The sequence below is a fragment of the Mesocricetus auratus genome, unplaced genomic scaffold (genome assembly GCF_017639785.1).
Source record: "Mesocricetus auratus isolate SY011 unplaced genomic scaffold, BCM_Maur_2.0 Super-Scaffold_15014, whole genome shotgun sequence".
NCBI classification, from domain to species: Eukaryota; Metazoa; Chordata; class Mammalia; order Rodentia; family Cricetidae; genus Mesocricetus; species Mesocricetus auratus.
Genome location: NW_024429186.1, coordinates 29,906,375 through 30,040,230, shown reverse-complemented (window position 1 = coordinate 30,040,230; position 133,856 = coordinate 29,906,375). Strand labels below are relative to the sequence as shown.

The window sequence follows — 133,856 nt, the reverse complement described above, 5'->3', positions numbered from 1 at the left end:
TGGCACCACAAGTGGAACCGACTCGACCTTGTCTCAGCCCGATGCCTCTCTCAAGCCTCAAAGGATAGATCAGGAAACCAATCCTCAGGTCATGGTTACTTTTAGCAGGGGAGACCTACTCAAAAATGCATCTAGATGACCCTGTTGACAGATGGTAAAGTGGGCTGGAGGATTCTCCACTGAGCACAAGGAGAACCAGTAAAGCTTCTGGCTTACAAAACAGTTTCAATGAGCAAAGTGCCACCAAAGCACTAAATGAACTCTGGGACACACACGATAGTGTGTTCACTCTCCCCTCCTCTGTTCTATCCCTTTTCCACCTTTGCTGTCCATGTAAAAGCAGTTCTGAAGCAGCACAAGGTTGTTTAATTTGTAACCCATCCCCTCTGCCTACTAAAAAAATATTCTACATAACTAATAGGGTCATTCAATCCCACATCTCGGAACCACAGACTCTGATGTTGAAGGAACACTTCTGGCAAAGTGCTCCTTAAACAGAAATATACAATCCCAGACTTCAGCATTTGGTTTTTGCCCAGTTCTCTCACACAAGGAACTCAGTAGAATTCATCGAAATCAAAATGTATATATTATAAACTCCACAACATCTAACCCCATGAGTATAAAATGGTTATAGATTAACTTGTCTGTATTCATATAATGGGGCAATATACACTTCTTTAAAAGTCCATTTTTCCTAGATACCAAATAAAATATTTTTAAAGTGCATGAATCCATCCATAAGGAAATAACTAGGAACAGTCTACTTTCAAGCTACTACCTTTTTCCATGTGTTATCTGAAGAGTATTTGCATATGAGTGTCCTGAGGGTGTGTCAGCAAGCGACAGATGAGAGGGAAGGCTTTTGAGGCAGCTGCACAGTCACCTTCACACTAATATGCACTTAGAGAGACAAGCCACTGAGGTCACAGTAGGAAGTAAGGGACATTAAGCTAGCTGTCTGAAAGATGGAGGCCAGCAGCCATTTCTGTGAAGATCTCTTAGGCAGCCCATGCCAAAGGGAACTAAACGGTACAACCTAAGTTTAAAAACTGGCAGTTTGAAATTTAAAAATACATGTGGGATGTAAGTGTATGCTTTTTTTGTTTACTGAAATTTTTTATAATATGATGCTGGAAGAAATAGCTGGTTGATCAAAAAAATCAGTAGCCCTACTATATATAGACAATAAAGGGGCTGAGAAAGAAATAAGAGAAAAATCAACCTTTACAATAGCCACAAAAACATAAAATATCTTGGAGTAACTCTAACCAAACAGGTGAAAGACCTGTATGACAAGAACTTTAAGTCATTAAGAAAAAAAAATTAAAGAAGATACCAGAAAATGGAAACATCTCCCATGCTCTTGGATAGGTAGATCAACATAGTAAAAATGGCAATCTTGCCAAAAGCAATCGACAGATTCAATGCAATCTCTATCAAAATCCCAGCACAATTCTACACAGATCCTTGAAAGGACAATATTCAACTTTATATGGAAAAACAAAAGACCCAGGATAGCCAAAACAACCTTGTTACAATAAAGGAACTTCAGGAGGCATCACCCTGACTTCAAGCTCTACTATAGAGCTATAGTAATAAAAACAGCTTGGTATTGGCACAAAAACAGACAGGTAAACCAATGGAATAGAATTGAAGACCCTGATATTAACCCACATAACTATGAACACCTGATCTTTTACAAAGCAGCTAAAACTATACAATGGAAAAAAGAAAGCATCTTCAACAAATGGTGCTAGCATAACTGGAGGCTGACATGTAGAAGACTGCAGATAGATCCATGTCTATCACCATGCACAAAACTTAAGTCCAAATGGATCAAAAATCTCAACATAAATCCAGCCACACTGAACCTCTTAGAAGAGAAAGTGGGAGGTACCCTTGAACGAATTGGCACAGGAGACCACTTCCTGAACATAATGCCAGTAGCACAGACAGTAAGATCAGCAATTAATAAACAGGACCTCTTGAAACTGAGAAGCTTCTGTAAGGCAAAACACACAGTCAACAAGACAAAACAGCTGCCCACAGAAATGGGAAAAGCTCTCCACCAACCCCACATCAGACAGAGGACTAATTTCCAAAATATACAAAGAACTCAAAAAGTTAGTCCCCAAAACACCAAATAATTCAATTTTAAAAAGTGGGGTACAGAACTAAACAGAGAATTCTCAATAGAAGAATCTAAAATGACTGAAAGATACTTAAGAAGTTGCTCAACATCCTTAGCCATCAGGGAAATGCAAATCAAAACAACTCTGAGATATCATCTTACATCCATCAGAATGACTAAAATCAAATATACCAGCAATAGTTTATGCTAGAGAGGATGTGGAGAAAGGGGAATGCTTCTCCATTGCTGGTGGGAGTGTAAACTTGTACAGCCACTTTGGAAATCAGTATGGTGGTTTCTCTGGAAAATGGGAACCAATCTACCTCAAGATCCAGCAATTCAGCTCTCAGGCAAATACACTCATACAACAAGGATATACACTCATACAACAAGGACATCTGTTCAACTATGTTTATAGCAGCATTATTTGTAATAGCCAGAACCTGGAAGCAACCTAAATGCCCCTCAACTGAAAAATTAATATAGAAAATGTGGTACATTTACACAATGGAGTACTACTCGGCGGGAAAAAAAAATGGAATCTTGAAATTTGCAGGCAAATAGATGGAACTAGAAGAAACTATCCTGAGTGAGGTAACCCAGTCACAGAAAGACAAACATGGCATGTACTCTCTCATATACAGATATTAGACATAGAGAAAAGGATTATCAGCCTACAATCCACACCTCCAGAGAAGCTAGGAAACACGGAGGACTGTAAGAGAGACATACACAGTCCCTCAGTGAAGTGGAAAGGGACAAGAGCCCCTGAACAAAAGGGGAGCATGGGGGAGGGGGGGAGGGAGGTAGGAGAAAGAGGAGGGAAGAAGAGAAGGGGAGAGGAGAACATGAGGGATCAGGAAGACTGAGTCAGGAGATGAACAGAGGAGAGCAAGAAAAGAGACACATCAATAGAGGGAGCCACCATAGGTTTAAAGAGAAATCTGGCACTAGGGACACGTACAAAGATCCACAATGATGACGCCAACTAGGAACCTAAGCACTACCTTAAATGCCCTTCCCCTATAATGAGAATAATGACTACCTTAAATACCATCCTAGAGCCTTCATCTAGTAGCTGATGGAAGCAGAAGCAGAAAATCACAGCTAAGCACTGAGCCAAACTCCTCGAATCCAGTTTCAGAGAGGGAGGAGTGACAAAAAAAGGGTCAATACCACGCTGGGAAAACCCAAAGAAACAACTGACTTAAGCAAGTGGGAACTCATGGACCCCAGTCTGACAGCTGGGGAACCAACTTGAGACCAAACCAGGCCCCCTGAACGTGGGTGTCAGCTAGGGAGCACTGGGCAGTCTATGGGGCCTCTGGCAGTGGAACCAGGATGTATCCCTAGTGCATGAGTAGACTTTGGGAGCCCATTTCCCATGGAGGGATGCTCTCTTAGCCTAGATACTTAGGGGAGGGTCTAGGCCCTGCCTCAAATGAATTAACAGATTTTGATGATCCCTCATGGAAGGCCTCAGCCTCCCTGGGGAGTGGATGGGGGATGGGATGGGGAGTGGGAAGCATGGGAGGGAGGGAGAGGGAACTGGGATTGATATGTAAAATAATATTGTTTCTAATTTAAATAAAATATAAAAAAGAAATAGCATGTTAGATATGTCTTTTTTAAAGTCCTGCCTCTTAATGAAGTAGTTAAAATAAGATGCACTAAAGAACTTTAAGAATTCATCAACTTTTGTGTAAAGAATCTCAATCTGCCCTCTTAAAAAACCCTTTCTTTCAACTGCATAGTTTTATTTGTGCTTTAGAGAGCAGGGTGAGGACAAAAGAAGACAATTTATTTCAATGTTTGGTTGTTGCAACTTGAACAGGAAGGGACCAATGAAGTGGTGCTTCTTAGAGCCTGTGAGGTATGTGTTCTCTGTAATTACCTGTGTTTTCAGTAAATAATACTTTGTCTCTCAAGTTCTCGTTGCAAAAATTTAGTATAGAATAGTGAATTCATCATACAGTGGACATGTCTTCTTTTAGCTATTTTATGTTCATGAGACAAAGAAACCCTGCTGAGGAAAAACCAGTAAGAAGTAACTGCTGCAGAATGACCAGCCAGTGACAGACAGGCACAGTAGAGGGATGAGAAGCACACAGACTTCCCTGGTACAAGAGAGCTGGAGTTCCAAGGAAATAAGCCGCCATGACCTCCAGATAAGAGCAAAAGACAAGACACAGCAAAGCCTCAATACTGTGGGGCACCCTGGGGCCTGACAGTGCCATTCTGAGAGCAGGCCAGGAGTTGGTCATAGGAAACCAGGAAAAGTAAGTGGGACTGTCACTGACTTGAAGATACCTCAAAAGCTTTTCTGCACAACCAGTGAAAGCATGAGTCTACTTCAACTCATCTGTCTGATGCTATGATAGCCAGAAAGTTTGTTTCACTGCCCAAATACTTTATTAATTTCTTGTATGTGGATTTCAGAACACAACTGAAAGGAGGAAATAATAGAGGTATGGTGCTGATTGGTGGCCAAGAGGCTATGGTAGTCCATAATCCTGCACTTAGCTTTCAGGTTTACCGAGGTACAGGATGCATTTCCTTTGTTCCTGATCACAGACCTCCTGGTAAGACCATGCTCTTGGAGTGATCGTTCCTGTAGGACAGAGGGGCTTGGTGCAAAGCAACCACACAATAAAGAAATGCGTCAAAGGAAACATCATGAGGAGGGTGTCAGAGGAGGAAAAGGATTTTGACATCTGATAATTGTGGTACTCGGCTATCACTGACTCGCTAGTCAGTTCCTTAAGTCAATCTCCAGTGCAGGGGCATCCGTCACACCCATTCCTCTCTGGGATGCTGAGATGGATCTACACTTGGACTAGCCTTCTCTGAAATGGCAGACTTGTCCCTCGGCATCACAGGGCTAACATGGGGGAAGGACATACACAATCATTTTTCAAGCCCTAAAACCATCTTTAACACCATAGTAGAGGTGGCCTTTAATGGCTCAGAGCAGATGGAAAGCTTCATGGGAAACAGATGGGAATTGCTTCAAAGGCAAACTGAAATGTGCTTTTAAAAACATAAATAAAGCAATAAATTAACCTAACTATTCAAAATTCAGAATGACAGACAACACAGAGAAAGAAACAAAGAGGTGCGGAAGATTGCAGAGGTCCACGCCTCATCGCTTGCCCTCTCCACCCGAAGCCCGAGCACCCGGTGCTCTGTGGCCACCCACTGCAACATGACAACATTGTGTGGCTGCGGAGCCTCAGGATGAACAGAGTGTGAGAGGCTGGCGTTGCAGGCTTTGGTCAGGTAAGGAGCACACACAGTCAGCAGCAACAGCAAAATTCAATGATTACTTTCCCCAAGGACTCTGAACACCAAACGTTTACATCCTCAGCATAATAAACACAAACCCAGAATCACTACAAATCTAATTGGGTTTCACTGTATTTTGGCTCCAAAGCAAAATTTCTAAGTAATACCCCTAGCCTAAAGGGGGGTAGGAGGCACGCCATGAGACGATGGCTGGTACTTGACTTCCAAAGGGGCAGCTTCTGAGATGACTCAGTGCCTACCTCCACCCGCTCTTCAACAACTCCCAGCACCCTTAGTAAGGGAGAGAGCTCTGGAGACAGGAAGTGATGGAGACCACTTTAGTCGCAGCAGATCTTAGGACACTGATCACCCTTGCCATTGCTTGGAAGTTCTTGCTACACGGCAGAAACAGAGACTTGGTACAGAGAAAGGAGGAAGGTCTACTCATCAGGGATAATTATCCATCCAAGGCAGTGAGGGCTCCCAGCCTGAGCTAGAGACTAGGAATACCCAGCAGGTGGGAATATGGCAGTGCTGAGAGGCTGGATGGAGCATTCTCCAGCCAGAGTATTGGGCTCTTTCATAGACAGTGTGCTTTTCCCTCTTCTGGCACCTCGAAATGAAAGAGGGTAGGCGCTGCTGCGTACATCGGCATTACAGGCTCGGGGGAAGAGTGGGCGGCAACCTGAATGACAAGCTTTACCAGCGTGAACCAACAAAAGACATCCTCTACTTCATTTTAGGCCTTTGCCTGATAGCGGCCTTCTGAGAGGGTTTTTGCTGGAGTCTGAAACAAGAGTGAGAGTCGGGGACCACAGGACAGGAGCACTACACCACCACCTGCAGAAGCCAAGAAAGGGGGAAGCTACATGGAATCAAGAGTCAGGCATGCCAGGCAGGGCACGAGGCTTAGGAGCCTCACACAGAACGTTAGGCCTGCTCACAGACAAGAGGCACCATCTGGCAGCCTGCTTCAGCCAGCAAACACAGCCTGCCCTAGCCTAGCATCCTTCAGCTAGTATAGTAGATGTGGAAGTACAGAGTCTTGTTGCGGAGCAGGGAGTACGAGTTGTCAAACTTGAGCAAGTAGATGCCCTCCCCAGGGTAGTCATGGCTGCCAGCTTGCACATCTCGGTGGCTGTCCCTCCGGTACACAGGCATGACCTCCCCATAGCGACCCCGTAGAGAACTTCTGGAGCCTCTCTCCACATCCCCCAAAGGGACGGGTTCTGTAGGAGCAAAAGGTCAGAGTTTAGATACGATTCTATAGCCTGAATACATACTGCCTGAAGGTGAGAGAGTGATTCTCAAATGGGGACTCTATTGTCCTCCCTCAGGCACTACAAAAGTTCACACATCTTCCTGGCCATGATGACAACAGAATGAAACTGGCATTCAGTAGCCCAGAGGCCAAGAGTCTCAGTAAGCAGTAGTGCTTCCTCTGAGAAGCCATGATCTAACCTGATAACCTTAGACATACCTGGTTTCCAAAGGTAAAAGTTATTTAGACAACAAACCTGGAAATACTTACAGTACATTAAAGGAATAGCTAACAGAAATAGCAGATATAAATAAACACAACGTTCAGGGTAACTCTAAAACTTCCCCTTGGCATCCTGAAAAATAGCAAATAAGATAAAAGACCCCTGTGGCCCCCTTTCCTAAATACACATAGATTTACTGATAGACTTGAAAAAGCAAATGAAAAGAATGATTTGTGGTCATACATAAAGCCATGGGATATTACAAACACTTAGAGCTAGATTCCTCCCTATATGTCCCATCATGAGTAGACACAACAAATAACAAGAACGGAGCAGAGAGGGGCTGGTGCAATGGCTCAATGGTTAAGAGCACTGGCTGCTCTTCCAGAGGATCCAGGTTTGATTCCCAGCACCCACACCTTGGCTCACAACTATCTGTAACTCCAGTTCCAGGAGATCTGACTCCCTCTTCTGAACTCTACAGGCACCAGGCACATACACGGTGCACAGACATACAAGCAGGCCAAACATGCACATAAAATACGACAATAAAAAAGTTTAAAGCCAGGTGCTGGTGGCACACGCCTTTAATCCCAGCACTCAAGAGGCAGAGGGAGGAGAATCTCTGTGAGTTCAATGCCAGCCTGGTCTACAGAAAGATTTCCAGGACAGCCAGGGCTAAACAGAGAAAACCTGTCTTGAAAAACAAAAATTTTTAAAAAGAACGGAGCACAGAACATTACTCATAACATGAAGCAAAGAATTTGTATTCTGGAAAAAAAAAGAATTTGTATTCTGCCAGCAATGGCAGTATGGAGGAAAGGGGAGGGGTACCTCTAGCTTATTATAACTACTGAGTGTGACTTGAAGTCAAGAATATTCCAACACAAACAGAGAAAAAATATATAATCTCAAGTTCCAACATGATCTGACAAACCCTGCTGCCCATACACATACACACACACACAGAAAGAGAGAGAGAGAGAGAGAGAGAGAGAGAGAGAGAGAGAGAGAGAGAGAGAGAGAGAGAGAGAGAGAGAATGGGGAAATAACTGTACTTGCTAAAAGTGAGAGAGAAAGGAAGAGCAGGAAGAGGGTGATGGGGAGGCCAAGGGGGGGGACTTTCCATCAAAGCATCAGTACCAATCCCAGCAGTTTGCAATGCTGGGTTTCTGATGGCGAGGAGAAATGCTATAATCCGCAAAGCAGCTGCTAGCAATTAGGCTGAACAAACAGAATTACAATTAAATTTACCTTCTAGCTCCTCCTCTTCTTCCTCTTCGTCATCCTCATCCTCGCTAGAGTCACTGACCTGCACAGTTATATCAGTGCTGGTCACTGGGGTCCAGTCAAAATAAACTCCAAAACCAATATCATAGTCATCAGTTGCAAATTCCCAGCAGACGCGCTTTCCCTCGGGATGCGTGGGGACCCGGATGGTGACGACTTCGCCCCGCTTCACCACCAGGCGGCTGTTCTTCTCTTTGCCCAGCTTGCTTTTGAATTCCTTCACTTTGGCAAAGGTCCAGATGCACGGAGGAGCCATCAGAGGCGGAGAGACTGAAAGGACAGACAGCTTACTGCTGAGAAGCAGGGAAACGCTCCTGGACCTGGATTTTTGCTAGCAAGGTTAACATACTACATTCTTCCTAACGGCTTCATCACTCCCTTCACAACTTTGCCTGGCCTTCCATCCTTCAAGCATCTACTGGAAATAAAAAAGCCCTCTTCTATGATTGCAAAGGTCTCACCTTTCCTGTGGTCCCCCAGAAGATCTGTGGATTCCAAATCCGCTGAAAGGACATCTACAGCTCCAGTATGCTCAGACTGGATCATGACCATGTCTCCCGGTCGTTGTGGAGGGTGGTACTTGGCCATCTGCACAACAGAATTCTGGTTATAGGACTTGATTTCCAATCAGCCTCTTTGCAAATGCAGGATGCCCCACTCCTCCCAGATACCAAAAGTTTCCACCAAGTACACGTCATCCCAAAATTCTTCTTTTTAACATCACCAAAGTGTCCCTGAAAGATTCTTTTATTCCCTGTCTCAAAACTTTAGAAAAGATTTTTCTTCTCCAAAACCTCTGCAAAATCTCCCCCACAAATATCCTCGGGGCTTGCTATGGGCCAACATCAGAAGGATTTCTGGGTCATGCCTTGGTCTTGTCTCAACCTTCACTGCACCTCCCAGTGGCTCCTCTCGTGACACTCCCACTTGGAGGTCCGCTATACACTCGCGCTCTGCCACACTTGCCCAGCTACACAGGTGGCTTCTATATCAAAGGATCACTTTTCTACCAAAAGCATCACAGAGAGTATGTGGTTTCTGATTTTCTTCTCGTCCTTACATTCCACTTTCCATTCCTCTGTATCCAGTGTCTCCCTTACTCACACCTCAGGTTATAAGCTGTCTCCCTCTGTATTTTACTAGCAATGTTCTTGAAGACTGCTCGTGTGTATGCAAGTGTGTGTGTGTGTGTGTGTGTGTGTAAGAGAGAGAGAGAGAGAGAGAGAGAGAGTTGTCATGTATAAATGGTACCTGGTACCTGCAGAGGACAGAAGAGGACATGGGCTACCTTGGAGCTAGAGTTACAGGCAGTTGTGAGTCACCTGACATGAGTGCTGGGAACCAAACTCAGGCCCTCTGGAAAAGCAGCAAGTGCTCCTAACTGCTGAACCAGGCAATCATCTCTCCAGCCCCACAATGATCTCTTGACAATCACAATTTCATTTTAAACCAGCCATAGGACTTCCATTTGAACAGTACATCTGCTGCCTGATATCTGGCTTGCATAAAAGAATAACAAATGGCATTTGATACAAAAAGCCCTCACTAACCCACACTGAAGTCTGCAATCTTCAGACTCTAGAGGGATTTCCCTCCACATCACTACATGGTGTTCCTTGTTTCGTGTTATTATGCCTTTATTTTCTGCTCCTTTCCCCAGCCAGTAGGCAACTCAACAAGAAATCTATCCCTACTGCTCACAGGAGAGAGCGTGTCAGTGAGTCAGCAAGCCAGTTAAGAAGCTTGAATTGTACTTGTGCAAATAAATCAAGTTTGTAACCCTTCCAGGCTGTGTTCTCACAAGACCTGTTTTGAGACGGAGCCCTTCCATCCTTATCCACACAACTAAGTAAATCAAACCAGACCCTGGCTATCGTGTTTACCAGAAACCCTTCCTTTTATGTCATGGATTTAATTTGCAACTTATTCAACAGCAGTCTTAGTAAAGCTTTTAGCCTTAGTTTCCACAGCTGCTAAATGGGGACATAGTGCTGTTTATCTCACAAGCCTGTGAGCAACAGTAAATGAAGTTTGTAGACAAAATTCATATAAATTACCAAACATTATGCAAAAGGTTAAATGTTTAATGTCTTTATTGACACAAATTCTAACTATTACATCATTACCAATGAAAATAATAACATAAACCATCCCAACCTGCCTGGCCTCTGTGTCAAAGGAATCACTAGATACTAACACCACTCCTATAGACTCTACATAAATACAGAATGGACCTTCATAGTTCAGATAAAACAGTCAACACTGCTCACATCAAGATTCTAGAGAACATGAGACATCATCCGTTGTGACACTTCATTTTTTGTATGCTAACACAATGGCAGGCTGTGTAAAGAGACAGATAATTAATTCTCCAAATAATTAGAATTGAGACGCCCCCCAGGGTTGCCCAACTCATGTCCCCTGGAATGCATGAAGCACAAAGTTACTTAAGACACTGAGGTTTCAATTTTTTCCTGTAACTCAATCATGCAGTTCTCAAGTGTGAACTTTACAGATGATGACTTGTCACAATGTCAGAAGGTTGGACATGCCTGCTGGGAGTGACAGGGAATTCTGAGAGCTTTCATCTCAGGAGTGCCAGTTCCAATCCATCCACTATGTGCCTAAGTTGGGTGCCAGGAGCTCCCATTTTCCTAAGAGAGCATGAATACTCCCCTACCTCACTGTGCACCTGAGCCTGGCCTGCTGGCAGCAACTCGCGCTCCCCCGGAGCCTGACCCTCTGAAGCACCAGCCGCTTTCTGTAGATCTTCCGTGGTATCCTTACTCGCTGGAGATACCATCTGTGGCCTCTCAGAAGAAGAAAACATGTCAGTTCAAGGGGTCTGAAGAAGCACAATCATTCCTGAGGAACTCTGAAATACAACAACATTCAAAAGACATCCACTCCTCCTGACTTCTGTATTTAGGTCCATGTCACTTCAGCTGACCACTGCCCAGAGTTGACTGGCTCACAGTAAGGGCACAGCAATAGACAAAGCCAGTCCCCAGGCTCCTGAGCCACAGTAAACACAGCTCAGCCATCAGATGGACTCAGGGTCCAGTCTTCTTTGTTGCTATGTTTTGTTTACTTAATTGACAAATTTAAAATGTGCATGTCTGTGGCAAACAGTATGATGCTGTGATATATGTAGATACTGTGAAATGACCAAATGAGGCTAATTAACATATTCTTATTGTGCCAGCAGCTCCCACTCCACTATGTGCCAACTCCTGGTAATTACCATTCTGCTCTCTCCTTTTAAAGTGTGTGTGTGTGTGTGAGAGGGAGGGGGGGGGAGAGAGGGGGAGGGGGGAGGGACAGAGACAGAGAGAGAATGTGAGGATGTGTGTACACAGAGGCACCTGTGCTCATATGGAGATCAGAAGAGGGCATCAGATCCCTGAGAGCAGAAATTAAAGCAATTGCAGGATGCCTGGCCTGCTGCCAGTACTGGGAACCAAACTCCAGTCTCCATGACTGTGTACCAAGCACGCTTAACCACTGAGCCATCTCTGCAGCCTGGCTGCTCTCTTCTCCTATGGGTCTAGTTTTAGTCCTCTCCCAGTATTTGTTCCAACCAGAATATCAATAAATGGTTTGAATCCCCAGTTGGTTCTACACAAGTCACACAGGGATGAGGGTGCCTAAGGCAGAGACTGGCCACTGAACAGAAAGGTCTGCTGATTAATCACAAGGATATACAGGTAATTAACAACTGCTGTGAGGCGGTGAGACTTTTTCTCCAGTGATGTAGCCATCCATAAGTTTCCCATGCTCCATGTTCCAATTAAACTGGGTGATTCACCAAGCTACACTTGGGTGGAACTGAGTGTGTCCTTGGTGTCCTACATGAGGTGAGTAGCTGGGTTTGCTCATGTCTCCCTAGGAAAATTTAATGGAACAGAGGATGAGTTACCCTGCCTTCCACATCCCCTGGCTTCAGAGACACTAGAAAATGAGCAAAGAGCAGGGTAGAAACACAATCCCCCAGACCTTCTGAGATCTAACGCCAATAAAAGGTGACGGGAATTTTATTTTTAAAGCAGGAGTTATAAACACACGGTCTGGAGACCCATGTAGGACTTAAAACCCTTCAGGGGTGTCTAACACTTTAAAACCTTTCCAGACTATTATTAAAATACCATTTTCTTTTCTGCATCTTCTGAAGTAGGCAGAAGAATTTTCCAGAGACTCCATGACATGTGACAATATTGTAGAGTGAATCAAGCAGAGGTGGAAATTCAACTGTCTTTTATTAAACCAGACATTAAAGGGATTTACACTCTTACTGTGCTATCTTTGCTTTAGAAGTTGACTGTTTTTTCATTAAAGACATTATTTATACTAATGTGTACTAAGCTAATTACTGTTTTCAAGTGAGTAAAATAACATAATTTTCAGCCTTAATTTTTAATACAATTTTTAAAAATTTGGATATTTTGTATTAATACTCTCTCAGCCTAGATACACAGAGGAGGGTCTAGGTCCTGCCCCAATGATGTGACAGACTTTGATGATCCCCCATGGGAGGCCTCACCCTCCCTGAGGAGTGGATGGGGGGATGGGAAGGGTGGGGGAATGGGAGGATGGGAGGGAGAGGGAACTGGGATTGGCATGTAAAATAAGATTGTCTTTAATTTAAATAAAATTAATTTTAAAAAAGAAAATAAAACTAAAAGTAAAAATTTGGAGACCTTTTAAAACAATGTTTCTCTGTAGCCCACACCAACCACCTGCCTGTAATGATCCCACTGCCTCAGTCTCCTGAATGCTAGGGTGGCAGGTGTGAGCCACCATACTCAGATCTAATGTATTGGCATGAATAAAAATTCTTTGAGGTCTTCACTAGTCATTCAAAGTGTAAACATCTGAAACTTCCTGCTTTTAGTTTATCAGTACCATTGTTTTCCTTGGCAGCATAAATAAAATTCATTTTTAATTTATAGATTATCTCTTCTTCAAATAAAGATAGCCATCTTTTAGGATAGCCACGTCATGCCAGACCACCTCAGAACAACTGAGAATAGTGAGGAGTCCAAACCAGGTTTGCAGAAAATCATCTAGTATACATGGTTACAAACCCAGAAACTTCAGTCCACTTTGGTTTGTTGTCATCTCTTCACTAGGAGGCAAGCTGCATGCTGGGAACTGGGTCTTACTCCCTCTGTGTGCCTGACACCTCAAACCAACTCCCAGGACCTCTGAACTCTGACCTTATCTCCTGGATTTCCACTTTGCCCAAGTCACTCACCAACAGTACTGCTTGGATCATTGCTATACCTCAAGCTCACTGCTGCTTGGGAACCTCTGCCCATATTAGTAATAATAATAATACAGTTGTCACAGGTGAAGGCCACTGATGAAACATGTTATACACTTGTTTTTCTGCCTGCCATCCTCACTAGGGTGTAAGATCCGTTACAACAGTACCCTGGACTATTGTGTTCATCTTCAGTATTTTTGGTACCTAGAAGTATCCCGGGTATAACAAATGCTAAACAAATGTCTATTGAATGAATAAATAGTAGTTATTGCCACATTACTTGTTGAAATATTAAAAGTCGTACTAGTTCTTGTTTGAAAACAGCAGTCATTTGGATCACACTATCTATTTGTAATTAGGAAAGCTGAGACTATCAGAGGTCATCAGAATTATTAATCCAATGTTACTATATGTGACATCTAAAACCCTTAAGCCTTTGTGTATGCTACTTGGAACAGGCACAGTTTTGCATACGAAATATTCTAAGCTTTTGTTTTATGTATGCATGTGTTTGTTTATTTATGTCTGTGGTCTATGTAAGTACATATGCATATGTTGTGTAGGTGCACATCCTTGTGTGTGTGCAGAGGGAATAGTGTCAGATAGCCTCCTCCATCACTCTCTCTATTCCTTTGAAGCATAGTCTCTCCCTGAAGCCTGGATTCACATTTCAGCTAGGCAGGAGGTCTTTGGACCTCCTGTCACTGCTTCCCTTGGAGCTAGGGTTACAGGTATTTGCAGAAATGCCCAGACTGTTATGTGGCTGCTGGGACCTAAACTCTGGTCCTCTTGATTATAGAGCAAGCAAGTGCTCTGAACCACTTAATCCTCTTTCTAGTACCAATTAAAAATATTTAATATTCACATTAGCATTTTATGCTCCAGAGAATTAGCTAAAGGTATTTTTCAAAAGAGAAGTGGCCCATCAGTTGATACCAATAGTAGACCATGTCAAAATAAAACGAACCAAAAAAATTGAAAGTCAATTAAGTCTTCTGGCTTATACTGGCCCAGAGCAAGGACACTAGCCTGAAGGATGGGAAAACCTGGCCAAACAGCCAGCCTCACTAGGAAAGCCAGGAAGCTGTGTTGTTTTCAGTTTCCAACAGACACAAAGCAGATGCTGGGCTCCTGGGATCAAGTGCACCAGAGCTTCCTCACTAAATTCATAAACAAAATGTTGCAATTAAATCATGTTGTTCAAGAATGTTCTGTTTCTTACTCAAGAAACTGACTTTTAGGAGGATTAAACAGTTCTGTACTCCAGACCCATCCTACAATATGTGCACAAGCAGACAGGGACAGGAGATGAAAAGTCCCTCACCTTAGGGCATGTCAAGAACATGAATTATTGTCATCAAAACCTTGAGATGGCTCAGAGCTTAAGAACACTGGCTGCTCTCACAGAGGACCCAGGTTTGAGTCCCAGAACTCACACAGTGGCTCAGATCTGCCTATGACTCCAGTCCCAGGGGCTCCAATACCCTCTTCTTGCCCCTGTGGGCATTAGGCATGCTTATGGTGCACAGATAAACATGCAGGCAAAACATCCATATACATAAAAGGGAAACAATCTTGAGGAAGATTTCTGTATATAACACAGCCTTTCTAAGCACAGAACTTAAACTGTCTACTATCAGTTATGACAACCAGCTATAGCTATGGGAACATGTGCCATGACTTTACTATTTCACTTTTAACAGCAGGGAAGGGTACCTATTTCGTTAGGGTTATAAGGATTGAAGAGTTAATGTAGTTTAAACCTGGATGATATGACAGACTTTGGAGATCCCCCATGGAGGGCCTCTCCCTCCCTGGGGAGCAGAGGGGGCATGGGATAGGGGGTAGGAGGTTAGGGGCAGGGAAGGAGGGGAAGAAGAGGGAGCTGGGATTGACATGTGAAGCAAGCTTGTTTCTAATTTATATAAAAAATTTAGTTTAAACTACATGATTTAGCAAACAGAACTATTTAATAAAACATCACTTTGTCTATTAATTGAGAAACATTCAAATAAAGCATGGTTATTTATTATATCACCAACTGCGTTATAAATTATTTCTGATACAAAAGAAATATTTCAGATACAACTCAAGAAGTACTCGATGTTTAAAAATACCTCAATGCTTGTTTTTATTCCCAGCCGCGGTTTGCATGGGGCATGGAGACCACAGGTTCTACCAGACAGTGCGGTATAGGAACTGAGTAACTAGAGTATGGTACTGAAGGCAGACTTCTGTACTCCACTAGTGACTTATGCCTTCCTCTCACAAAAGACTCGGTAAAAATCTTCCCTTTGTGCTACACACACACACACACACACACACACACACACACACACACACCAGTGATAATGATGAAATAGAGAGAAGAAAATTCTCTCCAGGGGCTGGAGAGATGGTTCGGCAGTTAAAAGCATTTGTGGTTCTTTCATAGGAACTCAGTCTGGGCACCAGCACCCAGGTCAGGCAGCTCACAACCACCAACAACTCTAGCTCCAGAGGATGTGAGTCCCTCTTCTGGCCCCTATAGGCATTAAACACACACATGTTAAACATACATACATGAAGGCACTCACACATACACATAAGATAAAAAGAAATAGATAATACAGAAAAAAATGACAACCTAAAGGCTATCATAATGGTTTAACCTGAACAAAAAAAAATCACATTAAAAAACTGCAATTTGAGCCGGGCGTTGGTGGCGCGCGCCTTTAATCCCAGCACTCGGGAGGCAGAGGCAGGCGGATCTCTGTGAGTTCGAGACCAGCCTGGTCTACCGAGTGAGTTCCAGGACAGCCTCCAAAGCCACAGAGAAACCCTGTCTCGAAAAAAACAAAACAAACAAACAAAAAAAAAAAACAAAAAAACCCTGTAATTTGTCTACCCCTTAAAGTCACTGCCTACTTTGTTGGACAGTTCCTTTATTCTCAGGGGACAAAACTTCCAGAAGCATTTATCCAAAGCAGTTGTTTGTCCCTACCTGTAGGGTGAGGACTGGGGTTCTGGATCAGAGGCAGAAGTCAGTGGAGAGCTGACTTTGGTGTTTTCCAGATCTTCTTTCTCTAGAAAGTCATGGAAAGAATTTGTTATTTGAAAGGAAACACTAACACACACCTGTAGTCCAGTTCTTGGGAGGCTGAGGCAGGAAAATCAGGAGTTCAAGTACAGCCTTAGCTACATAAAGAGTCTGAGGTCAGCCGGGCGGACCTGAAGCCCTGTCTAAATAAACACGTCATTGTATAAAACATGTCTATACCTCATCCTATATAAAAATCAATTCGGGGGGCTGGAGATGGCTCAAAGGTTAAAAGCCCTTGCTGCTCTTCCAAAGCACCTGGGTTTGGTTCCCAGCACCCAAATGGCAGGTCACAGCTGTCTGTAACTCCAGCTCCAGCACATCCGATGCCTTCTCCTTACCTCGGAGGACACATGAGGTGCACACACACACACACACACACGGGCATTAAAACACTTAAGATAAAAAAAAGTCTTTCCAGGAAATTCAAAGATCTTAGTATCAGATAAAAAAAAATTGAAATTGCTGGAGGAAGCATAGGGGAAACATTCAGGACACAGTCATGGGCAACAGTTTTCTGAAAGGACCCCAACAGCCCAGGGAAAACCAGCAAGAACTAACAAATAGAGTTGCAAGGAATTAAAAAGCTTCACACAGCAAAAGAAACAATTCTCAGAGTAAAGAGACAGTCTACCGAGAGGGGATCAATGTCAATAACATGAAATTAAACACATAGACACAAATAATCTAAATAGTACATGGGCAAATGAGCAGATAGTTCTCAAAACAAGAGGTACACATAGCCAATAAGTAGGGAAAAAATGCTCAACACCCCTAGCCATCAGAAAAATGAAATAGCTCAGAGGTTAAGAGCACTGGCTGTTCTTCCTGAGATCCTGAGTTCAATTCCCAGCAACCACATGGTGACTCACAACCATCTATATTAAGATCTGGTGCCTTCTTCTGGCATGCAGACATACATGCAGGCAGGACACTATATACATACATACATACATACATACATACATACATATATATATATTTTTTTTTTGCTGGACGGTGGTGGAAACCTCTAATCCCAGCACCCTGGAGGCAGACACAGGTGGATCTCTGAGTTTGAAGCCAGCCTGGCCTACTGAGTTCCAGGACAGCCTTCAAAGCTATAGAGAAACCCTGTCTTGGAAAAAAATTAAATAAATGCAAGTCTACAGCGAGATTTCATTTCTTCCAGGTTGGAGGGTGGAGGATTATGGGAATATAAAGCAATGAGGTCACTATGGAGCCTGAGCTTGAGTCTTCAAACAACTAAATAGAAGGGCCGGAGTGGTTAAGAACACTTGCTGCAAACTCAAAAGGACTGGAGCGCCCATATAACAAGCTAGGCCTGTAACTCTGTACACTTGTAACTCTGGCTCCAAGGAAGATGGAGGTAAGAGCACTGCTGGGACTTGTTGGCTTCCAGCCTAGCCAAGAAAATGAGAGCCCCGGGTTCAGGGAGAGCTCCTAACTCAAAAGAATAGGTAAAGCATAACGGAGAACACTGCCCTCTTCTGGTCTCCCCTCACATATGAGTGAGCTTATAGACACATAAGTAAATAAATAAACTAACTAACTAACTAAAAGCGGGGCTACCATATGATCTATAGATACCCACTACTGGGTAGCTAACCCACAAGAATCTAAGTCAGCACATTCTAGGGATATCTGCATACACATTTATTGCAAAGCTAAGCAAGTAATATAATTAGATAAATAACAAAAACATGATACACATACACATACAATTGATTTTTCTTCTTTCGTATGTATGTATGTACATGGATGTATCTGTGTATTCACTTGTGTGAACACATGCATGTGTGTGAACATCTTAAGTTAACATCAGATGTCTTCCTCGATTGTTCCCCACTGTTTACTGAAGGCCCTTGAATCATCTTTCTGGCTTACTCCTTGAGACTTTCCTGTACACACAGTTGGGAGCATTTACACATTATTCCCTATTCTAAGCCTCTCTACTTAAAGCCCCAAGACTGCTTCCTAAAATTAAAAAAAATAAAATAAAAATAAAAGGGATGCAACAAGTATGCCTCAAACACTGAGATTGTAGCAATGTAAAACTGGAGACAAGGGTAAGTGTTTATGACCTAACCTTGACCCACTTTCTACTTCTCTATGATAGGATCTATTGAGGAGTCTGTCCATCCATGTTGGATTCCCCTCCACCCATCCCCCAATTTCTGCCAGACAAGGCTTCTCTGTGTAACAGCTCTAGTTGTCCTGGAACTCACGCTGTAGACCAAGCAGGCCTCAAACTCCCAAAGATCCACCTGACTCTGCCTCCCAAGTGTTATGATTAAAGGCGTGCACCACCATGTCCCGCAGATCTATTGTTTTTAATGAGGGGCGATCTCATCTGTAGAAAGACTGTAGTGCTCGGGTCGCCCCGCCTTCCTCCCAATAAAGGAACTGGTGTAAGACCTCGCCTGCTGCTCCCATCTGCAGCAGAGGCCATCCCACTGAGACATAACACGCTTAACTTTCTCCCCTGGGTTCATTTCGAGGCTGCTTCCTAATGAGTCCTGTTCAAATATCTGCACTGCCCCCCATCCTTCCCCCAGGCAACCACTTCTACTCAGGTGGCCTCTGACCACGTGGTCTGGTTTCCCACTGTTTCACTCAAACGAAGGTGCTGAAACAACTCCCCCACTGCGTCTCCTAACCTGTGGAGGACATTTCTGAGAATAACACTATCCAGACACTACATTTGTTTTAACTACAAATTTACCCTGTTGGTCTAAATACATCAATCAGGTTTCCCTTGACTTCTAAATATAAACTTTTTCTAAGCCTACTCCCTCTTATTCTCTATTTTTGAGACAGACTTTTGGAAAATAATAGAATTTTAAAATTAAATCCAGACTTTACACATCCATACTTTTATTCCAAATTAACTTTTTAAAATCGTATTTCTAAATAAAATAAAGACTAAAAAAATCTATTCACCTTTATATACTTTTTTCTTTAAAACCTTTTAATATACTTTAGAAAAGTTGAAACATACAGATAAGCAAAATAACCACAAAGCAACACAAATTAAGCATAACTCTACTAAACCAAGACAACTACTGTTAACTATTTGATGTATATCATTTCAGAAGTGTATTCACACAAATAAACAGGTTTCTCTCTCTCTCCATATATATATACATATATATATATGTCTATATGTGCACATCCATTATGCATCTACTCCTAAAAGGCATGCATCAAATGTTAATGAACATTTTCATGAACTTGTTTTTCAGTTGATAAAAAAAAAATTATATAGCTGGTGGTAGTGCATGCCTTTAACTCCAGCACTCAAGGCAGGCAAATCTCTGTGATTTTGAGGCCAGTTTGGTCTACAAAGCCAGTTCCAGGACAGGCAGAGCTGTTACACAGAGAAACCCTGTCTAGAAAAAACAAAAAGAAAAAAAGATGAGGGGGGATATATCATTGTTTTAAATGGATGTATCTTTTATCTAGTGGCTTTGGCAAGTATCCATGACCAGTGTCTGAAAGTGTCTAATTCCATTAGAAGCAGAAAATGCTTTTTCCAATTGTAGCACTTTGTGTGTGTATCAGTAGGAATTCTACCAGAAAAAGATTCACACCATGCATTACATGGCTACCTTAGGAGCCTCGTAAAAGGAAGGCAGAGCTGGGTGTGCCGACACATCCAGTAGGCTAAGGATCTTGAACTCAAGGCCAGTCTGGGCTACACAGTGAGACCTTGCTCAGAAACAATGGTAAAAATAGCCAAAGGGAGAGAGAAAGAGCAGCAGCTAAAGGCCGCACAAGGGTTACTTCTACACCAATTGGCAAAACTACTAGAAACAGGTGAGCAATGACTATTAAGTGTCTTTAAGGCACATACTTGAACGTCTTTCTGTTTCCCACGTTCCCAGCCTTGTCCTATGATAGCTCCTTAGAGTTGGCTCCTGTGTCCCTTCAGTAGGACCCAGAGTTGTGCTCACCACTCAAGTGCCAGGCTCATGGCACCATGTCCAAGGAGCACCAGTTCTTCATGGGATGCTCAGGAATGAGAAGACTGCATTGGCACAGGAGTGCACTGTGGGTCAAAGAATGAGTTTGTTCCCCTGCCCCAACTGCGGTATCACCTGTTCTTTTGTCCTTCAGCCTGTGGCCATGAGCAAGAAGGCCCTTGCTGGATGTGACCTTGGATTTCCCAGGCTCTACGACAAGGAATAGAGCCTTGTTCGATATAAAGTATCTAATCTCAGACTGAGGAAGGCAGAATGTTTGCCCAGCATGAACCAGGCCCTGGATTCAACCCTAGCATTGCCGGAGGGGGTGGGGGAGATTTAAGGATACAGCTCAACAGTAGAGTCCTATGTCTGAACTAGATTACATTTTGAATGCTGAAAAAAAAATAAGTATAAATTATCCAGTCCTGTTACAGTGGCACAAAACGGACTAAGATATACATGAAGGCATACACATCACACTGTTTATAAGAGCTGCATTCAGATGTATGAACTACCTAGGCTGAAGGTAGTAAAAGGCGAGAAATGGGAATCGACAGGACACAGCTATACTTGTATCAGATAAAATGGATTCAAGATGGACACGGTGATGCACTCCTGTAATCCCATCATTTGGGAGGCTGAGAACTGTTTAAGCTCAACACCAGCCTGGGTCACAACAGCAAGACCTTGTCTCAAAAAACCCACAAGACCCTCTTTGCCCCTGCATACAGAGCCAGGGTACTGCCTGCCAGGCCTGCAGGGGTGGGTACGATGCCAGGTCTCCAATGGGTGGGGCCAGGTGTGCCTGGATTACAACCTATAAAAGTAAAAGCAATCAAACAAACACGCACATGTATATACATATCAGGCCAAAAAGTATCACAAGAGACAATCAAGACTATTATTTAATGGCACGAGGTCAATCATTCATGAGAACATACTAACTCAGAAAGCTGAGGCAGGAGAATCAGGAGTTTGGGGCTAGTCTAAGCTTCATAGGGTGACCTGCCTCGAAAAGTCACAAAAACAAGACAAATAACAATATTTCAAGAGCCTAATACTATTTCATGTGTGTTTTAAAATGAAATAGTTTGTTATGGGCATGCATTACCATACTCTCGTCCCTAAAGATGGGCATCAGTGTTTTTTTTCCGGTTTTTCATTCCATTAGTATTACAAAATGTGTTATAATGTCTTATGTGTGTTTCACATCTTTGGCAGGCCCATCTATCATCCTGCTTTCATAGCAGCAATAAGTGAATGCCTGTTTTCCCACAATCCAACATCAGAGTGAAATTTGTGACCACTGAGGACAATGAGGAATTACATAGGTTAGGTTAGTCTCTGGGCTTGCCTGGGAAGGACTATCCTGTGTTAACTGGAGTGAGAAGACCCACTCTAAAAATTGGCAGCACTGCTCCCTGGGCTTGAGTCACAGACTGCATGAAAGAGGATGCTGGCTGAGCACTCATCATCCTGCTTCCCGACTCTGGATGCAACTGGACCACTTGGCTGGCACCTCAAGCTCCTGCCATGCCTTCCTCCCCATGGTGATTTGAATGAGAATGGCCCCATAGATGCACATAATTTGTACCAATCTGCTAGTTAGATCATGACGACTCATTACTATTTTAATTTAAAATCTTTTGATTATTTACAACATCGAAACACACCCTTAGCAGGGTGGTGGTGGTGCATACCTTTAATTCTAGCACTCAGGAGGCAGAAGCAGATAGATAGAGGCCAGACTGGTCTACAGAGTGAATTTCAGGACTGTCAGGGTTACACAGAGAAACCCTGTCTTGAAAAACCAAAAAATAGTAGTTTGAATGTAACTGGCTCCCATAAATTCATAGGGAGTGGCACTATTAGGAAATTTGGCCTTGTTGAATTAAGTGTGGTCTTGTTGGAGGAAGTGTATCACTATGAAGGCGGGTTTTGAGGTCTCCTCTGCTCAAGCTACATCTAGTTCAGTTCACTTCCTATTGACTGCAGATCAAGATGCAGGACTGTCGGCTCCTTCTCCAGTACCATGTCTGCCTGCACACCTCCATGTCCTGCCATGGTGAAAATAGACTAAAAACTGTAAGCCATCCTTAAAAGAATTTCTGTGGTCATGGTATCTCTTCACAGTAACAGAGACCCTAAGACATAAACAAACAAAAAAACCTTAATGCATATAATTTCCCTTTTTTTTTTCTTTAAAAAAATTAGCTCATACATGTACACCATTAGCCTACATTTTCACTAAGTAATGACCCTTTTGTGTACAGGTGCACTATGTGTGTAGGCATGCAGATGTGTACAAACGGATGTGTGTAGATACATGCGTACATGTGTGTGGAGGACAGAAGCCAACCTTGAGTGTCTTCCTCAATCACTCTGCCTAAGTCTCACTAAGCACTACTCGCTGTCCTGGAACTCACTCTGTAGACCAGGCTACCTCAAACTCTGAGATCCGCCTGCCTCTGCCTTTGGAGTGCTGGGATTAAAAATGTCCACCACCACGTGTGTGTGTGTGTGTGTGTGTGTGTGTGTGTGTGTGTGTGTGATTTCTTTTACTTTATTTGTACGTGTCTGTGTATATGTATGTGTGTGACATGTGAGTACAGACATGTATGCTACAGAGTAAGTATGGAGGTCAGAGGAAATCTTTCAGAAGTTAGTTCTCGCCCTCCACCTTGTTTTAAGGTAGGATCTTTCTTGGTACTTCTTGATGCCTTTACTGGGTACACCAGGATAGCTGGCACCTGAGCTTCTAGGCAATTCCCTGTCTCTACTACCAGGGAAGTGCTGAGATATCAGATGTGTACCAGCACACTCAGTTTTTCACATGAGTCCTGGGGGTTCAGCCATCAGGCGTATGGAGAATGTGACTTTACCCACTGAGCCAGCTCTTCTGAGATAGGCTCTTACTGGAGTTCACCAATTGGTTTGACTGGCTGGCCAGCAAAGCCTGGGGATTCTCCTGCCTCTGCTTCCTCAGCACTGGGATTCCAGCTGCATGTTGCCATGTCTGGCTTTTTACATGGCATTAGGGACCTGAACTCAGCAAGCACTTTACTAAGTGATCTCCCTAGCCCTGATCTTTCACCCACTTAGAACACAGCATGGAGTCTGACCTTCGGATACCACTCTGTTAGTTTGTGTAATACACAGGAGTCACAAAAAATTAAATTAAAAAGAAGCGGGGGAGCTGGAGAGAAGGCTCATAGGTTAAGAACACTGACTGCTCTTCCAGAGGTTATGAGTTTAATTCCCAGCAACCACATGATGGCACACAATCATCTCCAATGATATCTGGTGCCCTCATCTGATGTGCCAGCATACATGCAGACAAAACACTGCATACATAATAGATATCTAGATATCTAGATAGATAGGCAGATAGATAGATAGATAGATAGATAGTCTTTAAAAAAAAGAACTCTGAGTTAATGACTACCTCAACTCAACAGACCTTCACATGCTACATGCTGGGTTTCCATGCTATGAACACAAGAGCGAAATGTGTACTTTCAAAGACTCAGTCTATTGGAGAAAGTAAACCAGAAAGCAGATAACTGGAAATACACGATACCGTTAGATAGAATTATTAGCTGAACTATCACAAAAACACTTTACACAGTGGACGGGTAGCAAAGGCTTCCTGAAAGAGATAATTACAATGTCTTAATGAGTAAGTAGGACCCAGCCAAGTCAGATGGAAAGGTCACTTCAGGCAAAGAAAACTGAATAAGCAGAAAAGTGCCACATGCATGCACGGGCGTGTGCACACACAGACACACACACTCACACACACACACACACGCACGCACGCACACACACACTCACACTATCACTGCAGTTTAGTGTGACTGGGAGCCACAGCAAAGGTACAAACAGGTAACTGAGACACAGGATTGGGGATAAAACTCAGTGGCAGAGCATTTGCCTAGCTTGTATCAGGCCCTGGTTCAACCCCCACCCATCTACCCGTCCCTCAAAAAACCTTGAGAAAACAGATTTCAATAATTTAATGCAGTTCTTCCTGAATTCCTAAAGAGTGGTCAAATTTGTATGTTTGGGTACAATTTTGTGACAGACAATGGTAAGGGTGGACACCAGATCAGAGGACCGAGGGTCTAAGTTGCTGTGGAATAACCCTTCGGTACACAGTGAATATGTATTACTCTCATTGGTAATAAAGAACTCACTGGCCTATAGGGGGGCAGGGAGAAGGAGGGCGGAGTTAGAGGAGTTGCCAGGCAGATGCACAGGGAAAGCAGAATGGGTTAAAAAATGAGGTAACAAGTCATGAGCACATGAGCACAGCAAGTAAAGGAATGGAAATGGGTTGATTTAAACGTAATAGTTAGCTACTAACAAGCCTCATATTTTGGCCGAGCATTTGTAATTAACATTAAGTCTCCCTGTCAGTTATTTGGGAACTGGCAGGTGGGAAAGAAACATCTGCCAACATTAAACTAGTAAAAAGGGCTGAGACAGACTGGAGAGGACACAATTACACATCCTAGGACACATAACTAGGTGGATTTGGTACACTGGTTTGTAACACCTTTTACTTCCTTTCCTATGGGCTAAAACCTACCTGTGACATATCCTAGAGCTTTGCTGAGAATTTCTATCTAGTTTAATGGTATAGATCTGAAGTCCACTGTCTTCCCTTGTAGAATAGCTGGTAGGTATGTCTACTTTTGACCCTTAACGGCTCTCAGTGGTGATATAAATTGTATTTGCAGGTCCCTCAGGACAGCAGATGCAGTAGTCATTTGCCAACCTTTTGGTTTTTAAATACCCAGTCATCTCCCTGCTGTTTCATACACAGTACAGAAAGAAATGAAAGACCTTCCATTCCCAGAAAGTCAGAAGATGCGGTGATATATTATTTATGATCTAATAAAGCTTGCCTGAGGGTTCAGAATGCAAATCTAGCCACAGCCATAGAGCCAAGCATTGGTGGTACACACCTTTAATCCCATAACCCGGGAGACAGAGGCAGATGGATCTCTGTGAGTTCAAGGCCACAACGAAGTACATGATATTCATTCTAAAACATAAACAGCTCACGCAAAGGTGATCCCAGCACATGGGATTCCACGCCTTTAATCCCAGCACTAGAGAGGTAGGGTCAGGAGTGATACGGCTGGGTGGAGAGAGGTATATAAGGTATATATCAGTCTTGGGCAACTAATTAGTCTCCAGTCACGTTGAGGAGAGGCTTCGGTTTAGACTGTAGTCTGAGGCGTGGGGTAGAGCAGTGCAATTTGAAGATCCAATCACAGGCCACAATCCCCTCTTTGGTCTGAGCACTGGTACAGGTGAGAAATCTCTAGGGCTTGGCTACTTTGCTTCTCTGATCTTTCTGCTTGAACCCCAATATCTGTCCCTGGGTTTCTATTAGTCATGTTACAAGGGGACAGACACATAATCTCCTGTCCCTGCCTGGGCCCTGAAGCAGGATTGGCATACGAGCAGAAGTCTAGCGGCAGTCAGAGCACTCACTACTCTTGTTTGGCCTCTGGAGTCTCCCTCTGGCTTTACTGTGATTTGGTGAGCCCTCCTTATCCCTCTAATTAATCCCCTTTCTGCTTAAGGCAATTAGAATTAGCCTCTGGTGCTTGACAAGAGGAAACCTAACAAAATCCCCTATATAACATTTGTCTGCATTTAGATCGAAACTTAAATGCATCCAGTGTGTCTTGTCCTCATTCTGATCATCCTTATTGTTCTAGAAAAAAGATAACTGTTGCAGCTTTCTAAGCCACTTGAAGACATCAACCACTCTGGGTCTCATTTATGACCTCTGTTTATAAGGCTGCCACATTACATGAGAGCCATCTCTTAGCCCCAAAAGTTCCATATTAACATCAAGGACCACCGATCACAGGCCACCACCAACATATATAACAATGAATGCCTGCAATATTGAGAATTACCAGAATATAACCACAACAAGGAATGAGAATACACTATTAGAAAAACATACTTGCTAGACATATTTGCTCAGCATAGGATGATCAAGATTTCAATTCACAAAAAAGATGCTGTTCTCTATGAAGTGTAATAAAGAGGAGCATAATAAAATGAGGTAAATTTTTTCATATTGCTTAGGACCCAGCTGTCCTGCAAAGCAAGCCTTTCTATGCTTAACGAACTGCATTTTAGTACCTTTCAGTCTTTCATTTATAGGTACACTCTAGAACTCCCCTTCCCCCGCCCCCAGGAAAACAAAACTCCCCCTGGAACTACTCCAGACATTGCATTCTATACAGAGTCAAGCTGGGAATAAATGATACCTTTATAATCTTAGCTTTCCACTCTACAAACAAGACACATGTTTCCATTTACTTATATGAGAGAACAAGATAGACTGACTCATCCAGCCAGGCTGGCCTTGAACTCACCAGATTTATTTAGATACCCTTTATTTTCTCTCAATAATACATGCAATCTACATAAGGTCTTGTATAGGTATCTGAGCTAGTCACTCTAGAGTAACTACTATGGTCTGAATATGGTTTATGTCTGCATAAAGGTTCATGCATAAGGAACTTGTACTCCAAGGTGAAGACACTGGAAAATGAATGGACTTTTAAGAGGTGGAACCTAGAGGAGGGGCCTTAGGCTTGGGGAGGTATGTGCTTTGATTTTTGTTATGTTTTCTTTCCTTTACCACATGGTAAAGTCGCATGGAGGCAACTTCCAGTCCACAAAGAGAATGACAGGACCACTGGAAAGTGCAGAAAAAGAGAGAAAAGCAATATGGCGCACAGAGCTCAGGTCTCACAACTAGAAGTTGGGGAAGGAAAGCAGAGCCTCCTCCAAGAGATAAGTGGGGTAGCCCTGGCAAAGGCAGGCAGTCCCACCCATAGAAGAAGCTGACAGCTCTCACAAGCCTCAAACCCAGCTGTGGGCTTGGGGGACCCCGTGACTCCTCTGGTGGGATGGGTCAGCAGTAGGTAGAAAGGACTTCCTTTTCATCACTTACTGTGCCTCAGTGTGCTATGTATGGCTGAGTGTGATCAGAGAGGAAACCTATTATTTAAAATTCAGCTACCCTGGTGGTACAGGGAACAATAACCAGTCAGGAAGAGACTAAGAGACGACTCAGGGAGGCAGTCCTGGAGAGCAGGGACAGGGCCAGATGCTCACAAGATGAAATGAACAAGCAGCAGGAGGCTCTGACCAATGGGGGTGGGGGGGGGCTAAAGGCAATGGCTAGGGGCTGCCCTCATCACCTGAGAAAGACTTCAGACTTGATACCCTTGAGCCTGAGTGTGGGGGTGGGGGATGTCAAACTCTGATGCCAAACATTTGCTATGAGGTTCACTGCTGTAGAGATAAGAATTCTGGGGCTCCGGAGGACTATGAGAAATTGATAACCACATCCCTCTGACATGGTAATAAAGCTTAGTGGGTTTAGGAAGTAGAGAGACTAGTCCTCTTGTAAATATCTCCATACTGTGTGTGTGTGTGTGTGTGTGTTTGTGTGTGTGTGTGTGTGTGTGTGCTTCCACAAGTTCTAACACACGTGAGAGCAAATCCCGCCTGGGACAGTAGTCACTTGAGGTTGCATCAAATGAGGATTCTCAGGAAGGTGACAGAACCTGACTGTCCCACAAGCTACAGAGCCAAAAGTAACCAGCAGAGGCCCCCAGGCCCCAAGAAAGTGAGGCTCAAGTGAAGTGAGCTATCGCAGACTTCAGATGCTGCGTAGTACAGGCATAACACAACGAACACTATGGCAAAGACAAAAGTCTACAAACACCCCGGCCATGCACCTGGCAGGTTTTGGCTGTTGTTTTGTATGTGTATGGTGTTCATATGTGTATGGTGATCACATGTGTACGGTGTTCATATGTGTATGGGTATACAGACCTATATGACATGAAAGAGGAACTATGGGAGAAGAGGAAGTAGCCTACAGGGAGGGGGAGGGCAAAGAGAGTAGTGAGGGGTAAGAAAGACAGAATATCACACTTTCTCTTTTATGGAATCCGTGTCTGTTCATGCGCGTGTGTGTTCACTCACACACACATACACACACACTCACAGAACTATTCTGGAGGGAGAAAGAGTAGCAAGAGGGGGAGAAAAGTGACAAGAAGAGTACAGAGCAAATATGAGTGAGGTACTCTAAAATTAATAAAAATCATCAATGAAAACACATGGAGCTGGAGAGATGGCACAGCAGTTTAGAGCACTCACCGTCCTTCTTAGGGCCCACGTTGGGTCCTGGCACCCACACTGGCTCACAACCCTCTGTGACTCCGGTTCTGGCTTCCGTGGGCACCAGGCACACACATGGTGCACAGACATACATTCAGGCACTCACAGGACACAGTTTTAAATAAATAAATAAATACTATGAAAGCCTAAGTGCTAGAGAGAGACAGCTCAACAGTTAAGGGAACATGGGGCTCTCATAGAAGACCTGAGTTCCCACATTGTGGTGAGGGGCTCAAAACTGCCTGTGACTCCAGTGCTAGGGCATCCCACACACTCTTCACCTCTGCAGGCCTACACATGTACAAATCCACGTCAGTAAAAATAAAAATAAGCCAGGCAGTGGTGGCGCAGGCCTTTAATCCCAGCACTCGGGAGGCAGAGGTAGGTGAAGCTCAAGTTCAACCTGGTCTACATACTGAGTTCTAGAACAGTCAGAGCTACATAGTAAGATCCTGTCTTAAAACAAAAACAAACAAACAAAAAATCCCTACTATATTTTTAATTAATAATGAATAGGTTTAAAAAAATAAAATGTAAGGTACAAATAACATAGTTAATATTAATAAAGTTAATACTGAAAGCAATTGATAATCTCTAGTTCATAAAAAATCTAAATTTTTAAAATAAAATCTGTCCCTGATATGCAGAAAGACTCCAGTTTTAGAAAAGAAACACAGTGAAGAACTTTCAAGCAAATGTTTGCATTTGTTTTTTTTTAAATAGGTGAGACATGTTCTTGTTATTCAAAATTCAAAAATGGTAAAGTTATACCACAAAAGTTCCCTTCTATGTTAATTCCATCTTGTAGTAATATATTATTTATGATCTATTAAAGCTTAACTGAGGATTCAGAAAGCAAAGTCCGCCACAAGCCTTAAAAGCCAGGCATACACCTTTAATCCCAGCAGCCAGAAACTAGGAGGTGGTGGTACACACCTTTCATCCTAGGACTAAGGATTAAGAGGTAGACAGTTCTCCATGAGTCCAAGGCCACCCAGATCTACACAAGAGTAAATCCGTCTATAAGAGAATTATAGCTCACACTTTTAATCCCAGCACTAGGGAAGTATTTAAGACAGAACCAAGGTTTCAGAGAGGCATTCATTCTCCAACCACACTGAGGAGCTGGGGAATGTTTGCCCAGTGTAGCAGTTTTGCTCCAGCAAGAGAAGGTTTCCCGTCTGCTCCAGGGAGAGTGAAGAGTGGAGTTAACAACTCTGCTCTGCCAGGGAAAGGTTTCCCTGTGGAAGTGTTACAGTCCTGCTGGCTCTGCTCTGCCCAGGGTTGTCTCTGCTCCACCACAAAAGAAGGTCTTCACCAGAAGCTCATCCAAGGGGTTTATTGGGAGGGAAGAATCCAGCAGAGCGACCGAAGACAGCTGGAACAGCAACAAACTAAACAGACACAGGGTTTATATAGGGCTTCTTAGAGGGCGGAGTTTTCCAGGGTGTGGATTGGTTAGATTTCAATGCTGAGCTCACATTGGCTAGAGCTCCTGCTCAAGGATTGTTTAGTTTTCTGCACAGGGTTAGGGTCAGATTTGTCTCTGGTTTCAGGGCCAAAGTGTGTTTCTTTCTCTGGTCCTTTTTAGCCTTTTGGCTCTAGTTTTAAGGCCAGGGTGCATTTCTTTCACTGACTCTGATTCCAGGGACAAAGTGTGTTTCTTTGGCACTGGTTTCAGGGTCAGGGTACATTTCTTTGGTTCTGGTTGAAGGGCCAAAATGTGTTTCTTTGGCTCTGCTCAGGGTGTGTTTCTTTGACACCCTACACTTTTTAAACCCGAGTGGCCTTGAACTCACTGAAATCATCCTGCCTCTGCCTCCCAAATGCTGAGCTAAAGGTGTGCACTGCCACCACCACCCAGATGTCTCTACATTCTTACACAGGAATAAACCTGTAGAACAGACTGTGCATAGAAATGGGCCAATGGAAAATCTGTTCTAATTCTGATGGACATTAGCAGAGCAACGGTTCTCAACCTATGGGTCATGACCTGTTTGGGGATGAATGACTGTTTCATAAAGATTGCATATCAGATATCCTACATATCAGATATTTACATTATAATCCATAACAGTAGCAAGATTATAGCTATGAAATAGAAACAAAATAATTTCATGAGGAACTGCATTAAAGGGTTGCAGCATTAGCAAGGTTGAGAACCACTGCTGTAGAGTTAGGCATGAATGTGTTCTGTGCACCTGTACCAAGACAGTGAGTCATTTCCATTTCTCTTTATCAGTCAGGCTGCGCAAATTTCACGTATTAAGAATCACTGCTAATAGCTTCCTTTTTCAAGCAGCTTGATGTATGCAGGGAAAAAATGAGAAGACTTTTTTTTATTTTATTTTTTAAGTCTAAAGGAATGCCCTAAATTATGCAAGAACTGCTGATAAAACAACTTCCAACTGGATTCGGATAGGCAGGAAGTAAAAAGGGCAAAGAAAAACTTAAGTGTATTTCCAGAAGTATAGTGTGGGAAGATGGAGTGTTGTCTGAGAGAGACAGAAAAAAACAAGTATAAACATATCCCTTTAGGTTTCTGAAACTTAAATCACTATGAAAAAGGAAAAGCCAATTTTTCGATAGTGCAGACTTTAATTGGCCAGTCAAATATAAGCTAATTCTCCCTGTACTTCTAGAGAAAACAGGACAGGCTAGTAATACCATGTATAACATTAAGACTGAAATAAAAATTTTAAACAGTGATCACATAGTAGTGAAGTGAGGTATTCTCGAATGTGACAAGATTACTGCCATGCTTCCTAACTGGCCAAGGTCTTGGAAACAATATGTGGAGGAGGAGAACAGGAAGCTGCAAGTAACAGTTTATGACCTTGACAGCAAAGCGAGGCACAAAACAGAAGCCTTCTTCAAATAATTTATATTTGACCACTTTCTTTATTTTTTGTTCTGGTTTGGTTTGGTTTGGGTTTTTTTTTTGTTTGTTTGTTTGTTTTTCAAGACAAGGTTTCTCTAAGTAACTGTCCTGGAACTCACTCTGTAGACCAGGCTGGCCTCCAACTCACAAAAGATTCACCTGCCTCTGCCTCCCAAGCACTAGGATTAAAGGCCTGCGCCACCACATATGGCTCTTGACCATTTTCAAAAAATGATTTTCTTCTGGGGTTACTGAGTGTGGCTCAGACATTCTGATGAAGCTACAGACTTGAGCTCACTGCATTATTCTGGTGTTTCTTTACAAAAAAGCCAGAAAGCAGGTTTTCTCCAAAGTCTGTGAATAGTATTAGGTCAAGGTTTCTTTAGAACTCATAGGACTTCCCCTTCACTAAACAGCTACAAAAATAATTATCTCAGCTTTGTTTTTTCCACAGCAGAGGATCCAAAAGTAGATGATGCGGTTAGATTTGAGGGGCTTAAAGGAAAGCATAGTAACTCAGCTATGTTTCAATTAAATCCAGTAACCACACGGTCCAATTTCTCTTCATCACTTAAGACTGGGACTGAGAGGCTCCTCAGTGATCCTTCAGATAACACACATGTATTATACTGCATGAACTCAAGTATGACATGATTACCAGCTATCAACATTGTAAAAACACAACATGTGTATATTACACTGCATGAACTCAAGTATGACATGATAACCAGCTATTAACGTTGTAAAAACACTAGTTTTTAAAGGCCACAGGCAAACAAATTATTAGCATGTTGATATCAAAATCAGAATAGGAAATTTAAAAAACCAAAGTCTTTTTAGCATAAACTTCCACCACTCCGTACCATCTAAGGGGGATTTACCAAATTCCAAATCCTAATGAGCTCAACATGAAACACTCACTGATACTGACCGCTTCCATCACGATAGGACATACTGCGCTGCTCTTAGTCCTACATTAGAACCATAAACAAGCGCACCTGACCATTTCCAGTCCACAACATCAAAAGCTTGGTCATATACATCAAACTAAGTTCCTGCTGAGATCATAATAAACACTGTCCTTGATTTTCCCCCAGAGCTCTGCAGACCTGCCTTTACGTGATGTAATATGTATTCCTCAGAGACTTTCGTGATATAAGGAATGATTTCTCTCTCTTCTGGGGAACTGAAGAACCCAGGTGCCCCAGTATTTAAAAACTATTAAAAACAATCACAGTCCCCAAAGACACTAAGAACACCACAACCACTAGAGATTTTCGGTTATACAAACATAAACCCTTCCTTTTACCAAAACCTCAGCAACGAATACATGTTAAAAAACAAGTTCTTGTTATTCTGGATGCTGACGAACCCCTGAAGGAATAAGGTACATTGAAATACTCAAACCCTCAATTCAATAACAAATGAATAGCTGTTTGTTTTTTTCCCTGCTGTTTTCTAAGAGATGACAAAAAAAATCTTTCCCTTTCATCCTTTCTTAGAATCTCTACTGTTAATTCGGCTCATTTTCTACTGGAGAGTGGGACCAAACACTCAATTTTGATATTTGAAGGTGTTACTCCCAAGTCTATAAAACTATGCTCCAAGCATCATTCCCATTGAGCTTTGCAGTCACGGCTTAAGTCCAGGCCAGAGTTGCTCTCAAAAGCAGCATTTCTGACTCTGAAGCAGACCTGCACGGCAACGGCTAGCCTGTGCACTGCAGGCCATTTTACGGTATCCTTGACAGTTACCTCCAGCTTCGATAAACAGAAACCTTTCCAGATATTGCCAGTTGTCTCCTGAGGTATCAAATCGCTTCTGGTTAAGTTTCACCACTCTCACCAACATGGATCCTTGGTTATCCCGGGTATAATTGGATGTTCAGGCAAATCCTTGCAATGAAACCTTCACCTACTGATTCAACCAGTATGTGCAGAACTCCCGGCCCAAAAAAACATTTGAAAATACAAGGTGTTAAGAGTACTCCAGGAATACGTTAGAAAATAGGTCCAATTAAACACACACACACACACACACACACACACACACGGGTATAAGGAAATAAAAATTAACGTGCATGTAATTTATAAATATTGGCATATGGGGGGCAGGTGTTTATGAGACTTATACTTCATACCTCTATAAGGGCTTATTTGCTTAACCTTTATAATCTTTCAGAAAGTATACTTAGAATTTCTTTCCCTTTTCTTTTTTTTTTTTTTTTTTTTTTTGGTGATGCTAGGGCCTAACTCGGACCTCACATATGAACTATTCCACTGAGCTACAGCCCACCCCCATTAGAATTTCTATTACCAAAATATCAGATATATTACCATAATATCAAAACAGACAAACAAACGCGTGCATGTAGCAGCACCATGCGATAGGAGATATTCGGGATACATGTAGAAAAGCCACTACATTGTAAGATACATCCAGGAATACCTCTTCGGCAGCTCTGGTAATTTAGCTGAGCAAAATCAGACTTTAACCTCATCCTAGACAACTGCTTTGTACAGCGGGTATCCTGGGTTTCATATCAAGTACTTCAGTCACAGTAGCTCAGACGATCCTCCCACCAGCGCTGTGAGGCACGCGTACTTTCAGTACCCACATCTTACAAAGGAGGAAACTCAGACTATGTTTATGAGTTAAGCCACTTGTCCAAGGTCACTAAAAGAGAGAATCCACACTCCAGCCAAGCATCCAGGATCCACAGCGGTGCGTCAGTCACTATACTTGGTGCTGTACACTTTCAGATCTCGAAAACCAGTTACTTGCTACTTAGAGAGACTAGAGCTCTCCCTCTAGAGTATCCTTTTATTTTAGCTGCACGTCCCTGTGATGATCACAAGGCTGAAAGGTGACAGCTTGGTAGACTGTCCCTTTTGTCTTTGGACACTTAAATAAATTCACACGAAGGAACTTGTGTGGCCTGAAATGGAGACGCTGGCCCAACAGAAGGGAGGGTCACGGAGAATGAGAGCTCTCCAAAATTTCTACTGCAGCCTCTAGTTCCTGCCTTTGCTTGACTAGGATGCTCCTTCAAGACCTCAAAGCCTCCCAATTCTGGCTGCTCTCCATCTCTGCCACTCTGAAGGATGCGGGGGACCGCGGTTGGGAGCGGGGGGGGGGGGGGACTACGGGCAGAGGCTAGGGCAACGCGGGGCTCCTGCAGAGGAAGGCGGGCGCCCAGAGGCGAGCCTGGGGGACAGAGGTGGGGTCCCGCGGGGCGCCAAAGGGGCGGGAGGTGAGCGCGGTGCTAGCAGAGGTGGGACATGGACCCCGACTGACGCCAAAGAGGTGCGGCGGAAGGAGCGGTACTGCCAACCCGTCTGACCTGAGAAAGGAAGCGGGGCGGGAACCAAGACATTTCGAAGCGGAGCAGAAAATGACCTCGCGCACAGCCGCTGTCCCCGCGGCAGTGAGGGATACGGGTCGCCCGAGGTCCGCGGCCCCGAGCCGAGCGGCACCCACCAGTCCAGCACCCCGGCCTTTGCGTACCTGAGACGGCCGCCTGGGTCCCCTCCACTCCCTGTCGGTCCCCGACGCCGCCCGCCGACCCTCGACGAGCTGCGGGGCTCCAGAAGGCCGGCCCCTCAGCCGCCTGCCGGTGCGACATCTGCAGCCCGCGCGGGGAGCTTCTCCGCAGCCAGCCGCTTACGGCTCCGGAAACAGCCGAAGGCGAAGCGAGCGCGGCAGCCGAGAGCCGAGCAGAGCCGAGGGGGAGCCCAGGGCCGGAAGGAGCGGCGAGGCCGCGCGGGGGGAGCTGTCTGAGCCCTGGCCGGAGGAAGCTAGCGACGTGGACGCGCAGGGGGGCGGGGGGGCTGCTACGTGCTTTTGATCGCCTGTTTTTACGGTCGGCACTTGCAAGGCTCGACAAAATCTCGGGAAGCTTCAGGAAGACATCGCCGGAAATCGTGGTATCCATAGAGACGCTGTCGGAAGTTGAGGTTGCTAGGAGGCCCTGGGCGCGTCAACTGACTGCGTAATGGCTGCAGTCCCAGAAGATTATGATTCTGGCCCAGATGAAAGTGAGAACCTACATCCTGAAAGAACTAAATCTCATGAATTGCATAATGCTAAATCAGACACCACGGCCGAGGTAACCCCTGAGCAGCTCCCGGAGATTGACCAAGAGCCAGAGGAACTAAAGACTAAGGAAGATGACTCTGAAGAGGGGAAGCCAGGGAGTGCAGAAAAGGTACTGCTAGAGTTAGCCCCGACGCCCGAAGAAATTCCCAAGGAGACCAACATGGACCTACCTAGCCAAACCGAAGCAGAGATAACGCAAGTGTTGAAATTAGAGACATCTAGGGGAGCAGGAGAGGATTTGGAGGTCCCGGAGGATGAAAAGCATGAGCCAGACCTACAGCCACCAGATGTCTCAGTAGATGCACTTACAGAACCACATCCAGAAACAGACACGCAGCTACCTACCGAAACCAAGGCTCCAGAGGCAACGAGCAGTGAGACAGGAACAGAGTTACCAGAAAACACTGGGCAGAAGGTTCCAGAGCAGTCGCCTAGGGAGGGAGATACAGAAACAGGTCCAGAGCAAAACACACCAGATTTTCCAAGTGACAAACCAAGAAAATCGGTTGAAGAGGAAGATCTATCCCCATCAAAGATGACCGAGTCAGAAATTACAGAGAAGACACAAGGAGAGTCAGCCGAAGAGAAAAGTACAGAGCCGACCGAGGTGGCTAAACCAGAGATTCCAGACCAGGAGCTAAGAAAATCGACTGAGGAAGCAGCTATTATGCCTCCAGAAGAGGTTCACATAAAGTCCACACAGCAGTCTGAGCAGACTAAGCCAGAATTCCCAGACAAGAAACCAAGACAGTCAGTTGAAGAGAAAGTTTCAGAGCTACTGGAAGAATTCAAACTGGAGTTTTCTGAGGAAGAATCAAGAAAAACAGCTGAAAAAGCAAGTCTAGAGCTGTCAGAGAAGGAGGCGACATCAAAGAAAGTGCAAAGACGCTCTGTTGAGGAAAAGGTTCCGGGGTCACTGGAAGAGGCTGCTCCGGAACCGAAAGAGATAAAACCGGATGTTCAAGGGGAGACACAAGAAAAATCAGAGCAAGTCCCCGAACCAACAGGCCAAAAAGAAAAGCCGAGACGAACAAGTGAGAAGTCTAAATCAAAAGGGACGTTAGCGGAGTCGAGTAAGGAGAAGGGTCCAGGGCTACAAGGACAGACTGAAGCAGAACAAAATTCTAATGAAGAAACAGGTCAGATGCCACCACAGATGACCAAACCAGAAGTTCAAGAGAAGCCACAGCCAGAACCAACCAAAGAGCCAGAGCTATCACATGAATCCAAAGCAAGAGAGATAGCTACAGAACTTTCCAAGGAACACAGGCCAGAACCAAGCAAGCTTAAGTATCCTGTGGACAAGGATGAGATAGTATTCACTGAATACCACAAAAAGATGCCAGAAAAAGAAACTAGCAAGACTAAAAATGAGTTTGTGGTAGGATCTTCCAGAGAAAGTATTGAGTCCGCTGGTACAGATTATGAATCTCAGGAGCTCCCCAAAGAGCGTCAAGTTGATACCTGTGAAGTATTTACAAGCGCTCCTGCTTCAGAGTCTCAGGTGGAACTGAGAGATTCGGTTAGTGAAAAGAAAGTCGTCACTTTACCCCAGGGATTGGAGAAGATGGGACATGAAGAACCCAAGATCAACAAAAGTGCTAGATTACAATTTGAACACCTTAAGTGGAGCCCAGAGATGGTTGCAGAGTGGATTGGTGAGCTAGGGTTCCCTCAATACAAGGTATACAAAAACAGTGTTTTTTTTTGAAGTCACATCCTCCAACCCAATTTTCTCCTCTCTACTGGCATGCTCTCTTGCCTCTTTTTCACTAGAAATACAGAGACTTCCTGGACTGTGGGGGAAGTAAATTTGGATTATGTGTGTATCTTTTTCTGCATTGTGTGTGTGGTGATGAAGACTGAACCCAGGACATTAGCACATATTAAACATGCACGTTTAACCTATAACTGATACAGATATGTGTGTATACACATATAGTATTTTGGAAGAAAAGGTTATATTTGCTTTTCCTATTCATCACAATTATTCTCTTCATTCCTTGCATAATGGTAAAAAGGTGTGTGAAGTCCTCTTTTCATAGAAATCTATATTTTTAATACATTTAGGCAAAATCAGGCCTTTCTGCACTTTTGTCAAGATGTCTCCGTGGCAACTCCCTTACCCCAAATTTGAACTCTTAATCTTAACGGTCTGCCCAAATATGTCATATATATCATGAGCCCTAAGAAATATTAATGCATGTTAGCTATAAGCCTAAATTGGCTTTATCAAAAATAGTATGCGTTAATTTATTGATGCCAACTACGGCATTTGGTTGCCACAAAACACAAGATGGAAAACCTTTTGCACTTAAAAATGCCCTTGAGACTGAGCATGGTGGCTCCAGTCTGTAATCCTAGCACTCAGGAGACAAGAGACCCACTCTGTGGGTTGGAGGCCAGACTGAGTTCCAGTTCAGCCTGAGCTAAAGAGTGACCCCTTTCCTTAGCCCTGCCCCCCAAAAAAAGCCATAGAAAGAAAAATTAGTCAGAACATGAAAAAGCGGATGGAAGCCACAACATGAAATTTAACCCAGAACTTTGATTATTTAAGAAAAAATGTGCCGGGTGGTGGTGGCACACGCCTTTAATCCCAGCACTCGGGAGGCAGAGGCAGGCGGATCTCTGTGAGTTCGAGGCTGGGCTGGACCGACAGCCTCCAAAACAATACAGAGAAACCCTGTCTCGTAAAAACAAAACAAAAACAAAAAAAAAGAAAGAAAAAATGTGGGTTTGTCTCTCTTTTCTTCAGTTGCAGTAGCTCATGTCTAAGTACTGTTCTTCTTGTGCTGACAGGAGTGTTTCACTGCAAACTTCATCAATGGTCAAAAGCTCATCCACGTGAACTGCTGCAACCTGCCTCAGATGGGGATAACTGATTTTGAGGACATGAAGGTAAGCTGTGCAGTAGGGTCCTTGCTGCCTACCGTCTGTCCCAGACCGTCCTCTTTACCCTGTTTGGTCCAGGGTGTCTTCACACTCTCATCCCTCAGGCTTACAGTGGTGACCACAGAGGTGAGAACTGTCACTTCCTCCTGTGTCACTTACACTGTCTGGGTTCCTTCATTGCTGCTCTCCAGACTTTTACTGCCGTACCTAGCACACTGTAGTGCTTCCTGCCTTCCCACTTTTAGCCTTTCTCGGGGAGCCTGCTGGACTCAAGGGTTCTGGGCTCTTTAGCTGCTTGGTTTCCCACAACTTACATACTGTTAAAAGTCATCTCCGACAATAGTCCCAACTCTTGGTTTAGGATTCCAGGTCCTTCATAAGTTTGCTCCAGCCACCATCTCTCCAGGCTGCCACTGTGCTGCACGAGTCTTCTCCAGACTGCCAGGTCTAACTCAGCCTCCTGCCTGTTAGTGCACGTCTCCCTGTGTGTCTTTGCTCAGTTCCCATTCCCTTGTAGGATGGACGTGAACATTATCCTCTTCTAGAACCAGTTCCTCCTTATCTCCAAAGAAATGGTTTGAATAAGAGTGGCCCCATAGGCTCATTTATTTGAATGTTTAATCATTAGGAAGTGGCACTATTTTAGAAGAATTGTTCTTGATGTTGCTGTCCAATAATATCCTCTCTTCCAGGGTTCTCAGTAACATCTCTCGTCTTCAGTACCCATTTGGTGCTTAATGGAATATCATCTGTACTTTACCTACTTTGCGGCCTGGCTTGCACACAAGTTACATAGGCCTCATCTATCGAGCACTGACTAGTCCATGCCCAGTCTTCTTGACTTAAGCATTCCTTCCTTTTGTGGTGTTTTATAGCTTTACAAAGCATAGCATACATAACTCCTTTTTTATAGCACTTCCCCCAAACATAGTAGGGCCTGTTTGGTATAGGAAGCCTGTAAATGTTCTTCTGCAGTAGCTTCTAAACATGGTCTTCAGAAATAGATTTGGTGTTTTTTTAAAGGGTCTTTTGAAATGAAGACTTTTTATTTGGAATAGAATAATTTCTTAGGTTTCATATGTTTCTATTTTTTTGTTTGTTTGTTTTTCAAGACAAGAGTTTCTCTGTGTAGACCTGGCTGTCCTGGAACTTTGCAGCTCAGCCTGTCCTAGAACTTCAGAGATCTCTTGCTTCGAACTTCAGAGGTCCACCTGCCACAGCCTTCCAAATATTGAGATTGAAGTGAGCCACCACCACCCAGCTCAGGTTCAATTTTTTTAAAAAGATGGATTCCTAGTCTTCACCATTGTGTGGTTTAAGTAAGAGTGACCCCCCATAGGCTCATATATTGGAATGCTTCGTCAACAGGGAGGGGCAGTTTTTGAGAAGGGTTAAGTGGTGTGGCCTTGTATAGATCTGGATGCATACTGCCATGCTTCCCACCATAACCATAATAGACTAAACCTCTTGACTGTAAGCAAGTCCCCAATTAAATGCTTTCTTTTTGTTTTGCTTTGTTTTTGTTTTTTGAAACAGGATTTTTCTGTGTAGCCCTGGCTTGTACTGGAACTCACTCTATAGACTAAGTTGGTCTCAAACTCAGAGATCTGCCTGCCTCTGCTTCCCTAGTACTAGGACTAAAGGTATGCACCACCACCACCCAGTTAAATGTTTGTTTTATAAGAGTTGCTGTGAAGCCGGGCGGTGGTGGCGCACGCCTTTAATCCCAGCACTCGGGAGGCAGAGGCAGGCAGATCTCTGTTAGTTCGAGGCCAGGCTGGACCAACAGCCTCCAAAACAATACAGAGAAACCCTGTCTCGTAAAACAAAAACAAAAACAAACAAAAAAAAGAGTTGCTGTGGTCACCAGGCGATGGTGGTGTATGCCTTTAATCCCAGCACTCGGAAGGCAGAGGCAGGTGGATCTTTGTGAGTTTGAGGCCAGTCTGGTCTACAGAGCGAGTTCCAGGACAGCCTCCAGAGCCACAGAGAAACCCCGTCTGAGTGGTCATGGTGTCTCCTCACAGGAAGAGAGCAGTGACTAAGACAATCCTCCAAATTATTTAACTAATTAAAATGAAAGAATCTGGAATATGTTCCCTAAAACTCTTTATCAATTCTTAGAACCATATTATTCTGTAAACCACATGACTCAGAAAAGAAAAATGTACTTGTGAATATTCAAGTCTTTCTACTGACAATTAGAGAGTCTTTAAACCATTAAAGCATGGAGTCCTAACTGAACATTCAACTCATTCATTCAACTAGTCGGTGCGCTTTGCTGAGAACTTACTATGTATTAAACGCTATACACATAGATCTACCTAATCCTCAGAAGAGAAAGCCTAGTTCCACAGAGATGGAACAGCTTGCAAAAGACCATTCACAGATGGAACAGCTTGCAAAAGACCATTCACAAAGGCTTAAGATCAGAATGTAAATGCTTTTCTGGGACTCATGTTCATCCTCGATAAACAAATATTCTTTTTTTTAAAGACTTTTTATTTATTATGTACACAGTATTCTGCCTGCATGTATGCCTACAAGCCAGAAGAGGGCACCAGATCTTATTACAGATGGTTGTAAGCCACCATGTGGGTGCTGAGAATTGAACTCAGGACCTCTGGAAGAACAGCCAGTGGTCTTAACCACTGAGCCATCTCTCCAGCCCTCAAAATGAATGTTCTAATTGCCACAAACTTCCAGGTACATAACATAGACAAGCCCTCTTACCATATATGGCATTCCAACCATGCCTTCACATGGCTGCCAAGGTCTACAAGGTCAAACTCCTATTCTTTTTATGTTAAAAGAATGATAGCATTCTTCTTTGTGACTCCAACATCTACTTAAAGTCTACTGAATTCTGTTTGTTGCAGGATATCTGATCATGCTGTGAAACCATTGCATTGTTTACTGACAAACTCTATTCTAGTTGTTGAGTGGCTCAGGCCTAGTACACACCTTTAATCTAAGAGCTTTCTGCTTGAATATGTAATCTGGATTAAATAAAGTCAGCCATAATGTAAACAGGATTAAAATGGCAACTAGTTGACAGAAAAAAAAAACATAGAGAGTGAGAGGGAGTCAAGAAGACAGATAGAGAAATGCACAGGAAGTGGAAGAGAGGAACAATCAGTTTGAGGAGTTTTGTTTGAGACAATGTAGGAGAAAGCTCTCTTTCTGGAACATCGAGCAGGAGGAAGGAAGATCAGCTGGGTGCTGGAGGAAGGTCAGAGTTGCCCGCTGAGCTAGCAGGTTTTCTCCCCAGCATCTGACTCCTGAGTCTTTACTGGCAACCAAAGCCCTGCAACATTTAAGTAACAAGACTTTCAGCTCTTCATCATGAGAAAACATTTTTAAGAGTCCACCAAAGTCATGTTGCTCACTGGACATTCTAATTCCAAAGGAATAATATCTATGGGCTGTGTCAAAATCCTGATCATGGTTGGTTTTTCTTCTGTGCAAGAAACAAGAGGTCTTAAAAATCTAAGGAAGTACTCCAAAGTAAATGATGAGTCTACAGGCAATCTTTATATCTCAAGAAGTTTTTTACAATTTATTTATTTTTAAATATGTTGCTGTTTTACATGTATGTATATCTGTATAGGGTCTCCCTGGAACTGGAGTTACAGACAGCTGCTATGTGATTGCTAGAAATTGAACCCAGGTCCTTTAGAAAAGCAGCCTGTGCTCTTAACCACTGAGCCATCTCTCCGGCACCTCAAGAAATTTTAATAAGCAAACTTTGGCATACTTGTGTAAATCATCAGGAAAATGTGGCTTCTCCTTGAGGTCACAAGTGTAACATGACACTCAAGTCATTCAATAGTTGCATAAGGTTTACTTGACTTGTAGGAATAACCAAAGAGCTAACCTAAGACACACATCTACTTCCCAGACCATACATTAACTTTGTTAATTTTTGAAGGGTTTTTCTTTTCTGAGACACTGTCTGGGCTAGCCTGGGACTCACTGTGTAGCCCAGGCTAGCCTGTAGCTCATGATAATCCTTCTACCTTACTTTCACAAGTGCTAGGATTATAAGCATTATCTACCACAACTGGCCCGAATGGTCAACTTTAGCCAACCTCCTCACTAACAGACAGACCTGTCTGTTTCTTGCTTGCTTGATTTGGTTTTACAGTGCTGGAACTCAGGACTCAAGGACTTGAGTATGCCAATCTATCACCCTATTGCTAAGCTATACTTCCAGCCCCAACATGAAGCACTTTTAATTCAGTGCTGTTATTATGGCAACTAATCCATCCACAGTTTCCCCCGAGCAGCGCTTATATCAGTTTTGTTTATTCTGAGGATAGGCTAGACAAAAGAACAGCACACTTGCCTCTGTCCTGTCTCTTGGAAAATGATTCCTCAAGAAAGATGTGGTGGCACCACTCAGCTACTCAGAGGCTGAGGCAGGAGGATCACACGCTCAAAGTCAGCCTGGGTGACTTAGTGAGACCCTGTCTCAAAACAAAATTAAAAGGGAGGTACACAGTAGTAGGACATCTACTAAATGAACAATAAGAAAAAAGGATCTCAAAATATAAGAACTGAGTGACAATTATTTGGGGAATAATATAGGTGAACCGCTTATTTAGAACAAATTATCTATGATTCTAAAGTATAGCCTTGAACCAGGAATTTTGAATGGCTATAATCAAGCACGTGGTTTATGCCTGAATTTCTAACACTAGGGAGTCTAAGTAAGGCAGGATGTTGATGAGTTCAAGGCTATCCTGGGATACACAGAGTTTAAAGTAAACTGACTCTTATGGTGAGACCCTGTGTCATCACAATCAATCAATCAAAACACAGCCTCCCTTATAAACTTCATGCTGTCTCAGCAATTTTGGTATATTTGCCTCACTGTTAACTATTTAAGTACCACACATTCACAGCAGCACACCAGTGATTTATGAGTTGAAGCTGTGTAAACATCCTGCCCCTCCTTAGGACTTTGTCCAGACTTTTGCATTTATCATGAGATGCTGCCCATAGTTACTACCATGCTACTTTATAATGACTTTTTCTTTCCTTCATTCCTTCTGTGGTTGGTTGGAATTCTTCCATGGGAAAGTCTTTTACAGTTCCTTTTCCCTCACTTAAAAAATCCATTTCATCATCTACATCAGTTTGGACTCGTGGTCAGTTATTGTTTGGATTACAACCCAGCACTATCATTAGTTGCTTTGTTGCTCAAAACTTCCATCTTTGACAACTGGGTACATGTTCCGATTGAGTTTCATCTTCCTTTGACATGTTCTCTCCTCCCCGTTAAGTGTCTCTTCTTTCTGGACTACAGGAAGCTTTGGACTCATTTTGCATTTTCCTTCTTGCAGCTCTAAAATTAACCATGTCTCCACAAAGCCCTGGTTATTTTTCTCAGAGAATATTTAGTGTAGGAATTGGTTGTGCACGTTGCTACTGAAGTGTCATCTCCCAAGTAGTGTCAGACCCGTTACACAAATGTCTATTTTGATATCTACTTATATTTGAGATAATATACACATACTGGCCTCTGATTCTTTACAGCATAGGTTTGTTCTAGCCTTTCCAGCCTTCATAGCTCCAAGCCCTGTTGCTTACTTACAACTTTTTATGATAGTGAGAAACTTGACTCTTTCCATATATAAGCATGTGTAACTTTTTTTTGTTTTTTTAATTTAAAAGTGTTTTTTTTTTGCATTTTACATACCAACCACAGTTCCCTCTTCCTTCCCCCCTCCCAACATACCCCCTCCACAACTCAGAAAGAGTAAAGCTTCCCATGGGGAGTCAACAAAGTCTGGCATATCAAGTTGAGGCAGAACCAAGCCCTTCCCTCCTGTATCGAAGCTGAGAAAGGTATCCCTCAATAGGGAATGGGCTCCAAAATGCCAGTTCAAGAATGTGTCCCTTTAAGAGACAATTTTACCTTATAAATTACAATGTTTGTGTTGATTTGTTTTCGTCTTTGAGACTTATAGTATTGGGCTGGAGACATGGCTCAATGATTAAGAGCACATGCTACTCTTTCAGAGGTCCTGTGTAGTGGTCTTGCCTGTAACGGTGAGCACACCCCTTTGGGCATGGCTTCAGGCAACTGGAAGCAGAAAGAGGGAAGCTTGAGGCGAGGCTTCTTTTTTCACAGTCCTTTCTCTTGGGTCAGCCCATCCATTAGGAAGGGTAGTGAAGCGCTCCCTCGGTTCTTTGCATTTATCTGTGTCATTGTTGCCCAATAAATACCCATTTTTCATTTATCTTGGGTCTAGTGAAATCATTACAGCACGCCTTCAGTCCTGAGTTCAGTTCCCAGCACACACATGGTGGCTTACAATGATCTATAGCAGGATCTGACGCCCTCTTCTATACATGCAGATAGAGCACTTGTATATATAAAATAAATAAATAAATCTTTAAAAAAAGACTTACAGTATCTGGTACAAGTTAAAGTAACCTATATTAGCCTCTTTCCTTCCTACCCACTTCAGAGTAATTATACCTTAAGTTTATAATTGTCCTCACCTATACTCCATCCTAGTCACTCAGCACTCGACTTTTCAAAGTATCATACAGCAAAGCCATTCTTTGTTGTTGAACTCTCTGGATGTCAAGCACTTAGAGAACCATATGAAACTGTTTCCTGGAATTCACACATCTTCTGGGTCCTCGTCACTGTCAGCCACCCTTATATTCTGACTCTTGGCAATCATCTGTTTGTCCCTGTTAATTTTGTCTTTTCCAAAACCCTGCATAAATGGGAAGCTGAGCATGGCTCACACATGCAGCCCCAGCACTCAGAAGATTCAGCATGTAAGAACTTAGTTTTAGCTGGGCATGGTGGTGCACAGCTTTAATCCCAGCACTCGGGAGGCAGAAACAAGTGGATCTCTTGAGTTTGAGGTCAGCCTGGTCTACAGAGAGAGTTCCAGGACAACTGGGTCTATACAAATACCCTGTCTCAGGCAAGAGGCGGGTGTGTGTGTGTGTGTGTGTGTGTGTGTGTGTGTGTGTGTGTGTGTGTGTGTGTGTGTTATTGGGCCAGTTTAGTAAGCCTGTGATTTTTTTGTCACTATTCTGTCACTGAAATAATTTAAGTAATTAGCAGTCAAGAGACATGGAAACACTGAATAACGGTTTGATTTCCTTGTATTTTTCAAGCAAGTCTCACTAAAAATATTACCCTTTCATTTCAGACAATATCTCATCATACTCGAGAACTTCTAGGAATCAAAGAGCCGCTGTTCAGCCGCAGCATCAGTCTTCCCTACAGGGACAATATAGGCTTGTTCTTAGAGCGGAAGGGGCACAGTGGAGTCATGTCTGCCTCCCTGACCTTGTCTGAATTTGTGAAAGCGGCAGGATTGCAGGAGTATGATCTGGAGATAGACACCATGGAGAAGCATGAGTCCCCACTACCAGACAGCAGCCAAGAAGAAAAGGAGGCATTGCTGTAAGACTTCTTCTTCAGGAAAGAGTGAGGCGCTGCTGGACACGGAGCAGCAGAGAAAACTATCTCACTCAGCTCGAAAGATCAAACGAAATTAGTTAGGGCAAGAGGCATGGTCATTTTCCGTTTTCTTCTTTTTAAGAAGGATAGAAGTTAGGACTGCTGGCTCTAGTATTAAGTCTTCCCTGACTCACACACAGCATCTTCTCTGTGATAAAGCTAGCAATAATTGTCTTCCAACATAATTTTCAGAATTTGTGTTGAATAAACCTAGTGCTATGATTTATTAGGGAAATTATTGGAAAAAAAGTCTCAGCAACACATCGTACATACCCCTAATCCTAGAACTAGGCATAGGAAGGCAGGAGGATCATGAATCTGAGGCCAGCCTGAGATATAACAGGTCTCAGAAAGCCACATAAATAAATGGTTTTTAAAAATCTTTTGTAGGGATTCTGTGATGCTGCTTATAAGATGGGATGGGACTTTGCAGTGATGCTGATTTGGAGTCACCACACCCCTGTATGTTGAGCAGCTGATGATCCCTGGCATACATCAGATGAGATGACTAATTTTGGTACTAAGAGAGAACTGTGAAATGTCTTAGTCTGAGTACAGTGATTCTGAGAATAAAAATGCAGATAGAGGGGATGGAACGCTGGCTCAGCATATCATGCTGGCTGTGCCTGTGGAAGGACCCTTGTTTAGTTGCCAGCACCCAGTCTCAGCCACCCCAAACTCCACTGCCAGGACTCGAGGCCAACTTCTGGTGTCCATGAGCATCCGACAAGTGTGCTCACAAACTCATGCAGGCGAGCATGCTTACACAGTAAACAAGATTCTTATTTATTGGTTTATTTATTTGGTTTCTTGAGACAGGATTTCTCTGTGTAGCCCTGGCTGTCCTGGAACTCACTCCGTAGACCAGGCTGGCCTCAAACTCAGAGATCCTCCTGCCTCTGCCTCCCGAGTGCTGGGATTAAAGGAGTGCACCACCACTGCCTACCTAGACTTTTTTTTTTTATTTAAAATGGAGCTTAAAACAGTCCCCAAATATCAGTCAACTTCCAGAGTGTTTTCTTCTGTTTTGTTGTTGTTGTTTTGTCTCCCCAGTTTACCATCCAAACCAAAGGAAGACACTGTGGAGCCAGAAACGTGAACTAGGTGACTAGGGACATCAGTGAAAGACCGGAAGGCTCAATGACAGTGAAAATAAGCATCTTCAGGAAGGGAGAGCAGAGCGGTGGCCTGGGAAAGCCATGCACTTTCAGAGTGGGAAGGAAGATGACAACAGCCACAGGACTCTGAGCGTCTCCGCTGTCTTCCATTTGTTTACACTGGAGTTGATGAAATAGTACAAGTAAACGGACAAGTGACAGAGGAGCCTGAGAAACATCTGCATTGCAGCCTTGCTCGGAGAGAGCCCTTTCCAGACCAGGTGGAAAGAATCAAGGATGTGCAAACATTCAAATCAGTCGAGCCAGGTTTAGAACAAACGGGAAAAGCACAAAAGACTTAATCATGTGCTGTGACAGAAAAAGCAACTGAACCTTGACTAGGAAGGTAATCCTCCACTTTCACATCTGTAAGAAACGACTAAAGAACCAGCAAGGAAGAGAGATGCGATAGAAAAGGCACATAAAGGCTTGTCAGTAAGGCCTATGGGTAAAAGTTCCTGCTGTGTAAGCCTAAGGACCCCAGTCAAATCCCTAGAGCCCATGGCAGAAGGAGAGGACCAAGTCCCCAAAGTTAGCACTGACATCTATGTGTATGCTGCACCTCCATACATAACAGACACACACACTAATTTAAAAAATAGTTGTGAGAAAAGATGCATTCATTCAGGGCATCTGCTTTTGAGGAAATGTTAAATAAACATGACACCTGTCAGAAATTAGAGTGTTCATAAAAATTCTCCAAAAAAACCCCAAAACTGTTGTCTGTTCCAAGGAAGGCTCACTGTAACCCCAAAGGCAGAGCACTCAGAGCAAGTACCTTCCAGAGCTGGAGAGATGGCTGGGCGATTAATAATAGTTGCTCTAAAGAGGGTCCTGGTTCAGGTCCCAGCACCACAAGGTGGCTCACAACCACCTCCAACTCCAGCTCCAGGAACCTGACCTCTCTTCTGTCTGCCTTAGACACCAGGCACATGTGCACATGCACACTCATACATATAAAAAGAATCATGTACAAAAGAGTACCTTCTGGAGCTGGAGATATGGCTCACTCAGCACAACTCCATCTCCAAGGGATCTGATGCTCTTATGGCCTCCATGGGTACCTGCACACACACACACACACACACACACACACACATCTTTTTTTTTCTTGGTTTTTCGAGACAGGTTTTCTCTGTGTAATAGCCCTGGCTGTCCTGGAAACTCTCTCTGTAGACCAGGCTGTCCTCTGCCTCCCAAGTGCTGGAATTAAAGGCATGGGCCACCACCACCTGGCCACATATCTATTTTTCGATGCCTCCTTATTTGACAAGTAGTAGTTGTGAGGAGAAAGATGTCTGGGCTACTTCAGACCTTTTCTGGAAAAGAACCCAGTTTTGAAAGTGTCTTCCAGGAAAGCTCATGGTTCCTGGAAGACGGGTGCTATTGATCTTCTAAGGTTTGCTTAAGAGAACATAATTTAGACTTAGAAAATAACAAAACAGCTGAGCAATGCTTTAAGCATATTTGAGGGGAATTTCTAAAATAAAGATAAAAAAGCTAAGAATAACAACTTAGATACAGTCGAAAGATGCCCAAGCATTTGAGCAATAAATGAGAAACAATAGGGAGCTGGAGAGATGACTCAGAGGTTAAGAGCACTGACTGCTTTTCCAGGGGACCCAACACACACCCATAGTAAGACACTGATGCACATGTGACAGAAAGAAAAAAAAGTAGGCACCAAAAAGCTATCACATGGGAGTTTGTGTAAGACATACCTAAGTCTTGGAAGGAAGGAAACCACGTGACTAAAAGGAAAAAGACAGCATTTCTACACTTTCTACCATGAAACAAAACCAATGCAGGCCAGAAGCCAGCACATGATATTTGTAGTGCTTATAACTACAAACACAGAAAGCCTGAATTAGAAAATGCCAGATATTCCCCACGAGGTGACAGAATATCCGAAATGTGTTTAGATGACGAATTAAGGACAGCAAGACAAAGATATAGCAATGTAGTAACTTGTTACACAAAGCGTGGTCATGGAGAAAGCTGAAATTCGTGTTTAAAAGGAGCAGATGTCTGCCAGTGTTCCATCATGCAGTGACAGGAGGAGCTCAGAAGACCTATCACTCCCTGAGGATTCATATGATTGTTGGGGGGCTGCTATGACAACCCTACTCCTCCATGAAGGCCCATAGGCATTAATATTTACCAGGGAAGGAAGGACGAACTTCAGTGGTACAGCCACTAATAAGCTGTCCACGTTCCATAATTAGCCACTCACCCATGCTTTTGTAAGTAATCCTAATTAAACTTCATGAGTTCGCTAAAGAAAAAGAGCTATTTTATTCTTGGATGAGCACACAACTGGTACACAGCGCAGATAGACCACTAAAGAGCTTCCAGAGACTTGAGAGCTCGCTTTCAAACAGGCAGGCACAATCTTTTACGTGCAGATGAACTGTATCCAAATGGAGGGAAAATTCTTTTTTATTAAGTAGAAGGAGAGTTCTTGATGACAAGCAGCTACTGCTTGGCACCAAGCCCCTAGGTCAGTGGTCCTCAACCTTCCTAATGCCACAACCCTTTAACACAGTTCCACGTGTTGTGATGACCCCCAACCATGAAATCATTTTCATTGCTATGTCAGAACTGTAATTTTGCTGCTGCTATGAATCATCGTGTAGATATATGTGCTTACCGATGGTCATAGACAACTCCTATGAAAGGTCATCCCCCCCCCCAGGTCCGTAACCCATAGATTGAGAAACACGTCCTATAGATAGGAAGACACCACCTTCCTCATTGCTCACACTTCAGACAACGGCCCCAAGGCTCCCCAAAAGACCATCATGAGTTACTAAGTTGGCAAGAGGCATATTCAGCTTTTTGAAAGACATACATCTTCAAAACTAAAGATCTGCAATTTGTGTGGGGGTCAATGGGTTAGCCTATGGTGGTATTTCTTATTTTTAAGATTGTTATTTTATATGTACGGATGTTTGGCCTGTGTGTGGTTATGGTCTACATGAGTGCAGTTCCCAGTGAGTCCAGAAGAGGGCATCACATTGCCTGGAACTGGAATTACAAAGGCTTGCAAACTACCATGTTGGTGTGTGTGTGTTCTTTATATGTGTGCGTGTGTGTGTTCTATATGTATGTGTGTGTTCTTTACCTGTGTGTGCATTCTGTGTGTGTGTGTGTTCTTTATGCGCATGTGTGTGTGTGCCTGTTAGTGGGGGCACACGTGTGGGTGCAATGGAGATGAGAAGTTGCTGCCACGTGTCTTCCCCATCACCGTAATCACTGTCACATTGTTTACAGAGGCAGGGACTCTCAGAGCTCATTGACTTGGCTAGTCTGGGTAGCCAGCTTGTCCCATGAGGGATTTCCTGTCTCCACCTCCCCTCTCAGTTTGACTGGGGTTCTGAGGAGCCAAGCTCTAGTCATCTTTTGGGGGCAGCAAGCACTTCATCCTCTGAGGCATCTCCTCAGTGCCTCTGTCTCACGTCCACTGTGGTGCTGACAGAGCAGCAGGCAATGACGCACCTTGTCCCTCTGCACACCTTAATGGAACAAGCTAATGCACGTGCTGCATATCTGTGTCTGATGGAGTAGGGAGTTTTATCAGAAACTGTCCTAAATAAATAAGTAAATAAGAAGATAAAAAGAAATCATTCTCGAACCATTGAATTTACTTAGTGTATTACTATGCAAAATAACAAAATGCAAATGGTTACTATAAGACCAGGGTGATTTCCATGTATTCTGCATGGTTTTGCCCAAAAGCCCCTGAGCATTCCAAAAACATGACTCTGCCCAGTGGCAAAGCTAGCAACTTCATTTCTCGGCATGCTGGGGTCACTGCTTTTGTTTTCATCTCTATTGTAATTGACAAAAATTTGTAAAGCATGGAGCAAGTGTACACCATAGAAATAAGATCAGTATTTTGCAAAACCTTTTCAAGGATTTTTAAGTGCCAGATTTGAGTGTGCTTTTTTGTTTCGTATCTGTCTGTTTTAAGACAGGGTCTCACCCGTGGCCCAAGACTGGCCAACTTCCTGCTGCAGACTCCTGGTGCTGGGATTATAGACATGTGCATCCCTCTGTACCACTCTGCATCCCTCTGCACCACTCTGCATCCCTCTGCATCCCTCTACATCCCTCTGCATCCCTCTGCATCCCTCTGCATCCCTCTGCACCACTCTGCATCCCTCTGCACCACTCTGCATCCCTCTGCACCACTCTGCACCACTCTGCATCCCTCTGCACCACTCTGCATCCCTCTGCATCCCTCTACATCCCTCTGCATCCCTCTACATCCCTCTGCATCCCTCTGGACCACTCTGCATCTCTCTGCACCACTCTGCATCCCTCTGCATCCCTCTGCATCCCTCTGCACCACTCTGCATCCCTCTGCACCACTCTGCATCCCTCTACATCCCTCTGCATCCCTCTGGACCACTCTGCATCTCTCTGCACCACTCTGCATCCCTCTACATCCCTCTGCATCCCTCTACACCACTCTGCATCCCTCTACATCCCTCTGCATCCCTCTGCACCACTCTGCATCCCTCTGTGTGTGTCTGCTTTTGTTTCAGGTTTTTCAGGACAGGGTTTCTCTATGCAACAGCCCTGGCTATCCTGGAACTTGATATTTTGGAACCAGGCTGGCCTTGAACTCACCTCTGCCTCATGAGTTTAGGAATTAAAGGCATGCACCACCAGCAGCAGCAGCAGCTTTTTTGTTTGTGGTGGTGGTGCTGGTTGACTGGGAGCCTGGGGGGCCTTTGGGGGGCACGGACATGGTCTCCTATATCTCAGGCTGGCCTCAAATTCACTATGTAGCCAAGGACAACCTTCAAGGTCTGATCCTCCTGCCTCCACCTCCTAAGTGCTGGGATTGCAAGCAGGTGCCACCTCACCAAATTTGTGGGGTGCTTATGACTGAGCACACAGTTCTGTGCATCCTAGGCTGGCACCCCACCAGCTGAGCTACATCTTTACCAGTAATGTTTTTATGGCTTTATGGATTTAAGTGGTTTAAATGGGAATAGCTTTAAATAGCCATTCTCGAATAGTCATATATAACTAAAACAAGTAAGAATTAATCAGACTTCAACTAAGATTGCTCACCCAACACTTATTTCTCTACCCAAAAAAGTAGGAAAATCAAACTTTATATTATCACAGGGAAAGAAGGTTTCCTGTTTGGTTGTATGATTATGACAAAATTACTTGGATTTAGCATTTAGAAGAGAAATAATTTGTGTTAAAAAGGCTTTCTGGGGGGAAGCAATGTACTAGGTTGTGTCAAAAAGCTAGATACACCCAAGTATATTGATGTATGTGGACCTCTTATTTTATTCTACACCCAAGTCATTAGTTCAGCTCTCAGACACAGTGCGTGGCTCTTTGTCGGCCCCGACCCCTTGGGATGGAGAAGCTTTGGGGGCCTCTGGTGATTTCTCTCTGACTAGGGGGATGCCGAATGATTTGCAGTATAGAAGAGTAAGGTGTTCCTGGAGGACAGGAGTTGTTGAGAGATGCTGGCTGAAGGGCGTCTCCTTGAGTTGCGCAATAGTCAGATCAAACCAGGGGAAAGGCCTGAGGGGGAAACAAAGATAGCATTACTTTCTTTCAGTCTGTTTAATACATACAGCTTGGGTGTGAAACACCAGACTGAAGGAAGACTCTCTGAACTTGACTGTATCACTATAGAAATTTCCAGACAGAAAAGTGAAGAAAAGAAAACAGCAATGCCTGAGCTATATGGGTCAGCATATGCAAGAACTATGAAACATACAGAATATACAAATATATATGCATATCTATGTGTTTTATACACTTATATGCATAAATATACATCAGATAAACAGATGACAGACAGGTAATACTAGAAGGTGAGGAGGGAAAGGAACAGAATATCTGAAATAATAATGACTGAAATTTTTCCCAAATCATATAGCAAGCCATAGGTCCAGGCAAGCTAAGAACACCAATACCAACAATAAAATGACAACAAAAACTATACCTAGACATATTTTCAAATTATAGGAAGTTAACAATAGAAAGCCAAAATCCCAAGAGAAGCCAGAGGAAAACTACTTCATTATAGAAGGGTCTTACGGTGGTAAGAAACTGATTTCTCAGAAGCCATGCAAACAGAAAGACAAGGGAATGAAATATTAAAACCATCAACCAGAATTGTGAATCTTTTTTAGATTTATTTGTTTTGCTTGCATGTGTGGATATGCGCTACACTCATTCCTTGTGTCAGAGAAGGCATGAGATCTCCTGGTTCATATGACTATGAGTTACCCTGTGGGTGCTGGGAACCAAACCCAGGTCCTTGCAAGAACAGCAAATTCTCTTAACCTTTGAGCCATCCCTCCATCCCCCAGAAATGTGCAGTTTGTATGATTATCCTTCCAAAGTGAAGGAGAAATAAAAGCATTATCAAACCAAAGTTGGAGGGATTGTTGTCAGTATATCAATCTTACAAGGAATGTTCACAGTTCTTCAGAAAGAAGGAAACAAATACTAGAACTTAGGACCCCCATAAAGGAGGGAAGAATGTTAAAGAAAGATAGGTGAAAGAATTCATTCTCCTGCCTCTGCAGAGACCAAACAGACAGCAGTGTGTTCAAAGGAATAGTAATGGAGATGTAGGTCCCTTGCTGGAATATTTGCTGATCATGACAAAGCCCTGGTTTTAACCCACAGCACCACACAAACTTGGTGTGTTGGCACATTCCAGTAACCACAGTGCCCAGAGGTGGAGGCAGGGATCAGAAGTTCAAGGCCATTTCTAGAAACATAGTGAGTTTGAGGTCAGCCTGTTATACGTAAGAACATTATTTAAAAAAAAAGAATGTACTCAATTATGCGTGTATATCATGTTTGTGTGAGTCAAATTATGCCAATGATACAAGCACACATGAAGGAGGAATTCATATTATTCTGGTATTATAAAACACTATCTATGAAGAAGTATGGGGTTATCTAGAATTGACCAGGATTAGTACAAGGTTGTTGGTTATAAGGTCAATGTACAAAACTCATATCTCCTTCCTATATACCGGCATTTTGGTCCATTTTATGATGCATATTTATCCTCCCTAGAAACACCTTCACAGTCACACTTGAAAGACTGCACTATCATCCTGAAAGCAATTTAACCCAACCAATCAGGCTGACAAGTCAAGATTACCCATTCCAGACATGACAGGCATAATCCATGAGAGAAAGAGTGAGCTCAGTTACAGATCTGGTATGGTGGTACATGCCTGTAATCCCAGCAAACGGAGGAGGAGATTGAGAGGTTGCAGGTTCAAGGTCAGCCTGAACCTCATGAGTTCTGGACCAAATAGGGCCACAGACTGACACTCTGACTCAATTAAAGAAATTAAACAAAGTCTGTCTTGTGACAGTCACTGTCAAGAGAATGAAAACTCACATCACAGATTGGAAAGTGCCTGAAAAAAACGACACATTCAATAATAAGAGACTAATGCCTGGCAGTGGTGGTGCCTGCCTTTGATCCTGGTACTCTGGTGGAAGAGGCAGGAGGATCTCTGCGATCTGTCTTGGAAATTAGAGAGACCATTATCTAAAATACAGAACTAATTCCAAAAATTTAACAAGAAGATGAAGAACCCAGTTATTATATGGGCAAAAGACCTTACCAGACTCTTTGGGTTTTGTTCTGTTTTGTTTTTCTAGACAGGGTTTCTCTGTGTAGCCCCTGGCTGTCCTGACACTCACTCTGCAGACCAGGCTGGCCTCAAAAAACCCAGAGAGATTCGTCTGCCTCATGGTTGTTCTCAAATTTTGTTTGTTATACCTGAAGCTGCCATAAACACACACATGCAGTGCATAGACACACACATAGGGAAAACAAACATACACGGGGAAAATAAACTTTAAAAATTATTTTTAAGCAATTTGGAAGAAGTAACCCAATTAGAGGAGAAAAACACCACAAGAATTTATGATCTCAAAAGAATAAGATTATTGTGTAAGGAAATGGCATCAGGGTGTGGCATCAAAAGGAATACTCGGACATTTTCAAAGCTTTGAAATTCAAAATATAGTAGACATGAAAATGTGCTACTGAAGTATGCTAGCAAAAACAAGGCATTGAAAAAAGCAGAAGTGGGGGTAGGGGAATCAAGGATGTTGAGACTAGGAAACGTGAGGCTGGAAGGCCCACCTAAGGGGTCTATAAATAAAAGAGAAAAGAGTAACAGAGAAAAGAGGGGAAGGTAGGAACTTGCAGAGACATGATCAGAGAAGTCTGGAGACCTCAGGCGGCAAAGTCCAGCTGAACACGTTGCTTTTCCAGGGTGGGGTGACATGGGCATTCGCATCACAATAATTCACAGAGCTGTGTGTTTATAGACAGAATATGAACTCCTCCTATACATGTGATATTAACTGCGGGGGTGGGGGGTGTTGGAGCAGGCTGGGGAAATGGCTCGATCAGTTAAGTGCTTGTCAATCAAGAATGACAACCTTTAGCTAGGCATGCTAATGCCTTTAATCCCAGCACTCAGGAGGCAGAGGCTGGTAAACGTCTGTGAGTTCAAGGCCAGCCTGGTTTAGGTAGCAAGTTTCAGGGCAAGAAAGGATACATAGTCAGACACTGTCTGATTAAAAGAAAAAGAAAAAATTTTTTTTGGTTTTTTTGAGACAGGGTTTCTCTGTGGCTTTGGAGGCTGTCCTAGAACTCGCTCTGTAGACCAGGCTGGTCTCGAACTCACAAAGATCCACCTGCCTCTGCCTCCCAAGTGCTGGGATTAAAGGCGTGCGCCACCAACGCCCGGCCAAAAAAAGAAAAATTTTAAGGGGTAAAATGGCGCAGCTCCTGGGATTTGGCCAAAGGACCAGTAGTAGACCAAGAGCAGCCTGGCCTAGATGAGACCTTAACTCCAAAAAGCAAAAATATAAAAAGATGAGTTATAAAGCCCTATAGAGCCCAACAGCAAGCCTAAAAGCTGAAGAGGATGGAGCAGGGCTCACAACACTCTAGGAAAATGATTTCAGTCTAGAATCTGCTACTTAGTCACGTTCTCAGTAAAACTGTAGGTAAGAGCACAGACAGTTTCAATCATAATGAATCTCCAAAATTACTTCCAATGTACCCTTTTCTCAGGAAGTCATTATAGGACAGGGGCCACGAAAATTAAAAAATAAACTAAAAGAGATTCAGGAAACAAAACAACTGAGAAGTGAGGGACATTTCCAAACTGAGAGTATCACCTGTTGGTAACCAGAATATGGGGTGGGGAAGATAAACTGGGGTGGACGATTGTGTCTGGGATCCTGGGGTTCCAGTTTGCAGCACTTGGTGAGGCACCCGTAGTTAGGTAAGAAACCCACAGAAACAGGGATGCTTAGGTAAATATGTGATTGCCTAGGCATGGCCCCGATGGACAGTTCTATGCTACCAGACTAAAAATGGCAACTTGAATTCCCAAACAGGAAAAGATCACCCAGAAACAAGTGTAGATGAAAGAAAAGAGGGCCCAGCATTGATGCCTCAGAACTCTCAGATCTGAGAGGAGGACATCAGGAGAACTATCAAAGGACAGGAACGTCAAGGATCACAAAAGCCAAGAGGAACTCCTGCTTGAAAAAGGATGGCGTGTCCAGTCATCCAAGAAGAAAAGGAACTCAAAGAGTCCAGTGAGTCTAAAAACATGGAAATCACCAGAAATGACAGCAGCAAGCTTTACATGTTGGATTAACAAAGACCAGAAATGGTGACTTTATCGTCACCACACTATAGAAAAATGATAATCACATATGGTAAGCAATAATGTATGTAAGTGTCCTCTAACTAAATTAATCATATGTTTACCCAGCAGAAACACCTGTCCAGGTATTCAAAGTAAGTGTGTGGATGTTCTAGCTGCCCACTGGGCACATTTTAAGCAGAGGAAGGAATTACACTCTATCACAGGAAGACAGGGCAACTTGTAACTTGCACAGCGTGTCTAAAAGGCTTCCTGTGTGGCTGCTGTTCCTAAGTCAAGCAGGCAACACTAGGATGTAGAAAGCAAAAGTGGTGTTATGCCTTCCATGTTTCTAACACTGTAGCAATGGGTATGCATACCCATTACAATACAACAACACAAGTATCTGTGGTGCCTAGATAAATGACAAAACAGTCTATTAGAGACGATTATCTTTTAAACAGGATTTAAAAGGTGGGAAGTTTTTATTTTGTTTTAGCTGGTCTTCTGTTGTTTTTATTTTTTAAAAACTGTATTATTTATCAATTTTAAAAGAGAACACAGGTCAGGGTCAGGCGATGTGTTGGGGCATGCTTGCAATCCTGGAACTTGGAAGGTGGAAGCAGTAGGATCACAGGTTCAAGGCCAGCCTGGGCTATATGGAGACTCTCATAAACAAAGAAAAACAAAACAAAAAGCCCTCTGAGACAGAACTCGAAAGTGCATGTAAGGCAGATGAAATGGCTTGGCAGGTAAAGGTGCTTGCTGCAAAGGTATTCACAGCCAAACTTGAGAATCTGAGTTCAATACCAGCACCACATGGGAAAAGGAGAAATTGACTCCTACAGGTTTCCCTCTGGTCTCTCCAAGCCCCTGGCTCCACGAAATGTGTTTGTTTGGTTGGTTGGTTGGTTGGAGTTTTCTTGTTTTGTTTTGGTTTTGGTTTCTTGTTTTTCGAGACAGGTTTTCTCTGTGTCTGGCTGTCCTGGAATTCCCTCTGTAGACCAGGTTGGCCTCAAACTCAAAGAGATCCTCCTGCCTCTGTCTCCAGAGTGCTGGGATTAAAGGCGTGCAGCACCACTGCCAGGCCCAGGAAATGTTTTTAAAAAGCATCTGTTAAGACAAAGCAAAAACAAAAAAACAAAACAAAACGAACAAACAAACAAAAAAAACCCTGTGAGACAGATTCCAATGGCCAGATGTTTGACATCTTACCTTTTATGAAAGAAGTTCTTGATGTAGTTTTTGTTCATGAAGTCTGTTAGCTGAAATTTGGGACAAGATTCTTCATCTTTCTCACAACTCTCCAAGTGCTCAGAGAGAAAGACTTTGTTCAGGAGCTGCAGCACTTGTGAGTGAATCATTTTCTTCGCTGTGCAGGCATTGATGGCTGCATATAACACCCCCTCCAGCCATTTGATATTGAGGATTACTCCCCCTAGACGTGAAGACAATTAACAATAAGCATCCAGAAAAAGTAAATTGCAGGGAACCCAAAAGAAACCCAGAGAGGCAATCTCGTCTCCTAAATTGGTTGGCAATATGGCCGGGAGATGAACATGTTGCCTTCCCTGGCTGTGAGCCCTATTTGGCCTTTACAACACATTATGTATTGATCACACCAAAGGGGGGAACACAGAACTAAGTCATTTACTGCTGGTGGCAGAAGAACCTCCACAATGCTCCCTGCCCACAGAGGAGCTGGGAAAACCTTTCTTTTTTTTTTTTTCCCCAGACATTTCTTTCTCTTGGGTTTTTGCTGTTGTTATCCTGGGTTTTGTTTTTGTTTAAGGCAGGTTCACATGCAGCTTCAGCAAATCTCGAATTGGTTATATAGCCAGAGTCTTGACACCCCAATTCTCCTGTCTCCTCTCTGAGACTGGGATTATAGGCGTGTACCACCAAGCCCAGCTCATTCTTTGTTCACATAAAGCTATTTTCCCTGGTTATTTCTAGTCTAGACTTAAGGATCCAAAAATTAGGCTTCTCAGCTCTGCTTCAGAAAGGCTGCTTTTATCTACCCAGCTCTTTTCATACTATGGTAGTTTGAATGTAACTGGCCCCTATTAGCTCACACACAGCCACACTATAAGGAGGTGTGGCCTTCCTGGAGGAAGTGTGTCACTGTGGAGACAGGCTTTGAGGTCTCCTATGTTTGAGGTATGCCCATTGACACAGACCACTTCCTGCTGCCTATGGGTCAAGATGTTGGACTCTCAGCTGCCTCTCCAACACCACATCTGCCTGCACGCTGCCATGCCACACCATGATGGTAATGGGCTGAACCCCAGAAAATGGAAGCTCTGCCACCCCAATTAAATGTTTCTCCTTTAGAAGAGCTGCCGTGGTCATGGTGTCTCTTCACAGCAATAGAAACCCTAAGACACATACCAAACTCAGATAACTAAGAATGTATCTACTTTGTGCTTTCCCCAACACACGCACACGCACTCACATGCACGCTCACACGCGCGCACACGCAGCGCGCGAACACACACACACGCATGCACGCACGCTCACACGTGCGCGCATGCTCACACGCACGCCAGTCATGGAAGATAATTGTTAAAAGAATGTCAGCGATAGTTACACCGTTGAGCATTTACCAACACTACTGTAGGGGCAGGTACCCTGAAGAATCACTGGGTCTTGGAGAACAGTTGTGATGTCCTTATTCCCTCCCCAGATGTTGTCAAAATCCTCAGAAAACTGATACTGGGGCCGCAAGATATTGGTGTGGTTCAGTAGAAGTTTCAACCTGGAAGCCGCAAAGACAGGGAGTACAGTGCCAGATTGGAGTAAATGACTACCCAATCTACTGCATTGGCATCGCAGCCAAACAGCCCCCTTCCCTGCCCGGCGCGGCGCAGGCAGCGGGAGGTGGGCCTGGGGGTCAACACTAAGAGCAATGATTAATTGGATTGTTCAACCATCCCCCTAATAGTTACCGAAGGCTATCATGCGCCTAGCTCTTGGCTCGATGCAAGAGTACAGAAATAATGCCTGGCATGTATTTTTTTAGTAGCTTTTCATGTTGTCTGCTGTTTTCTCATTAGCACACAGAGTGGGAAGCAGTGCTTGGGAAACAATATGCCATTAACTTTTTTTTCCTAATTTTTAAAAATTTATTTATTTTTTTACATTCCAGCCATTAACGTTTTAAACAGGAAAAACACCCCAGTCCTAAGTGGTGTTTGTGTAAAAACGGGAGTGGGGCTGGGGTGGTCGCTGCCTCGTTACTGAGGATGGATGACTGACTCCAGGAGGTAGGGCTGTCTATAAGGCGGGGAACAAGGAGGAGACATCAGCGTTCTGTTCTCACGCTGACGAGATACCTGGGCAGCGGGATGGCGGCCACAAAGCTGTACACGGTGCAGGTCTTCTCCAGCTTGGACTGGATTTCTAAGCAGATGTTAGGCAGCTGAGCTGGCAAGCAGCAGAGGAACAACACTTTGGCCCACCTCGCCAGCGAAGCATTGTTGTAGAAGCACCGGACCCCTTGTTTCTGGAGCTCAACTGCGAGGGAGAACGGAAGGGGGAGAAGGCACAATGCAGAGAGATTTGACCTGAACTTCAGCTGCGGGGAGAGGATGGTGGGAACCGTGTCTCAGTAAGCAGCCTAAGTCACGTTGCCACAGAAACCAGAAGCTGTTCCTGGATGCCTCTTCGAGCTACGTGAAAAAGGCCCTGCCTCTGTGAGAAGCCGGGGCCACTGGCAAAGGTTGCAGTTGTGGCATGATTGCTTTTAGGACTGATTTTAGAACAATCACTAGGTGTTTTAACTATTATTTTTTTAATTCAAACTAGGAAAAATATCTCTAAGAGGCATTCTGCTTCGATTTCCTGTAGAATTAGACCTTCCCGGATAATGTATAAAGCGCTTTCTGCGTATTCTTTGTTTGTTTTGGTTTTTCTCTGTGTAGCTTTGGAGCTTGCCCCATAACTTGCTTTGTAGACCAGGTTGTCCTCGAACTCACAGAGATCCGCCTGCCTCTGCCTGGGAGTGCTGGGATTAAAGGCGTGTGCCAGCTGGCACTTTCTGTGTTTTCTTTAAGGCAGCTCGCACAAGGATCCTGAGACCAATGAGGATGGTTCCCATATTCCAGATGAGCAAACTGAGGATGTCATGTGAGTCACTGAGATAGTTCACCGGCTTGAGTTAGTGGGTAAAAGTAGTAGAAGCATGAGAGAATGAACAACAGAAACTAGCAGGAGTTGTAGAAGGTGTAACAGTTTTTGTAAGGTATACAAGATGATACAAAGATATTCATAAATGTAGAGGGGAAGTGTGTGGGTGTGTATGATAGTTCATTCTTTTGCATACTTAATTATTTGATTATCCTCACGGCAACATGGATTTCTGGAAGTAAGAATTAAAAATGTTTACTTCCATCTGGTATGCTTTTTAAGTGTTACTGAACAACAGAATGCAAAAGATGTTGGGAGAGGTAAGCATTCAACCCAATGACCAAAAAATGTTAACAAGTGATGCTTGGCTGGGAAGGGGTGGCGCACACCTTTAATCCCTGCACTGGGGAGGCAGAGGCAGGCGGATCTCTGTGAGTTCAAGGCCAACCCGGTCTACAGAGTGAGTTCCAGACAGCTAGGATTACACAGACAAGCCCTGTCTTAACAAACAAAAAGAAAAGAAGAGAAAAATATGGGTGATTATTTTTCCTTCAAGAGTAATTTTCCTACAATATGCATACTACTTTGCACTGTTCATTTGCATTTTATTGCCATGTAATTTACATGGTGCCACACAGAACTCTGAAGTATACAGTTTGAACAGTTTTGGTAAGTGCATATATCTGTGTAGCCCATAGATCAGTGGTTCTCAGCCTTCCCAATTCTGCAACCGATTAATACAGTCCCTCATGCTGAGGTGACCCCCAACCATAAAATTCTTCTTGTTGCTACTTCATATCTATAATTTTGCTACTGTTATGAATCATAATGTAAATAAATGCTTTCCAATGGTCTTAGGTGACCCCTGTGAAAAGTTTCAGCAGTATGTTAGCCTATGGGTTGTGATCCATAGGTTGAGAACTGCTGCCCTAGATATAAACCATTTCCTTCTCCCCAGGAAGCTCTTACAGGTTTCTTTTCAGTCCATTTCCTCAGAAACAATCACTGTGCTTATTTCGATCGCAGTGATCAATAATGGAATCATATTTTTATACTCAGATGTCATTTTTTAAACATAAGACCAAATACAAATATTTGTTAGCTATTTTTTTTGCCAGATTCTAATATCCCAGTTAGATTTGAATACTATATGGAAAACTACTATTTCATACCCAGAAAGATAATACGCACCAAGGGCACAGGGAGGAGAGACGGATATAGCTAAGTAGATAAAAATTATCTTAGCCAACAAGTTTAGGGCCAACAAGCAGAGGACCCTAACCCTTAAAGGGACCTTTCCAAACAGCTTTGAGAATGCTACCAGCCCCACACCTACTGTCTATCACTCACTGTTCCTCACCCAGGGCCTCAGGCCTCCGAGTGGAGATCTGCAGATTCTCAGCAGGGATGGGCACAAGCCTCAGCAGTACGTTAGCCAGCTGCTTCCCAAGGTGGCCACATCCAATGATGCCCACCTTTAACCTCTCATCCTCGACATTGGCGGCATCAAATGATACAGTCCGAGGCTGTGTTGTCCGACGACCCTGATGTAATAGTTCTCTAGAGAATGAATAAAGACACACAACGCATGTACAAGCTTTAGTTTTCCCCAGGAGTTTTGTTGTTGTTTTTGTTTCCACGTGGAAGCCTAATGCAATACTTCAGAAGCAAAGCATTTCAATTGGAGGACACTCTTACAGCCTTACTAGGGAATAAAACCTTCAACCTGAAAAAACACATCGCTTTTCCAAGGAACAGGGACTGGATGAACATATTTATCAACAAAAATATCTTCTGTATTATTTTGCTGGGTCCATAAACACAAGGTCTATATATCTCGTATTTTATTAACCTTGAACATCGCTATGAGTTTCATACATCATATGGTGATGTGTAGCAAGCTGTGGACCAATTCTCTTAACTTTTTGGTCTATTTTCTGGGCAGACAGCTGTCAACTCGAATGTATCATCACTATCTTAAGCACACAGCATGTTTGGATCCAAGCATGTTGCTATGCAACCGAAAATCTAGACCCTTTGCATCCTTGCAAAGCAGAAACTTTATATTCCTGAACAGCTCACTTCCCATCCCCACATCTGGGAATTACCATTTTACTTACTGTTTGTTTTCTAGCCAGAAAAAAACTTTAAAATTTTTTAAAAAATGTTAACTATACATGGAAGCAGAATCATGCAGCATTACCATTTTGCACTTAGGATCATGTCCTCAAGCCTCAACTAAGTCATAGCTTACAAAATTTCCTTCTTGAGGCCGAATAGTAATATTTCACCATGTGTATAAAATGTGATTTGCTTTGTTTCGTCTTGTTTTGGAAAGACTCTTGTGCAGCCCAAGCTGGACATAAATTTCTGCCCTCCCTGCCTCTGCTTTCTGAATGCAGAGGCTACAGATGTGAGCCACCTCTCTTGACATGACATACATAACACGGTTTGTTTATCCACTATATTAGCTATTATATATTCATTATATTGTTTTGCTACTGTGATGACTAACAAAAGCATCTTAAAGATTGTCTTAGCTATTTTTCTGTTGCTATGGTAAAATGCCATGGCCAAGGCAACTTATATAAAAGGAAGGACTTAGTTTGGGGCTCGTGGTTCCAGAGAGTTTGAATCCATGACCATCATGGTGAGGAGCACGGCAGCATCGGACAAGCAGGCACCAGAGCAGTAGCTGAGAGCTTACATTCTGATCCACAGGTAAAAGGCGAAGAGAGCTAATGAGGACTCGCTTGAGTCTTTTGAAACCTCCAAGCCCACTTCCCACTGACACATTTCCTCCAACAAAGCCACACCTCCTTATCCTTCTCAAACAGTTCCACCAACTGGAGACCCAAGTATCCAAACATATGAGCTTATGGGGACCATTCTCATTCAAACCACAAGGGTTTATTTTTTTCTCGTAGCTGGGGGTATAGTTCATCATGGTGAAGAACTTACCGTGGCAGGAACTTGCAGGGATGGTCACATTGTATCTACAGTCAGTAATCAGTGATGAATGCTGGTACTCACCTCACTGTCTCTTTTTTATTCAATCTAGGACCCAGCCCATAAATGCTGCCACTCACTGTTAAATTGGGTCTTTGCACCACAGTTGACCTAATCTAGATAATCCAGATGATTCTTGGTCTCATGGAGCTAACATTAACAATCACTCACATTCATCATCAATGGACATTTAAATTGCTTCCACATCTTAGATACCTTAAGTGAGGCTGTGATGAACATAGGCACATGAATATCTCTGAGAATTCTTAGGGTGTATACCCAGAAATGGGGTTGCTTGATCTTATGCAATTTTATGTCTTACTTTCATAGTAACTACACTTCTTACACCCTTACCAACACTGGACAAATGTTGCAGCTTCTCCTCATCATCACCAACACTTGTTCATTTCTGGTTGTTACAACATGGTTGTGCTAGCAGGTATGAAGGAATATCATATTGTAGCTGTGATTTGCATTTTCCTGATGGTTTTCAGTGTTGAGCATCCTTTTGTATACCTGTTGGATTTCTATACATTCTTTGGAGAGGTCTTAAATTAAAAATTAGGTTGTGAATTTATTACTGAGTTGCAGGAGGTCTTTATAGATATACTGGATATTTATTTTATTTACTTATTTATTTGTTTTTTTTTCAAGACAGGGTTTCTCTGTGTGGTCTTGGCTGTCCTAGAACTTGCTCTGTAGACCAGGCTGGTGTTGAACTCACAGAGATCAACCCAACTCTGCCTCCCAATTGGGAATTTTTATGTTTTTCTGTTGGCTTAGTGACTGCACATGAATCTACTGATATTTTAATTATTGTCTGTAGCCCCACAGGCTCCCAGTCAGTGCCCTGATAGCCCATGGATATGTGGGTTTAAACCAAGTCTTTATCGTACTGTTCAATAACAAAGACTAAACAGTTAGATGAAGGGGTGAAAACCTGCTAGATCAGAGAAGCCATGAAGCAACTCATCCCAAAACCAAAAGAAGCTCCGAACTCTAGACCTACCCTTCCCTTCCTTCTCATCCTCTCTATCCAAATCCCTGACTTCTCTATGACTAACTCCAATCAGCTAGTCACTGGCTCTGCCCGCTTCAGGGTTAAGTTTATTAACAGTCTCAGAGTGTCACAGTGCAATCAAATATCCCACAACAATTTTTGCTTTTTAAAGAAAGGGTCTCATGTAGTCTGCGATGGCCTTGAACTTGTATGTAGCTGACATCTGATTCTCCCAAGGCTGGGATGATAGGTGGATGACACACCTGGTGTGTGCAATGCTAGAAATTAAACCTATGCCTTTTGCATGCTAGGCAAACACTTTAGCAACTGAGCTACATCCCCAGGCATATAAGGGTTATTTGCACCCCATCAGATACGTAGTTTTCAAACAGTTTTCTCCCTTTCTAGCTGTCAGCTCCTTTGCTATGTAGATGCTTTTTCTCTGTTGCTTTGATATGTGGATACTTTTAAGTTTGAAACAATCCTATTTGTTTATTTTTGCCTCCATTGCCTGTGTTTTGTAGTGTCATATCTATTGACGCATGTCTTTACTACTGAGATCCACCCCTGCCTGGCATTGTTGGCAAGTCTTTATCAGCTGGTTTGTTGTTGATGTACACAAATGCGGCTGTCTTTGAATTTTGGTTTCTTTTTCTTTATTTCTTTTTTGTTTATGTTTTGGTTTTTTTGAGACAGGGTATCTTGATGTAGCCCTGGCTGTCCTGGAACTCACTCTGTAGACCAGAACTCACAGAGATCCTCCTGCCTCTGCCTCCAGAGTGCTGGGATTAAAGGTGTTCACCGCCACCACCTCAGTTTTTGTGACATTTTGAGACATTTTGTGACATTTTGAGATGGAGTTATCCTATGAGGTTTTTTAATTTGTTTGTTTGTTTGAACCTAGGTGCATCAGTTGTGACTTCCAGGACTAAAGTGAATAGACGTAGTGACAGTAGGAATCTTTGCCTGTGTCTGGTCTTAGAGGAAAAGCTTTCTGATTTGAGTATGATGTCACCTTTGGCTTTCAGTACACTGAGGGAATTTCCCTCCAGTTGTTGAGTGTTGTTTTCAAGGGACAGTGTTTGTTGACTTTTGTCAATTACTTTTCTGCACTAACTGAAATCATGTGACTTGGGTCTTTCTTCAGTAAATGTGGTTTTGCAAAGGGTCTCTAGGCATAAAGTCAGAAGTCAGCTACTTCACCAGATATAGTCAAGCTGACAACCAAGATTAGCCATCACATGTGTGTTATAGATAACGAAAATGACAAGCAGCATGCACAAGGAAAAATTATATGACGCAAGCATCATAAATGGTGGGGCTGCTTTAATCTCACTGGGGAGGCAGAGGCAGGCGGATCTCTGGGTTTGGGGCCAGCCTGGTCTACAGAGCGAGTTCCGGGACAGCCAAGGTGGTTACAGTCTCAGTCACCCCCCCAAAAGGTAGAACCAGTCAAATTATTCCTACTAGACATCCCATATTCCTCTCTCGTCAGCATCTGAGAACATAAAGGAGAGCACACCAGTGACTTGAAGTGTGGTCCTCAAACACGAGGTTGCTCATCCTTCCACTTTCTCAAGTATTTCCTCTTCCAAATGAATCTTTGCTTGCTAGTCGTCTGTCTACATCTATAAAGTCTTTCGTCGAGAACAAAAACCTGTATCAAAGGAATCTTACCTCAGTCAACCTTCCTTACATCAACGTATTACACTGACTGAGTTTCGCATGTTGGAGCATCCTTGCATTCCAGGAGTAACTTGCACTTGTTCATGGTACATAATCTTTTAATGTAGTGTTGAATTCAGGTAGCTAATATGTTGTTGAAGATATTCACATCAATGTATCCATCAGTGGTGGATACTGGCTGGTAGCTTTCTCACCGTATTGTTTTTACTTTGGTATTAAGGTAGTGCTGGCCTGTGAAATAAGTTTGAAGATGTTTCCTCTTCAATTTTTTGCAAGAGTTTGAAAGGAATTGTTAATGCATGTGTGTGTGTGTGTGTGTGTGTGTGTGTGTGTGTGTGCACATGCTGTATGTGCAGGTGTGTACATATGCTTGTGCACCAAGATTGATGTTGGGTATTTTCCTTGATTGATCTTCACCTTAGTGAGCTAAGGTCTCTTGACTGATCCCAGGGCCTGTGGAGTAGGCTGTTAGTTTAGCCTCAGACTCACAAAGATCCACCTGCCTCTGCCTTCCAAGCACTGGGATTAAAGGCGTGAACCACCACCACCCAGCTGACCACAGCAACACTTAAAAATGAAAGCTTCCTTCATTTTGCTAACTTGGGCTTAAGTTTCTCTAGTTCTAAGAGATGTACTATGTATCCTCTCCCAAACTCATTGAAATTTATCTGTCCCTGTGACAATGCTGAGAGACGGAACCTTTGAAGAGTGACTGATTCATGAAGTTTCAAACTCTCATGAATGGGGTAAAGGTATTGCATAGGAGTAGGTTACTGTAAGATTGGCTTTCAGAGCATGGCCTGTAGCTTGCATTATTCCTCTTTCCAGGAATTTATGTGGTCTGAATTAGAAAATGAACTAAGATGATCTGACATCTCTTTCTTTTTCCCCTTTTTGTTGTTTTTTGAGACAGGGTTTCTCTATGTAGCCCTGGCTGTCCTGGAACTCACTCTGTAGACCAGGCTGGCCTCAAACTCAGAGATCCACCTGCCTCTACCTCTCATGTGCTGGGATTAAAAGTATGTCACCACATCCAGCCTGCACTCTAGTATATTTCTGAGAATGACTCTTATAATCCTGTGTTAAGGCTTATTTTGTGGTCCTATGTGATTGGCCTCCCTGAGATGTTCCAGGTATACCAAGAAGTGTTTTCTGAAATCTCAGCTCTTGGAAAGCGAGAGCAGGAAGATTCAAAGCTGACTTCAGAGTCAGACCTTGTCACAAAGCAAAACAAAGTAGAACAAAGGAAGCAGAAACCCCATGAAAAGCATACACTCCTACTTCTGAGTGGAGTGTCCTGCTTTGTGAGGTCCCCATCAGTCCCCTGCGTGTTTCTGTCTGCTGTTTCCTTTTTGATCTCTGTCTGGATGCTGTAACGAGGGCTATAAATGAGGTACTGAAATCTCATCTTGAGTATCTTTTAGTATAGCAGTATTTGCTTCACATAGCTGGATGTTCTGATGTTAGGGCACATATCTTCACAGATTATCTTTTATCGTGATAGCAAATCTATTCTTTGTCTCTTAAGAGTTTTTGATTTAAAATCTCATCTGATGTATCAGTGTTTGCTTCAACATGATGGAAGCTACATTGTGCATGAGTTGATTTTTTTCTTTTTCCCTTGATTTCAATATTATTTATACTTATAATTCGACTATAATGTTTCTCTTCACTTTCCTTTTTTCTTTTTGTTCTTATAATTCTTTCAACTGGCCCATCTTTGAGTTCATTGATTTCATCTGCTTGATCGTCCTCGATGCTGAATTCCTCTGGTGAATTCTTTCATTTCAGTTATTGTTTTCAAGAACCTGGCTGGTTTAACAGTTTCTCTTTGTCAATATTCTTACTTGTGCACGAACCATTTCCCTGATTTCGTTCAGTTGTCCCTGTCACCCACTATTAATAGGTCATTCTCGGAAGAAAGAACTGCCTCCATCTGAAGCAGTAGACAAGGGGTGACTGGTCATTAGTGCCGTGGAAGACAAGCTGGTAGTTTGGGTGAGCAAAGGCGTGAATAGGATAAGTCAGCCACCCTGACTAGAAATCACCACTAATCCAAGCTTCACTATGTACACACCAAACATCCTTGAATGAATTCTGCTAGTCATTCCAGACCAGAAGTGATGGACTGTGGATTGGAAAGGTTAGAAAAACAATTTTCCCACCAAATATAACCTCCCATATAAAAAGCGCAAGTCCCTTGGGTTCCCAGCAGTGATGTTTGTCTTTCTTTTCCAACTAGCTTACCTCAAAGTACTGAACAGTTTGCAAAAGAAGACGGCATGGGCACAGCCCTTGATCATCAATCCCCGATAACGCCCCTGCAAATACAGCCAGTAACGCTCTTCCTCTGGAATCCCATACTCAAACTTGAGGGACTCAAGGTCATCCAGTATACTCATTTTCAAACCACCATCTCCTGCAGTGACAGATACAAATCAGCATGACTCCCTGCCCTGGAGAATGGGGTCAGGCACAGGGCTCAAGTATGATGGCCCGTGTGCCTAGGTCATGAGTCCTCATGGCAGTGGGCTTCGGCACCACTCTCCTTACAGATCTGGACTTGAAATTCCCATCTCTATTTGAGTGGGACCATTGAGGCTTCCTAATAACTAAGGATCATGAATCCTGGATTCGTGAAACCTGAGAAGGAATTCACAGTAATATTTATCTATACTGGCTGCAGGTGCATTTTTCAGCAGGAGTTTCCATAGCAATAGCTTTCAGAGGTATTCTTAGCTGGGAGCTTTCCCCCTCCATTCCATGGGCTTTGAAAACACTGCTGATCACACAGAACCTGATTTCAAAGAAAATCTCCACTTTGAGTAAACTCTGTGTTCCTTGTGGGGCAGAAAAGAGCCGGAACTGGGTACCACTGATCCCTTAGCTAGAGCATGGGCACTTCAGTCTTAGAAAATAAACCTCCACATACACAAACCCATCTCCATACATCCCTCACCAACCAAGAGAGATGTGCTCTACCCCTCAGGACTGCTGGTCTGGATGGGTGAAAACTACATACATAAGGCGAGCCACCCAAGAGAATTGTCTTTCCGACTCCTTAGCAACCAGTTCATTCTATCCTCTGGTCTTAAAGGAGCACGACACATCTACAAATTTTCCTGGCCTGAATACGAGGACACAGTTCCTTTTACTCCTTGCAGGAATGCTATCCCAGGCCAGGATGGAACTTACTTATCCCAACAGAAGGTTCTGGATTTCCTTTTTTTTTTTTTTTTTTTTTCTTCCTCTGAGACAGGGTTTCTCTGTGTAGCTTTGGAGCCTGTCCTGGAACTCTCTCTGTAGACCAGGCTGGGCTTGAACTCAAAGAGATCCGCCTGCCTCTGCCTCCCGAGTGCCGGGATTAAAGGTGTGCGCCACCAACGCCCACCTTGCCCTGTCTTTTTATATTTGATGACCAATCTTGTAGTCATTGAGCTGAAGTCAGAATTTAAAACTACTCAGTATCTAAACCTCATTAGATTAAAAACAAATCTAGGTGAATTTCAGGTAACATAAAATTACTCATTCTGAAATGAACAGTTCAGGGTTGCATTCAGAATGCTGAGTGACTACCTGTTTCAGAAACATTTTTATACCCCACAAAAAGAAATCTTATTTGCATTGAGCAATTACTCCCAATTCCTTCCCATTTCTAACCACCTGGAATCATCAATCTGCTCTCAACATATGGATTTACATATTTCAGGTAATCCATAAAAAATAACTGCACCATTTGTCTTTTTATGCTTGGCTTCTCCAATCCCTCTTACAGTAATAGTAGATGTCACACCCTGCTCTTGCAAACCACATTTCCTGTTCCACAGGAAAGGGGAACTCAGAGCCTGGCAGACCTACATGACCCCTACAGCACCTTGCAGACATGAATTCTAGACATTTATTTGTACGTTCTCAAAAACGGGATTCGGTGTGGCAGCTTCGTGACACAGCAACTTGACTAGCCTGAAATGCTTCCCAGAATCCATTCCTTTTGTGTTTCTGGCTAGAGAGAACCACAGGGAATGTTTTTGTGAAGACTCTAGAATGTGGAAATGAAAAGGCAACCAATTCCTGTGTCAGCTTGCAAGGCCCTATTCATTACTTTTCTGGCTGTAAGGCTCGGTTTAATTCAGCAGCTTGACCCGTAACCGATCCACCTACGCCTGGATCCTCCTTTAGCTGCTCACTCCTGGGCCAGGTCATCTTCAACTCTGTGACAAAAACCAACTGCTCCTCCAGGCTATTCCTCTACCAAGGTGGGAGCACACCTCCTACCTAATCTGGAGCTGCGCTGGCTTGTTTTACATCAACTTGACATAACCAGAGTTATGTGAAAGGAGGGAGCCTCAGTGGAGAAAAGCCTTCCCTAAGATCAGGTTGCAGGCAAGCCTGAAGGCATTTTCTTAATTAGTGATTGATGGGGGAGAGCCCAGTCCATTGTGGGTGGTGCCATCCCCTGGGCTGGCGATCCTGGGTTCTATAAGAAAGCTGCTGTGCAAGCCCCGGGAAGCAAGCCAGGAGGCAGCAGCACCCTCCATGGATGGCATCAGCTCTCGACTCCAGGTTCCTGCCCTGCTTGAGTTCCTGTCCTGACTTCCTTGATGAACAGTGATGTGGAAGTGCGAGCCAAACAAACCTTTTCCTCTCCAAGTTACTCTGGAACCCTGACTAAGACAGTAACTCTTGGTTCTAGCTTAGCCTTGCTGTCTCTCACTTTATAGCCATCCCCCAAACTCTACCACCAGACACAAAAGCAAGCACTTTATACAGCTCACCATCATCTTAACCTGGGTCAAACCCCTGTAATGACCGATGGGGTGAGGTTGGATAAATATAACCTATCTGCACCCCTAGTGGTTGTGCTTCTCTACTGAAGTCTGACACACTAGCAAATTAAACCACTTCTTCAAGAGTAAGAGATCCTCAGGAAAGTAACAAAGTATGAGGCTACCTGGAACTGTAGATGACTGCAAAATGCAGAAGATGGGATCTGATTCTTTTAAAGCAGATTTTTTTTTATTTAACATTTGTATGCACGTGTGTGCTTGTTTGTGTGTGTGTGCAAACATGTGAAGGTCAAAAGACAACTTATGGGAGTCAGTTCTCACAAAATATTATGTGGGACTTAGACATCAAATGTAGCTCTTCAGACCTCATGGCATCTCTCTTTCCCACTGAGTCACCTCTCCAGCCCTAAAGCAGGTGTAATAACGTGGCTGTTAGTATGATTTAAGCAGGATAATTCTTTGCTGGGGGGGCCTTTTCTGCACATAACAAGATTTACCAACATACCCCTAAGTATGGCAATAAAAAGTGCCTTCAGACATTGCTAAAAGTTTCCTGCAGACCCAAACTGCCTCCAGCTAAGAAGCACACTGTGTTGGACTGCTGCGAGCTGTGTGCTGGGTGCACTGCCTCTGCTCCTACCACTTCGCCGGTGCTCTCATCACGAGTGCAGAATGCCACAGCCACAGACTGACGCTGTTTTCTACAGATGGAGGGGAGCCCCCAGAACAAGGGTCTCCCTGGTTTGTCATCAGCAGAGGTGAGGAGAGTCAGCCCTTCTGTCCCGCCTTGCTGTGACACTGTCGCATTAGGAGATGTGCTGACAGTCATGGGCAGTCACAGATGCACACAACACACCCCATACACTCAGTAACCAGATGGGGAAGAGAAGCACCAAGACTGCAAGTTTTATTAGGAGTGTACGCATGTCAGGGGGATCCAGTTCAGGGAGGCACAGGGCAGAACCTAACCTTGCTGAGGTCCCCAGCAGGCCAAGTGGGGAACAAAACCTCTTTTGAGATATCTGAGGGAAGTGCTGCCACATTAGCCTAGGTGAGACTTGGGACTGCTTCTGGTAAAATGATTTTTGCCATAAGAAGAGTGCTCCAGCACTGGCGAATCTGAATTCCACATTAGACTGTATCTGAGAAGGGGGCAAGCAGAGACAGACGGCACACCACCCAGACAGTGCGCAGGTGACAGCAGGACCCTACGTTGTGAACAAAAAGCCAACAGGGACAACAGATGGATAAGGGTGAAATACATAATGTCCAGAAAGCATCTGTCATAAGATGTGTGGCCCTGTGCTTGAGAATTTGAGTCTGGTTCCCAGCAGGTCCTGAGCAATCCTGGTATCCCTTCCTGGGGCCCTTGAAGAGTCAGTTTAGTTCTGTTCTGACTTCCTTTAGAGCAGAAATGCCAATGTGCAACACCAGGTCCTGGGTCATAGTGGCTGAGAGGAATGTCACGACAACCCTGTGAAACCTGCAGCTCTTAGTCCAGATGTCCTTCTGGGGCAGTCACTTCTCTGACCACGACATCTTACCCTGGATGGGCTACCCTTTCTGGTGCAGAGCATCTTTCCCGTGAGGCAAAGCCTTAGATACTGGCCTTCGGATAATGTCCCTGGGACAGATAGGCCTGAAGATCATGTGCTCAGATGCTGGTTTCTGTCTCCAAAGCAGCAGGCACTCCTGTGAATGACAGGCTTGAGTGGCTGAACGCGGTGACTCTTCCAAGAAGAGAGCTCTCTATTTTCATTGGCAGAAAAGGAAGAAGTGAGGCAGGTTTCAGGGCAGCAATGATACTTAGTTCTTCCATCGGATTTGCTGTGGAAAAGCGAACATCAAAGGTATGATCAGTTTTCACATCATACAATGAAAGAGAGGGAATGAAAATAAGGATTGAATTGGGGACTGTTGAGTTTTGTTATTTGGGACAGGGTGTCTCTATTGTAGGCCAGAATAGCCTAGAACTCAGTGTATATCCCAGGCTAATGTCCAACTCCCAATTTCCCTGCCTTAGCTTCCCAAGGGTCAGGATTGTAGACATGTACCAGCAAAGACTGATTTTCACTCTCTGTGTGCATGTGTGTGTTAAAGACAGAGGTCAAGCTTGGGTATCATTCCTCAGATGCTATCCACCTTGTTCTTTTGAGACAGGATCTCTCACTAGCTTGGAACTTGTCAATTAGACTAGGCTAGCTGGCTGACCAGTGAGCCCTAGGGATCCTCCTGGCTCTGCCTCCCTAGTGCTGGGATTACAAGCACATGCCCTCATCATGCCCAGCCTGTGTGGGTGCTGCCTCCCTAGTGCTGGGATTACAAGCACTTGCCCTCATCATGCCCAGCCTGTGTGGCTGCTGCCTCCCTAGTGCTGGCATTACAAGCACTTGCCCTCATCATGCCCAGCCTGTGTGGCTCTGCCTCCCTAGTGCTGGGATTACAAGCACATGCCCTCATCATGCCCAGCCTGTGTGACTGCTGCCTCCCTAGTGCTGGGATTACAAGCACATGCCCTCATCATGCCCAGCCTGTGTGGCTGCTGCCTCCCTAGTGCTGGGATTACAAGCACATGCCCTCATCATGCCCAGCCTGTGTGGCTCTGCCTCCCTAGTGCTGGGATTACAAGCACTTGCCCTCATCATGCCCAGCCTGTGTGGGTGCTGCCTCCCTAGTGCTGGGATTACAAGCACTTGCCCTCATCATGCCCAGCCTGTGTGGGTGCTGCCTCCCTAGTGCTGGGATTACAAGCACTTGCCCTCATCATGCCCAGCCTGTGTGGGTGCTGCCTCCCTAGTGCTGGGATTACAAGCACATGCCCTCATCATGCCCAGCCTGTGTGGCTGCTGCCTCCCTAGTGCTGGGATTACAACCACTTGCCCTCATCATGCCCAGCCTGTGTGGCTGCTGCCTCCCTAGTGCTGGGATTACAAGCACATGCCCTCATCATGCCCAGCCTGTGTGGCTGCTGCCTCCCTAGTGCTGGGATTACAACCACTTGCCCTCATCATGCCCAGCCTGTGTGGCTGCTGCCTCCCTAGTGCTGGGATTACAAGCACTTGCCCTCATCATGCCCAGCCTGTGTGGCTCTGCCTCCCTAGTGCTGGGATTACAAGCACATGCCGTCATCATGCCCAGCCTGTGTGGGTGCTGCCTCCCTAGTGCTGGGATTACAAGCACTTGCCCTCATCATGCCCAGCCTGTGTGGCTGCTGCCTCCCTAGTGCTGGGATTACAAGCACATGCCCTCATCATGCCCAGCCTGTGTGGCTGCTGCCTCCCTAGTGCTGGGATTACAAGCACTTGCCTCATCATGCCCAGCCTGTGTGGCTCTGCTTCCCTAGTGCTGGGATTACAAGCACTTGCCCTCATCATGCCCAGCCTGTGTGGCTGCTGCCTCCCTAGTGCTGGGATTACAAGCACTTGCCCTCATCATGCCCAGCCTGTGTGGGTGCTGCCTCCCTAGTGCTGGGATTACAAGCACTTGCCCTCATCATGCCCAGCCTGTGTGGGTGCTGCCTCCCTAGTGCTGGGATTACAAGCACTTGCCCTCATCATGCCCAGCCTGTGTGGCTGCTGCCTCCCTAGTGCTGGGATTACAAGCACATGCCCTCATCATGCCCAGCCTGTGTGGGTGCTGCCTCCCTAGTGCTGGGATTACAAGCACTTGCCCTCATCATGCCCAGCCTGTGTGGGTGCTGCCTCCCTAGTGCTGGGATTACAAGCACTTGCCCTCATCATGCCCAGCCTGTGTGGGTGCTGCCTCCCTAGTGCTGGGATTACAAGCACTTGCCCTCATCATGCCCAGCCTGTGTGGCTCTGCCTCCCTAGTGCTGGGATTACAAGCACATGCCGTCATCATGCCCAGCCTGTGTGGGTGCTGCCTCCCTAGTGCTGGGATTACAAGCACTTGCCTCATCATGCCCAGCCTGTGTGGCTCTGCTTCCCTAGTGCTGGGATTACAAGCACTTGCCCTCATCATGCCCAGCCTGTGTGGCTGCTGCCTCCCTAGTGCTGGGATTACAAGCACTTGCCCTCATCATGCCCAGCCTGTGTGGGTGCTGCCTCCCTAGTGCTGGGATTACAAGCACTTGCCCTCATCATGCCCAGCCTGTGTGGCTGCTGCCTCCTTAGTGCTGGGATTACAAGCACTTGCCCTCATCATGCCCAGCCTGTGTGGCTGCTGCCTCCTTAGTGCTGGGATTACAAGCACTTGCCCTCATCATGCCCAGCCTGTGGCTGCTGGGGACTGGACTCAGATCCCTGTGTGTGTATGCACAGCTGGCACTTTATTGATTAAATGATCTCTCTAGCTCCAAGGGGATTTTTCCTTTTAGTATGTAGGAGTTCACTTATTCAGAGATAGATTAAATACCTGTTCTGTGTTTTACAGACTGTCAGTTTAGAACATTAATCTGGCTCTGCCCTCCTTACCTCAGAGATTCACTAGTGACCATGCATAGGTGTCAAAATTCCTAATATGAAAAGCTCAGTGATTTCATACTGTGAGAGATAGCCAGCTGGATTTCCCAAATAACTAAATCTATTTCATTCCGTCTTATTCCCAACAGGCAGGTCACCACCATGTCCTAATGGAACATGCAGCCTGGATACCGAGTCCAGATCACGTGCTCTGTAGTTCCTGCCATCTGCTAGGTTTAGCCACGATCAGCACTCACAGCTAAGCTTCACGCTGAGCGCTTCAGGTTACTCTTCTATCGTTACATGTCTCAAGAGTGACTTGTGCTGTGCAAAACAGTGCTTTAGCTACTGCAGCCCACAGGCGAGTCTTGTAGTCACATGACTCAGCTAAGTGGACCCACCTAGGTCTTTGGCGCTTACACTTGACGCTATTTTGTGAATGGTCTCCTCGGCTCATCGGAGGGATGTGGAGGTGCTTACCGAGCTGTTGAGAATGGCATCGATCTTCTCTTCCTCCACAGATCCTTTATCAACTTTGCTCCTGTATGCAAGCAACTGCTGACGGTCCTTCAGGTCTCTGCAAGTCTGTACACCAAAACACAATCAAATCCCTACCCAGCCTTCTCCATGAGGGCCTCACTCTTTCTGCCACTGTTTCTTTGCCCCTGGGCTCAATGAAGGGACAGCACCCCCTGCTGGAGAGAAGGCCACACAGCTTATATAGCTCCACTCAGTTCCAATGTTTCCAAATTTGACCTAAAAGCTGACAAAATGCAGTTGGAAGACTGTGAAAACAACACAAGAGTGTTAGTCTCCAAACTAATTCTTGCCAGACCATTTTGTCTATTCAGTCAAAATTGCTGGAAGCATTTCAGGATCTGCGGCAAGTGTTGTATCCCGACTCTCCACCCAGACCTAACTCAGGGTTCTCTCTTGGGGACTCACATCAATGACAACATCATGGCACTTGAGCTTAGTGGCCAAGTTCAGCTTTGTGTCCACATCTTCCACCAGATTGACATAGTCCTGCAGTATCTGTAGGAGAAAGTACTCTGATTAAATGATGAAAACACAAGGCTCTCTAGGTAGAAAGTAAGTTCTAACGGAGGAAGAATTCTGTATCGAAGGTCTGCGAGTGCCATTATGAACCATGGCTTTGCAGTGGGAAATGAATGAGGTGATGCTTGGCAGCGCGTCCCTGCTGCCTCAGAAGAAAAGAACAGTCCTCCTACCCTGCAGCCAGGTACACAGACCACAGTGCTCTAGAGCTGCTTGTGGGCAGGCCTAACGTCCTGGACATGTTTGCCTACAAGCAATCCTCTGAATCCTCAGAACTATGTGTGGTTCTCTACACAGTAGCTGCTCCTCAAAGGTCTGAGATTACTTGTAAAGCTATGTTCCTCCCTGCCCTTTTCTACCTCAAGGCCCGGCACAGCCAAAGTGCTACCATTGAGTAAGGAGAACAGCTCAGGTCCACATCACGAGCTCTTTTTCAGAGCCATTACCTGGACAGGGGCGCTGTTCTTGTGCAAAATCTCCACGACTCGGTGGAAGCCAATGGGTGCTCTCTTCTTGGTGTAACCCAGCCAGTTCTGAAAGAAAGGATAGCCGTAGGTAGACCAGACATCAACACACTGGCCTCATCCTGACTGTGTTTCCCTGTCAGAGAAGCATGTAGATAAATGGGATGAAGGGCGGAGACACGGTGAGAGAGGAGAGCGCAGCAGAAAGACGGGGTGAGAGAGGAGAGCACAGCAGAAAGACAGAGCGAGGGGCGCACAAACAGCAAGAGACGGAGTTTTCAGAAGAACCAAGGAATGCAGAGAGCAGACTGCTCCTACATGGAATGAGCGTGAATAACATACACACCATGAGTTTGTCAGTGCAGAACAATTCTACTTTCCCATCTCTGCATGCACACGGGATCATCCATTTGTAAACGCAGGAAGGCCTGGCAGTACTGACAACAGTGCCTCCCCAGTGAGGGAGGAGCAGGCAGACAATGAAAGACGAACCTCTTCCTGTTTGCGCTGGGAAATGAGTCCAAGCTTTACGCACACTACCTGTACACTCTGCTACCACTGAGGACAGTCCCAGCCCTCTTGACTCATTATAAACTTTGGTATACAGTGTTAGGTTTTTCTACTAGCATGTCTTGCTTTAGTAGTTAACACAACTAATTAATAAATAAGAAGAAAAACCAGGGGGCTTTTCTTAGCTCAGAGGCTAAGAGCAGTGGCTGCTCTTCCAGAGGTCCTGAGTTCAATTCCCAGCAACCACATGGTGGCTCACAACCATCTGTAATGAGATCTGGTGCCCTCCTCTAACATGCAGGGATACATGCAGACAGAACACTGTATACATAATAAATAAATAAATCTTAAAAAAAAAAGAAGAAAAACCAGAAAATTCGCTAGACTAGAATGAAAAATATTTATATCTAAATTTTAAACCAATATTTATAGAACTGCAAAAGATCTATCAAACCAATCCTGAGAAAGAAAAACTATACACACACACATACATAATAGAATTTTAAAAAATTTAATGTCACCATTCCTATATGAATTGCAGTATTACAATAGCCCAAATTATGAAAAAGGTGTCTATCATTAGAAAAATAGATAATGAACTGTGGTATGTGTATGTGTCTGTGTGTGTGTGTACATTTATACACAATGAGATGGCATCCATTTTTAAGAAGATACTGCAATCTATGATAGCATGGACTAACCTAGAGGTTACTATGTTGAGAAGTAAATCAGACACACAAAGAAGCTAAATGATCTTATGTATATGAGTTCTTAAAAAAAATAAAGCCCCAAATCTCAAATACACAGAAACAGAAAACAGTGGTTTGCAGAGAGTTCAGAGGCTAAGAGCATTGGCTGCTTCCAGAGGTTCTGAGTTCAATTCCCAGCAACCACATGGTGGCTCACAAACATCTATAATGAGATCTGGTATCCTTTTGTGGTGTGTGTGTACATAATAAATAAATAAATATTTCAAAAACAAAACAGTGGTTTGCAGGAGAAAGAAAAATAGGAGTGGGTTAAAGGATGTGGTAATGTAGGATAAATAAATAAATCCTTGATTTCTAAGCTACAGCAGGAAGCCTAATTACCTAATTACATGATACCTTAAACTAGAAATATGCCAAAACTGCATTTTAGGAAATTATTAACACACACACCCACATAGTGATGATATAGGATAAATGTTAAATGTTATTAACTTGGACTATAGTAATCATTCCATTATATATGTCAAAATACCATACTGTACACTTTACAGTACATGATAATCAACTATACACACACACACACACACACACACATAAATTAACAGAGACTACAGCCACATCCGATGATTGAATACAATCATTGGATCCTAATAACACAGAAGTACAAAAACTAAAAATGAGCTGGAGAGATGGCTCAGAGATTAAGAGTACTTGATGATCTTGTAGAGGTCTTGGCTTCGATTCCTAGCACCTACATTGTGGCTCACAACCATCAGTAACTCCATCCACATGGTACATTTACACACATAAATCTTAAAACATAAAACTAAAAACAGTAAGGAGCTAATTTAAAAGTGATGTATATATGGTAGATATTTGTGAAAATATAATTGTATTGATATTAAATTTCTTGAGATGTGATACTTAATGAAATAAATGCTTGAATATTAAAAATGTTATACATACAGTTTACTTTCAAATGGATCTAGAAAAATGTATATATATATATATATATAAAAGGAAAAGCTAAACAATACTGCAAAATGTTAATAAATTAGTAGCTAGAGACAGTGGCTATTAGACCCTTCTTTCAAATTTCCTTTACATTTAAGATTTTTGTTTTGTTTTGTTTTGTTTTTGAGACAGGGTTTCTCTGTGGCTTTGGAGGCTGTCCTGGAACTCGCTCTGTAGACCAGGCTGGCCTCGAACTCACAGAGATCCGCCTGCCTCTGCCTCCCGAGTGCTGGGATTAAAGGCGTGCGCCACCAACGCCCGGCCTACATTTAAGATTTTAGAACACAGAAGGCTAGAAGATCTGCTGGCACCTGGAACTCGAGAGGCCTATGACGGCCTTCTTGCTCCAAAGGCCTCAGGAGCACAAGTGTCAGGACACCCACCTTTGTGGTGAAGAGGGCATCCACGTCATTCCAGGCTCGAAGCTTGGCACGAGCAGCCAAGGCTGTCAGCACATACTGCTTATCTGGGATCTGGAGAGGAGAAATCAGTAGAAAGAAAGAGGAAATAGGAATGCACCCATTAAATGCCCTAAAATTTTAGAAAAATGTCTGTATTTGTTGGTATTGATCCTATCTCTTAAAAACAAAGAATTTCTCAGGTCATCAAAAATCCCCTATCTTCCAAGCCCCACACTGCTGTACATAGTAACATTAAAGTTTCCTGTTACTTCCCACAACTCCTAACTTTCTACCATTAACCTGGACATGTATACGGTCACCATGTAAGATACATTCCATGCAATACTCTGATACTGCTTTACAAAAGAACCAATGCAATACTACCTTGAAAGTCTTCTTCAGGTTGATGGGACTGCTGAAGGTCCCCTAGGATGAAGGGGAGAAGAAACTTTAATGAGATCATCCAATGCCCCATTTTCTTTCCTATTACACAGACTCTGTGCATCTTACGGAGATCAGTTTGTGACAAAGTCTCCATCAGGTGTAACTGAAACCACACAACCTACTCCACTGGGAAGAAGACTGGTGAGCTGAGCACGGTGCTCTGTCCTTTTCTGCTAATCCAAGGAAGACAGCTTATTTGTGAGGGTTAAGTCAAGTCCAAACTGGTTCAGTGGTCAAGAGCACCGCTTGTTTGCACGCTAACAAATAAAGCTTGTCTGAAGATCAGAGGGCCAAGCTAGCCACTAGTTAACCATAGAGGTCTGGAGGTCTCGACAGACAGACCAGAAGTGATATGGCTGGGTGGAGAGAGAAATATAAGGCCGGAAGAGACAGGAGCTTGGCCTAGTTTTGGTCTGGAGATTACATAGAGGTAAGAACTCTAGTGGCTCTGCTTCTCTGATCTTTCAGCTTTCACGCCCTAATATCTGACTCAGGGTTTTTATTATTAAGACCAATTAGAACTTGTTCTATACCAGCTGTTCCTGCAGAAGACCTGGCTTCAATTCCCAGCATCCACATGGCATCTCACAATCATCTGTAATTCCAGTCCCAGGGGATCAGATATCCTGTTTGGCCTCCATTGCTAACAGGCATGCACTGGTACCCAGACATGCATGCAGGCAAATGAACCACCCATCCACATAAAATTAAAAAATTTTTTAAATAGAAAGCAACCCATAGCCATGACACTGTTCTCTGTGCCACTGCGAAGGGAGCCAGCACCAGACACACCTAGTGCTCTGCCAGCCACACATGGCCATACAAACCCTCGTAAACTTTTATCCCTTTTGGCTCACTTTTGGGAGGGCCTGAGGAATATCTGGGTGATTTCTGAAACCTGCACGAGCCCACTGACAATACCTCACACAGTGGATTTGGACAGTGCTCCATGCTTACGCCGCCTGTACCTCGGACTCCGTGTAGTGATAGAAGCAGGCGTAGAAGAGCGTGGTCACCAGTGGCATGTTGAGAATGGAGGCTTTACGGGGGTGCTTCCGGAAGATCTCCGTCTGCCCCGCAGACTCTAGATGTCGATCATTTGCCTGTGATGGAGTGAGCCAAGTGAGAAAAGGAACAATGTCCATGGGGAAAGGCGGGAGAAACCTATGCTAACTACTACCGCAGCTGTGATTCCCACCATAGGAACGAAGCAAAGAGAAAAACACAGAAATTGCTTAGGATATCCCAGAGAGGACTAAAATCCATAAATGGATCATAAATTTTAAGTTTAATTAAGAGATTTCAATAGCTCAGCTTGGTATTCCCTGCCAGTGATCCCAGCATTTGGGAGGGGGACTCAGGAAGATCAGGCGTTTGGGCCTTATTACATAGTAAGTTCTAGGACAGACTGGGCTCTGAGATCCTGTCTCAGAACCAAAAAGAAAGAAAGAAAAGAAAGGGTGGGAGGAAGGAAGGGAAGGGAGGAGGGAGGGAGGGAGGGAGGGAGGGAGGGAGGGAGGGAGGGAGGGAGGGAGGGAGGGAGGGTTCAGCCGTGGAGATGACACAAGCAATCTGGAATAAAGAGGGAAAAGGAAATTCTTTCAGGCTAGCAGCAGAGAAGAGGAAAAAGAATGTCTAAGAACAATGAAGGAAAACTCAGAGAGGAAAGAAAAGGCCAAGAATGGCATGTGCAGAGCAAAGGACTGGTCTACGTGCTGGGTGCAGAAAGCAGGGGCGAGGGGCCAACCTCAATAATGATCTGGCGTTCCAGGAGCGTGTAATGGTCTTGTATGTGCGCAGAATCTTCTGCTGAAAATGGCAAACTGGTAAAGGGCAACAAATTTAGTACTGTTTTCTCTGTGAAAAGCAAAACAAACCCAACAACACCAAATGACCACTAAACCCTTCTGAGGCTTTTGGTTTTAACACAGCTGATCTCAATGCATCTTTACAGCATCCCAAGACAGAAAAGCAGGAGACAGAGTAGACCTGGCTGGATCTTGCAATGTGAGGTTTGCCAACTGGAGCTGGAGATGTAGCTTGGATGGTGCAGGGCTTGCCCAGCATGCATGAAGCCCCAGCTTCAATCCCCAGCACTGCATAGACTGGGTGAGGTGGTATATACCTGTTAACCAAGCTTCCCCAAGGTGGGGACATGAGAAATTGGAATAGCAAAGCCCACCTGGGCTAGTTGATACTCTATTTCAAAAGAGACACAGAGACTGTGACTTTGAAAACTCAGAGGGGATGTCCTGAAAGTTCACAAAATGCAGTTGTATGTGATGTTGCCATGGACTGAGTAAGAATCAGCTTTATCTGGGGAGTTGGGTATTTGGTGAGCTGCCCAGATACTGACCATCATCAACTGCCCACAAAACAAATTTAATTATATAGCATAGGGGTATGTTAGCAAATAGCCAAAGATTATAACCAATCTACAGGAATGTCAAGGACTCCATCTTCAAAACTATGTCTTTAGCAGATATCGTGACACGTACATAATTCCAGCACTTGTGAAGTGGAGCTAGGAGGTCGAGTTCAAGGTCATTCTTGACTACATAGCAAGTTCAAAGCCAGGCTGGGGTACATGACAGTGGAAGGCACCTTTTAACCCTCAGTTCAGAAATCCATCCTTTAAAATAGTGGTTCTCACCCTTCCTCATACTGTGACCCTTTAATATAATTCCTCATGTTGTGGTGACCCCAACCATAAAATTATTTCTATTCCTGTTGCTATGTCATAACTGCAATTTTGCCTCTGTTACAAATTATAATGTAAATATCTGATAACGTGATCCACAAGGGGGTTGTGACCCACAGGTTGAGAACCACTGCTTTAGACAACACTGCCTGCTCCTCTAATCACTGCAGAAAGAATCCTGAAATCAATTACTGTCCCAAGTAAGTGTGAGCCACAGCTATCTATCTGGTAACATTAAAATTAGGGATTTCATGGACAAGCAAATTAATTTCTTTTTGTTTTTTGTTTTTGAGACAAGGTTTCTCAGTGTGGTCCCAGCTGTCCTGAAACTCTCTATATAGAACTGGCTGGCCTCGAACTCAAGAGATCCACCTGACTCTGCCACCTGGGTGCTGGTATGAAAGGTGTGCACCACCACCACTGCCCAGCTGACAAGCACATTCTGAATGTGACCCTGGAAATCCTTCCATGAGGATGGGTGAAACAACCGTGAACACTGGCCCTTGAGAAGCAGGGACTTCTGGGAGACTGTATTGAAAGATACCGAAAAGCACATTTCAGTTTACCCTAAGGAAGCCTCTCCTGTAGCAGAGGCAGGGAAACAACAAAAGGAGTCACTTCCCAGAGCAGTGAGCTTCCATCAGAAGAACAGGGACATGTGGGGCCTCGTCTGTTGTTTTTGTTTGTTTGTTTGTTTTTGGTTTTGGTTTTTCGAGACAGGGTTTCTCTGTGGCTTTGGAGGCTGTCCTGGAACTCGCTCTGTAGACCAGGCTGGCCTCGAACTCACAGAGATCCGCCTGCCTCTGCCTCCCGAGTGCTGGGATTAAAGGCGTGCGCCACCAACGCCCGGCCCTCGTCTGTTTTTAATGAGGGTTTGTGCTTGGGGTGAAAGCTCACACTAGAGAGTAGTCCTGAGACTCTGGGGCTTCAAGGCCCGTAACACGAGAAACATACAAAGTCCATAAAAAGTTGTCACTTTTAATTTTATTACATTAAGTCATTAAGAAAATTACCACTAATTTTATTTCAAAAAGAAGGGGATGTGTGAGCAACAACGTCCTAGAACAAAAGACAGTCTTTCAAATCCTGCACATTCAGAGTTAGGAAAGAGTCTATTTATTGCTCTATTTTTCCAGGTTAGCTCCAATCAGTGAAAGCTTGGCTGGAGACCAGTGTTTGGGAGCCACTGAGGAGGATGATAAATGTTAGCCTTTCCCTTCCGAACCACCCACTGCATCCTCTTGTCTTCTCCTGACTACATCTACATAAAATTGCTTCTTTCCATACTTACCCAATGCAAGTCTTAAGAAACTCTTTTCGTTTTTCAGGGTCCTGAATGTTTAAATGTTCTCGATAATGGGTTAGCTACAAAAAACCAGACAAGAATTTTAAGCTATCATGACTCCTTAGAAGAGAGGGGCATACAAATATATACACACATACACACACACACACACACACACACACACACACACACACACACACATATACACATACACACACACACATACACATACACACACACACCGAGAGGAGAGTACTAAGTGAATGTGTGTATGTGTGTGAGTGCACACTTGCCTGTGTTTGTGTATGTATAGGAGCCAGAAGCCAATATCTGGTTCTTTTTCTATTGCTCTCCACATTATCTATTTATAGATTTATTCTAAGTGTGTATACACATGCTTGAGTGCAGCTGCTTGAGGAACAGAGGACATCAGATCCCCTGAAGCTGGAGTTACAGGTGGTTATGAATCCTAGTCCTTTGCAAGAGCAATACACACCCTTAACTTCTGAGCTGTCTCTTCAGTCCATCCATATTATCCTCTGAGCGAGCCCAGCAGGCCAGCAAGCCTGTGGGGTCCTCTCCTCCACTGCCTTAGCATTGGGCTTACTGCACCCAACTTTCACATGGGTCCTGGGCATCCACACTAAGGGTCTCATGCTTGCATAGCAAGCACTTCATGCCCTGGGCCATCTCCCCAGCTTGTAAGTAGACTTCCTGTAGTCTAGAAACCCCAATTCTTTACTCCCAGAGAGTGCTCCCGGACAACAGAGGAATGTGGTGGGCAGTGTCAGTTCCTGGATACCTGTCTTCTAGATCTAACCAACAAGGAAAAGGAAACAATTCAATTGGCAGGAGAGCTTGCTGGCTAGGCTGGGTTTTGGCTTAGATACCTGATAAACAGAAACCCAACAGAAACACACTCCACACTTACCGCCAGCTCTTCTGTTCTATCTAGAAACCTAGGGAAAGCAGAAGGAAGCAGGACAGTTTAATCTACTGAGGCGTGGCAGTTCCGACAAGCTCTAGAAGAAACACAGTTCCACTCATTGTCTCTCATGATGAGGTAAACCCTACTCTTACAGTCCTTCCACCCCCCCCCAAAAAAAAACACTTGGTGACTTATGGATCTACTTTTCCCTGTGTTCGAACCAAATGAAACAGGCAGAGCAGGGCACTAGAGCTTAAACAGACTGCCCTAGCCCATTGCCACCTGTGTGTTTGCTTCTTTACTCAAAATTAAAACACTGTTTTCTGTCAAAACAACCTTGGAAAAGACATTCTACACAGTTCTTTATTTCATTCATGCAGAGTATAATGGAGTTGGTCTCTGTTTCCTCCTTATTCTGAACAGACCATAATTAACAACACTGCCTTGGCACAGAAGTGATGCCTGACAAGACTTTCCTGACTGGAAAGGAAGGCCAGAGAGAGCAAACAGCCTGCCTCTATGAGATTCCTTCTGACTAACCAGATAAACTGCTTTCCCGTGTCAGTCTTTGGGACAGCTCATCACTGTCCTGGCCACAGGGTAAATGAGTTACTCTGGGCCACAAAACCTAACGCGGTACTAACACCTTCATTGGCATCAAGGAAAGGATAAAACAGTTTAATCCAAGAGCAAGAACTCATGCCCACTGAGTGATGGGAAGGAAAAGATGGGAGAAGGCCAGCAAGCAGACAGCCACCTCTCACCTAGCCTCCTAGTACAACCCATGTCCTAATGCTTCTATGATACTTCCACAGGGGGATCCTGACTGAAAACTATAGCCCCTTCGTTACACCTCACTGGCATCACTTGAGGAGGAGGAGGCCCTTTAATCCAGTGTTGCAGAAGAAAATGCTTAGCAAACACTGATTAACACAACAGATTCATACTGGCCTACGCAGTCTTCATTACCCCATGTGGGAGACACCACCATCTCCATTTTACAAAGGGAAAAGCCCACTCTCAGGAAGTCTAGTGACTTGCTCAAGATAACAGGATAACACATAACAGCACACACACAGTTCATGCATGTTTGACTATGGGCCCTGATCCCTAATACCCTGCCAGACTGTATGGTGGTATAACTATCCCAACACATGTCAAGTCCTTGTTTTCTAGGTGTTTCTGGAAAAGAACAGTGCCTTCAATTTCGTTGCCGCCCTCTCCCACCTCCCCCAGTGATCTGAAAATGCACCTAATAAACCTCCTAGACCAGAAGCCCAGAGCTTACCTGAAGAGGTCTAGAAGCAGCTTCTGGTCCCCCGTTTCTTTAAGGAAATGAATGAGATGTCTCAGGGCGACCTGGCGTACCTCCAGCTCTCGGAAAAGGATCTCTGCATGTGGCAAGAAGTTAGGTGGAGAAAGAAGTAAAGCTACCCAGCACTCAAGTCTGAGACCGGCTTCTCCACTCACACATCTGAAGCATCTCCTCAAAGCCCAGCAAAAGCTAATGGCTTCTTCCTGACCTTAATCCACCATCATCAACAGCTCTGTGTTCTAGAGCTGTGGTTCTTACCCTTCCTAATGCCGCAACCCTTTAATACAGTTCCTCATGTGGTTGACCCCAATCATAAAATTACTTCATTGCTACTTCATAACTGTAATTTTGCTACTGTTATGAATCATAATGTAAATATCTGATAGACAGGATATCTGATATACCACTCACAGGTTAAGAAACACTGCTCTAGAGCAACACATAGCCACTCTCGATCAGCTTTAGAATTCTCAATAATAATAACAACGAGATACTTCTCACTTTCTTGAACACACAGCCCATGTGTTCCCAACAGAGAGGTGACTAATACAGCCCCACTCTAAAGGTGCCCTTAGAGGTATGACGTGTCCTCTTAAGTCGCAGGCCACCCCAGCTGTCTCTGACCCAGACTTGATCCTGAGTTCTGATATAAAAGCTACAGGTGTTGCTGAGCAGAGACTTCCTTCAAACCATCTCACCTTTGCTCAGGGTTCTCTTCAGGAAGATCAGAACCTAGAGGAAAGAGACAAATACTGTAAGTTCTTTCATATGCAAAGGCTGCACTGACTACCTCATGTCTAGGAACGAGGCCAGCAACTTGTGAGCAATCACTGCTCTGGAATAATCCTTTTGTACTCTGTGACGATGTGTTGCTGTCATTGTTAATAAAGAGCTGACTGGCCAATAGCTAGGCAGGAAGACGTTAAGAGAGACAAACTGAGAGGATGCTGGGAAGAAGGGAGGAGTCACAGGGGTCGCCAGCCAGATGCAGAAGCAGGAGATGAACATGCTGTGCTGAGAAAAGGTACTGCCATGTGAAAGAGCATAGGTAAGAAATACGGGTTAATTAAAGGTGTAAAAGCTAGTTAGTAACAAGCCTAAGCTATCAACCAGGCATTTATAATTAATAAATCTCTGTGTGGTTATTTGGGAGCCGGCTGGCAGAACAGAGATGACTGGTGGGACAGTAAAAGTCCGCCAACAAATCACTGCAGGTAGAGCACACCCTCTCTGTGGGACAGGAGGAAAGGATGGAACTGAGCCATGTCCTAGGTGTCTAAATGCCCAAACCACTGTGTCCACACTGGCTGAGAAACTACTCCTGTCTGCTGAGAAACTACCCTCATACAGTTTCGCTGTCATGATACTTTGCATAAGATAGAGCAGGCAGCCTTCTGTTTTCTAGTAACAATTAACAATTCCACATAGAATGTGCGAGCCAGGAGCACAGCTTTCTGAGAACTCTATGCCTCAGAGAGAAAGCCAGGCTCTTGATATGCAACCACTGTTAAACCAGTTTTGAGCTACTGAACAACTGATAGCAACCGTCACACTTACTGCAGTGATGACGTTTCCGTCATGCATGCTTACTGCCTCCTCTAGGAGTTGCAGCTTGTCCTGTAAGGAGCGGAATCGTTCCAGTGAGCAGACCTGCAGAGTGCGAACACATAAAGAGTATGTAAGGAAGGCCGCTGCCCATATTCCCTTGTCACTGCATATTGGGGGAAAGAAGCAATGAAAGGAAGTATCCAGAGAGAACCTCTACATTCACACGCTGGTCTCTGTGCTCTGTGAGCCTGCAGGTCCCACCATACCCTACCTCGTTCAATCTGATGACATGTAGGACACTGAGTCCTTCAAGTCTTGACCAAGCCAACAGATAATCACTTATTTTTTCTTCATGTGTAATTTTCATACAATAAAATTTACCCTATGCAAGTGTATGACTCAGCTTTGAAAGTGCCTACATCCTAGCCACCACAACAGAGACACAGAACACTTACATCACCCTTAAACAGCCCCTCTGTCCAAGCTGACATTAATGTCCTCCTGTTCCTAGCCCACCAAAACACCCTTCTGCTCTCAGTCACTGTAGCTTGTCTTTCCTAGAATTTCACCCAAGAAAGACTGTCACTAAATAATCAACTGACTTCCAAAAAATATACTCCCAAATTTCAGTGGGGAAAAAGTCTTTTCAACAGTGCTAACAAAGATTGGGATCTATAGTACTAAAAAAAGAAAAAGAAAAATAACCTCAACACTTATCCACACCATATACAAACTTAACTCACAATGTACGGCTCTCTTTCTGATGGGGTAAAAGCATCCAGGCTGGCCTCAAACTTGCCATGCATCTCAGGGTGGTTTTACACTTGCCATTTTCCTGCTAGCATTATAGGTGTGCTCTCCCTTACACGGCTACTCTCGTCCATCATTGTTTCCCTTTATGCTGGCAAAGCAACTCCAAACCCCAGAGAGTCAAAGACATTGCAGCTGGCTTCTAACCTTAATGGATTTGCTTTGCTTCTGAAAACTACTCCAATTCAGAAATGGGAACTGAAGAGGAAATCAAGAAATCCTTCCTTTCGCTGGGTGGTGGTGGCACATGCCTTTAATCCCAGCACTCTGGAGGCAGAAGCAGGTAGATCTCTGGGAGTTCAAGGCTAGCCTGGTCTACAGAACTAGTTCCAGGACAGCCAGGGCTACTATACAGAGAAACCTTGTCTTGAAAAACCCAAAAAGAGGGGGCTGGAGAGATGGCTCAGCGGTTAAGAGCACTGATTGTTCTTCCAGAGGTCCTGAGTTCAATTCCCAGCAACCACATGGTAGCTCACAACCACTTTGAATGAGATCTGGTGCCCTCTGCTGGCATGCAGGCAGAAGACTGTATACGCAATAAATAAATAAAATATAAAAAGAAAAAGAAAAACCTAAAAAGAAAAAAAGAAAGAAATAAAAAAGAAATCCTTCCTGTGGGAACATGCTACTCATCTTGCAAAAGAATCCTATAAGAATTTTCTCCTCAGTAGCCTTACCTTGCCACGGCGAAGGCGTCGCACTGTGTCGCTGGGGCTCCAGTCATTGCTATAATCCTGGAATATTAGCAACACATGAATCATACGTTAAGGGCTCAGAAATAGTAGTGTATCAGTTCTATGCCTCAAATTCAATCTTTGACCTATGGGAGAAATATTCTGTGGGAAAGAATTAATCAAAACAAATAAACAAATAGATAGATAGATAAAGCTGGAATGGTCCTGTTTGAGTTTCCACAGGAACTAGAGCAAGAGTGACATAAGCAGTAAGAGGTGGACCAAAGAGGGACAGACAGACCAATAACAATGCCTGCCCAGGACCTTCTGTCGACTGGTTCAGGGTTCCAAAATCTATATACAACCAGTCCCATCTGATACCCCAATAGTACCATTAGCCAAGAGATGGAGAGATATTTGACACATGGGCCCCTCCTGATCTTGGAATATCCTTTCTTCCCTTTGATTCAATTTGCTTGTTTAGTATGCTCTGTGGGAATCTGACTTCCATCATCCTAGACTACAGTGAATCATAGTTTCCCCTTTTTGGTTGGGGAATATAAGAACTTTGAACAATAAACTTAGGTGGATCCCAGTATGCACCGGATGCCCTCCCGACTCTATCTTCTGTCTTTAGTCTGTTTCTTTCTACAATCCACACTCCCTCTCTCAGGTATGGGTAAGACAAGCTATGCTGAGAGCCGGAAGAGCCCAGCAATCTTCCTGTCCCTGTCTCCTACAGCACTGAGATTATAGAAACATACATCATGTGTGGTTTTTTATGTTGCACCGAGGATCCAAATACAGGTCGTCATGCTTGCACAGCAAGCACGCATTACCAGCTGAGCCATCTCTCCAGTCCCTTTCTATTATTTGTATTATACCTTTTCAACATTTACATACACAAACATTTGTCACTATATCCCATGGGTATAGTACCACACAACCAGGTTAATATCCTAAAGTAATAGGTATAGAATACAGGTTATAGCATCTAGGTTTGTGTAAACACACCCTATGTTTGCACAAAGATGAGACGACCTAGCAACACATTTCTCAGAATGTATCCCTGTCATTCAGTGACACATGACTGTAACAGCTGCTCAGAGTTGGGGAAATTAAGCAAGATACTTTATACAGTGTAAGTGTCGTACTAGTATCAAGAAATAACTTAAGCTGGTCATGATTGCTCACAACCACTATCTCAGCACTTAAAAGACTAAGGCAGGAGAATTATCCTAAGTTCCAGACCAGCATGGACTATCTGGTGAGTGCCAGGCTCTAGTCTGGGCTACAGAGGAAGACCAGATTTAAGAAAAACAAAATGAAGGCTAGTGACATGATTTTGCCAAGAGAGGAACCTGATGCCAAACCTAATGACCCAGGGAAAAAAACCAACCAACTCCCTCAAGTTGTCCTTTGAATAACATACCTGTACCTGGTATGTGGCCAACTCACACACACACCATAAATAAATGTAATTTTAAAATTAAGTACTAGAGGGGAAAAGGAAGAAAAATTCTGTAACTCACCCTGTACTCCCCTTTAGGCCTTCCCAACTCTGGAGCATAACTTTTGGAAGGTGTGTCTGATAGAGCTGAAAAGGAACCAGAAGCCAATTTAGAGATTTTTTTCCTCCCTAGAACTCACTGCGTAGACCAGGCTGGCCTCAAACTCACAGAGATTTGCCTGCCTCTGCCTCCTGAGTGCTGGGATTAACTGCCCAGCTCTGCAGCCTGTTTCTTATCATTCTTTTCTCTCATGCTTCCTACCTACATGCAGTAGTATGTGTGTGTGTGTGTGTGTGTGTGTGTGTGTGTGTCTATGCATGTAAACATATATGCAGGTGTGTGCATGCCATACCAATAGTGGAGGTCAAGGACAACTCTGAGATCAGGGATCAAACTCAGGTCATCCAGCCATGGTGGTTTGAATAAGAATGCCCCCCATAGGCTCATATATTTGACTGCTTAGTCAACAGGGAATGGCACTATTTGAAAGAATTAGAAAGATTAAGATGTATAGCCTTGGGCTAGAGAGATGGCTCAGCTGTTAAAGGCTAGCTAGGGTCACAACCAAAAATATAAGAAGTGTAGCCTTGTTGGAGGAAGTGTGTTACTGGGGTCAGGCTTTGAGGTTTCAAAAGTCCATGCCAACCCCAGAGTCTCCCTCTGCCTATGAATCAGGATGTACTTCTCATATATTGCCCAGTGCCACACATGCTGCCATGTTTCCTGCCATGATGGTAATGGACTAAACCTCTGACACTGTCAGCCAGCTGCAATTAAATGCTTTCCTCTTACAACAGTTGCTTTCATCATGGTGTCTTTTCACGGCAATAGAACAGTCTAAGACACCAGCCAATATGTAAGTTCCTCTACCCACTGTGCTATCTACCCAATGAAACCTTAAAAAAACAAAAAACAACAACAACACAACCTTTTGTCTCCTGGGCGCCTCCATGGCCAAAGGTAGAACGGCAGCCCTGGCAGTCATCCCTGGCAATGGAGCCTGTGTGACTTCCACCTCTCACTTAGCACAGACCCTTTCTCCAGATTCAGAGGAAAGTTAATCTTCTCATCCAGTTACTGCCTGTCCCCATGACTCTCTAGGCTATACCCTAACTCAGCAACATCTTGTAGAGCAATCGAGAGAAGGGGCCAATGCTTACCATCAGAAAGGGACTGGAAACTCCCAGGTCTAGTTCTGCCTGAGGGAAAGGACACAGCAGAAAGGTGTCAACAATTCAAGTCAGACCACCCAAACTTGGCTGAAGACATGGGGCACATAGAGCCTTACTATGCAATATGGAGAAACAGGCTTTAAAAAGCTTTTATTCTGGGATGAAGAAATGGCTCAGAGTTAAGAGCACTGGCTGCCCTTCCAGAAGGCCAGGATTTTATTCCAAGCACTCACATGGTGGTTCACAACCATGTGTAACTCCAATCTGAAGGGTAGCAACACCTTCTTCTGGCCTCTGTGGCCATCAGGCATGCAAACGGTGCACAAACATACACGAAGGCAAAACACCCATACACAGAAAAAACAAAACAAAATAAAATAAATGTTTTATTCAACCTCAAAAATCTGATGTCCTAGTAAAACAAGGGTCAGAGAGAAATATTTTAAGTATGGTAAAATATACATAACATAAAATTTACCACTTTTTTTATAAGATGTAAAAATATGGAACACTTCACGAATTTGCATTTCATCCTTGCGCAGAGGCCATGCTAATCTTCTCTGTAGCATTCCAATTTAGTATGTGTGTTGCTGAAGCAAGCACAAAATTTACCACTTTTATCATCTTTAAGTGTGGAATCCATTAACATGAAGTACATTCATGCTGTCCTACAGTTGTCCTACCATTCAATTCCAGAACGTTCAGCCAGTTGCAGAAACTCTCAGCCAGTAAGTAGTAACTTTCCACCCCCTCCACCCCAGCCTGGAGGAACCTACCATTCTACCTTCTGACTCTATGAAAGGCCTGTCAACCTGAGTGGGGTGATACAGTATCTGTTCTCTAGTGGTTTACTGCACCCTGTATAATTCCCTAAGGTCCATCCCTATTATAACATGTATCTTTCATTCCCATTTAAGTAACAGTCTATTGCATCTGTATGCCATGTTTTGCTTATCCTTCTAGCCCAAAATGGACATAAACACTGTTTAGATCTTTTTGGCTATTGTGAATAAGGCTTCTTTGAATATTAGCATAAAAACATCTGCTCAAGTGCCTGCATTCAGTTCTTTTGTTAATTACCTAGAAGTGATACTGGTTCACATTGGTTCACATGCTAATCCTGTGTTCAACTTTCTTAGAAACTGTCATACTAACTTCCACAGTGGCTGCACAACTACACATTTACACCAGGGACACACAAAGGCTCCCTAGAGGATGGCATAAAAGGTGAGGAGGACTACTAATCTAGGTAAATTCCTTCAGTACATGACATAGGGCTGACAATTTCATTCGTGTTCTACAAATCCAGGCTAATGCCTGGGAATTTCTCATTCCTTCCATTCCTAGTACTGAGCTGCCTGCTCAAATGAGAATTCCACAGTCAATGAAAACATCAGAGTATTTTCCAGATGAAAGCAGGACCGTATCTGTCCCTTACCCACCACTCTTTACCTTTAAAGAAGCTGCTCAGGGAGTAGGTAGAAGTAGGTTTGGGTAGCTGTGTGTAGAAACTGTTTCGGCCCTTTAGCTGTTCACGCCCTTCAGGGGTTGACCCGCTATTCCCAGCAGTCTCTTTGATGGACCATGAGATACCTACAGGATGGTAAGAACTAAGTAAGCCTCACCCAGATCAGTCCTTGACACCCAGCATTCAACAAAAATAGGCCCTTGTCCCTTGGCCAGCAGGAGGCCCAAAAAGATATAACCAAGTATGCTAATCATTAGCGAAATTGACCAAGGGATGGATAAATGGAAGGAGATCCAAACAGCCTTCAGATACATGGAAAGATGTTCTGCCTCTTGATTCTTGAGCAATTATTAAGGTAACTAATTTAACAGATCAGGCTGGGTGTTGGTGGCGCACGCCTTTAATCCCAGCACTTGGGAGGCAGAGGCAGGTGGATCTCTGTGAGTTCGAGGCCAGCCTGGTCTACTGAGCGAGTTCCAGGACAGCCTCCAAAGCCACAGAGAAACCCTGTCTGGAAAAACCAAAAAAAAAAAAAAAAAAATTTAACAGATCAGGTATGCATTGGGGCTTTTTTTTTTCTAGTTCACTTTTTTTTTTTTTTTTTTGAGACAGGTAGCCCTGGCTGTCCTGGAACTTGCTTTGTAGACCAGGCTGCCCTCAAACTCAAGAGATCTGGCTACCTCTACCTCTTAAGTGCTGAGATTCAAGGCATGCACCTCCATGCCTAGCCAATCCTTTCTTTGTTTTTTAAATCATGCTTTACTACCCAAAATGTCTATGAAGAAACTAAGTGGCATTTTATAATTAAAACATGTTGTTAAGGGCTGTAGTTCTGCCAACATGTTATGACTTAGCAACTCATTTATTTAAGTTAACAGCTCCCAAATATGACCACATTGGCCTAGGAATCTGCAATGTTAATCAGCATCCTTGAGTCTGAAGTAGCCATCCAGGCATTCACTCCCAGAAGTCACGTATGCATCACTATTGTATTTCTCCACAGGCTCTGGCTGCTGTTAACTTCTAGGCTGCAGCACTGGAGAAGAGCAGGGCTATTTCTGACCAGCACCTAGGCAGAGACAGGTACAGCCTTCATTACTGACAAGAAGCCCTCACAGGGCCACTTCGGCTTACTTCCCACAGGTTCTCCAGTCCAGCTGACCCGCTCCAGATCATCGTCATCATCGTCATCCACAAAGTCTCGAAGGCTATTCACTGCCCGTTTGGATTCCTTTAACTGTAGAGGAACATAAAGTAATAGTAGTCTGGCAGTCCTCACATCCCTCCTGTCTCACTGACAACCGAGAAGCCTGAGCTATAGGACTCAATGATTGCCAATAACTATCTGTAGTCTAAATCCCACCCAGAAATCAATTTGCATTGTAGACACCACTGCAGTCAGTGAAATATTCAATGTCACTACTTTTGAATTCTAATGATATTCTAACTATGATTTGTTTGCAAATCTGGATGAATATTATTCACTTCTCCAAAAATGACTATTCCTAAACAGGTCATTTTTCAAACTCAAGTTTTCAAGGTACAATGGTGTACCTAGTTCCAACTGCCAGGAAGACAAAAACAGGAAGATGGCTTGAGCCCAAGAATTTGAGATTCCATCTCAAAAATAACAATGATATAAACTGGGTGTGGTAGTACATGACTATAACGCCAGCACTCATGAGATGGAGACAGCTGTAATAAAAGAAAAAAATTTGGTTAAAAAAAAAACCTAGGCATGGTAGATTTAGCAGCACACCTTTAATCCCAGCACTGGAAGATCTCTGTGAGTTTGGGGTCAGCTAGGGTTATATGGTGAGACCCTGTGAAAGAAAGATGAAGCGAAAAAGAGGAGAGAAACTGAAAAACAGGAACCTATAAGATGGCTCAGCAAGTAAAGGCATTTGCCACCAAGCCTGATGACGTGAGTTCAATCCTCAGGACCCACATGGCAGAAGGAGGGAACAGACTCCTATAAGCTGTCCTCTGGTCTCAACACACAAACAGAGGCTCATGTGCACCCTCACACATAAATACATATAATAAAGACTCTTTAAAAATGAAAAAAGGGGCCAGGTGGTGGTGGTGCACACCTTTAATCCCAGCACTCGGGAGGCAGAGGCAGGTGGATCTCTGAGTTTGAGGCCAGCCTGGTCTACAGAGCGAGTTCCAGAACAGCCAGAGCTATTACACAGAGAAACCCTGTCTCAAAAAAAAAAAAAAAAAAAAAAAAAAAAAAGTGAAAAAGGAGACAGAGGAAGGAAGATCAGAAGTTCAAGGTCTTCATCAACTATCTATTAAGTTTGAAGTCAGCCTTGGTTACCTGAGACCCTGTTCAAAGAAAAAAAAAAAGATAGCAATAACAACCACAGATTATATCACATGAATAAAAAATGTGTGTGGTGTGTGTTTTTAAGGTAATAGTAAGAAGGATAAAGTTAGCTTTTATAATCTTTCTGGCTCTTTTTTAAGGGCTTCTCTCCATGAAGGTTGCTCTATTTGTATCTGTTTCTAATTTTAGTGTATGTGCACACGTGTGTATCATTTGTATGTACAGGTGTGCCATTCCACTGCACGAGAAGGACAGGTGGTGCTGACTTACGTCAATTTGACACAAGTTAGAGGCACTTAGGGAGAGGGAAACTCAACTGAGAAAATGCCCCTACCAGACTGGCCTGTGGCCAGTGCCACCCTGGGCTGGAGGTCCTGGACGCTACAGGAAAGCTGGGTAAGCAAGCCAGTAAGCAGCACTCCTCTGCTTCAGTTTCTGCCTCCAGGTTCTGGCCCTGATTTCCCTCAGTGATGGAGTATGACCAGAGAGTTGTATGTTGAAATAAGTCATATCCTCCCTAAGTTCTTTTGGTAATTGTTTTTGTCACAGCAACAGAAAAAGCAAGGCAACTTTAAGGAGTCAGTTCTGGAGACTAAACTCAAGTTACCAGGCTGTGGCAAGCGTCTTTACTGGCTGAGTCATCTCATCTCATAGGCCACTATTAATTTGGATTTTGAAGGTCCCCAAAAGGCCTCTATAGTTTGGTCTTCAGGGATGCCCTAGGAGGAGGCGGCAGAATCTGAGAAGTGGAGCTCAGTAGGAGATCCTTGGGCCATTGGAAGGCTGTTCACAAAGGGGATTGTGGGACCCCAAGGTGTCCTATTTCTCTTTGCTTTCTGGTCATGAGGTAAGCAGTTTCGTTCTAGCATGTGATGCACCATGATGTGATTCCTATCCCAGGTCCAAAGCACAAAGCTAACCACCGGTAATGTAAGCCTTGAAAACTGAGCTTTTTCTCTGGATCAGCTGGGTGTTCACGGGAGGGTAGAAAGCTGACTAACACACCGAAGATCTACCTGACATTATGAGCATACTGGAGATGAGGAGAAATTTTAGAGAGGCATCAGAAGTTAGGTATAATTCTTCGCACTTGTGGATATCTACCTGTGAGAGCTCATCATCTTCATCATCAAACGTGAAAGCCTTGAACTTGGAGCTGTTCCAATATTCCTCCTCATCCCCCTTTGTCCGGTTCATCTGGAGGGAAAGGAAGATAGGCATGGATCTCTTTCGGGTCTCACCAAAAAATGTTATATTACTAACTGCTCCCAGAAATAAGGGATGTAAAAAAAAGAATCTGGTAGAGTCCGACTCGTCAGATCATGTTACATGCCCCAATTAGACAAAAACATTCATTCCTAGAACCCCTATTGTGTTCAAATACTCGTGGGTGTTTGTTATGAGAACTATAAAGTGCAGGACATCCTACCTCTTGAAGGATCACATTAGAGCGAGGTTACCCAAGCAAAGAGGATGATGCTATAAGAGTGGCAAATGCTCTAAGGAGTTGTCATCTTTTATCGAACATAAAAAAGATCAGCCGAAGCTCACCCCAAATGGGACAAGTGAATTCATTTACTAACGTATTTACCAAGTGCCACCTCTGAGAAACTCTTCTAAGTTCTGGGAACACTATAGTTGGTCATTGTCAACAAATGTCCTTCTCTCGCTGTATGCTCTTTCAGTACCTGCCATAAATGAAGGGAAAACAACTAAAATAATCAGAATTATCTTGTCTACATCATCAACTCATGATTATTTTGGCCAATTGTGGGTCCAATTTTTGGGATCATGACCAAGGAAAGAAAATATAGACAATTAGCCAAGAGATCCCAAATTCTTCTCATAACTGCTCTAAAATTAGGTATTGTTCTGCAAAAACAATTTTTTTTAACTCAACTGGGTAAGAGTGAAAACTGGTTTAACCCAATAACTAAATACCAAAACTTCCACAGCACCTGATTGGCTACAGGGTCTCAGAGTCAAAAGGCAAATGGCTCTATTTCTAAGCCTTGGAGAAATACTATCTTGCCTTACTGGCTTATAGTGAAGAATAAATAGTATCAGAAAACCTAACAAAATGCCTAGCAGAAAATAAACATTTAACCTTACAATATTTTAGGTATTCAATACCTTACCGACATGTCTTATCTCATGTAAAATGGGCATAAACTAGTCGGGCAGTGGTGTCACAGGCCTTTAATCTCAGCATTCAAGAGACATAAGCAGGTGGATCTCTGTGAATTCAAGGCCAGTTGGTCTACAGAGCAAGTTCCATGACAGCCAAAGCTATTTGTTACACAGAGAAACCCTGTCTCAAAAAAAACCAACAACAAAAAAGAATGACTAAACTAGAAAATACATGCAAAGTGCTTACTGCCTGATAGAAAGCTAACGTGTCCATCCTTAGCTTTTATTACTTAATCTTAAGTGGCACCTTAGATAAAACTAGAGACTTATTTATTTATTTATTTATTTATTTATTTATTTATTTGGTGTTTGGTTTTGTTTTTTGAGACAGGGTTTCTCTGAGTAGCCCTGGTTCCTAGAACTCTGCTCACTATGCAGACCAGGCTGGCCTTGAACTCAGAGATCTCCCTGCCTCTGCTTCCCTAGTGCTGGGATTAAAGGTGTGCATCCTGACCCCTCAGCTAAAACTAGAAAAAAAAAAACATTTATTTTTTATTTTTTGCAGTGGTGGGAATTGAACTTTGGGCCTCAGACATTTTAGTCAAGCACTCTACCACTAAGCTAAAATTCCCAGTCTCAAACAAAAACAAACAAAACATTTAAAAAGAAATCCTAAAAATTAAAAGAAATTCTAAGCCAGGTCACAAATGTTGAAGGTGTAGTTTGGAACATATACATGTCTCTAGCATCTTTAAATTTCATAAATAACTGTCATTCATTTGTCCTCAGAGTGATCCTAAAGGGTAGGCCTGGGGGATTCCCACTGACCAGGAAAACAACTTTACTAATCACTGTGAGTCCAAACGACAATCTAGGTTTTTCTGGTCCTTTAACTATTTCTACGCTACCTTTCATGGCCCTTCTACCACTTTTGGGAAAACTACAGCAGGTCTTTACAGTGGTATCTACAAAGAAGCACAAATGTGGCTAACAAAACAAATACCCTAGGAAAGAATTTCTAGAACCATTAACCAGACTACTGCCATGGATGCCTTGTATCAATCTGAACTTCTACCAGCAAAAGACACTGTGATTTACTTGGCAAGTAAAATGATAACAATTTGTTAACTCTAAGAAGGCATAGAGCAATCCTGCACAATGTTCAGAGTGACAAAAAGGGGTGCTTCAACGTGATTTAAAAGGCTTCCGAGGCTTGATCTTATCATCCTGAGAGCCCACAGGGGGTAAGGCGACAGACTACAGAGGTGAACAGGACCATGCCAAAAGGAAAACGAGACCCGTTTTAAAAAAAGAAAAAAAGACAAGAGCAAAACCCCACAACAAAGGAGCTCCTTGCCTCTGGGCACTGTAGAAACCAGCTACTAGAAACTAGGCTAGGTTTTTAGGGCTATGTTTAGGAACCGTGACCTGAGCAGACAGGCTACAAGAGGAACTTCCAGGAAGCCGGGCATCCACGGCAAACGCCAGAGCCTGGAGGGGACAATGCTCTTTCAGAACCAGACGTAGCGTTATCAACTAACTGCTGAGGCTCACCGGAAGCTCCAGCTCCGAGCATACTGACTCCCAAGAATAGTCCCGACCAGAAGAATCAGGTCGGAAGTGAGAATGTAAGGGTGCCTCAGAGAAGACAGAGTAAGATTAAGGATGCGGAAAGGGTGGGTTCAACTAGACACGCGGCCCAGACGCGGGCTTGGGACACCCTCACCTCTTCCACACCGAGCCCTCCCTCTCAGGACAGCGCCAGGCTCAGCCACCGGACCAGCCTCTCTAAAAAGGCTGTACGACATAGAGAGAAGGGGCCGAAGAGGACACCCGCGAGAGGGGATGAAGAAGGGGAAAAGAATAGCCGCAAGGCATCCTGGAAGTTGTAGTTCCTTGGTCTCCGTCATCCTTACGCTCTCCCTGTGAGCCGGGGGCTTCTGGACTACTATTCCCAGAAACACTTGCGCATCGCGCTAGCTCATATCCTTTACTTTCAGCGTGACCTTCCGCAGTTATCGGAAGGATCGTTTAACAAGACTACAACTCCCATCAGGCTCAGCAGGGTCGGTTTAGGTCCCAAGGAAACAATGAGACCAGTATTTTGTGTCCCTACCGGTGAGGGTTGGTAGTTTGAGGGCTTAGTCTTCAGAGACGTTTTAAGATAAACAGAGAGTCTGAAGGAACTCCAAAACTCACAAAACCTACTCTTCGGCGAACCGGAACGGAAGTACCCGGTAGGAGCGAGGAGGAGCCGGAAGTTAAGGCGGGGAAGGGGGTGGGGGTGGAGGGAAAAGCAAGCCAGGAGGTGCTGCTGCCGCTTCTAGTAGTTTCCAGGCGCTGCCGGGCGGCTGGGACCGAGCGGTCCTGAGGCTGTGGCTGCGGCTGCTTGGGAGCTGGTAGCGGTACGATAAGTGAGCTGATGGCCAAGTGGGGTGAGGGAGACCCACGCTGGATCGTGGAGGAGCGGGCAGACGCCACCAACGTCAACAACTGGCACTGGTAAGGGCCAGCAAGACAGGCCGCAGGAGCACTGTTACCAGGCTAGGGTTTGGAGGTGCCCTGGACCTTGGCGTGGACAGATCTGGGGCCCAAACAGCCCTGCCCTGGGGTTGGGCGTGGGTCCTTCCTGTAGCGGGGGTCCTCTCCATCCCTCGCCACCATCGCGGTGTTGGGGCGAGGGCTTCGACATAGACCGCTGAGTCCCAAAGGAGGAATTTCAGAGCGAATAGGACAGAGCGCCCTAGTTGCCGCATCCAGGCTGAGCCCGGAGATACTTCCTACACGTGGCCGCAGGCGTCCTTGAGATCCAAACCCCTGCCGACTGTGTCGGGAGACTGCTGGGGAGGTCTCGGGCCCCAGCCGTGGTCGTTAGTGTTTTGTGGGGCACAGTGAGAGTAAAAGTCATAGGGGACTGCTGCCTCAGTCCAGCGGGAGAAGCTTTGGAACGCTATCTGCAGGGTGCTTGGAGCTTCGGGATGCTGAACGCGATGCAACCTCTCACCCGGAACTGTTAAGTACTGTTGTAACTCCAGGTTGCCGGGCAGTCATGATTTTACAGCCTAGCCGTTCTCAGAAGCTTTCTTATCTTTAGGAAGTCGCGTAGAAGGCAGTGTTTGGAGCGCAACTGAACTTTACTCACACTAATTCTTATTTTACTCAGTTGCTGCTTCGTTTGCTTGCAGTGCTGTAATAGAAGGGCAAAGTATTATTATTATTATTAGCTCTCATTTTTCTCACCCTGTCTCCTTTTAACACAGTACTTGACCTGATTTTTCTTGTGGACTTTGTGACGCTGCCTAGCGGACATAGAATGTTTAGGGCTTTGAAAGCAGTCTGAATAAAACGGGCCAGAACACTGCTAATGAGGCTAGCATTATTGGTTTTTGATTTTGTTTTACTGGGACTCTTAGCAAATTGCTTACTGTCTTTTGCAATCCTGGCTTCAGCAGTGTGGTCTCAGCTTTCCTCTTGGCCAGATGGGGGCGCCATGTTGATAATCAAGGATCATCCTACTGAGACTGGAAAGAACCTAACCCTAGTTTGTATAGCACCTGCCTCTCGTTGGCTTCCCCAAATGGCCTGTTTGTGGACATGCTGGGGTAGAATTTGGAGGATTTGTTGTCGTTATTGTTCTTTTCTGCTTCCCTTGGCCTTGCGTTTCCTTACTGCGGGAAATTGGGCCTTCCCCTTGACTGCTAGCCCTTAGTTTTACTTCTGCCTTGCAGGACAGAAAGGGATGCCTCAAATTGGTCCACAGAAAAGCTGAAAGCTCTGTTCCTGGCAGTTCGAGTAGAAAATGAGGAGGGCAAGTGTGAGGTGACGGAAGTGAACAAGCTTGATGGAGAGGCGTCCATCAACAACCGGAAAGGCAAACTGATCTTCTTTTACGAGTGGACCATCAAACTCAACTGGACAGGTAAGGATCAGCCAGGCCGTCAGAGGCGGGGTTAGTTCCATTTCCTTTGCTCCTAGGCTTGCTGGAGAGGTGGTTTTGAGCAGTGACAAACTCTTGAAGGGAAAAGACAGTGCTGCTTTGGAGGAAGGCACTATTGGGTGCTACCGCGTGACACCAAATGCATTTATTTGCTCTCTGGGTTTCTTTGGACCTTGTTCTGTGTTAGAATTCATAAAATGGTAGATTCTCAGGCTAGTTTATTTTATATTGTCTTATGGATGATTTAAAGAGGGAGTGGCTTTTTTGTTTGTTTTAGCTTCAATCACTTTAACTCCAGTTCGAATCTTAACATGTTAGACCACTGTACATTTCTTGGGACTGTTTTACCATCTTCTAATTTAGTTTCTGTTCTATAATACCCTTAATAAAAAAAAATGGGGCCTTGTGGAATATTTTCCCAGTGAATAGTAAAGAGAATAAAAGTAGATAGATCTGTCGGTAATTTTTTTTCAAAGTATATCTAAAGTATTGTGGCCTGGAAGGACTGTACCTTGTCCTTTTTATATAACATACTGAGAAACTGAGGCCCAAAGATGTAGAGTCAGTTTTGTCATAGTTAATGTATGTTCCTAAAAATTAGTGCGCTATGCAACAGCCATTCAGTAAGAAACCACAGAGTTTATAGAAAGGATAGAATTAGAAATACAGTACTTGATGGGCAGTGCTGATGGAAACCTGTAATCCCAGCACTTACGAGAGGCAGGTGGATCTCAGAGTTTGAGGACAGCCTGGTCTATAGAGTTCTGGGACAGCCAGGGCTACACAGAGAAACCCTGTCTCGAAAAAAAGGAAAGAAAAGGTAATACAATTCTTATCAGATGTCATGATACATGCCTATAGTCCTACCAGGTGGGAAGCTAAGGTAAGGAAAGGGCTGTAAGTTCTAGAGGGAGAGGGAAAGAAATATACCTCTCCCCCCCAGGAAAAAAAAACATCAGTGGAACATTTTTGCATTAAAGAAATTGGGGCCGGGCAGTGGTGGCGCACGCCTTTAATCCCAGCACTCGGGAGGCAGAGGCAGGCGGATCTCTGTGAGTTCGAGGCCGGGCTGGACCGATAGCCTCCAAAACAATACAGAGAAACCCTGTCTCATAAAAACAAAAAAAAAAAAAAAGAAAGAAAGAAAGAAATTGGGGTGGAGAGACTGGCGTTCAGTTCCCGACACCTACATCCTGCAATGCACATCCACCTATAACTCCAACTTCAGAGGGATCTGGTGCCTCTGGCCTCTAAGGGCACTTGCATATAGGTGCACAGGCACACACTTGCACACAAAATTAAAATATAGAAACTAAGAATTGATACCAGAGTTTTATGCATGTGGTGAGTATGAAATACATGCATACTGTTATGATTGAAGTTTCCTTGTGTTTGTGGCATCTGGGATTGCAGCTTAAGGGCTCTTGTGAGATCGTGGAAGAGAAGTCTTCTGAGGCAGCATCATCACACCAATGGTGCATTACCTGACAGGTGTTTGAGCTAGGAACTTCCGTTTATTTCTGTGTATCTCTTCACCTGGGTCTAGTTTTCTGTGTTCACTTGTTTCTCAACAATGAGCACACATAGAAGCAAGTATGATATTGCCACAATCAGGTTGCTCCCTGACATATCAGTCACATTGGATGAATGCTTATGTCTAGAACAGGTGTTCCAACAGAACTGATGCTAGTGGCTACCTAGACAGGCTCTGGGAGAACTGGGCTACTGCCCGATTTGTGTAACTCCCGGTGCCTTGCTGTAAAAACGCTGAAAAGGCGTTGGGGTGCTGCTGCTTGCTTCTGGAATGTAGCATTCTCTGGGAGTAGAGGGGCAGCTTAGAATAGGGGTTTAAAGAAGCCTGAGTGGACGCTTTTCTGGCAGGACCTTCCCTGCAGAGGAGGAGGCTAATGGAATTGCATTGCTTTTGACAGGTACCTCTAAGTCAGGAGTGCAGTACAAAGGACATGTGGAAATCCCCAATTTGTCTGATGAAAACAGTGTGGATGAAGTGGAGGTTTGTTTCCTAACTCCTTGTCTGAGTTTTCCCTGTGTGCAGTCTCAGATGAGAAAGGCAGTTGGCCTCTTGCCGCTTAATAGTCCAGGCCAAGCCCAGTCTGCAGATGAGTTTCTAGTTATGTGATGCGTTTGGAAACTTCCAGAGCAACCTGTACATGCTCAGTATCTCTGCTTCAGCTAGGGAGATGGGCTGACGTCAGCCATCTCTGCCCTGGCAGAGAGGAGTTGAGAAGGAATGTAGTTGGGGACGGTACGAATGTGGCAGCTCTACGCCTTTCCTTCAGAAACGTCAGCTGTCTGATTGTTCAGCCCCTGCTTTCGTGACGGTGTCCCTTAAATCATTTATTGCCTGCTTTCGATCTCTCACTCAGATTAGTGTGAGCCTTGCCAAAGATGAGCCTGACACAAATCTCGTGGCCTTAATGAAGGAAGAAGGGGTGAAACTTCTAAGAGAAGCAGTGGGGATTTACATCAGCACCCTCAAGACAGGTATTCCTTTAGAACTGTGTGCCTGAAGAGGCTGCCTTCCACCGCCGGACCCTGCCTGAGGGTCTGGGCTGCCCTCCCCTGGCAGATGGGTAATGATGGGGGTGAGGGGTGAAGTTGACCTGAAAGCTGCGAGGGGGAGGAAGAGCTCGAGCTGTGCTGTCTAATAGTGTTGGATGGTAAACTCTTGAAAGGTGACTGACCCACCAGGTGTTGGTAGTGCGCATCTCTAAACCCAGCACTGGGAAGGCAGAGGCAGGGGGATCTCAGTGAGTTTGAGACCAGCCTGGTCTACAGAGTGAGTTATAGTACAGCCAGGACTGTTACACAGAGAAACCCTGTCTTGAAATAAATGGAAAAAAAATGGGGGGGGATGGTGGGTAACCCAAGTGAGATGCACTGGGAGTAAACTCAGTGGATTTTGAAGGCAGTGCCCAAAAAGTGGTGTAGAACATCAATAATCTTTTAACGGTTGGTAGCCATTGAAAGGGTAGCTATGTTAGAGTAGCATTAGATGCATGATTAGGTTAAGTATACTAGTAAAAATTACACTTGAGATGCACACATATTTCCATCAGGCAGCTCTGATCTAACAACTATTGGAGAGTAATCCTGGACTGTCGCTGGTCCTCCTCCTCCAGGAAGTTGACTTGGTTAGAGCCAAAGGGGTTAGATCAGATGTCCTGGGGGATTCCCCCTTCACCACATTCTTGAAGTTGATCCTTTTTGGTGAGAACCAAGACTCTGGTGTTGTGACTAGTGAGTCTCTTGTATAGAAGAAAGGGAATAAAGACATTGTAGTGTTTCCATTTTCATCAGGGATTAAACTTTCTAAGATAATACTTAGATAATCTGTTGGGCATAAACTAAAGGTAGAGATGAGAGAATGCAGACTTTTCTGTAATTCTGGTTATGACACTGCGTTTGTCTCATGCCCTGGGTCAGCTACTAAGAAATGAATGTGGGTTTTGTCTTTGCAGAGTTCACTCAGGGCATGATCTTGCCCACAGTGAATGGAGAGTCGGTAGACCCAGTGGGTCAGCCAGCACTAAAAGCTGAGGTGTGCAAGGTAAGCAGCATCCCAGGTGATGGGTTAGCCATCTGCAGAGGGGAAGAGTGGCCGCCTCCGTGTGCCACAGCAGCTTTTCTGTGTCTGACGCCAGAGCCAGAGCTTTTTATTGACCTTGGAGGCCAGGAACAGGTGTCAAATCTCCTTAACCTGGAGTTACAGGTGGTTGTGAGCTACCTAGCGCTTGTGCTGGGAATGGAAGCTGAGACCCTTGCAATAACAGCAAGTGTTCTTAACCACTGAGCCATCTCTCCAATCCCCTAACCTGATCTTTATTGATTGGTAGTGGACCCCTAGAGCAGAGAGAAGCCATCGTGTGACTTTTGACTGCTCTTAGAACTGGCCGGCTCCTCATAGCATTATTTCTAGCTGTGGAGTTGGCAGTTCGTTCTTTGTTAAGGCTCTCATCTAAGGTTAAGTTGCTAACTTTTAGATTCATTCTGCATGTGGAGCAAGTACGTGTTTTATCTAGAGCTAAATGCTGTTGGTTCCAGCTTGGCTCTCGGATTAGAGCCCTGCACCCTTTTGTTAGCAAACACAGCGAAGAGCGCGCCAGAGAGAGCTGCGTCCAGCTTGCTTGCCATTCCTCCTCTCCCCATTCCCTTGTCTCTCTCTTCCTTCCTTTCCGACCTCTGTTGTTCTGTCCTTTGTTTCTCTTTTTCCTTTCTTTTCTGTACTGGGACCTCGTGTGTGTGGAGTATCTCTTCTGCGACTGAGCTGTAGCCGAATCTCCCCATGCAGTTATTTCAGGATGGTTCTTGTTTGAGAGTTACACTGAGCTGTGAAATGCCTACCATTGGCTTGTCCTTGGTCTGGTGGGCGAGAGGACTTGTACTTCCTAGGGACTGGAGAGATGGCTCAGCAGTTAAGAGCACTCCCTGCTCTCAGGGAATCCAGTGATCTCTGCAGGTACATCCAGTCACACGCATGCACACTTTTTTTTAAGGTCCTAGAATGGAAATCTTCAGTAAGGATGTTTCTGAATGAGTTCTCCTGTGACAGAAGCATGTACATGCACAAATTCCCTTTAACCCCTTTGAGTAATTAGCATTGGAGGTACAGGTTTCTGAGAGGTGAATGAGTTAAGTCCTGCAGCTGTGTTAATTGAGATTTTGCCAACTTTAAAGTGACCCCTTTTACCCCTTTCATAGGCGAAGTCTGCTCCTTCAAAAAGCCAGGCCAAACCTGTTGGTGTCAAAATCCCCACTTGTAAGATCTCTCTTAGAGAGACCTTCCTGACGTCCCCAGAGGAGCTCTATAGAGTGTTTACCACCCAGGAGGTAAGTGAGTTTGCCATCACCCTGGGGGCCCTTAGGGTGCAGGGCTCTGCTGATTATTGGAATTGCAAGGCCTCTTGACACTAGCAGGGGTGGGCAGAGGGCATTTTCACACACTCACATTTTTTCTGTGTGTACTAGTTGGGGTCGTGTCAGCGGGGGCCAGTGCATTCTTGTTAGAAGAGTTGATGAGGGGTGGGTGTATATAGCTCAGTGGTACAGCACTTGTGTACAAGCCCCAAGTCATGTCTCTAGAGCTGGAAGGAAGGAAAACAAGGAAAGAAAACGTATGTGCCTGAAGTAATAACATTGTGGATTCAGACTCTCCCTGAGGTCCAAGCCTAGTCTGTAAAGGACCAGGAAGAGGGAGACAAAACATCCTCAGGGGCAGAGTGAAATCTCCAGGGAGGAGTTGAGGAGCTGGTGTGCACCCACATCCCATTGAGAGCCGTGCGTATCCCAATTCCTGCTTCCCTGCAGCTGGTTCAGGCCTTTACCCATGCTCCTGCGGCCTTAGAAGCAGACAAAGGTGGGAAGTTTCACATGGTTGATGGCAACGTCACTGGAGAGTTTACTGATCTGGTGAGTAATTCCTACCTCTCCCCAGGTTGTCACCTCCATTCAGTTAGATAAGTGGTGGTTCTCAGTTTTATGGGTAAGCATAAGACCTCTGTGATACTTTTCAAAACGGTGCTGTAATTTAAGTTTTCTTGCATGTAACACAATCACACATACAGAGGCAGGCGGCTTGCCCAGCTGGGGTTGGGTGCACTGTGGTACCTCACTAGACCAAGCTCCTTGATCATTCCAGGTCCCTGAGAAACACATTGCTATGAAGTGGAGGTTTAAGTCGTGGCCAGAGGGTGAGTAATGCACGCTACCATCATCCCCAAACACCGCTATCTCCTGGTTTAAACCTGTTCAGGAACTCTGGATCTGAAAACCCCCTTCCCATAGGGCACTTTGCTACCATCACCTTGACCTTCATTGACAAGGATGGGGAGACAGAGGTTTGCATGGAAGGCCGCGGCATCCCTGCCCCTGAGGAAGAGCGGACGAGGCAAGGCTGGCAGCGGTACTACTTTGAGGGCATCAAACAGACCTTTGGCTATGGCGCTCGCTTGTTCTAGGGCCAGCAGCAGAAGTTCCAGCCTGTTTGACACTTCAGTCCAGCCTGCTCGTGATGGGCTTGTGACTCACAGGATTGCACCATCCCAACTGCTAACTTGGGGCTGGGGCCCCTCCCTTCCACGTATACCTTGGGTTTGTGCATGTTTTCTGCTGGGTGGGATCTGAGGGTGATTTCTCTTTTATGTGTACATACGCTAAATAAACCGAATTTTAAAAGCATGCATTTCTCATAATCTGTTGACTGGGAGCCTGGAGTTGAGTTCCTTGAAGGTTTTGAATTTGAACAAATACAAGGGACTGAAGGAAGGTTCCATTCTGCAAAGACAGCTGAGAACTGTAGTGTACTCCTGTAATCCCAGGACTCCGGAGGTAGAAGCAGAATTAGGAGTTCAAGGCTAGCCTGGGCTATATGAGACCCTATCTCAAAAACGTTGGGCTGGAGAAATGGCTCAGTGATTAAGAATACTGGCTACTCCTGCAGAGAACCAGGGTTCAAACCCTAGCACCCACATGGCAACTCAGAACCATCTTTCACTCCATTCTCAGGGGATCTGATGCCCCATTTCCGGCCTCTGCGTGTGTTTTCCATAGATAGCATTCAGGCAAAACACCCATACAAAGAATAAAAATTTGAAAAGCACGGCCGGGCGTTGGTGGCGCACGCCTTTAATCCCAGCACTCGGGAGGCAGAGGCAGGAGGATCTATGAGTTCGAGACCAGCCTGGACTACCAAGCGAGTTCCAGGACAGCCTCCAAAAGCCACAGAGAAACCCTGTCTCGAAAAACCAAAAAAAAAAAAAAAAAAAAAAAAAATTGAAAAGCACAAAGAGTAGCTGTTGATGACAGCAGGATTCTTGAGCTGGTTTATTTTCACACTTACTGACACATAGGGGACAGCTAACACTCTGGAATAAACAGCACTTACAAGGTACAGGAAGTGGGTACCAAGATGGTGAAGATGGTCTTGAACTCTGACCCCTCTGCAAAGAGATGACCACAGGTGCAGGTTGTATAGAGCGGAAGATGAGCAGTGGTGGCTTTGTAGAGAGCTACTGGGTCCCAGTCTACTTGCATTGACTCTCTGATCTTCGTAAAGCCCGGTGACATCCCCGTCACCCATTTCGTAAAACTTAATCTTTGGATTTTTCCTTTTAATTTTGTTTTTGAGGCAAAATCTTGCTACATAACACAGGCTGGTCTTGAACTCAGCCTCCTGAGTGCAGAAATTGCAGATGCATGCTGCCATGTGATCCTTTTAATATATATGTTAACATATATTTGCCTCTGGCTGCTTAGGTTAAGAGCAGGAATCCCAACAGCCGGACTGAACATGGCTGGCATTTGGAATGTAGACTAACAGTAGAGCTGGTGGTAACCTTGTATCTACTGCCTTGTGTGTTCATCCCCAGAGAAGCAGCTGCGTCTCCAGTGTGTCAAGTATCCCTCCTGGAGTAGAAAATTCCAGGCCTCTTAGTATGCCACCAAGAAAAAGGAAGAGGTCTGTGTCCTCTGGAGTACAGGTGCACTGAGCTCCAGGTCAAGTGCTATAAGTCCTTTCTAGCAGGATCCACATGGCGGGAAAAGGGAACTGAGTAAGCAGTCACTCCTAGTCAGGCCTGCCTCAGTTTACCCCTACCCCATCATGAATCAGCACTCTGTTAAGACATCTCATCTCCCATCTCATTAGGCAGTGACAAGGCCCGAAAGCTAATCCTACATGACTTGGCAGAATTTTATAGTTAAAACAGAAGATCGGATCATCTTGACTTAAATTATTCAAATAAGTGATAGACTAGGATTGCACCTAATTGGCATTCCATCCAGCTGCAAGGGACAAAAACACTTGATAGAGACATTGGAGTGCACTTTAATTCAATGAGCATACCCCCACCCCCACCCCCACCCCCAACCCCACCCCCGGCAGGGTTTCTCTGTAGCTTTGGAGCCTGTCCTGGAACTCACTCTGTAGACCAGGCTGGCCTCGAACTCACAGAGATCCGCCTGCCTCTGCCTCCCGAGTGCTGGGATTAAAGGCATGCGCCACCACAGCCCGGCTAATGAGCACTTGCTAATACAGTACAAAAAAACCCAGAGCCCTGCCACCTCTGTCTCTCAGTTTCAGTGTAGAGGAAAAGGTGAAGAGATGATTATTAAAACCCAACACACCAGCGTGCCTGTCGGATGTCAGCTTCATAGCCCCAGCCAGTTCCTGACTGCTGTCACTAGTAACATTTCAGTTAGATTCTGATTCCAAGATGCCATGGTGAAAAATAAAACCACCGACATGTTTTGAATGGTGAATATTCCACTTCCTAGCCAACAAGGCAAATGTCCCCGTCTATAAAATGGGTCTAACAGGTACCTTGTGATTCTATGCAAGGCGTGAATGAGGTGGGGTGTGATAGTGTACACCTATAATTGCGCCTCTTGGGGCAGAGGCAGAAGGACCAATCACCACACACCCAGGTCTACATAGAGAGTAAGTACCCGAGGTTAACCAGGGCTACAGAAGGGACCATGTCTTTAAAAACTAAATAAAAAGAATGCACTTGACAACACCTAGTGTCTACTGACTTCTGGACTTGCAACCAACCTCAGGTATTTTCCCTTAAAATGACTACTAAGAGCTGGGTAGTGGTGTACACCTTTAATTCCAGTGCTGGGGAGGCAGAGGTATGTGACCTCTGAGTTTGAGGCCAGCCTGGTCTACACAGTGAGTTCCAGGACAGCCAGGGGTACACAATGACATTCTGTCTCAAAACTGATATTATAACATACTGGTTTAGTTCAAATTGCAACCCCCAGAACAACAGGTTTCCAGGTTTCCATGCCTGGGGGAACCTGTTGAATACAGAATCTCAGACTATAGAGATTCTGACTTCTTAAGTATAGATGTGTGCTCCAACACATTTGCATGTCTGTGTCTTAGATCACTCTAGTGTCAGGATTGCATCTTTAGGAGCACTTCAAACATGGGACTATAATCTACCTGTAGTAGAGGAATCCAGAGGCTTCCGGTCTTGGACCACCTACCTACTTCTGTGCTGCTGCTGGCTCTTTCCCACTTATCTGCCTTGCCTAGCCTGGGGGCCTGCATGAAGCAAAACCAGAGAGAGAGAGGGAGCAACACTACCTTGGCAGCTGGGGCTACACAGTGGCGGTATTCACGGGGCTCGTATTGCTGGGTGCGGGTGCGCAGTGGCTGAGTCAGACAGGTACATGACATGAGGCTGAGTTAAAGAGGAAGGGCCTTCTCTGGTTTCAAGTCCCTCCTAAGCCACCCCTTTAGAGGTTCAGCGACCGCCCCACTGGTGCTTCCCCCTGCACAGGTGTTCCATAAACCGGTAGCCACCTGCACAGGGCCTCTTTCCCCTTTGCATAGCTTGAATAAACACTTATTTCATAGCTGACTGGCTACTCGCCTGCAAGCCTCCCAACATCCTCTCTTTCATTTCTTTCGTTTCTCTCACCTGGGGCTCAACGTGGTAGCAATTTAGTGAGGCATGTAGAGCCCAATAGACAACCAGTGGGTATTGATTAGATTTTGATGATGTTTAAGGGTCAATTCAGGAAGGAGCTGAATTGACAGTGCCTACGGAGAGAAGCTGGGATGTTTCTAGTTTGTTTGTTTGTTTTTTAGAGTTTCTGCTAAAACATAATTAAAACAAGCAGAAGGTGGCAGACCATGCCTGTAGCCCACGCTATGCAGAGGGTGGAAGGGGAAACTCACTTGAGCCAAAGAGATGGAGGCCAGCCTGGACAAGCCAGAAAGATCCCAGTCTGAAACAAAATAGACCTGTGTCATGTGTTTGTTATTGGGGGCCGAATCCAGGGATTCATGCGTGCTATGCAGATGCTGTACCACTGAGCAACACCCCCAGCATCTATTGTTTTGTTTTGGGGGGTAACAGAGTCTCAGTAAGTAACTCAAGATGCTCTCCCGGTCACCTGTATTTTTAGTATTTTTAGCTGGTCTGCTCCCCTCTCACCCTGAGCCTGCTCCCAGAATTTCCAGGCCTGTTAACCGCATGTTCCTGCAGAAGGACCATGGTCAGAGGTGGGAGGGGTCCTCTCAAGACAGACACGTCCTGCCCATCAGTCCCTTCAGGCTCTAAAATGACTAACAGCAGTAAAGTCTACCTTCTCCATGGTGGACTTGACCTTTAACATAAGGAGCTAGTATCTCTACCTCCTGAATCCATTCAAGCTGGCAGACAGTTGGTAAGTTACTTTGATGTATAGGCAGGGAGATAATTTAAAATTCATAAAACCCAGCTGGACAGTGGTGGTGCATAGCACAGGCAGGTGGATCACTATGAGTTCAAGACCAGCCTGGTCTACAGAGTGAGTTTCAGGACAACCAGGGCTACACAGAGAAAGCCTGTCTCAAAAAACAAAATGAAACAAAAACAAACAAAAAACACTGGTACATGGTGGTGCACTCCTTTAGTTCCAACACTTGGGAGGCAGAGGCAGGCTAATTTCTGTGAGTTCGAGGCCAGTCCAGTCTATAGAGCAAGTTCCAGGACAGGCTTTCAAGCTACACAGAGAAACCCTGTCTCAAAAAAACCAACCAAACAAAACAGAACAAAAAACCCAAACAAAAAGCAACCAACCAAACAACAATAACAAACCTCATAACCTTCCTGCCTCAGCCTCCCAAGGGCTAGGACTCTGGATACGCCCTGAACTTCTTAGGTAACAAAAAGGGAGTGAATTTGACTCCCATCTGATGACCTGAGATGCTTTGTTCCAGCCCATTAGTTTTCTATTTGCACCAGAACAGATTTAGACTGTTGCTTAGACCCACACTAAGATATACCATGCCATAACTCTGCCCTTTCCCCAAACGCCAGGGAAGACAGCGGGGTGCTGTTGCAAGGGTACAGGTCTAGTCCCTGCATTCAGGAAGCCCCAAGAGCAGCTGCTTTAGGAAAAGGAAAGGAGTTGGCTTGGAGATCACAAGTCCAGCCAAGGGGAGCTTGACCTGGGTGATAAGCAAGGTACACCCTTCATCCTGGCATCCTTTATCAAACAGTATGTGAAAATAAAGTGCTTTATTGTTGCGGATTCCAGGACAGCTTCCAGACAGCCGTGAAGGGGGCTGGAACTCAAGTCCCCTTCCAAGCCCTTTTGGAGGATTTGTGAATGGAGACCAAACATTGGTTCTTCAACATTTCCCTCCAGGGAAGACAAAGAAGTGTGGTTGTTTGGGGGACAAGAAGTGTCTGGGAAGAGGCACAGGTGTGCTGGGAGCTGAAGCGCGCATCTCCCGACTCCAAGTCCAATTCCAGGGCTTTGCCTCGCCATGTGGGGACTCGAAGCTGGTGTGGGTACCGACACCACATAGAAGCCCACATCGAACATTAGGACTGCCTACCCTGTCACATTCCTGGTTTAGCATCTACTACAGGCACGACACCCTCCTCAGCCCATCCCACACCTGGCTGCCATGGCAGTGGCCGCCCACACATTCCTGCCATCTGGGGACCATGGAACCAAGAAGGACCAGAGACAGCTGGTGGTTCCCTGCCTAAAATCAACGCCCAGCTGTCCTCTCAAGCCCCCTGATGAGGAGGGGTGGTCGCCGTGGCTCTGCTAGCACAGCAAAGGGCAGCTGTGGGGCCAGACGAAAGTCTGTCCTCCCCTACCTACCCCCTTCCTGTGCTCTTCCTCAGCTGGCCATGGGGGGCTGGGGGAGCTGGGGAATTCACAGCAGATCCTGGGAACTTGGGTGCATCTGGAACATTCTGTCTCAATCCTGAGTAGAGAGAGCGGCAGAAGGGGCGCGAGGCCAGACTGGGACAACTCCTCTCCTTCAGACACAGACACATTCCCAATGCAGCACAGCGGCCCTAACCCTGACACACCCTCCAACCTTCTCACCAATCCTTGAGATACCTGGGCTCTCCTGACTCAGGGTCACAAGAGGGGGTATGCAGGCCAGAGGGCCTCTCAGATGAACCCTAACGCCTGCCCAGTCCCAGCAGGGGCGGGATAAAGGGCAGAAGCGCCATTCTCCAGTCCAGCTTCAGTACTCTTTGGCCTCCTGCAGCTGGGCCAGGTACTCTTCCTCGGGTGGGTTATCTGCGCAGGCCCGGCCATTGTTGGGGGGGCGCACGGTGTGGTAGCGACTCCAATCCCCCTTACACAGGATCCAGGGCAACGTATCCACCTTGAAGTGCAGCTCCGGAGAAAAGTCGGTGCTGACTAGGTCCGGAGCTCCCGCCCCCTTGCCTCGGGTCAGCAGCCGGCTGCCTTCATCGTAGCAGCAGTGCTGGGCAGCCAGTGTGCTGCTCTCGCCTGACAGCATGGAGCGAAGACAGAAGCGTGCAGTGGGCTGGTAGATGTCCAGGCGCTCACGAGGGCCACTAGCATCCCGCCACTGGAAGCTTCGGCCCTGATGTTCATCCGGCAGGCTCACAGCGCTGTACACAGCCTCCAGAGGGTATGCGCATGGGCAGCTGGGCAGGTCCTGGAGCACTTGGCTCAGGTACTTCGCTAGGAAGTCACTCTTGCAGTTCAGCCACTTCTCACAGCTGTCTACATCTGCGGAGGGTAAGGAGGCACAGGAGAGGGCTGGTCAGAGTTGCCTGCCAGCCCCATGGCAGGGAAGAGGCTGATCAAGGTCAGTCGCGTGGAAAGGAAGTCCAAGCTCCCAGCTGAGGCAAAGGCTTGGCTCAGGAGGGCCCCTGGGTTGGAAATGAGGGACTCAAGAAGGACACAGAGCAGAAAAGGGACACCCCACACCATCCAGGCACCTGAAGCAGGAAGCTATGACTCAGAAGAGACACTAGCTTTGGGCTGGCGGCACCCTGCGGGACACAGGCATCATCTCTTCAGTTTCTGGACTGTGGGAAAGATCTTGGGATCATGGGAGCAGGCAGTGGTAAGTGGAATGTGATAGGAACAAGTTTATGGGTTTTTTTTTCTATTTTTATATTACAGGTCAGTGTCTCATAGTCCAAACTAGCCTCAAGCTTGCTATGTAGCTGAGCCTCCTCTCCCAAGTGTTGAGCTTGCAGGCATGCCCTACCATGCCCAGTTTATGCCCTGCTGGGATTGAACCCGGGCTCCATGAGTGCTAGACTAGCTTCCTACCAGCTGAGCTACATCTCCAACCAAGGGCAACAGTTTAGTTTTTTATTTTATGTGCATGGGTGTTTGCCTACATGTATGTCTGTGCATCATGTACACACAGAGCCCATGGAGGGCAGAAGAGTATGAGATCCTCTGAGACTGAAGCCCCCGGTGGGTGCTGGAAACTGAACTTTGGTGCTCTTAACAGCTCAGCCATCTCTCCAGCTAAAAAAGACAACAGGGTTTTGTTTTGTTTTGTTTGAAACAGGGTCTTTCTGTATAACAGCTTTAGCTGTTCTGGAACTAGCTCTGTAGACCAGACTGGCCTCGAACTCACAGAGGTCCACCTGTCTCCAACTCCCAAGTGCTGGGAATAAAGGCATGTGCCACCACTGTCTGGCAGGACAATATATATATATATATATTTTTTTTTTTTGGTTTTACGAGACAGGGTTTCTCTGTATTGTTTTGAGGCTGTTGGTCCAGCCCGGCCTCGAACTCACAGAGATCCTCCAGCCTCTGCCTCCCGAGTGCTGGGATTAAAGGTGTGCGCCACCACTGCCTTTCTTAAGGACTGGGCCCTTGATGAACTGCTCAACTGTTCTGTGCTTCTGTGACTCCCTGTCCCTGTTGCCTCCTCCCCTCTTTCCCGGGCAAAATGTAACCTCAGAATCTGGCCACTCAGAAGAGCGCCCCTTTCCCCTGGACTCTCCGACCTTCACACTACACTCTGAAGCCCTGTGCTCGCGCAGGCAGACCACGTGTCCCCATGAGACCTGACCTCTTTGAGGACAGATGCCATGCCTCCTCCAGGGATGCTCAGCCTCACTGTAGGCCCAGGTACACGACACAGGTTCAGGAAGCTTCCATTTAAGCTTTGCCTTTGGGGGTGCCATGCCTTTGGGGGTGCAGGTGAGGCCCAGGAACCCCAATAGGGAGTATACTGCGAAAGCACGACCCTTGTCCCGCCGGTCTTCATGGAGCAGCCCTGGGTGTTGGAACCCTGGCTCATTCGACAGGTACTCCTAAACAGAGTCTGCCAGGGGGCTCCAAAATGTAACCATGGAGTAGAAGTAGAAGCTCCCACTTCCCCTTACCCCCAGCATCTCCTAGCTCTGGGGTTCTCACCGAGACCCTTCCCTCCTGGTAGGAACCCGGAACTAGGCAAGGATGATTAACTCAATCTCTCCCATAGGAAGATGTGCTCAGTGATTCCCGCTACACAATGATGCCCGTCCTCCCAAGAGAGAGGCTCCCCAAGACCCAGCAGCAAGGTCTAGCACCCCTCCCCACTAACCTGGATCAAGCATATCCGTAGCATTGTGGGCTAGGGGCTGCCACCCCTCACTGGGAGAGCCCAGGGTGTGCTCGTCTTCGGTGCCTTTGGGAAGAGAGGAGGCCAGGCTGGTGGCGCCCCAGGGCACCTGTGTGCTCCTGATAGGGATGCCCAGCCCTCACTAGGCTCTCAGTGCCCACAGCATCTGGGACAGGCCTGGGACAGGACCACCACATCCGTGAGCTTCCCATACCCCGCTCCGAAGCCCACCCCTCCTACAAACATCCCATTTTGAGCCGTATTAGCCACTCCCATGCAGGGGCTGGAGCTCATCTCACCAGGACAGGGGGGCAGGTCGCAGACGCGGGACTCTGTGGCAGTACAGGCATAGCCACAGGGCCGAGATCTCTGCTGGCTGCCGCTGCTGCAGGTCCCGCTGCAGGGAGACCAGGTGCTCCACTCCTCCTGAGGCTCATAGTCTGAGTTGAAACAAAGGACCTGGATGAGCATACTCACTCCTCAGGGCACACTGGTGCAAACTAGCAAAAGGCACTAGTTTATCCCTGGCCAATGTACGGAGCGCAACTGACTTCCAGCTGCACCCACACACACACAATCCCCTCAGCTAGATGTCCTTGTGCAGTGAACAGCTGTGCAAACACATCAGCAAGTACTATAGAGACAGAACACACTCTAACCACCCCCTGTGTCTATAGTGCCTTCGTAGCATGCACAGAGCCCTGGGCTGCATCCCCAGCACCAGGTGTGGTGGTGACTTACTGTCATCCCAGCGGCAGGGACAAGGGAGGAAAGGTAAGGAACTCAAAATCACCCCTGACTGTTAAGTTTGAAGCCAGCCTGGGCCCCAGGCTACTCTGTCTCCAATGATAACGAAGAGGAGGAGTTGGAAACCAAGGGTGACTGATACTTCCTCCCTAGGTCTGGGGTTATTAAAGATTCTCCTGATTCCCTTTCTTTACCTGAGAGAGCTCAAACTCCCAGGCCCAGGCCTGTATCTGAGTCTCCGTGTGGAGCTCCACAGGTCTGGCACACTGTTCTCACCAGCTTCCAAGGCAGGCCTCAGGCCAGCTGGCACCAAGAGTTGGAGGACGATGAATGGGAGAAAAGCTGAGACTCCTGGAAGGTCTGTTTACATCAGTTTAGGAAGTTGGGAAGAGCTTGTCTGATTTAGTCTTAATCCCTGGCACCTCAGCAGTCCGATAACAAGACCTCAGGGCTTCCGGCAGAGAGGGTGAGACTGTGCCCAGAGGCAATGGCAGGTACAGCAAGGAGGGTACAAATGGCCGTCCCAGCAGGAGGTATAAAGAGAGCCAGCAAGTTCATTATCACGGGCTGACACTCTATGTACACATTGCTAGCATATGTATGTATGTGGCATGCTTGTGTGCTTATATATGTGGAGGTATATATGCTTGGGGGGGTACATGTGTGCTTGTGTGGGTAGCCCCAAGGTTGACATGGGGTATTTTTTTTTTGTTTGATTGTTTTTGAGACAGGGTTTCTCTGTAGCTTTGGAGGCTGTCCTGGAATTCTCTCAGTAGAACAGGCTGGCCTTGAACTCACAGAGATCCACCTTTCTCTGCCTCCTGGGTGCTGGTATTAAAGGTATGAGCTACGATCGCCTGGCAGAGTGTTTTTTTTTTTTAAATAACTTTCTACCTTACATATGGACACAGGGCACCTTGCTAAAACCCAGAGCTTGCCACACAGCTAGCCAGGCAGCTAACTTTGGGATTGCCTGACTCTACCTCTAATGTGCTGGAAATACAGGTGGGCGGCCACTCAACTGGCTTTTTGTTTTGTTTTATTTTTGTTTTTCAAACAGGGTTTCTCTGTGTAAGCCTGGCTGTTCTGGAACTCACTCTGTAGACCAGGCTAGCCTCCAACTCACAAAGATTCACCCACCTCTGCCTCCCAAGTGTGGGGATTAAAGGTGCACGCCTGGCTGTCTTCCATGAGAGTTGAACTCTGGTCCTTGCATTACAAGGTTTTCACTCCTTGAGCCATCTCAACAGCCCAGCTGTTCTGTTTTTTGAGACGAGATCTCAAGGTATCTCAGGTAGGCCTGGAACTCACTACTTAGCCCAGGCTGGCCTCTAACTCTCCGCCTCCTGCCTCAGGCTCCTGAGTGCTGAGGCTGGGGTGGTGTACTACTATACCTGACTGTATATAAGTGTGTTCATTTACCATTACAACCAGCCCCGTGTCGTTTAGACACATGATTACCTGTTTCAGAGATGACAATGCTAAGACACAGAGAAGTTAAGTGACTTGCCTGGGGACACTCAGCGGCTAAGCTGCAGGGTCAGCAGTCAAACTCACAATCTCAAAATGAGATGCACTGTGAGTGGCAAAACTTAAGAGTATTTTTCAGTTTTTTTTCTTTTAGAAACTGATAAATATAAATATTTATGCTATTAAGTAGCTTTTGCTTAGAGGAGCTCAGAGCAAGTCAAATATTGGCGGGAAGAAATCTTTGAGGCTTTCAATGGCATCTACATAGCCCTAGGCTGTTGGCCTGCCCAGTTCTCCTGGCCTGGGAAGCTCTTTCCCTCCCCCTCCAACTCATTCCCACTCAGAGCCTAGCAGGGCAGCGGCTGAGGATGCCAAACCAGCCACTCACCATAGCTGTCTGGCTCCTTGAAGTCCTGGTCCTGAGGACCCGACCAGCCGTAGTCCCAGTTGTCGGTGGCCCCACTGGACCACAGCTCCTCATCCTTGTCCTCTTCGCTGCCCTCTTGGTCCTCCCCATCACCGTACTCTGCAGCATAACCCTTGTCTTCCTCCTCCTGCACTTCCCCTGGGGCTGTGTCTTTGAGGCTGGAGCCTCCGTCTTCGCCTTCCTGGTAGCCCCAGAAGAGGGGCCAGAAGAACTCCCTGGTGGGCAACCAGCTGGGGGCATGCAGGGGCCAGAGACTGCTGGGCTCAGAGGGCAAGTCCATCTCCACCTCAGCCTGGGGGTCCTGCATCACCTCGATGGTCACCTGTGGGAAGGACAGACACGTGCCAGATAGACAGGCTCAGCACGGGACTCCAAAGAGGAGATGGGTTTGAGCCAGAAGCCAAGAAGGCCTTTCCTTGCCACTGTCTTCCCTGCCTGACCTTGGCCTCTCAGGGAACTAAGGGCATTGGGTAGGACCTCCTGTCACCTGGATGCAGATGCAGGTGGGGGGAGTGGGGGGGGTGGGGAGTGAGGGGGGGCAAATCCAACAGGTGCCAGGCCTACTAACTAGTTCAGGAGAAACTGTTTGGAATTCTGCCTCTACCACACTTGAGCTGCTTGGCCTCAGGGACCAGAAAAACATTATTCTCAGGTGCTTTCAAATGACAGGAAGTCACAGAGCAAAATTGGGGGGGGGGGAATAGTAAAATATAAAGAAGAAAGTGAGCCAGATGGGGAGGTGCACGACTTTAATCCCAGCACTCAGGAAGCACAGGCAGGCGGATCTCTACAGGGGTGAGCTCCAGGACAGCCAGGGCTACACAGAGAGCCTGTCTTGAAGAAAAAAAAAATGGCCTGCATTACATCACTAGGAGGGACACCTGTGGTTTTTGTATGTAGATGTGTATATGTTATTTTAATACAGGTAGACAGGCAGTCTGTAAAACAATCGTAGAGCATCCTGCCCCTTTTACAGCCTTTCTTTTTTTTTTTAAGATTTATTTATTTATTGTCTATACTATATTCAGAAGAGAGCACCAGATCTCATTACAGATGGTTGCAAGCCACCATGTGGTTGCTGGGAATTGAACTCAGGACCTCTGGAGGTGCAATCTGTGCTCTTAACCTCTGAGCCATCTCTCCATCCCGTCTTTCTTTCCTTTGATTGAAGTACTCTGCTACACAGACAAATCTGCTATTCTTGAAGATTCAGGATAGGCAGTAGAAGACAGTGCCGGACTTCTGTCTGGCTTTCCTGGGACTGAGGGTTTTCTCATGCTCCAGCACCTTTACCCCCCATTCTGAACTGAATCCCTGTCCTACATGCAGAAAAGCTTGGGGGCCAAACATTTCGGATGCTTGGCAGTGTCAGGGGCAGGGTGTCCTGGTACTCAGCCCTCAAGATAGCCCTACCAGGTTGCTGGATTTGTCCCCTGCCATATCCAGGGTCAAGGCTCAGGAGCCAAGGGACTTTCTGGCAAGGAGAGGGGCAGATACTCTTCTCACGCTGCATGAGTCCACGGTCTGCACACAGCCAGCAGAGGGTAAGGAGAGACTCAGTCTCCAGCCTAACACTCTCCAGAGGTTCCCTAGACAAACAACTCTTCTATGGTCTCACCTGGATGTTGGGGTTCGGGGCACTCAAGTCTGTGTTGGCCAATCCTGGCAGCTTCTTCAGCTCCAGCAGCAGGGGTGTGCGTTCCAGGGTCCTAGGAGGGGTGGTTGTACCCAGAGTCAGAGCTGCTGGCTCAGGGAGGGTCTGACTCCTGGGTTGACATGGCTCTGTCTGAAGACGGTCTCCAGCGAAGTCTGATGTTGCCCCCTTGTCCTGGGGAGAGCCGGGATCTGGGGCAGGCGAAGTCTGGGGAGAAAGGGAAGGTGGAATGACCAAAGTCAGAGTCTATCCCCTGTGACCTGGAAGGGAGCCCTTGGCCTGCTGTGCCACACCCTCGCCTCTGGAGTATGTGTTTGGAAAGTTTTAGGGCCTCAGTGGATAGGTTTGGGTGCAACTAGGCAGAAAATGGACTGTGTTCACAAAGTGGTCGTTTTTCAAGCCTTTTTTGTTTTGTTTTTGTTGTTATTGTTTTTCTTTTGTTTTGTTTTTTCTTTTTGAGACAGGGTTTCTCTGTGTAGCCCTGGTTTTTCTGGAACTCTCTGTAGACCAGGCTGGCCTGGAACTCACTGAGATCCGCCTGTCTCTGCCTCCAGAGTGCTGGGATTAAAGGTGTGCGTCACCACCACCACTACCCCAGGCCTATTTTTTTTAACTCTGTGTGTGTGTGCGCGTGTGCATGTGTGTGCGCCTATGTGTGTATGTAGGCGTGCGCAGATGCACATGTGTACATGCCTGCGGAGGCTGGAGTACAGCTTTGGCTGTCATTCTTCAGTTGCCATCTGCCTTTAAAAATATTTTTAAAATTTGATTTTATATGCATGGGTGTTTTGCCTGCCTCTGCCTCCTGCGTGCTGGGTTTGAAGGTGTACAATACACACCTGGCCCTATAAAGCACTTTATGAACTAATACCTCCCACCTCCCAAGCATTATTCTAACACATATATTTATTTATGAGACGGGGTCTCATGTAGCTGAGGCTAGCCTTGAACACCTGACCTTCCTGCTGCTTCTACCTTACATGTGTGCTGCCACACTTGTTTTTATGTGGTGCCAGAGACCAATCCCATGGCTTCACATATGCTAGCTGAGCCACATTCCTAGTCTCCTATTCTAAACACTATGCTGTCCGTTGCATCTTCCAATAATATCTACAGGAAGGTACTGGCTCCCACTCCATCTTTATAGACAGTAGCTATGAAGGTAGAGAGGACAATAACCTTCCAGAAGTCACACAGATGTTTAGTGGTGGCACCAGGATTTTAACCAGGCACTCTGGGGTCAGGATTCACCCTTTGCCATCATGCTATATGACTACAGGTTGGAAATATTGAGTCTGTTCCTTTTTCAATTTAGCTGTTTAATCAGTCTAGATCTCTCTCTCTCTCTCTCTCTCTCTCTCTCTCTCTCTCTCTCTCTCTCTCTCTCTCATTCCTTCTCTTCTTGCAAAGTTGAAAACAGAGATTCAAACTCTGTCTCTTCTTGGATGTCCCTTTAAGGGGGCCCAGAGATGTCTGCCTCCAAGTCTCCTACACCAAACACCTCAGCTCAGGTCAGCCCTCGGCCTTGTCATCCTTGGGGAGCAGCCTCTTGCTGGGTCAAAGCATCGTGGCACAGGTGGATGGTGCACAGGGGTGGACCCCCTCTGCTGATGTACCTGGAGACCTGAGCATCCCTGGCACTGCCTTCCTGTGGCACACCTCCATAGCACTTACTGTCTTGACTTTTTGCTTAGAGGCTCCACTCTGCTGCAGCCTCAGTCACAGACAGGCAGTCGGAGGTGGCTTTGGTGGCTGGTTTGGATGCCCTTGTCATCAAAGTAGTGAGGTGGTTTTCATCTGGGAACCACCGGCAAAGTCCAGAAACATGAGTGACTGTTCCAATGGCCTGGGGTTTCTAGTGGCACCTAGTGGCCAGAGGTCAGAAATGGCTGCCATGCAGAGAGAATTCCCCAAGCCAGAAGATGATACCACCACTGAAAAAAGAAATCCTCCTCCATCAGTAGCAACCACCTGATCTGAACTCTGACCTTTGCATCCTCATCTGCCAGGCTCATGTTGGCAGAGAGCCTGGACCAGACCCTGCTATCCTGAAGGCAAGCAGAACATTGCTTCTCAACCCTCCCTACCATCTCCACCCAGCTCACGGGGACAACTACAGCAAGAGAAAACCCTGGCCTTGGGTCCTGGCTGCCCCCACCCCAGGCTCCTTGGTATACACCGGGAACCTCTTGCTCTGGGAAGCAGTCTCTGGGGAACTGTTGGGCGGTGGAGAGGGACAGAGAAGTCCTCAATGGAGGTCCCTCAGATGCCTACCCTAGGAACAGCCCAAGGCAGGTGGTTCCTGGAAGGTGACCCCAAGACACAGCGGGGACTGGAAGAGGGAGACTGGAGAAGGGAGGCAGGTGACGTAATGTCCCTGAGTGGAACCACAGTGGGCAGCAGGAACTCGGTAGTAGTTGGCATCTTTGGGACCTGGGGTGGCGCCTGCACTTCTGTTACCCTCACAGGGGAAAGAAATGGGGTGTCTATCCCATTCCATCAGATCTCAGGCCAGCTATGGACAGCTCTGAATAGACTCTCCATTAGTTTAAAAACAAACAAACAAAAACCAAAAACCCAGGCTAGGGCTGGAAAGATGGCTCAGAGCTTAAGAGCACCGGCTGCTCTTCCAGGGGACCCAAGTTCAATACCAAGCACCACATGGCAGCTGACAATTGTCTGTAACTCCAGTTTCTGGAGATTAGGTGCCCTCTTCTGGTCTCTGAGGCATTAGGTATACATATAGAGCATAGTATACACCCACACACATAAAATAATGATGATAATAATAGTGACAAAATTTAAAAAAAACCTCAAACTCCTGGACACTGACATGAGGAAGTAAAGTTGGGAGGTATATAAGTAGGGCCTGGAGAGTCCTGACCTGCAGCCAACCTCCAGTGCACCCGAGTTCCCATGCCTGGGCTAAACCCTACTTGCTGTCCGTCATTCATTCCAACCAAGAGCATCTTCTACAGAGGCAGAAAGTTGCCTTCTCTGTTCCCTGTATCCCCAGCTCCTCACAGGGCCTGACATCCTGTAAGAGCTCCATAGGTCACTGATGAGTGAATAAAAGAACCCTGAGAGGTGAGCATGACCTTCCTTGTGTTGGCGCTCTAGAGGGCAAGGAGCTCCGGGAAGATCGCAGAGGTCACAATAACCGTACCAGGACACCAGGACTCATGCATTCACGCATGACCCACACTCCACCACACACACACACACACACACACACACACACACACACACACACACACACACACACGAGCTCTCTCTCTCTCTCTCTCTCTCTCTCTCTCTCTCTCTCTCAGCATCTCAGCAATGGCTCATACACGACCTGACCTGGGTTCATATCCCAGCTTGCACACTTACTGCTTTGTTCTGGGACAGCTATTGACTCTGCCCTTTGTGAAGCAGAGAAATGGCAGGGTTCATCTGAGAAGGCTGATGACTAGACTTTGTCTTGTACTGCTAACCCAGAGGTGCTGCTAATGGCTCCCAGTGAAGAGGGAAAATAGTGTGTGTGCATTCTCTAGTGCATCTTTTTTTGGGGGGGGGGGTGGCATGTTCAACATGGCTTCTCTGCCTAGCCCTGGCTGTTCTGGAACTCACTTTGTAGACCAGGCTGGCCTCAAACTCAGAGATCCACCTTTTTCTGCCTCCTGCACGCTGGGATTGAAGGTGTGGTAGCACTGCCCAGCCCTTTACATCTTAACTGAGTCTGAGTGGGCTCTCCTACTGATGCTGCCGATACAAACCCTCATGGCAGATGTTAAGGGAAACCTTTTCCTTGAGAGGAGCCTTCTCACTCGCCTGGTTCCAGATCTGCATCAGTCCCAAATAAACACACAGGAGGCTATATTAATTATGAAGCTGTTGGCCTTGCTTGTTTCTTACTAGCTAGCTCTGACTTAAGTAATTACCCCATAATTGTTAATCTAAGTATGTTTCTTACTGGAGAATAGTTCCAGGCTTCCTACCCCCATGGCGTTACATGTTGACTCTCTTGTGTTTCTCCTTCCCAGAATCCTCCTGGACTCCTAGCCCCACCTATCTAGATTCCTATAGGCTCAACAGTACTTTATTGACAAATAACAGGCAAATAACAGGACTTCCCCAACAGCAGATGTGCTCACATGCTCTGAGGCTCTGACTTGTGTAAGACTGTCTCTCTGTTCGGGGGCTGAAGAGGTGACTGAGTTCGGTTCCCAGCACTCGTGGAAGGCAGTTGATAATCACCTGTGACTTCAGCTACAGAGGACCTTATCTACCTTCGAGAGCATCTGCAATCATGTGCACATACCCACACAGAGAGAACTAAAAATAAAATAACTTTAGGGCTGGAGAGATGGCTCAGAGGTTAAGAGCACTGGCAGCTCTTCCAGAAGTCTTGAGTTCAATTCCCAGCAACCACATGGTGGCTCACAACCATCTATAATGAGGTTTGGTGCCCTCTTCTGGCGTGTAGGTAGTGCCAGAACACTGTATACATAATAAATAAATATTAAAAAAATAACTTTAAAGAATATCTGTCTACATCCAGGTGCGGTACTGTACACCTGTAATCCTAGCACTTGGGAGACTGGAGTAAGAGGACCAAGGGCTCAGGGCTAGCCTGGAATACATAGTGAGTGAGAGCCTGGCTCAACAAATAAACAATCAATAAACAGACAAACAAACAAATCCCAAATCACCTGTCCTTTCTTAACAAGACCACCTCTCTTACCTGTTATTATATAGCTCTCAATAGCACATGCTCAAAATAACATTGCTCCATTCTCTCGGTAGTTACTGCCAAACCTTTCTCTTTCTGTCTCTGCTTCTGTTGCATTCTGTCTGTCTGTCTGTCTGTCTGTCTGTCTGTCTGTCTGTCTGTCTCTGGCTTGGCCAGACAGCACTGACCCACGATTTTCTAGATGAGCTCAATATTCTGATCCCTTTCCCCACCACAGGGCCAAACCTGCCCACTGACCTGTTTCTGCCTCCCCTGTGCCTGGGGGTCAGGAGCTTGTCCCATGCTAGAATCTAGTCTCAGGTGTGACGCCCCTCCTTGACGCCCAGGTGCACGGAGCCTGACTACACTAGGTTGCGTGGGCCTCGCAGAAGGTCGTGGGGCCGTGGGCAGAGGCATAGGACTGGGTTTCTCCTCTGCGCCCTCCTCCTGATTAGTACAGACTGTTCTACCACCCAGCCCTACACCCAGTGGGGACCCCAAAGCTCCTCAGCATCACAAGGGCACCGCTGGCAAAGTGCTCTGTCCCCGGTACACGCCAGGCCTCACGGTGTGCCGCTCAGGGCCCACCTAGGTTGACTGCTCTGTTCTCACTGGTGTGAGATTCCAAGGACCCAAGGCTTGCTGGGCAACTACATGGACTGGGTCTCTGAATCCCCACAGCTGCCCTTTGGGCAGGTCCTAATATCACCCTTGGTTCAGAGATGAGGCACCAATGACCAGAGAGGAGAAGTAACTTGCTCTTTACCCAACCGAGGCTGGAGTATGGCATCTGAGGCAGCAGGTCAGGCAGGGGTCTGCCCTCTGAACTTTAGTGCCTTGCTAACTCCAGACAGGGGCTGCACCTCAGGTGTACTGCCGGCTGCTCTATAGTGCTGAAGGAACAAGACTCTAGGACCCTAGGACACATCCTCCTTTTATATCTCTTGTCCTTTTTGATCACTATAATAATGATCATTGTTGTTATTACTGTTTGGAGAGAGGGTCTCATGTAGTCTAGGCAGACCTCGGACTCAATATGTACTAAAACAAAAATGACCTTGAATTTTTGATCCTCCTGCCTCCTCTTCCAGAGTCCTGGGATTAAAGGTTATGTATCACCATGTGTGTTCTTTTATGCAGTGCTGGGGATGAAATCTAGGGTTTTGTACATACTAGGCAAGAACTCTACCAACTGAGCCACACCCCACCACACCCCCAGGCCTGCTTTTGACCCTTGGAAGAGTTACCTGGAGAGGAACCAACTGAGACCAGGCAGCTGAGAACCAGGCCCCCACCCCCCATCCCTGTGAGGCCTTCTCTCCATTTACCAGTTCTTTGTTCTCCAGAGAGAGAGAGAGAGAGAGAGAGAGAGAGAGAGAGAGAGAGAGAGAGAGAGAAGAGAGAGAGCTGCAGGGACAGGAAGGCCCAGCAGAAGGGTCACCTCCAGGAAAGCACCTGCATCTCCAGGCTGCCCACCTGACACCGGAGACCTTCCAAAGCCCTCCCCTCCCCTGCTATCTGGGCCTGCCTGTGACATCGGATGAGGAGAGTGGGCACCCTGCCAGGCACACGACACTGCAGGTGTGTCAGGACTCCCGAGGCCCTTCCTCCGTGCTCAGGTCTTCTCTGTCAGCCCTCCCCTGCAACGTGCTTCGTACCGCAGCGACAAGATCCACCGAGGTGACGAGATCTGGGCTGCTGGGTGAGCTTCTGGAGTTCGCATAGAGGCACCCTCAAGGCCGCAGAGCCCAGAGAGCTGTCCTCATTTCTCTTTTGCTTTATTCTAGCCCCCTCCCCCTCCGCCACCATGTCCACTATTCCTCTCTGAACTTTCTCACACCCTGCTAGGGTGTCAGGGTGAGGTACCAGCGGGATCTTCCACATGCTAGGCCTGGCTTAGTTACTGGGCCCTCTCTCTGTTTCTGCCTCCTCCATGAGAACAAAGCTGCACACAGAGAGGCCAGGCTCAGTGGGTGTCTGGGTGGCATTTGTATCCCAATGGGACGGGGGCAGAGCTGTGTCATCATATGCCTGTCTAGTTCTCACCCTGCCCTTGGGAATGATGGAATGATTGTATCTTTGAGCCCAAAGGTTTCTTACTCAACACTCCAGTTCACAGACTGGATCCTTGAACTCATTTTACTGTGGAAGAAAACTGAAGCTCACTGCCAGGCCTGCTGGAGTCGGGGTGACACAACTGGTTCACAAAATTCCTGATTCTTTTCGTTGTTGGGTTAAGGGATGCTCCCCCACAGCTGGCTCTGAGGCCTCTGGATTTGTCTGAGGTGGGGTTTTTTTTGTTTTTTGTTTTTTGTTTTTTTTTTGACAGTGGCCAGGGGAGCCAGGTGGCACACATCTGCAATCCTAGCAGTCAGGAGTCTGGGGCAGGACTGTTACCAGTTCAAGGCCAGCCTGGGCTATGTAGTGAGTTCCAGGCTGGACTAGACTTCAGGGTGAGAGTCTGTTTCAAAAAAGCACCCCCCCTCAAATAACCACACCAAACAAAATAAAATGATGCCGGCATGTTGTGGGGGAATGTGTTTCTCTCAGGAAACAATTTCGTAACATCTGGCACCAACCTTTACAGAACACTGTTTCGTGCCCGGCCATGCTCCCATCTGTATTTAACGTCTCTCTAGTGTGATTTTTCTTGTAGATAGACTCTTGCCACGTAGCCAGGAATGACCTTCAGTTTGTGATTACCCTGTCAGCTTCCCTAACTACCGGATTACACCTTGGGTTTTTAGCAGAGGAACCAGGTTATTGGGCAAATTGCTTATTTCTGACTCAGCATCCAGGCTCCCAGGATATCTGTCTGCATTTTCTCAACAGGACCCTTGACTTGAAATTACAAATTTTGGTAACATACATGAATGTGTTGATGGAGATGATGTAGCCTCATTTTTACTTTTTAGTTATTTATTTTTGATTTTTTTTTGAGACAGGATCTCATTATGAAGCTCTGGCTGGCCTGGAGTTTGCTGTACAAACCAAGTCGGTCTTGAACTTGGGGCAATCCTTTCTACCTCCATCTCCTGAGTGTTAGGATTACAGGTGAGCTCAGGCACCAGGCTAGCCCCCTGTTTTAAAAGTGAGAAAAGTATCTAAGGTAATTTGCTTAATGACACTCTGGGCCAGATCCCTAGGCCCTAAGCTCCCAAGTCCGTTTTTCTCTTTCAGGCATTAATTTGTGTCTAGGGTTTTTGTTGTTTTGAAACAGGGTCTCACTATGTAGCACTGGCTGGCCTGGAACTCACAGATAACTGCCTGTCTCTATCTCCTGAGTGCTGGGATTAAAGGTGTGTGCTGTCATACCTAGCTGTGGTTAGGTATTTTTCAGACCTGTGCCAGGTTCTATTCTGGGCCTAAGGATACAATTCTAACTCTAAAGTAACACATCCCCTCATACTAAAACATACAAAAAATAATTATAGCACTAGGGGATGAGTTAAAATAAGAACTACTGATGCCAAGAGAACAGGAATAAGGCCAAATTATAATTTTTTATTAATTTTATTCTGTTTTGAGATAGGGTCTCACGTGGGCCAGGCTGGCCTCAAACTTAGTATGTAGCTGGAAATGTCCTTGAGCTTCTCATCTTCATATCATATCTAAACCTCCCCAGTGCTGGGTTCACAAGCCTGTGTCACCATGCCCTACCAAGCCAATTTAATTTGATCACTATCATTATCCCCAGGTTAAGAGTGAGACTGACCAAAAGTCTACGGTTTTTTTGTTTTGTTGCTGTTGCTATGGTCATTGTTTCTAGTTATTTCGTTGCTTTATTTTTTTTCTTTTCCTTTGAGATGACCTGGCTCAGACTAGCCAGACTAGCCAGAGCTTTTTGTTAGCATATATGGGTCTCAGACATGTGAGCCTCCTCCTTTGGGACCTTGAGTGCTAGAATTACAGGTGTTACATGGTACATCCAGTTCAGAAATCCCAGCATTTGTCCACATCGATATTATTCAACAATGGCCCGGTAGAGGTTAGTGTCTCCCAGGAAACATCTGACAGCATCTGGTTCTATGGCAACGGCTAGGAACAGCGGTAGGCATCTTGCAAAGCAGGACAGCTACCCCCAGGACAACCCATTCCAGGCCCCAGAATGGCAGCAGCTCTCCCTCCAACCCTGTGGTTTACAGCATGCATTCCTACCAGGGGAAAGCGGGGGAACATGATGAGAAAAATGCCTTAGAGGTAATGATGGTTTGTGACACTTAGTTAAGGGCCATAGGACATAAAGCTCCTGGAGGGCTCTGGTAGCCTGAGCCAAACTCCTGCCCAAGTCTTGCAGTCACCCCCTCCTGTTTCCTACAGGTTCTGGCCACTCAGTTTCCTTCCCCGCCTTGGAAATGAGGACCGTCCTCTGGAACAGCTTGGTATAAGAAGGACCCAACAGGCTGGCTCGTGAATACAAACCAACCTCCATGGAAATAGGGACTGGAAAATGACCAATGAAACCTCGGGAGGAGAGCATCAGGCAGGACCGCAGAGCCCCGGTGAGGGAAACAGCATGACCAACTGGAAACAGCATGACCAACTGTCTATCTAACACAGCCAGCACTCTCTTTCACCTTGCTCTTGGAACTTACGGCCCCTATTCCCCTGTGGAAATGTCTGGCTGACCGCTCACAAGTGCCTCAGCCTGCCTCGACTCCCAATGCAAAACTCGAATCCTTGGCCGATTAGGATTAAGGGGGCGCCGGGCGTTGGTGGCGCACGCCTTTAATCCCAGCACTCGGGAGGCAGAGGCAGGCGGATCTCTGTGAGTTCGAGGCCAGCCTGGTCTACAAAGTGAGTTCCAGGACAGCCTCCAAAGCTACAGAGAAACCCTGTCACGAAAAACCAAAAAAAAAAAAAAAAAAAAAAAAAAGAAAAAGAATTAAGGGGCTCGGCAGCCCCAGACCCCTCATGACCTCAGGGCAGTGTGGCTGAGGGGGAGGTTCGCACAGGGCGAGGAAGGGATGCCTGGGACCCAGGAGGCCGGGCCACTGCGGAGCAGGAACCAAAGTCAACTTTCTCCTCGGCAGCCTGGACGTTACAGCGCCGCCGCCAGAGCTCCCGGCTACGCGTGGGGAGTGTCAACTACAGGCTCAGTGCACCTGGCCATCACCGGTGGATTTCTGAGTTCGAGGACAGCCAGGACAGCCAGGGCTACACAGAGAAACCCTGTCTTCCCGAGGCATCCAGTCGGCTCGGTCCCTCCAGTCCCAATCATCACTCACCTCCACCATCCTCGAGGGTCCGTGGGGCCCGGGATCCCGCTTCCTCAGGGGTAGCCCTCGGCCGGTGGCCAGGAGCGCAGCCAACAGCATCAGGGCGCGCGGGAGCCACGCTCGCACCGGCGGTGGCCGCATCGTCGCTCTGCGAGGCTGCTTTGCGGGAACCGCCTGACCCGCGAGCGTGTTCGCGCCGCGCCGCGCCTCCTCCAGGGGCGGGAGCTCGGGCTGCGGTGCAGGCCGGGCCGGGCTGCGCGGAGACCCAGCTGGGAGCGCGCGCTCAGGGGCGCGCGGCCGGTGAGCCCGGGTCCCCGAGCGAGGTCAGTGGCCCTGGTGTCCCCCTCCCTCCCGAGAGGCCCCTCGGCGCTCGCGGACTCGTCCCGGCTCCGCGGGCGGCTCCTTTGATCTGGCGGCCTCCCCGCCTTCACTCCCCGCCGCTGTCGCCGTCGCGGCCCCAAGCGAATTCCTGTCCCGGGGAAGTTGCCGCCCGGCGCAGTGCGGCCCCGCGCGGTCACTGATGAGGGGCGGGGAGGCGGCGGCGCCACAGTAGCGCTCCCCGACGGCGCGACGACGGCTACCTGAACTACCTCGGGCCTCGCGGGCAGGCACCCGCGGCTGTGAGCGAGCGGCGGGAGTCTTTGGATCCTAAGCAAAGGTGTGCGTGCGGTCAGGTAGGTTTGCAAGGAGGCTTGGCAAGGTGCCTCGGACGAGAACCACTGCGGTCCCTGCTCGCAGTTCCGGTTCAGTTTCCAGGATGGTCAGAACCAGGAGACCACACAAGTCACATTCCCAGGACAGAGGGTGGGGTGGGGAAGGCTTGAGTGTAGGGGTCAGAGCATCTGTCCTGCAGCTGGTATCGCTGGTCATGGGGACGGCCCAGCCCCTTTCTGCCAGATCCTCGGGTTGGGTCTTCACAGCAGGTCACTGAGCAACTTGAATTCCCGAGATGTGGCATAGACCGGGAATCTTAATGATTTGGGTGGAGGAGTGCGAACTGGAGAGGGTGCCCACCTGGGATGGACGCAGGAGGGAGCCTTGACGAGAGCGAACTTGGGGGGGCAGTGGAGAAGGTGGCCCTGGCTGTAGTCTGCTCAGGAGGGACGGAAGCAGAGTAAAATTCTCAGAGCTGCGCTGTTGTGTTTTGTTTTTTGTTTGTTGTTTAACGCTGTGGGGCATTAAATGGTGTGACGCTTGGGTGATAGCCTGGGTCTGAGGTCGGGTCAAAGGGTTGAATACTGGCAATTTCACATGATTCACCCTAAGAAGATGCCGACCTGGTACATGATAAATACTCAAATGTTAGCCAACAAAATCCTTGGTCTCTGAGCAGCTCCTAAATCAAACTACATTTACTAAGGTCTTTACATTTTTAAAAATAAAATACTTTTACATTTACCCCCAGTATTTAGCCTTTTAGCGGTGCTTTTGAAACTTTCTACCAGATTAAATGTGACTTTGAAGATAATGAGTTTGTTTGGTCATTCATTAATTCTCCATGTCATTCTTTGTCTCCATGTTGACAACTGCTACTTCACTCCAAGCTGCCCCCACTCCTTGCTAGACTTTTTGGACAAGTGTTTGATCAATATCTTCTGTTTTATAAACTGGACAGTGATGGCACAACGTCTTTAATCTCAGCACTACGGAGGCAGAGGCAGGTGAATCTCTGAGTTTGAAGCCAGCCAGGACTACATAGAGAAACAGTGTCTTGAAAAACCAAAACAAAAATAAAATTTGAAAAAAAAACCAAACTAACTTTATGTGTATGGATGTTTTGTCTGCATATATGTCTGTGTGCCACATGTGTGTTTGGTGGCAGTGGCCAGGCACTGGATCTCTTGGAACGGAGTCACAGTTATGAGCTGCCATGGGGGTGCTGGGCATTGGACCTGGGTCCTAAAGAACAGCTAGTGCTCTTAACCATTCCTGCCCATTTTTGGAGAATTCGTTGACTTTGTTTTTTAAGGGAAATTCTTTACGTGTATATATTTGGTGTGCATGTCCGTTTGCGAGGAGGTCAGCTGCTCTTCATTTTGTTTACTGAGGCAGGGTCTCTCTCTTTAAACATGGAGCTCACAGGTTCATTTAGGCTAGCTAGCTAGCATTGGTGGGTGCTGGGGATCTGAACTCGGGCACTTGTACTTGAACTACTTCCTTAATCCTGCCATTTTCATGTTTAGGTCTATTGTTTATTCTAATTAGATTATTGTACATCACTGTTGAGAGATCATCTTTCCTCCCCATATGGGCATTTAGTTACTCCAGTGCCGCTAGGTGTAGCTGTTGTATTTTCTTCACTGAAGTACCTTGGATCTTTTGTTGAAGCTGGGCAGTGGTGGCACATGACTTTAATGCCAGCACTAGGGAGGCAGGTAGATCTTTGAGTTTGAGGCTAGCCTGGTCTACAGAGCAAGTTCCAGGGCTACACCAAAATCCTGTCTCAAAAAGCAAAAGCAGGCAAACAAAACCAAAAACAAAGAAAGGAAGGAAGAAGGGAAGGAAAAAAAAATCAAGTGATCACATCAGTCTGTTTCTGGACTATACTGAGTTTAGTGATCTATAGGCACCCTAAAGCCAAGAATACTACCTATGTTGAAAGAAAGGCTTCAGGCAGTATAAACCATTTTTCAAAATTGTAGACTATTCTTAAGTTCTTTGTATCTACATGCAAATTTTATCATGTTGTCAATGTTCACACACACACAAAAAGGCATACCATCTTTTTCAACTCTGCAAATTTTTTTTCTGGCCGGCAAGATGGCTCAGTTGGTAAAGGCACTTTTGAGACCAAACCTGATATACTGAGTTCAGTCCCAGGACCCCACGTGGTACAAATGGTCCTCTGACCACA

General features: G+C 45.4%; 6 protein-coding genes and 1 non-coding gene across 20 annotated transcripts; 2 read left to right on the top strand and 5 right to left on the bottom strand.

The window, feature by feature from the left end:
• Positions 1-4,671: 4,671 nt before the first annotated feature.
• Tmed8 (transmembrane p24 trafficking protein family member 8) lies at positions 4,672-35,553 on the bottom strand. Of its 4 annotated transcripts, XM_005083998.4 has the most exons (6): positions 35,127-35,553; positions 16,443-16,524; positions 10,874-11,003; positions 8,655-8,781; positions 8,158-8,463; positions 4,672-6,648 (listed from the first exon to the last, which is right to left on the bottom strand). In XM_005083998.4, exons 1-6 carry the CDS (start codon positions 35,551-35,553, stop codon positions 6,431-6,433), a joined length of 1,290 nt encoding a protein of 429 aa, XP_005084055.2. In that variant the 3' UTR covers positions 4,672-6,430. The 4 variants fall into 4 exon arrangements, with proteins under 4 accessions (XP_005084055.2, XP_040598626.1, XP_040598624.1 ...); XM_040742692.1 differs by lacking the exon at positions 35,127-35,553 and having other exon boundaries at positions 10,874-11,005; positions 16,443-16,526; XM_040742690.1 differs by lacking the exon at positions 35,127-35,553 and having other exon boundaries at positions 10,874-11,068.
• Positions 35,554-35,613: 60 nt separating this feature from the next.
• Samd15 (sterile alpha motif domain containing 15) lies at positions 35,614-48,372 on the top strand. Of its 2 annotated transcripts, XM_005084014.4 has the most exons (4): positions 35,614-37,401; positions 38,517-38,615; positions 45,794-46,050; positions 47,161-48,372. In XM_005084014.4, exons 1-4 carry the CDS (start codon positions 35,614-35,616, stop codon positions 47,204-47,206), a joined length of 2,190 nt encoding a protein of 729 aa, XP_005084071.2. In that variant the 3' UTR covers positions 47,207-48,372. The 2 variants fall into 2 exon arrangements, with proteins under 2 accessions (XP_005084071.2, XP_040598623.1); XM_040742689.1 differs by lacking the exon at positions 45,794-46,050.
• A 4,181-nt stretch (positions 48,373-52,553) lies between these two features.
• Positions 52,554-69,845, bottom strand: Noxred1 (NADP dependent oxidoreductase domain containing 1). Of its 6 annotated transcripts, none has more exons than XM_005084013.3 (7): positions 69,740-69,845; positions 69,024-69,195; positions 62,442-62,641; positions 60,289-60,469; positions 59,560-59,711; positions 58,169-58,391; positions 52,554-52,820 (listed from the first exon to the last, which is right to left on the bottom strand). In XM_005084013.3, exons 2-7 carry the CDS (start codon positions 69,176-69,178, stop codon positions 52,601-52,603), a joined length of 1,131 nt encoding a protein of 376 aa, XP_005084070.1. In that variant the 5' UTR covers positions 69,179-69,195; positions 69,740-69,845; the 3' UTR covers positions 52,554-52,600. The 6 variants fall into 6 exon arrangements, with proteins under 6 accessions (XP_005084070.1, XP_040599296.1, XP_040599299.1 ...); XM_040743362.1 differs by having other exon boundaries at positions 69,736-69,831; XM_040743365.1 differs by having other exon boundaries at positions 69,759-69,817.
• A 2,604-nt stretch (positions 69,846-72,449) lies between these two features.
• Positions 72,450-100,700, bottom strand: Vipas39 (VPS33B interacting protein, apical-basolateral polarity regulator, spe-39 homolog). 4 transcript variants are annotated; one of them, XM_040742685.1, is made up of 21 exons: positions 100,187-100,324; positions 97,922-98,018; positions 97,435-97,527; positions 95,133-95,235; positions 93,983-94,123; positions 92,519-92,557; positions 91,380-91,444; positions 89,851-89,907; positions 88,373-88,465; positions 87,514-87,547; positions 86,789-86,891; positions 85,504-85,531; positions 84,579-84,652; positions 82,334-82,409; positions 81,555-81,689; positions 80,527-80,568; positions 80,125-80,214; positions 77,490-77,576; positions 76,930-77,019; positions 76,465-76,569; positions 72,450-73,390 (listed from the first exon to the last, which is right to left on the bottom strand). In XM_040742685.1, the coding sequence occupies exons 3-21, from the start codon at positions 97,525-97,527 to the stop codon at positions 73,370-73,372; spliced, it is 1,476 nt and encodes a 491-aa protein (XP_040598619.1). In that variant the 5' UTR covers positions 97,922-98,018; positions 100,187-100,324; the 3' UTR covers positions 72,450-73,369. The 4 variants fall into 4 exon arrangements, with proteins under 4 accessions (XP_040598619.1, XP_040598621.1, XP_040598617.1 ...); XM_040742687.1 differs by lacking the exons at positions 97,922-98,018; positions 100,187-100,324 and adding an exon at positions 100,577-100,700; XM_040742683.1 differs by lacking the exon at positions 97,922-98,018 and having other exon boundaries at positions 100,187-100,340.
• Positions 93,028-93,133, bottom strand: LOC121139658. The gene has a single exon (XR_005876559.1). It is a non-coding gene; the product is annotated as a U6 spliceosomal RNA (small nuclear RNA).
• Positions 100,701-100,740: 40 nt separating the features above from the next.
• Ahsa1 (activator of HSP90 ATPase activity 1) lies at positions 100,741-108,595 on the top strand. The gene is made up of 9 exons (XM_040742688.1): positions 100,741-100,962; positions 102,189-102,379; positions 104,329-104,411; positions 104,785-104,902; positions 105,880-105,968; positions 107,120-107,248; positions 107,726-107,827; positions 108,057-108,108; positions 108,203-108,595. The coding sequence occupies exons 1-9, from the start codon at positions 100,883-100,885 to the stop codon at positions 108,373-108,375; spliced, it is 1,017 nt and encodes a 338-aa protein (XP_040598622.1). The 5' UTR covers positions 100,741-100,882; the 3' UTR covers positions 108,376-108,595.
• A 4,823-nt stretch (positions 108,596-113,418) lies between these two features.
• Positions 113,419-131,173, bottom strand: Ism2 (isthmin 2). Of its 2 annotated transcripts, XM_005084011.4 has the most exons (6): positions 131,012-131,172; positions 121,034-121,276; positions 119,377-119,737; positions 117,071-117,211; positions 116,754-116,837; positions 113,419-114,925 (listed from the first exon to the last, which is right to left on the bottom strand). In XM_005084011.4, the coding sequence occupies exons 1-6, from the start codon at positions 131,141-131,143 to the stop codon at positions 114,408-114,410; spliced, it is 1,479 nt and encodes a 492-aa protein (XP_005084068.1). In that variant the 5' UTR covers positions 131,144-131,172; the 3' UTR covers positions 113,419-114,407. The 2 variants fall into 2 exon arrangements, with proteins under 2 accessions (XP_005084068.1, XP_040598616.1); XM_040742682.1 differs by lacking the exon at positions 116,754-116,837 and having other exon boundaries at positions 131,012-131,173.
• Between the last annotated feature and the right edge of the window lie 2,683 nt (positions 131,174-133,856).

What these genes read in the sequence shown, in the direction of transcription:
- Tmed8 (XM_005083998.4), bottom strand. Translation starts at nt 35,553, where the DNA reads ATGGATACCACGATTTCCGGCGATGTCTTCCTGAAGCTTCCCGAGATT. An exon ending in AGGCTCAGGTGCACAGTGAG is followed by an intron (nt 8,782 to 10,873) that starts GTAGGGGAGTAT and finishes TCTGTTGTGCAG; the next exon opens with ATGGCCAAGTACCACCCTCC. An exon ending in TCTGGGGGACCACAGGAAAG is followed by an intron (nt 8,464 to 8,654) that starts GTGAGACCTTTG and finishes CTGTCCTTTCAG; the next exon opens with TCTCTCCGCCTCTGATGGCT.
- Samd15 (XM_005084014.4), top strand. Translation starts at nt 35,614, where the DNA reads ATGGCTGCAGTCCCAGAAGATTATGATTCTGGCCCAGATGAAAGTGAG. An exon ending in CTGATTTTGAGGACATGAAG is followed by an intron (nt 38,616 to 45,793) that starts GTAAGCTGTGCA and finishes CTTTCATTTCAG; the next exon opens with ACAATATCTCATCATACTCG. An exon ending in GAAGAAAAGGAGGCATTGCT is followed by an intron (nt 46,051 to 47,160) that starts GTAAGACTTCTT and finishes TTGTCTCCCCAG; the next exon opens with TTTACCATCCAAACCAAAGG.
- Noxred1 (XM_005084013.3), bottom strand. Translation starts at nt 69,178, where the DNA reads ATGAGTATACTGGATGACCTTGAGTCCCTCAAGTTTGAGTATGGGATT. An exon ending in TCGGAGGCCTGAGGCCCTGG is followed by an intron (nt 60,470 to 62,441) that starts GTGAGGAACAGT and finishes TCTCCCTCGCAG; the next exon opens with TTGAGCTCCAGAAACAAGGG. An exon ending in CTGCCCCTACAGTAGTGTTG is followed by an intron (nt 58,392 to 59,559) that starts GTAAATGCTCAA and finishes CTTCACGTCTAG; the next exon opens with GGGGAGTAATCCTCAATATC.
- Vipas39 (XM_040742687.1), bottom strand. Translation starts at nt 97,527, where the DNA reads ATGAACCGGACAAAGGGGGATGAGGAGGAATATTGGAACAGCTCCAAG. An exon ending in AACGCCAGATCATTATTGAG is followed by an intron (nt 81,690 to 82,333) that starts GTTGGCCCCTCG and finishes ACTCCATCACAG; the next exon opens with GCAAATGATCGACATCTAGA. An exon ending in ATGCCCTCTTCACCACAAAG is followed by an intron (nt 77,577 to 80,124) that starts GTGGGTGTCCTG and finishes CCTTTCTTTCAG; the next exon opens with AACTGGCTGGGTTACACCAA.
- Ahsa1 (XM_040742688.1), top strand. Translation starts at nt 100,883, where the DNA reads ATGGCCAAGTGGGGTGAGGGAGACCCACGCTGGATCGTGGAGGAGCGG. An exon ending in AACGTCAACAACTGGCACTG is followed by an intron (nt 100,963 to 102,188) that starts GTAAGGGCCAGC and finishes TCTGCCTTGCAG; the next exon opens with GACAGAAAGGGATGCCTCAA. An exon ending in TAAAAGCTGAGGTGTGCAAG is followed by an intron (nt 105,969 to 107,119) that starts GTAAGCAGCATC and finishes CCCCTTTCATAG; the next exon opens with GCGAAGTCTGCTCCTTCAAA.
- Ism2 (XM_005084011.4), bottom strand. Translation starts at nt 131,143, where the DNA reads ATGCGGCCACCGCCGGTGCGAGCGTGGCTCCCGCGCGCCCTGATGCTG. An exon ending in CCCCGAACCCCAACATCCAG is followed by an intron (nt 119,738 to 121,033) that starts GTGAGACCATAG and finishes TCCTTCCCACAG; the next exon opens with GTGACCATCGAGGTGATGCA. An exon ending in CGACCTGCCCCCCTGTCCTG is followed by an intron (nt 116,838 to 117,070) that starts GTGAGATGAGCT and finishes CTCTTCCCAAAG; the next exon opens with GCACCGAAGACGAGCACACC.